We start from the raw sequence: 142,917 nt of genomic DNA on the forward strand, positions 1-142,917 counted from the left end.
AAGTGCCTGTACTAGTCCCAGCTACTTGGGAGGCTGAGGCAGGAGAATCACTTGAACCCAGGAGGCAGAGGTTGCAGTGAGCTGAGATGGTGCCACTGCACTCCAGCCTGGGCAACAGAGCAAGACTCCATCTCAAAACAAAAACAAAACAAAACCCCGAGCCACCTACAGATAATTCTTGAGCCTCATCTCAAGGGCTCAGTGCTAGTCTGAGGTCTAAGTAGTAAAGGAACTACATGTCTATATGGCAGTACTTATTTAGCAATAAGCAGGTTTAATCATTTCTAGCGTGAAGCATCTCAGATGGGAAACTCCCGTGTTTAATACATCCAGTTTTCAAATCTGGCACATTTTGTTCATGCCAGAAATGGATGTCGTTACAAAGGGGCAGGCATTGGGATCAAACTGACATACAACTCTAAAGCAGTATGAGAGGCAGATACCCTTTCTGCTTGAATTTCAAGAGGGAACCAAGCTGTTCTCTCCCTATACTCTACATGATGAGGAACCAAAGATAGGATGAGAAAATGCTCTATGTGATAAACAAGGAGAGAAACCACAGTCCTAGCTTGTCTGACTATGGAACTCATTCCCACAAGAAAACTTGCAGGGCCAGAAACACGCCCCACCCCCTCCTGCAAAAAAAAAAAAAAACACCAGAACTCTCTAGGATACTTAGGTTTTCTCATGTTAGAATTGTTCAGCCTACATTTATAGGCATTCTGTAATTAGGAGGTGCCATGTTGCCATAGCCAACAATCTTCACATTATTTGGAAAGCAGACAGCAGCAACAATATTCTTTTAAAATGGCTTTTATTGAGACACTTTTAGGGATTCTGCAACATTTCCAGTTGGGAATCTTTATTTCCAACTCTTAGGGTGGCTAAACCCTTTTCTGAATGCCAAAAGGCACACTCCCACCACCTTAATGAGGAAACACACTTATCTGTCTCTACTCCGATATCCAACTGGGACCTGGACCCCAAGCCCCGTGGTGTCTTGTACGAGTCTCATTAGTCCTCCACGTACAACTCAGAAGCCTGTTAATCAGGGAGGGTAATTTCCAAATAAATGTGAGCTGGCCTAAATCCAGCTGGTATTTCTGATTCGGTAATCTACAGCATCTTAATTTGGGGACATCCTGTCCTAAGTTTTGGCTGGTGCATGTAGAATTTATAATCTACCTGTATAACAACAGATGTAACATAGCTCCGTTCCAGCCCCAAATTCCTTAAAGGTTCTAATCTATTCTTGCACTTCTTCCTGTACTGTTGTTGAGAAGCTTAACATTTTAGGGAGAGGCTGGTCAAATCTCTACTCTCTGGTAACAGCATTAACAAGAGTCTTTTGGAAAGGGACTCAGAAGTTATGGACATCAGCCACTTCAGACTTCTTTACACCAGTATCCTTGACAGATGACTGACCAGCCTCCTCATGGACTGGAGCATCCCATCATTGTTTTAATTGCTGGAAATGTTGGCCTAATTCTGCTTCCTTGTAACTTTCTGCTTTTTAGTACAAGTTGCTCTTGGGAATCTATGCACGGTAAAAATACCAGCTCCTTCCATCTTTACAGCCCTGTAAGTGTGTGCTCTTCAAAGCCTTTCCCTTAATAGCAAGATGGCCAAGAGTGGCAACAGAGGCAGAGCTGCCTACACTACAATTGTTCCCATTGTAAGGTGAAAACGAACACTTAACTTCATCTACAAGGGAAAAAAAAAAAACCCATCAAGGCTATTAAGATTCTGCTTGCAAATTAATGCCAATCCATGTTTACATTTTTTTTTTTAAATCACTGAGACATTTACATATATATCCAGGCTCTGCTCCTTAACAAAAGGTGAACTGAAAAACTCAAGGGTGTTTATTTTTCAGTTAAAAGAGAAAAACAAAAAACAAAAACGCAAAACAGATTTTGTACCAGGTGCCTCAAGAGAAAGCATTCTTTATGCAGATGACAGATCTTGGGTTTTCCACAAGTTTCCTCTGTGACTGTGGCTGCCATCTCTGATGAAAGAGTTATGGCATTAAATGGCAAAAGATATAATGGACACACAGAACTGTCATGGGTAATAAAGCAAATATTTACATTAAGCACAATACAGCAATTTATTTAGATGCTTAAAATGAATACAAAGGGAAATAAAGATCACAAAATTATACATACTACAACAGTGTGTCATATATTAGATGGTATAAATGAATGCACCATGATGGTGTTGAACTAAAGATAAAACTAAATATCCAAAATGCAGCACTCATTGGTTTGCTGCTTCAACACAACACACTTTTATACAGATCTAAAAGGTGTCAAAATTAGTAGCTGCAAAGTCAATTCTTGCATGTGATTTTAGCTTAAAAGATTTCAGAAAACAGATCTGAAATACCAGTTTTTGTTTTTGACAGCTGTAATGTCAAGGATATTCAGAACAAGAAAAATCCTATAATACAAGAGAGTCCAGATATATATCTTACGTGGCTGGCCTCTGTTGCAAGATTGTACAAGGTTATGTGCAAAAACTAAGTCTGTCCAAAAGTCCATACTAGCGCAGTTTTGAGCTTTTGCTAGGTAAACTAGATATAGCGTTTATTACACAGCAAGGGCAACACTAAAAAAAGAAATCTATGATGGGCACACAGTAACAGTATCATGAGCATCACTTGAATAGGTCTAAAAGACTGTACAAATATACATTTCAACTATTCAGAATGAATACATGAAAAAAAAATCGCTTTTCCCAAAGTCTACTATACACATTAGACTGGTAGCTTGTATGTTGGCCCTACACTACCATGTGAATTAGGTTAACGCTTCTCAAAGACATCTGACCAATCATTTCACAGAGGGAAAGAAATGTTGAAAAGGCAGATAAAATAAACCTCTGCTTTTCCTCGTATGTATTCATGAGCCACCAGCTTATTGGTTTTTCACATTTAGTTACCGTGTCTGTCAGAGAAGGTTCTGAAGCAAGATCAGCCTGTCGTGTCATAGACTTAGAAATAACCACTGGAACTGCAGCGGCCACATGCCCCACAGTCCAACCAGTACTCACAAGGCAGTACCAGTGAGAAGACAGCTTTGCAGTCACACTGAATGGAGATCAGAGTTCCAGGCTGCAGCATGTCACCAATGCCAAGGAACCTGGCACTTAGGCCTGTTGGCTGCTCAGTTTAACTCCAGCTAAGCTGCCATGCATGGGCTCAGCTACTCCGTCAGTCATGTTGTCAAACTGTTCCCCATCCTCACTGTCAATTGTGCTATTCTGCCACTCAATCTGGGGGTTAGATAAGCGCTCATCATTCTCAGCTGCATTCTTCCACTGTGACTGGTCCTTAGACCAAAACCCTTCAACTTTTCCATAGGAACTATTCTTCCATTTCAACTGCTCTCTGTCACCTTGCATGGTAGCCTTTTTTTTGGCAGCTGGCTTACTGCTCCTTGCATCTTCACTTTGGGAAGACTCATCAGACCAGGTTCCTGGTTTCATTTCACAGGTATTGTCCTCAAAGTCTGACACTTGTTGGGATCCAGGCCCACTCTCAGATGGAGAAGCTCCGTCTTTCCACTCAACAACATCGTCTTGGTCAACCTCACTATCAGAAGCATTGTGCATTAGTTTGGTTGGTTCCTCAGTCAAATGAATAGTTTCGTATTTTGAACCATCCTCCTCTTTTTGGTCTAGCTTCTCCTCAGATTCTAAAGCATCCTCAGGAATTACCTTCAGTACATGTTCCTCTGGGTTACTGTTAGAGATTTTAGGCTCAACCTCAAAAACAGGGTCAAAAGGGCTACCACTTTCATTGGATTCTTCTTCCAAATTTCCAAAACTGTCTGAGGAACTGTCATCTTCTTTCCCAAGGTTAAGCTTTTTGTCAGCAGTCTTACTTGCGTTGACTCTGGAATCCTTCTCATCATGATTTTCAAATAGCCACTCAGCATCAAAATCCATCTCATGCTTGACTTTATTTAATTCTTTCATGTTAAACCCCAGCAACACGCCAGGCTTGTACTTTTCACAATCACGGACACATTTCTTCCTTTTGTTACTAAAATGGGAAGCAATGTCACTCTTCCATAACCATAAACTGGCTGCTAGCTTCTCAATTTCTCTCCTGGTGGGATAGGGCTGTTTGTTGAAATACTTTGTTAGAAAGCTTTTCCTGGCTTCATAGGAATCATCTTCATGACCCTTGGGGTCTAAAGCTAAAACAACAGGCTCTTCAGGCTTCTCCTCAAAGAAGCTGGGTGAATCACTATCATCATCTAACTTTCGTTTTTTCAGTAAGGGAAATTCCATTTGCTCATAAGTGCGCTTCACAGGTGCCAGGCTTGGAGACTGATTAAGCCGAGAGGGTGCATTTGTCTTATCCTGGCCATTTTGGGTCTTTCCAACACCCCTGCAGTGAACTAGATGCAGAGTGATAGTCGAGGCGGTCATGTTGCTGGTATACACACCAAGGCAATGGATACATTTGTAGGTGAGCTTTTTCTCAACTGGATGAACCGTCTGAATAACCTGGTGCCTCTCTCGTAAGTGATGTGCAAGTGCATCAGATATGGGTCCTTTTAGGATTGAAAAGCAAAGAGGACAAAGGGTTTTCCCAACATCTTTTTTATAGGGCACTGCAGCTTGAGGTGAACTTTTAACAGGGATATCTGCCTTTTCCTGAACTTTTGGCTGTGGCTTTGGAGGAACTGGAGGGTTATTCTGGGCATGGTAAGCAACAGATTCAGCTGGGGCATCCCTCAGATTGTATGTGGTCACCAGGAGATGGATGTTAGTGTGACTACCCTGCTGCAATGTCAAATCAAAACTCAAAGTAGAATCTGTTTTAGGTCCCATCTCTTCATCGATGTGAACCATCCGCATGTGTGCGGCCATCTTCTCCACATCATTGAAAGTTGAACGGCAATATGGACAAGACAGACCATGAATTAACATATGGTTGAGCAGAGTATCTGTGGGCAAATAGCGATTACAGTAGAGGCATTTGCTAGTAAAATTGTGTATCTTCATAATGTAGTTGGCTACTGCTGGGACTTTCTCAGCTTTATGTTCTTTTTCGAAGTGCACACTATAGACATTTTCAGGAAAAAGCTCATTACAGATTGTACATATTTTCCACTTTTGAGTTGAGGAAGTGTTACCTGGGGGAGGTCCTGTGGCAGCTGCAGCAGGTTTGGAACTGGACTGACCTAACACTCTGGATGCCTGTGACTGGGAGAGGGAAGGAGACTTTAACTGGCCCGATGAGAGAGAAGAGGCATTAGCAGACTGCAGTGAGTATCTTGCTGGTGCCTGGGACCTCTGCTCTGACCCAAGCCCGTAAGACCTTCCATTTCCACTTGGAAGTAACTGCTTTACAGACTGAGATTGTTGAGGAATAGAAACTGGTGCGTTGCCACCTAGACCCAGTCTCATTGACTGACCAACACTGTAACCCTGGCCTACAGATTTGACTCCATAGTTGTTCTGCTGCAGGTGAACACTGGACATCATGTTGACTCCTGTAGAATTTAAGTTAGGCTTTGGTATTGAGAGTCGATTCACCATCTGCTGTGATGGTAAAGACCGGACATTTCCAGAAGCAAGGGAACCGATTCTTGGTGGAAGTCCCATGCTCTTCTTGTCTTGAGGTTTGGGAGCAATTAGCATCAAGGGTTTGGATCGGGGAACCACTACATTTGTGTGCCCAATCATGGCAGTGACCTGATAGCCTATACGTTCATGGTCTTCGATGACATGCTGTACCAAAGCTTCATAGGACTTTGGCATGAAAAGGCATCGCTTGCAGTGAATACTACTCTCTTCTCGGGCATTTGAGCCTAAGGGGACTGCCCCATTGAGTGATTTTTCTCCTGCCTTTGCTATGTAAGGTGCTGCCACATGCTGAAAATGTTCCCTGTAAATGTGCTTCCTAACTATTTCGTAAAGAGGATCTCGGTAAGTGCACTTCTTACAGTAATAAACAGCTTGCTCTACACTGTCAGCCTGCTTAGGTTTAAGGCCATCATTTTTGTTTTTATCTTTGAAAGTGCTGAGGCTGCTACTTGGTGCGCTGGCGTTTGGAGCATGAAATATTTTAATGTGTGTTTCCAAAGTCTTTTTGTCTGCATTGAAGGTACAGTAGGGGCAATTAAGGAGAATCCTATTTTCAAAGTCTTCACTATGGACATTTCGGAAATGACTTTTGTAGGCAGAGAAGAATTTTGAGGAAAATGGACAAGCGCTGCAGCAGAAAGGTTTTGTCCGATAGTCCTAAAGTAAACACAAAAACTAAAATTAGAATGCCACTTCAGATAGGCAGTTAACAGATTCCAGATCCCCCCCAGACATTCTTAATAATGCATTTATTTTAGGCCAGGCACGGTGGCTCACGCCTGTAATCCCAGCACTGTGGGAGGCCGAGGTGGGTGGATCACCTGAGGTCAGGAGTTCAAGACCAGCTTGGCCAACATGGTGAAACCCCGTCTCAACTAAAAATATAAAAAAATAAGCTGGGTGTAGTGGGCGCCTGTAATCCCAGCTACTTCAGGAGGGTGAGGTAGGAGAATCGCTTGAAGCTGGGAGGTGGAGGTTGCAATAAGCCGAGACCACGCCATTGCACTTCAGCCTGGGTGACAAGAGCAAAACTGTCTCAAAAGACAAAACAAAAAAAAGCCACAGATTTTATTATGTTTTTTCCTTTTGTATAGTAACTTTATAAAATTGAAACTCAAAAAAAGCTATCCTAAACCAAGTATTTTTGTCAGTGTAAATTAAAAAGTCAATGTTAAGTTCCTAATGTTCAGGAAAAAAAAGTCACATTTTAGCCAAACCAAAGACAAATGACTTCAAGATAAACATTTTGCAGCTAGAAATAACAATAACCTAAATGAAGGAAGTCGCTAAAGACTTCAGGTTTACTACACAGTCATGTGTTGCTAAACCACAGGGATGCATTCTGAAAAATGCATCATGGTGTGAAATCCTAGAGTGTATTCACACAGACCTAGATGGTGCAACCTACTACACACCTGGGTTACATGGCACAGCTTATTGCTCTTAGGCTACAAACCTGTACAGCATGTTTCTGTACTGAATACCATAGGCAATGATTAACACAACGGTAAATATTTGTATGTTTAAACATAGCTAAGTACAGAAAAAGTATGGTAAAAATACGATATAAAAGATAACTGGTACAACTATATTGGGCACTTACCATGAACAAAGCTTACAGGACTGTAGGTTGCTCTGGGTGAGTCAATATGAAAGCCTGGGGCATTACTGTACACTACTGTAGACTTTAAGAACACTTAAGCTACACAAATTTACTAAAAACAAAACAATTTTTTTGAGACAAAGTCTCATTCTGTTGCTCAGGCTGGAGTGCAGTGGCACAATTGGCTGACTGCAGTCTCAACCTCTTGGGCTCACGCGATCCTCCCACCTCCACCCTCAGTCCTGGTGACTACAGGTGTGTGCCACCACACTAGGGTAAATTCTGTAGAGATAGGGTCTCACTCTGTTGTCCAGGCTAGCCTTGAACTCCTAGGCTTGAGCAATCCTCCTGCCTTGGCTTCCCAAAGTGGTGGGATTGCAAGCCACTGTGCCCAGCCCTAAAAAATATTTTTTCTTGAATAATAACCTCAGCTTGCTGTGGTTTATACACTTTTCAATTTTTAACTTTTTTACTCTTTTGTAGTAATACTTAGCTTAAAACACAAACAGACTGGCCGGGCACGGTGGCTCACGCCTGTAATCCCAGCACTTTGGAAGGCCCAGGCGGGTGGATTACCTGAGGTCAGGAGTTTGAGACCAGCCTGACCGACATGGTGAAACCCTATCTTTACTGAAAATACAAAAAATAGCCAGGCGTGGTGGCAGGCACCTGTAATCCCAGCTACTTGGGAGGCTGAGGCAGGAGAATCACCAGGAGGCAGAGGTTGCAGTGAGCCAAGATCAGAGCACAGCACTCTAGCCTGGGTAACATAGCAAGACTCCATCTCAAAAACGAAACAAAACAACACACATTGTACAGCTGTAAAAAAATATTTTCTATCTTCATATACCTATTCTACAAGCTTTAAAAAAAAAATAAAAAAAAAAAAAAAACTTTCCCAGCACTTTGAGAGGCCAAGGCAAGTATGGATCACAAGGTCAGGAGTTCGACACCAGCCTGGCCAACACAGCGAAACCCCATCTCTACTAAAAATACAAAAAATTAACCGGACGTGGTGGCAGGTGCCTGTAATTCCAGTTACTTGGGAGGCTGAGGTTGCAATGGGCTGAGATCGTGCCACTGCACTCCAGCCTGGGCGATAAGAGCAAGACTCTGTCTCAAAAAAACAAAAAAAAAAACAAACAAAAAACAGAAAACCCAAAAACTTAAAAATACATTTTCTTCCTAAAAGCTAAGACACAAACACATACATTAGGCCTAGAGAGAATGAGGATCAACAGTATCACTACCTTCCACCTTTACATCTTGTCCCACTGGAGGGTCTTCAGGAACAGTAATACACATGGAACTGCCACCTCCCATGGTAACAATGCCTTCTTCTGGATAACTGTGGAAGGACCTGCCTTAGGCTCTTCTTGAGGCCGTGTCACACTTATCAGGAGTGAGTCCAAGGTGCTTTGTTTCCTTTTTTCATCACAGATTTGCTTGTAAGCAGATAATGAACCATGAATATTCTTCTCTATTAACGAAAAGCTTTTGGTATTGAGATCCATGTTTTCAAACTTTGTTGTTGTTGTTTGAGACGGAGTTTTTTTTCTCTTGTCGCCCAAGCTGGAGTGCAATGGCACGATCTCGGCTCACTGCAACCTCTGCCTCCCAGGTTCAAGCGATTCTCCTGCCTCAGCCTCCCCAGTAGCCCACCACCATGTCTGGCTAATTTTTTTGTATTTTTAGTAGAGACAGGGTTTCACCATGTCGGCCAGGCTGGTCTCAAACTCCTGACCTCAGATGATCCACCTGCCTCAGACTCCCAAAATGCTGGGATTACAAGTGCGAGCCACCACACCCAGCCACGTGTTTTCAAACTTAAGGAGCTTGCTGAGGTCTGCACTGCTAAATCCTTCACTCTGAATTTTCTTAAGGGTTCTTCTTTTGCTTTTCCTGCAGTTTCCTTTTTCTCTTTCCTCTTCACCTATGCGTTCTTGTTCTTGTTCCAGTTTTCACAGCTCCTCACTAGTCAATTCCTCAGGAACCACCTCTAGGAGCTCTTCTATATCGTCCTCATCCACACTCAGGTTAAAGTTGTTTGCCATCTCAACCACAGACTTTGTGATTTATGCAAATCCTTTTAAGTCATGGACAAACCTCGAGTGTATTCTTCCAGATGCCATTCATACACTCCTTGATGATATCACCCCAAGCCCAAGCAAGATTCTTAATGTAGTCACAGATATTGTAATCCTTCCAGAATCGTATCGGAATCTTTAGTGTCTTCCTCAGCTGCGATGACAGGACAAAGGCCTTTCTCAGATAGTAGGCCTTATAAGCTGCTGTAACTCCATCAGTTGGATCAAAGAGGTGGTGTTTGATACTGGGATGAAAAATGCCACTTAAAGGAGGCATGTGCTTATTATCGACAATAAGCAAAAGCTTGAAGGGTATGTTATTCTCCCAATACTACTTCTCAATTTTGCAGGCATATCAATTCAGGACAGCATCTTGAAAGAGGAGCTGGGTCACCCACGACTTATGTCTCCTGCAATGCACGGGCCAAGTGTATGTATATTGATATGCTTGAAGCCCCTAGGGTTGTCACTGTGCCAAATCACAAAGGGTTTCAATTTGTAGCCTGCAACATTGCCCCCAAGCAAGGCTGTCATCCAGGCCTTAAAAGCCTTGAAGCCTGGCATTGCTGTGGTCTCCTTATGGATGACAGTGCTTTCAGCATCTGTTTCTGGAATAGAAAGGTTTCATCCATACTGAAAATTTGCTCTGGCAAGTGATTTTCCTCCAGACTCAGCTTATCTAGAGTTTCCCAAAATTCTTCAGCTGCCTTCACATCAGCACTCACAAACTCACCACTTTCCCATTATGTAATGAAACTATTCTTTTTATAATTGTTTAAAACACCCAGAACTAGCAGTAAATTCAACATCACAGCCACGTCCAGCCTTTTCTTTCAACACCACACACACAGTTTTTGCTCTGTGATCATCGTGGTGCGGAGAGGTACACAGCACCGTGTGCACCTGTGTCTGCTCTTCACTCCAAGTCATCAGAAGCTTCTCTGTGTCTGATAAAGGTCCTTCTTTAATTTTTGTTAGTCTCATTGCCTTCAATGAAGCAGATGCTTTAACAGCTTCTGTCACTTTGTTCTTGTTCTTCCAAGATCGTAGCTATGGTAAAATGGGACATGCCTGACTGGCAAGAAATAACCATCACTGATTCTCTACCTTCGTAGTCCTTAATCACTTCTAACTCTGTTTTCAGGTCACTCAACATGGCCCCTTACTGGCAACATTATGGATTTTGTATGCTTAGGGGCCATGATGAACAAAATACCATGAGATTAAACCAAGCACAAGAATATGATGCAATCAAGAGACATAGTAAACACAAGCTATATGAGGCTGCTACCAATTTACCATGAAAAGCTGTTTTAGAAAGTAGGAGTACACTCTAAAATAATAAAAAGTATATATAGTAAATACATAAATACAGTTTTTGGTAAGTTTTTAATTGTCATTGTCAAGTAGTCATGTGCTGATGTTTCCATCTAGTACAGACCGCATATGCGACTATGTTCCCCCAAGATTATGATGGGGCTGAAAAATTTCTGTCACGTAGTATTTACTATATAGTTGACCCTTCAACAACATGGCTTTGAACTGCTTATATGTGGATTTTTTCCAAACAAATGCAGATCAAAGATACAATATTCTCGGGAAGCTCAAATCTCCTATACAGAGGGCTAGCTTTTGGTATATGCAGGTTCCACAGGGCCAACTGTGGGACTTAAGTATGCAAGGATTTTGGTAATGAGGTTTTTTTTTTTTGAGATGGAGTCTTGCCTTTGTTCCCCAGGCTGGACTGCAATGGCACGACCTCAGCTCACTGCAACCTACACCTCCCAGGTTCAAGCGATTCTCCTACCTCGCCACCCCAACCCCTTCCAACCCGGAGTAGCTGGGATTACAGGCACCTGCCACCACGCCCAGCAAATTTTTGTGTTTAATTAGCCTAGGCTAATTATGTGTTTGTGTCTTTTTTTTTTTTTTTTTTAACTTTTTGAACTGTTAAAAACTAAGTTTAAGACTAGTAAAAAGTCTGTAAGTATATGAAGACAAAATATTTTTATATAGCTGTATAATTTTTTTTTTTTTTTGAGCGGTAGCAATGTTCATTGTGAAGAGTGAAAGGACAAAGCTTCCACAGTGTGGAAAGGGGACCCAAGCAGGTTGCCGTGTTTGTGTTTTAAGCTAAGTGTTATTACAAAAGATTCAAAAGTTAAAAATTTTTAAGTTTTATTTTTTATGTAGCCTAAGTGTGCTTATAAAGTCTACAATGGTGTACAATAATGTCCTTCATATTCACTCACCACTCAGAGCAACTTCCATTCCCGCAAGTGCCCAATACAGGTGTACCAATTTTTCTCTTTTATACTGTATTTTTACTGCACCTTTTCAATGCTTCACTATGTTTAGAAACACAAATACTTACCATTGTGTTAATCACTCTTAGGGTATCCAGTATAGTAACATGCTGTTCAAGTTGGTAGCCTAGGAGCAACAGGCCACACCATGTAGCGTAGGGGTATACTAGGCTATACCACCTAGGTCTGTGTAAGTACCCTTTATGATGTTTGTACAACAATGACATCACCTAACAAGACATTTCTCAGATGGCATCCCATCATTAAGCAATGCATGATGGTATTATGTGCTGTAAATAACTGTATGTGCTATACTTCTATATGACTGGCAGCACAGGTGTGTTTACACCTAGCATCACTACAAACATGAGTCATATGTTGCGTTATGATGTCATTAGGTAGTAAGTTTTTCAACTCCATTATATTCTTATGGGACCACTGTTGTAGATGTAGTCCATCACTGACCAAAATGTCGTCATGTGGTAAACGACTGCGGTAAAATTCAGGGTCCAGAATGTTTTAGTGCAATTAGACAATTACAAGAGATAAAGCTGTATCTTTTGTTCCTTTCCCCATTATGGATAAATTTTCATAGATAAAAGGCAAATCTCCATTTTTTTCTCTGATTAAAGTACAGTGTAGTATCAGATTCAGTGCTGATCAAAAGAAAGACTGATCTGAAAAGCTGGCTTTCTTCTATAAGCCTTGCTGTTCCTTCTCAACCAAGAATGCTTCAAAAGAGCTAATGAAGTAACAGCTGCTTTGATTCAAATCAATAAGTTAAATAAAAATGTCCTACAGACTGGGAGGAGGGTGTGGTATTTAAAAGCCAATAATACATTATAGAATATACTGATATCAAAGAGTAACTTTCAGAATTATGACTGTTAACACTTATGCAGTCAGTCCCTTCGATGAAGACAGGTGAACTGACACATGCTTGGCAAGAGATCTTTTCTCCCTAGAAACCTACTTTGTTTCAGATACTGGTTTGAACCAAGATGAAATACTCTGCTTCTCCTCAAAGCTCAACTCTTCTTTAGTATTCAGCTATGAGGCTTTCAGATTGATAAAACTGAAATAAATGCCGTGTCCCACTGGAAAGCATTCTCATTCTAAGACTGCTGGTTAGTACCTCTGCCTGGGGTATTTAAAAAAAAAAAAAAAAAAAAGTCAAATATCTGAGGTAAAGTTTAAAAGTACTAATATTTCATGAAGAGTATGTTCCAATAGATGAACAGATTATTAATGCAGAATGAGAATCACTCCTAAAATAGGTAATGGTAAAAATTGAATTGACAATTACCTCTATGCAAAAGGAAATACCACCTATACCTCCCTCTATCTGTATGACATCATCTTCATCTACTGACACCTGCTGGCACTGCTAATATTGTTTTTAATGTCAATTTGTAAAAAGTTTTCTCTGTCACTGACATCCTACAGAGTCACCTCCCCAGGCCTCCCATAGAAGTTGGGTGCCATTAACACAGAGAAATAAAAAAAGCTTAAATATAAGGAAGGGTCTTGTCTTTTTCTGTGCAGAAAAAATAATAGCAGCAACACAGATGCAGAAAAATAGAGCCAGAGCACTTTTCGGGGAAATGGTGGGATACAGCAGGCTTCATAACTTTTAAGTAACAAAATTTCCTTTTCTTCTTACACCTCAAGTTTCAGTCCAATGACAAAAAACCACAAACAAAAAGTTTTTCTTAGTCTTCCCACTGGTCGGGAAAATATGAAATGCAATTTTGATACTTTTGATGTTTGGCATTTGCCCACAATCACTGCATTGCTATCAAAGGCCTAGAGCTGAGAGGAGTACACCAAGCAGCTGCCATCTGAGGAGGCCTCCTGTGCCACCACACCAAGCAGCTGCCATCTGAGGAGGCCTCCTGTGCCACTACACCAAGCAGCTGCTACCTGAGGCCTCCTGTGCCACTTACCTGGTTTTTCGTAAGTGAAGGATCCCACAGGCCTACATCCTCCCATGTAGTGTTTTTCAAATAAAAGTCATTAGGTTCAAATTGTTTAAAATCCTAGAAAACAGTGAAAGAAGTTTACAAAAACATAGTGGTATAAATGCTAACCTCATCTTACATGTAAATCCCACCTCTTAACTAAGATGGGGAGAGGCACAGGAAAACCAACGTCAACAAGGACTTAAACTAGGAGTGATGAGGCTCTTAAATATAAAAAGGCATATGGAAGTTGCAGTCTACATTTTGTATCAACCAACCACTTTCCTGATGGTCAGCCAGGTTTCCAAGGAAACTGCTGGAAGTTCTAATTAAGTAAAAAAATTCAGCCACACACTAATATCAAAGCACTTTTCATTAGAGTACTGTAACTTGTCAGTTACAGTACTGGAATCACATCTAAAATAGCAATGTTTGCTTATAGCACTGCAGATATTTCTGGTTCTGTGCAAAAGAAAAAAAAAGTTTTTTGAGGGAAGGGGGCAGGAGATCAGATCAGAAAGAAAACTCAGAAATTTCAAACCCAAAAAGGCAGAAAGAAAGCTATTCAAAGAAAGTTAAGCAGTATGATGTTAAATTTATACTCTCATGAAAAAATTTAATGGTCCACTTCCCTCCAGACTAGGAAGATTGAAAGTCTTAGGGTAAAATCCCACTTGTTCCTAAAAAGTTCACAGTTCAAGGTGGAAAATGAAGTCTACACATAAATAATCATAGGAGGAACAAATCAAATGCATGATAGAAAATGTACTGTGATGTTGCAATTATTTCTATGAAGATGACCCCACAGAGTGCAAAGTGAATGGACTGTTTCATTTGGGCAGATCTACCTGAACTTTGGGGTTGGAGACGGGCTACTTCCACACTTGGAACAACATAACTAGAGAAGTCGACTTTTGAGCAGCTTCAGTTTCCATGACATACTCTTCAAGTGTTATTAGTGGAACTCAAAATAAGAAAACCTGTTGCATGAATGAATTTGCTTTTTTACTTCCAATTCCATTCAAACATTTACTGACCACCTATTATGTGCAAAACACTGTACTAGGTGCTGGGGCTAAATGGATAAACAAGGTAGCTATGGTCCCTAGCCAGCTAGAACTTAAAGGTTAGTAGGGGAAACAGCTTCAAACATTTCTTTTCATTCAGGGATTTTGACCAACAAACCATAAGACCTGAAACAGTGAGATGTTGAAAAGGAGGAGACCACTGCATGGCTATCCCACAGGGCTGTTATAAAGCTCATAGAATAAAACAGCTTGAAAAACAGTTGATAAAGCCCAAACTGTTATACAAGGGGGAAAGTAATAGTCTATGATGGGTCAAAAGGGGCAACAAATGCTCAAATCCTAAGGAAAGAGACGACAAGCACCCACACAAGCATGCCTCAACAATTAGAAGGTCAACCAGAACATTCAAGCGTATCAGAATGAGAACAGGCTTTGAGTCCCACAGACACTGCCACTTTCTCAGTTGCAAGGCTGGGCCTATTTATTAGTTCTTCATCTGTAAAGTGTAGATAAGAATTGCTACACTGCCTCCCACCTCCATGGTTGTTCTAAGGATTAAACGTATAGACAACTTTACGACACCTAGTTCAATGCCTGACATGCTTAAGTCCTCAATGGTAGCCTTTTGCTTCAGGATGCAAAAATGAAAAAGCCCATTTTAGGGAGAAAGGCACAAGTTACGCTGTTGAGAATGCTTTCGTGAGCTACTGCTGTGGCTGAAATTCAGAATCACATCTAAGATTTAGCCATCATGGCCACTGACACAAAGTAATGGATCAGAAGCTGAGTCATGTTAAAATTTAAAAATGACATGCTACTTACTTCTATATGTTCTTTACAGTATTCCAACCCAATGTCACTAAGTATTTTTTTCACAGTTTTCCGGGCTTTTCTTAAACTGCCAAGATTGTTGACAGGAAGTTGGAACATAGTTTCTATTGGAAAAAAAAATTTAAGTCAAAGTCAAAACACGTACAACTTGTAATATTCACTAATTCCACTGATGACAGGATCATAAACCCTACCCATCTGACAAAAAAGGTGCACAGGTATCCTCATCTAGTGTGTACACACACAGACACACACGCTTGCATGTGCATATGGCTCGACTTATCCATCCATCCATCCATGATCCATCCATCCATCCTTTTTTTAAGACAGAGTCTTGCTCTGTCACGCAGGCTGGAGTGCAGTGCAGTGCACTCATGGTTCATGACTGCAGTGCACTCACGGTTCACCACAGTCTCAACCTTCTGGGCTCAAGTGATCCTCTCGCCTAAGCTTCCCAAGAGGATGGGACTCCAGGAGTGCGCCACTACGCCCAACTAATTAAAAAAATTATTTTTTTGTAGAGACTAGGTCTCACTATGTTGCCCAGGCTGGTCACAAACTCCTGGACTCAAGCCATCCTCCCGCCTTGGCATCCCAAAGTGCTGGGATTACAGGTGTGAGCCACTGAGCCAGGCACGTATCTACTATACTTTGAATACTTAAAGCAGGCAGGCAAAATAAGTACTCTCTGATCTTCCCAGTTTTTAATAGGACATTTTGACTATGAGTCTAATCTGGCGTAATTCTGATAAGACTTTAAAAAAACAGTTCAGCAATGAACTTCAAGTTGAAAATTAGAGAAACAATAGCAATCAATTATTTTTAAATCAAGTGTTCTTTTCTCCTTTTGATGTTGAACATCTGAAAACAGAAAAATGTTTACCAGTTCATCATCATTATACAGTTTTGAGTGCCAGGGTAAAGAGGTTTTTGTTGAATTGGAACTGTCCTGCCTACTGCTATGGTATTCTTAAAAAAAACCAAACAAACAAAAACTAAAAACCTTAAGTTTCTGTATACTTCCCAAACTAAAGACAGTAATGATATATGACTCGACCAACACATGCCCCCACTCCTGCAACATACCTGGGCAACATACCTGGGCAACATACCTGGGCAAAGGCACTCACAAATGTTAACTGTTACAGACTTTAAGGAGGATCCTTTTGAAAAAATGAAAAGCCTGTATGTATGTGAGGGAACTGAAAAATTATTTTAATGACCTCATACATTAAATTAGATAGACCAACTTTCCCAAGTTCCTTAAAACAAAAGTTTGTCTTTAATGAGAAAATAAAATCAGTAAAACTTGGGCAACTGAGAATATGTATGGTTTCTAATGAGATCATAAATGCTTTCCATAATATGGTAAAAATTTATCAATAATCCAAATGTAACACAATTTCACAGGATGTCAAGTTCTAAAACCCAAAATAGCAAAAACAAAAGGCAAAGCACCAGGAATTAAAATTTAATATATGCAAATCCAGTTTTCTAATTAATAAAGGCTGTTACTCTGTAATACTAATATCATCTGTAAATGGCAAGTCAACTAATCCAAATGTAATAAAATGTTGCCTCATTTATTACTCTAATCCAAAATCAACGTTAACTACAAAAAATGGGAAATAAAAGGAGAGCGTGAAATCTACCAAAATCAAACAGTAACCCCTAGAAATTTTCAAACTGGGTATGTTACTCTAACTTAGAAGTCTCAAAATATTCTATATAAAGTACCAAAGAATAACTGGGGCCAAAAATGAAAAGTATTTTGAAAAAACCTTCTCAGCCTTATCATACTCAAGATAGAATTGCTGCTCACTATGAAGCAATGACTGTGATGTCCCCTGCCCTCTCTGCTCTGCTAATAATCTGACTATTGTGAAGCCAACTACAGACTTAGAAGTCACTTCTGATATAAATTAAGACCAAATCAATTATTTTTCGTCTAAATTGTATTGCTAAATTATTTTAAACCATCTTTTTTGTGGTGGCTTAAAATCAGCAAATTCTTTATCACTTGCTTCCTTTAAAACGATTACTACACGCTGGGCGCGGTGGCCCACACCTGTAATCCCAACACTTTGGGAGGCTGAGGCGAGCAGATTACAAGGGGTCAAGAGATCAAGAACAGCCTGGCCAACATGGTGAAACCCCATCTCTACTAAAAATACAAAAAATTAGCTAGGCATAGTGGCACCTGCCTGTAGTCCCAGGAGGCTGAGGCAGGAGAATCGCTTGAACCTGGGAGACGGAGGTTGCAGTGAGCCAAGATCACACCACTGCACTCCAGCCTGGTGACAGAGTGAGATTTCGTCTCAAAAACAAACAAAAAACAAACACAGTTACTACAAATCAGGTCTTTTAGAGAGAAGCACATGCTAGAAAAATATTTCAGAAATACAGAAAAGTGTCACAGGCTAATTCTGAAGAAACCAGGCATTAAAATGGATGCCCACAGATACCTAAGACTGGGAGGAGACGTCTTGTTTCTCTATTCATTTCATAAACTCTCTTTGGGCCAAAATTCAGTTCTTTGGGAACTTCCTGAGTCAACTCTGCTTCACACTTCATAAGAGATGTGTCCAGAAGCCAGACATTAATGGTTTCCCTGCCTCCTGGATCAGTGGCTCAACAATCTTAGAAAAACAAAGACAGAAAGATTTGGAAATGTAGCCACCACTGGGGTCATTAGTCTACAGAAAACATTAAGAAGAATCAAGCGGTAGCTTGGGGGAAAGAAAAACCCATTCTCCTAAGTGCCTACCCACAGCTTAAAAAGTTGGTTTAAGACATTAAGATGAAGCATCTCACTGCCTGGTAGGTATTTTTTTCTGAAAAAGTGAGTATGCCCATAAGGGAACTTAGTTGTAAGAAACTTGTAATTTATAAAAAGCGGTATTTCAGCCACAGAGTTGGTGTTGGGTTTACTTATCTATTTTGAATTTAAAAGGTTTATAAATAAAGCAGTGACACTGCTTACTGGGAAATGCTGTACCAAAAAAATGTTATTTTGCTGTAGGCTTAGTAACTAAGAGGAATCTGTATTTTTTTTTTTTTTTTTTGAGACGGAGTCTCGCTCTGTCGCACAGGCTGGAGTGCCGTGGCGGGATCTCGGCTCACTGCAACCTCTGCCTCCCGGGTTCATGCCATTCTCCTGCCTCAGCCTCCCCAGTTGCTGGGACTGCAGGCGCCCACCACCATGCCTGGCTAATTTTTTGTATTTTTAGTAGAGACAAGGTTTCACTGTGTTAGCCAGGATGGTCTCGATCTCCTGACCTCGTGATATGTCCAACTCAGCCTCCCAAAGTGCTAGGATTGCAGGTGTGAGCCACCACGCCCGGCCTTTTTTGAGACAGAGTTTTGCCTGTTGCCCAGACTGGAGTACAATGCACAATCTCAGCTCACTGCAACTTCTGCCCCCCGGGTTCAAGCAATTCTCCTCCTCAGCCTCCTGAGTAGCTGGGATTACAGGTGCGTGTCACCACATCACACTAATTTTTGTATTTTTAGTACAGACGGGGTTTCACCATGTTGCCCAGTCTGGTCTCAAATTCCTGACCTCAGGTGATCCACCTGCCTCAGCCTCCCAAAGTGCTGAGATTACAGGTGTGAGCCACTGCGCCTGGCCAGAGTTCCACTTTTCATCCAGGCTGGAGTGTAGTGGTGCAATCACAGCTCATTGCAGCCTCAACCTCCTGGGCACAAGTCATCTTCCCACCTCAGCCCCACCAGGCAGCTGGGACTACAGGTGCACACTACCACGCCTGGCTATATTTTTGTTTTTGTTTTTTGGTAGAGATGGGGTTTTGCCACGTTGCCCAAGCTTGTCCTGAACTCCTGAGCTCAAGCGATCTGCTGGCTTTGGCCTCCCAAAGTGCTGGGATTACAGGTGTGCACCACCATGCCTGGCCAGGAATCTATGTTCACGTTAACTCAGAACATTCTACATCTTTTCAGTGTAAAGATTATAATGCTCTTCATATGCCTATTTCTGACATTCCTAATAACCTTGGAAATTCCATAATGTCCCTTTCTCCAGATAAGTGTGTGCCCTCCATGCGTTTGCTCATGGAGGTCATTTCTCTAAGATTTTCTCCATTTGGAGCTGAAATAACAGTCATATACATTGGCACCTTCAAAAGCATTTGCAAATATTTTTGTTTTTGTTTTTTTTTTGCTTTAAATACTTTCTCAGTAGATAAAACAAGCACACAATTCAGAAATATAAGCAAAGAAGGCTTCCTTTTCACTCCTATCCCACCAGCCACGCAGCTCCCCATCCCAGAAGGGGCCATTGTTACCCTTTCTTGTGGGCTTTTTGAACTATAACAAGCCAAACAATTCCTTGGAAAAAGTTTCAATCAAACTCTATCAGTCAATCATTATGGATGATAAGAAAAAGAACAGAAGGACCCTATGTTTCTTTGCATCTACTGCTTGCTGTTAAGAAACATAAGTTCAAATCAATAGCTGGCTCCAGGGTTCATTAATGTTATCTATTTGATTCTCCTTTACAAGTCTGGACAAGGGATCTATATTTAAGTAACTGAGGGGTGGGAACAGAATAGATAAGAAATTGTCTCTGCCTGAAATTCAGGGTCCTTTCCTCACTTTTGAATGCAAAGAGAGCTAAAAACTAAAATATAGATAATTATTACTCTTAGGGAGAAAGAAACCTTAACACTAATGCCAAAAATTGTCCCAGAGATGGGTTTTGACATGTGGAAAGATGGGCATACTGTCTCCCCAGATTTGCCCCTTGATAGCTAATCCTTTCTCTTTTGCCTCCTTATCAGCATGGCCATTAAAAAAAAAAAAAAAAAAAAAAAAAAATTTGCCTGGTGTGGTGGCTCATGCCTGTAATCCCAGCACTTTAGGAGGCCAAGGCAGGCAGATCACCTGAAGTCAGGAGAGTAGCCTGACCAACATGGAGAAACCCCATCTCTAACAAAAATACAAAATTAGCTGGGTGTGGTGGAGCATGCCTATAATCCCAGCTACTTGGGAGGCTGAGGCAGGAGAATCGCTTGAATCCGGGAGGCGGAGGTTGCGGTGAGCCTAAATCGCGCCATTGCACTCTAGCCTGGGCGACAAGAGCAAAACTCTGTCTCAAAAAAACAAAACAAAACAAAAATCAGAGGAGCATCATTATTCCAATACCAAGGAGAAATAGCTCCCTTTAGCCAAACCTTTCAGCTCATGACATAAAAAAGGAAAAATATCCAATTTAACAAACCCATATATTGTTCATCTGTTAGACAATCATTTTTAAAGCACTTGCAATTAGCCACTCAACGCGCTAGGAATAGAGATGAATAAGACATGGTTCTTCCCCTTCAACAGTCCATTTCTTCCAGGTTGGAATACACATAGCCAGCCAGCCCTCAGTCAGTAGGGTTTAGACATTTGTTTTTGCCTGCCCAGCCTCCTCTTGGAGCCGCCTCTGCCACAATTGATGGAAGAGAGAAAGTCGCTTTTCCAGCAGAGCAGAGTATACATGACTCAGTTTGACTAGCTAAGAATATTTCATCTATGTAAGATAATGACCAGTAGAGTTGGACATGTCCCCTAAACAGGGCTGACACTGACACTGAAAACAAGAGTTGGGACCTGCCATCACATGAAGCAAGCAAAGAGAACAATCCCTATTGATATTGTTTAAGGTCCTCGATGCAGCTGTGCCTGAAGAACAGCACTTCCCTACGCCAGCCTTTTCCAATATATATAAACAAACACATTATCGTTTCTGCCTAAGTTCATGTCACTCACAACCAAAAGTCTTGACAGACCCACTGGGCAGTGGGACACAGAAGAGAAAGTAAATAATTAAGAGGGAAGATAGGGTATTTTTTTTTTTTCGAGACGGAGTCTTGCTGTCGCCCAGGATGGAATGCAATGGCACGATCTCGGCTCACTGGAAGCTCCGCCTCCCTGGTTCACGCCATTCTCCTGCCTCAGCCTCCTGAGTAGCTGAGCATACAGGCGCCTGCCACCATGCCTGGCTAATTTTTTATATTTTTAGTAGAGATGGGGTTTCACCGTGTTAGCCAGGATGGTCTCGATCTCCTGACCTCTTGATCCACCCACCTTGGCCTCCCAAAGTGCTGGGATTACAGGCGTGAGCCACCATGCCGACCAAGATAGGGTATTTATGCAAAATAGTTACACTTGTGAACTGGGTCTAGTAAAAAGAATAGGAGTTTGTAAGATGAAAGTTACTCTAAAAAATGCTTTGGCTCTGATTTCATCAAGTGAAAAAACAAAAAACACTATATGAAAAGAGTTAAACAACCTAAATTATAAATAATTCAGAGAAAGCTCAATGACCTATTAATAATAGAATTAACATTTTCAAGTGTTTTATTTACAACTGAAAGTAACTAGGTGTGGGTACAATGTCTCACACCCATAATCCCAGCATGTTAGGGGGCCGGGTTTGAGACCAGACTGAGCAACACAGCAAGACCTATGCAGAAACGGGTGTGGACCTGTAGTCCTAGATACAGGGGGCTGAGGTGGGAGGATCATTTGAGCCCAGGAGTTCAAGGCTGCAGTGAGCAATGATCGTGCCACTGCGCTCCAGACTGGGTGACAGACTAAGGTCCTGCCTTTAAAATAAATAGAGAGTAACTAGCTTTTTGGTAAGCACATGCCACCTGATGAACTACATGTAAACGTTCCACCATTATTATTTTTGAGAAAGGGTCTCACTCTGTATTACCCAGGCTGGACTGCAGTGGTATGATCACAGCTCACTGCAGCCTCAATTCTCCGGGCTCAAGCAATCCTTCTGCCTCAGCCTCGAAAGTAGATGAGACTAGAGGTAGACGCCACCACATTCAGCTAATTAAAAAAAAAATTTAATAGGGGTCCTCCCTATGCTGCCCAGGCTGGTCTCCAACTCTTGAGCTCAAGTGATCTTCTTACCTCGACTCCGTGAAGTGCTGGGATTACAGGTATGGGCCACTGTGCCCAGCCAACATTCAATTTTGGAGACTAACACTGTTGAGTGAACAAGATACTCATTCCTATTAGCCCTTGCAAATTATACCCACATCTACTGATTAGGGCCCAAACATTAAAGTTGTACTAATCCAGGCCCAAATCCTATTCATGTGCTTTCTTACAAAGCAAGAGTCAGACAGCTGGAATGAAAATCTGAGATTCATCTAGGCCCTAGGCTACAGATAAAGTAAAACCATACGCATAATATATGTATCTGTGCAGAAACTTTTCAGTTTAAGTCCCATCTTCTTTTGGTTTTGTTGGTTGTGCTTTTGAGGTCTTAGTCATGAATTCTTTGCCTAGATCAATGTCCACGAGAGTTTTCCCTAGGTTTCCCTAGTTTCAGGTCTCACTTTGAGTCTTTTTTCTATCTTGAGCTGATTTCTGTATACGGTGACAGATAAGGGTCTAGTTTCATTCTTCTGCATCATGGTAATCCAATTTTCCTAGCAACATTGACTGAATAAGGTATCCTTGTACATTATTTGGGTGATGGATACACTGAAAGCCCAGATTTCTTTTTTTTTTTTTGAGACAGTTTTACTCTTGTTGCCCAGGCTGGAGTGCAATGGCGTGATCTTGGCTCACTGCAACATCCGCCTCCCAGGTTCAAGCAATTCTGCCTCAGCCTCCTGAGTAGCTGAGATTACAGGTATGTGCCACCACACCCGGCGAATATTTGTATTTTGAGTAGAGACGGGGTTTTGCTATCTTGGCCAGGCTGGTCTTGAACTCCTGACCGCAAGTGATCTGCCCACCTTGGCCTCCCAAAGTGCTGGGATTAGAGGCATGAACCACCACACCCAGCCCTAAAAGCCCAGATTTCACCACTGAACAATATGTCTATGTAACAAAACTGCACTTGTATCCCTTAAATTAATACACATAAAAATTTTTAATTAAAAAAAATCTGATCCTCTCTCTCTTCCAAGTATCAAAAGTAAAAACATTTACTCCATGTACCAAGAGGTACAGAGAACCTGGCTCAAGAGGAAAAAATATTTGTAAGCTCACTGTATAGTGGAAGGATGATGACATAACATCGGTAACTGTGAACTTTAAGCAAAGAGGTAATTAACTGACCAACAATCACAATCATTTATGAAACAACTGCTCTGCCAAAAGCCCTGGATCTAGTCAGAGGCTGTACTCAGCTTCTTCTGGGTCAGGCAGACAGATAATCACCCAACAGATGACAGTCCTAGTTTAGCAGGCTCAAGGTAAGGTCTGCAGGATCTGACACACCAAGAATCAGTGGAACTTGTCTATGGTAGTTCTGCAGAGCTACCACATCAAGGATGGCACCGTATAGTCTGTATTTTTAGGGGAAGAAAAAAAGCAGAAAAGCATTTACTAGTATCATCTGAAAGTAAAACAAAACAAAGACAAAACAAACAAAACGATAAACCTGTTTTAGATAAGCAAAAGACAACCCAGCCGAACACCTCTGAACAGGCACAGATGAGCCAGAAGAAAAAGCTAGCCTCCAAGTCCAAACTTGTCCAGATCACATTTTAAACTATTTCAAGTGCGGATCTAGTATGTCATAGTGTGTCCTACTTTCCTTCAACTGCAGGTATAACTTTGCTACTTTACAATGTTCGGGAACCCAAACCTGAACATATCCCAAAGTGATGATTAATGTATCAGTTACACTAGTGAATGCAAAACTTTCATTTCCACTAGGAAAAGAATCTCTAATATTTCACTGAGAGCTACACAAGGATCGTTACTTCTTCCTGGTTAACACCTAAACATAAGCTGCACTTAGCCTAAACCAGTGATTTTCAAATCTCATTTATTTTTTTGAGATGGAGTCTCCCTCTGTTACCTAGGCTGCAGTGCAGTGGTGTGATCTCAGCTCACTGCAACCTCTGCCTCCCAGGTTCCAGCGATTCTCCCACCTCAGTCTTTCGAGCAGCTGGGATTACAGGCACGTGCCACCAGACTGGCCTAATTTTTTTATATTTTTAGTAGAGATGGGGTTTCGGCATGTTGGCCAGGCTGGTCTCGAACTCCTGACCTCAAGTGATCTGCCTGCCTCGGCCTCCCAAAGCGCTGGGATTACAGGTGTGAGCCACTGCACCTAGCTTCAAACTTTTTTTTAAAAGCTGTGAAATCCTTGTTTCCAAAGGAATCTTAGGTGAAATATAAAAAAGATAAAAACTAGCAGTGCTCAGGTTGAAAGAGAGAAAAAAAGGTTCCCTGCCACCAGTACCTCCAGGAAATAGTCACTAATCTAAACTAAGCCTGTGATGCAAATTTATGCAAAAGTGGCAGGTTACCGAAATGTAGAATCTGGGCCTAGTGGGCAATCAAACCAAAGCATGAAGTTTGATGGCTACAGAAGAATTCTGACAGTTTACTGAAAATCTTCACCAAATAACATTAGTCTGATCAAAGTATGAAGTGATAGGGAATCCACAGTAAACCTACAGGATCAGAAAATAAAAGTTTACAGTGTGATTTTTTTAAAAAACATTTCTACCCTAAAGTTGTAAAGAAAAACACAGTCTCTCTGGGATTATCTTTTACCTGGGGTTGGGAGAAGAGAAGAGTGTGGAATCAAGGGCTAGAAATGATGCTATCACTAGTGAAGAAAACGGCAGCTGTCAGGATGGGCACCATGGCTCATGTCTGTAAACCCAGCACTTTGGGAGGCCAAGGCAGGCAATCACTAGAGGCCAGGAGTTGGCGACCAGCCTGGCCAACATGGTGAAACCCCATCTCTACTAAAAATACAATAAAATTAGTTGTGCATGGTGGCACATACCTGTAATCCTAGCTATTTGGGAGGCTGAGGCCTGAGAATCGTTTGAATCTGGGAGGTGGGGGTTGCAGTGAGCAGAGATCACGCCATTGCATTCCAGCCTGGGCAACAGAGTGAGACTCTGTCAAAAAAAAAAAAAAAAAAAGGTAGCTGTATTTTCTAAGTTAATAAAAATGAGGAAGACAATCAGGCTACTATGATATAAACAATTTCATTTTTTGATAACATCAACCCAAGTTACTATGTAAGAATTTCAGACCCTTGATACTTAAATTACTCCAACTGATGCTGATGCAAGAATTTTTACATATATCTTATAACCCCCACTGGGGTTTAAGAGGAAGACTTTTGAAGTTTCTTTAAACCAATGATCTAACTAAAAAATGTCAAGTTACGCTGGCAATTTTCTAAGAGGGACAAGCATTTGATTCTCATGAACAGAATCAAAGCATCAGTTAACCGCTACCTGTGACGACACTTCTATTTAAAGAACAGATTTTGTTATGTCTCTGTGGAAACATTCAGTACCTGTTAAGATAAAAACTAATCAGAAAGAAAACATCAATCCTGGGAAAACAAAACAGAAGGGTGTGTGTCTAACCTAACGGTCTGCAACTGGGCCTACAGCGGAAAGCTGGAGGAGGTGAAGGAGAGGATTCTGGCTAATAAATCCCTGGCTATGAGAACTGACCAGGACACAAGTGCACTGCATTGGGCAGGCTCAACCAGACATACATTAAATTGCTGAATTTTTGTTTCAACTTGGAGTGCCAGTAAATGATAAATACTATGCAATGTTGGTCTCTTCTATAGACTGCTGTTTGTGCTGGCCAGAATAAGACTGTAAAAGCCCTTCTGGAAAAGGTGCTCAAGTGAATGCTGTCAATCAAAATGGCTCTACTCCCCTACATCATGCAGTTTCCAAAAACAGGCATGAGATTGCCGTCATGTTACTAGAAGGTGAGGCTAATCCAGATGGTAAGGATCATTATGAGGCTACAGCAAAGTACCGGGCCACAGCCAAGGGTAACTTGAAGATGATTCATATCCTTCTGTATTACAAAGCATCCACAAACATCCAAGACACTGAGGGTAACACCCCTCCACACTTAGCCTGTGATAAGAGTGAAGAAGCAAAACTGCTGGTGTCCCAAGAAGCAATATTTACATAGAGAATAAAGAAGAAAAGAAACCTCACAAGTGGCCAAAGGTGGCCTGGGTTTAATACTCAAGAGAATGGTAGAAGATTAAACAGCTTGGATTTCTTCTTACTTTATATGTTGTGATGCTGTCCCTAGTGTGCTGGAAAATAACGTACTTGGGCACAAGACATCATCTGCAAATGTTTTCTCACCTTCAAAGTCTTATAAACATGTTGACTATTGTTCCTGTTGAGGTTCTTGTTCTAAACTTACAGCTTGCTTTCCGGGCACTGAATAACTATTGACATTGTTCTACTGTTGTCATATATTCTTGTATACTGAATTTCGGCTAATTCTGAGTAAGTGATTCCGTGGCTGTTGTGAATCTTCAGTACCCCCCGAGCATGCACCTTGTATCAGTCTCTGAAACAGATTAGCTCCAATAGCAACAGGCTAGTTCTTCTGCTAGATGGTTCTAGATGGACTCCCTCCGTGATGTTCCTCCATACAGTTAAACATCCTAACTTTTTTTTCAAGCTCACTCAGGCCTATGCCAAATATTATTTTTCCCCAACCATGAGATTTTATTTTTGTGACAGGAGGAATATTTACATATTTTAGTGGACCACATTTTAAGTTGGGGGTTGTGCTCTAAAGTAATGAAAAACAACTCATGTACACGTGTATTTTTTTTTTGATAAGCTTTCCCAAGATAAAATGTATGGTTTTTAAAAAAGAAAGTTTTAAAGTACCTATATCAAGTCATTTTATATTGAAAAAAAGTCAAGCTTGTTAAAATGATATGTAACAAAATATATTGATGTGTGTTTCAGAAACTAAAAAATAAAATGTTGAAAGAAAAAACCATCATTCTTGTATTTACACATTGTCTTTCCTTCCTACCTTTCCCTCAGCAACATATTTAATACCTGTCTATATCACTCATTGAATCAAAAACTGTGGTCACAGTAAAACCCTATTTCTTCTTATAGCAAATAAGCCTTTACTGTTTCTATTTTAGGATTTGCATCTGAACTAGTGAACATACTTTATTTACATGTGCCATTAAGCCCTACATTTAAATCAAACCAGTTGCAAAAAGGTTTATATATTTGCAATTTAAAAAAATTAATTTTTTTTTTTTTTTTTTTGAGACGGAGTCTTGCTCTGTTGCCCAGGCTGGAGTGCAGTGGCTGGATCTCAGCTCACTGCAAGCTCCGCCTCCTGGGTTTAAGCCATTCTCCTGCCTCAGCCTCCCAAGTAGCTGGGACTACAGGCGCCGCCACCTCGCCCGGCTAGTATTTTGTACTTTTTAGTAGAGACGGGGTTTCACCGCGTTAGCCAGGATGGTCTCGATCTCCTGACCTCGTGATCCGCCCCGTCTTGGCCTCCCAAAGTGCTGGGATTACAGGCTTGAGCCACCGCGCCCAGCCTAAAAAATTAATCTTATACAGCTTTGCTTTAAGATTGAGAGCCTACAGCCAGTCTGGAAATAATCACCCCACTCAATCTTTTTCTAAAATACACAGCCCTGAACAGAGGTAGCTGATTTCCATTCTCCTATAAGCTTGGGCAAAAGAGCCTCCAGATGCCGGAAACTCTTCATAGAAAGGCAGCTCTGATGCCTCCTCCTTTTCCTCTCCTCCCTCCCCCATCCATAAAACACATAATTCTGACTATCCAGGGCAGAATGATCTTCTGGATTAGCAGATAAAACTGTGCGGCAAGAGAGAGGTAAGAAAATAAAGTTTAGTCTCCTCTTTCCTTAAGCTTACTGGAAAATGTACAGTAGTACTGAGGCTGAAAAGGGGGGTGAGGGAGTTAGAGAACCAGGAAGATTAGAAAGAAAACTACTTTGCAAATGACGACACTTATGTACTGAAAGCTAAATTTGAACAATGAACATCAATTATATTGCCTAGGATAATCGTATTATAATACTCTTAATAAAGATAAGCGGTTTCTGTATTCCTCTATTTTTACTAGCTTCACTGGACTTTTACTATTTTCCCAGTTTGATAATAAAAGATAACCAAATACAAAACTGCCTCCAAAAATAAACACTGATTTTCTTCAAGTTTTTAACTGTTCTCAATTATTCTTTGTAATTTTTATAACCATTTCTTTAGTGTAAATTTATGCAAGGCGAAAGATGACATTTTATCTAAATACAGCATTCTATACAAAAATGTTTAGTCAAAGTAATATTTTTTGTCACTTTCCATCAACATGTGTGAATCCTTTCTACAAAAAAAACATGCTCTAAAAGATTGTTGCCTGATCACCTCAAGTGAGAGGGGGCACAAAATCCCACCAGGCAGCTCATTCCACACCGGACAGCTTTACAATGTTGTGTAACCTGCCCATAGCTCTCAGTTAGGCTATAAATTCCCCAGTCACATGACAGCCGTTCAAAACTTTAAGACACGCCCCTCTTCTCCCAGTGAACCAGGATCAGTTCTTCTCACCATTCCTTCCGTGATCTCACAGGCCACTCTCCAAAGTTATGCTCCAGCTTGTCAGTCTCCCCAGTTCCCTGAATAAACTGTTATTCGGATGTGACATATTCAGGAGATGTCAATTGATACAACACTACCCTAATTCTGGACATTATTTTTCAATTAATGCCCCTGAAAAGTGCATTTGTGTCAGTGGCATCCATTTCATACATATGACATAAAAAATATTTTTAAAAATATGCAGTGCCTTTTCAGAGTTAGCTTGTTCAGCTGGTGAGGAAAAAGATAGTTTGGACTGAATCTGAATCACAATCACCAGTCTTCAGTGTCTCCTCAACTGCAGGAACACAAACATTCTGTTTCTGAAATGAGGGTTGGAAAAACAAAACCAGAAACGAAAAAACAAATGTCCAGTACAGGCCTTAGGAAAGTCAAAAGACTGAGACTCATCTTCCAAATCACATCAGGAGAATTTCCTGAGCCCAGGAGGCAGAGGTTGCAGTGAGCCGAGATTGTGCCACTGCACTCCAGCCTGGACTCCATCTTTCAACTGAAATCTGTTATGAAAAAGCAGCACTCTGAATCACTGAACCCAGGGGTTGCCTAATCTAAACTCTTCTCATCTTACAAATTAGCAGCTGAGGTGAAGCAACTGCTTGCCCATGAGCGAGCTGGGTCTCAAGGCCACCCTCCATACCTAAGATGCAGCACTCCTCTCATTACCCATGCAGACTGAACTCTATCTCTGACATTCACTAAAAACAAACAGCAGCATATTCCCTACATACATCTGAAAGTGCCAGAACTTCAATACCCAAGGTTGAAATGGTCTTCAAAAATTAAAAGGCTCAGCCAAACCAGCTGAAGCAATAATACGGAGATTAAGAATCTGTACACATCTCAAGTCAGTCAGATGGTTCTATCACATCCAGAGAAGAAAGAATTCAGCTCTGAGGACACTTGTCTTAAATCACTCTTACCATCACCATGGAGGTCAAGAGTCACTAGATAGTCACATCTGAATAATCTGATTCTATCAAAATCATAAGGGCAATATCTTGTAAAATGAAAACCACAACCTTGATATCCTTAAATAACAGGCTAGCTTTTCAAAAAACAGATGTATCCTATGTCTCCCCTTTATTATTTTCCCATTGTTAATCCTCTAAGCATGTTCTTCTGAAAGTCCCTTGGGAAACTAGAGGCTTCCTTTTTTGAAAGGAGGGAGTTGATAGGAGGCTTGTCTGTTCTCAACTACCTCCAGGCTCCAGTCAAACTGGGAGAACAGTTAAAAGTCCAAAAAGTTACATAAGCAACTGGGAAGCGGGAACACAGGACCACACATAAACTTGTATATCAACGTTCTCAGCAGCATTATTCATAATACCCCCAAAATAGGAACAACTCAAAACAATTGATAAATGAAACGTGTTTATATCCACATAATGGGATATGATTCAGCCACGAAAAGGAATAAAGTACTGATACATGTTCCAACATGAACCTTGAAAACATTATACTAAGTGAATAAAATCAACCACAAAAGGCCAAATATTGTATGATTCCACTCATGAGGTACTTAGAATAAACAAATTCATAGGAATAGAAAAGTAAAATGGTGGTTGCCAGGGGCTAGGTAAAGGAAGAAACGGAGTTATTAACAGGTATAGAGTTTCAGTTCTGCAAGATTAAAAAAGGCTAAAATGGTAAAGTTTATGTATACTTTACAACAATTAAAAGTAAACACATTCTTTTTTTTTTTTTAAGTGGTTACTGGGAAATTTAAGGCAGCAGTGTTGATTACGGAAGCAGACAAAGTCTGCTTATAATTTCAACAGCAGCGTAGTCTGGGTTCAAAATCAGGGGCATTTCTCACTGATGGGTCTCTTTACCAAAATGTGACTATCAGGCATTTGTTAATACTCCCCAGTAAAGGACAGATCCTCTAGAACAAACCGTGGATGTAACACAGCATTTTGAAGGTCTATACAAATTTCCAGACCATTTTTAACACTATAATCATTTAATACGAGTAGTAATACATTAATGGAACCTAGGCGGCTCCAAAACCTTTAAGTACTTAAAGAAAAAAAAAATGGTAGAGAGTTCATGTTATTGGCAAATCTGCTCCACTCCAAGAGGCCAGGGACAGTGTATCATATTACTTTTGGCAATGAAGGCCCTGATTCACCCTGGCTTAACTAATAGATTTAATACAGCTGGGGTTCCTTCAGTGAGACATTCAACTACTTTGTTTCGCAGACTTGAGCGTGTGGCAGTAGAAAAAAGATCTTCAGAGAATTCCCACATGTTAAATTTTCAAATCACCTTAAGTTTCCACTACAAAAGCAGAAGTGCAAGAGAAGAGGTCCTGGGAAAAATGAAATGGAAAGCTTTTGAAAGGTAACAGAATGATGAAAAATCTAATTTTAGCACTTTAAGGAAGTTTGTTTTCTCTCATGCTGGTGTAGTTCATTAATAGCAAATCAATAATCTAACTGTAAACAGCCTGGCTCATCACATTACCTACCAATTATACAAAAATTATAATCACACTGTGATTTAAAAGTTTTATTTATTTTATTTTATTTTTTTTTTTGAGACGGAGTCTCGCTCTGTCGCCCAGGCTGGAGTGCAGTGGCGCGATCTCAGCTCACTGCAAGCTCCGCCTCCCGGGTTCACGCCATTCTCCTGCCTCAGCCTCCCGAGCAGCTGGGACTACAGGCGCCCACAACCGCGCCGAGCTAATTTTTTGTATTTTTAGTAGAGACGGGGTTTCACCGTGGTCTCGATCTCCTGACCTTGTGATCTGCCCACCTCGGCCGCCCAAAGTGCTGGGATTACAGGCGTGAGCCACCGCGCCCAGCAAGTTTTATTTATTTTAAAAGCTCATCACAGGTGATCTCAAAGATTTAGTAAAATACAACCTGAAATAGTTAGCAGATACGGCCGGCATTTATGTCTATAAATTATTATCATTACATATTATCTTTTAGCACATTCATTTTCCTAACCTCAATTGATGGACTAAACAGAACCCTTAAAATATGCAGCAGGACAAGGGTGCCATCTCACAGGTGTGGCTCCCAGCTCCCAGCACTTTGGAAGGCTGAGGTGGGAGGACTGCTTGAGCCCAGGATTTCAAGACCAGCCTGGGTAAATATAGTGAAACCTCTACTTAAAAACAAATATATATATATATATATATATATAACCAGGTGTGGTGGTGCAGGCCTATAGTCCCAGCTACTTGGGAGGCTGAGGCGGGAGGATGGTTAGAGCTGCAGTGAGCTATGATGGTGCCACTATATTTCAGCCTGGGTTACAAAGGGAGACCCTGGGACTTTGGTTTTTTTCCCTGCTGTATCTCTAACATCTATGTCAGTGGCTAGAACAAAGCAGGCACTCAATAAATGCAGACTGAATGAATGAATCCCTGCCTAGAAAAGGCTTACAGACATGACATCCAATAAATATTTGCAGTAAAAGAGGCGATGTATCAGATGTGTCCCAAACTAAATCCTAAGAGGCTTCATGTTTAGTTCACTCTCAGCAGGAAGGGTGGCAACAGCTGCTGAGTTGGGGCCACTAACTTAGGTGGAGAATCTGCATTTACTGCAAAAAGCTTCTGGCGCAGTTCCAGAGGCCGGAAAGCAAGGTGATCTAGGAACTCCTTGCTCAACTCCACTGAGTCAGAATGGTTGCTATGTCAAACTTCTGAGTAACAAGGAACGACATGACTGGACAGGCAGGGTGAGGATAGGATGGGGACCCTGAACGTGAAGCTGGTCTGCTGCCATGTCTGGGAGGCACCGAGGAGATGCTGCAGATATCAAAGTACAGAAGGGACATGATTCTAATGGCACTTTAAGAGGATTAATCTGGGCCGGGCGTGGTGGCTCATGCCTGAAATCCCAGCACTTTGGGAGGCCAAGATGGGCGGATCACCAAGTCAGGAGCTCGAGACCAGCCTGGCCAATATGGTGAAACCCCGTCTCTACTAAAAATACAAAAATCAGTCGGGTGTGGTAGTGCATGCCTATAGTCCCAGCTACTTGGGATGCTGAGGCAGAAAAATTGCTTCAATCTGGGAGGCGGAGGTTGCAGTCACTGCACTCCAGCTGGACAACAGAGCCAGACACCATTTCCAAAAAAAAAAAAAAAAAAAAAAAAAAAAGGCATGAATCTGGTTGTATTCAGCAGATTCCATTAAGAAAGGTCCAGAGGGCCAGGCGTGGTGGCTCACACCTGTAATCCCAGCACTTTGGGAGGCCTGACCAACATGGTGAAACCCATCTCTACTAAAAATACAAAAAATTAGCTGGGTGTGGTGGCCAGTGCCTGTAATCCCAGCTACTCAGGAGGCTGAGGCAGGAGAATTTCCTAAGCCCAGGAGGCAGAGGTTGCAGTGAGCCGAGATTGTGCCACTGCACTCCAGCCTGGACTCCATCTTTAAAAAAAAAAAAGCCCGAAGGAAGTCAATTAGGTAAGAGTACATACCAGCCCTACCCAACCCTCAGAATCACCTGAGGGAGCTTATACCCATGCCGCATCTTCTCAATCTGAGAGGTCTGAGAAACCATCACTGCCTTAGGTATGAGATAATAGGATACTGGGGTGATAGTAAAAGGAGGAGAAAAGAAAAAGTTCACAGGTGAAGCTTATAGCCTTAAGTCAAAATTTGTGCCAATAATACTATTTTCATGGACAAAAATTTACTGATCAGCCATATGTAAAAAAATTTACACCTTATAACTTCAAACCTCCTTAACAAGAGATAGGATGACATAGCACAGTAAAGCTTTTATTCGTTATGAAATAAAGATAGGATGCAGTGGTCCACCCTACAGTTGGACAGATCTGTATTTAAATCCTTGCTCTGCCACTTACTAGCTTTGTGATCCTAAACATGTTATTTAACCTCTAGAGGTCTGTTTTCTTATGGTATAAGCAGAAGGACACTGTCTAATTGTTTTAATGTCAGAAGGATTAAATGAGATGATGCAAGTTAATGCTTAAGGCAGTTACCATTATTACCTTAAACCAGATGAGATACTAAAATAATCACTTTGAAAATTCTGAGTTCACACCAGGGCATAACCTCTCCAAAAAGCTCAAACTATTATGACTGAGAATCAGATGTGGTTGCCATAACAACATCTGTTCTTGTACACATTACAATGTGCTACATGCACAGTAGTGTTTTTATATAATATTTTACATCTGTGTGAGCCATTCATACTCAGGTTAGCGTATTCCTAACTTTACAAGCTCAGTGACACTTAAAATATTTATGCAACAGAACATCTGCAACTATCTTAAACAAACCCAGGTGACTTACAGTTATGTAGAAACATAAAGCTGTCATCTCGATTTTGCATATCTTATGTTTTAAAAAATATGTGGAGTCACTGGTCTTTTAGGAAGATTTGCAGACTACAAGACTGGTGCCCACAACCGGAAAACTGCTACTGTGTTGCTGCTTATCCTGATGCTTTCCGTATTCAGATTTCAGGCAAGAATTCTAGCAGTGACCACCAGAATTTCCAGCACACCAGTAGAACCAGTTGTTTTCAGGTGGAACTCCTCTAAGAGTTTAAGATATGTATACAAATAGAGGGAAGATGATGCCTGAGGGACAAGGCGACAACTGGGCAGTCAGAGGTGACCCTTCATCAATTTAAGAGTTCACCTAAAATTGTATTTGAAAGCTGGGGAAGATGCCTCAGTACTTAAACAAGAAAAACAGACTGAGGATCCTTTATAATATACCGATCTAGATTTAGGAAGAGTGTGAGGTGAGGACCACTTCTCAGTTTACTTCACTCTAAACAGGTATTGCAGCAAGGCAGGGACACAGCACAGAGTGATTCTAGCACTCCACTGCCTACATAAGAACTCCACAGGGATACAGTCACTTGCTGTCACTGTAAGCGGACAACTTGGCTTAAGATCAATGTAAAAAAGGGAAATAATTCACAAGCAGCCCTTAAGGAGTGTTTTAGGGGAAGACTCTCAAACTGCATTTTTCCTCTGCCCTCACACCACACAGAAGTCGTGAAGTCGTCTTCTGTGACCAAACGTGTGGGTTTTTTTCCCAAGCAGCGGACACCAGCTGAGTGTCCTAATTTGGTTCTGACACTGTCTACCTGGATATAGTGTCATATTCCACAAGTTGGGGGCTCAGTCTAACCCCAAGACTGCTCTCTCCTTCTTCAGACACCAATTAGAAGTCTGCGCCTCCAGAACTTTTGACTGATGCTTCAAGCTGGGGTTCCCAAGACCCCCTCCTTGAGTTCTATTAATTTGCTACAGCATCTCATAAAACTTGGGGAAATACTTATGTTTACCGGTTTATTATAAAAAAATACAGATAAAGAAATGCATAGGGGCACTGGGCTTCCGTGCCCTCTCTGGGGGCGCTACCCTCCAGGTGTGTTCAACTATCTGGAAGCTCTCTGACCCCAGTTCTGTTTTTGTTTTTCTAGATGGAATCTCACTCTGTCCCCCAGGCTGGAGTGCAGTGGCACAATCCCAGTTCACTGCAACCTCTGCCTCCTGGGTTCAAGCAATTCTCCTGCTTCAGACTCCCAAGTAGCTGGGATTATAGGCCCCCACCACTACACCCAGCTAATTTTTTTTATTTTTATTTTTAGTAGAGATGGGGTTTCACCATGATGGCCAGGCTGGTCTCAAACTCCTGAACTCACAATTTGCCCGCCTTTGGCCTCCCAAAGTGCTGGGATTACAGGCGTGAGCCACCGTGCCTGGCCTCTCCTGGGTTTTTATAAAAGCTTCATAATGTAGTCATCTCTTCTTACCTCCCTTCCTTGGGGTATAGGGCAACACCCTCTCTCTAGGGAGGGTCTCAAGACTTACAATCAGAAAGCTGGGTAAAGATTAGAGTCTTGCCTTGGGGCAGGTGTAAAGCGAGAGCAGAAGGTCAGAGATTATTTTCTGAGACCTAACGCACCCTATAACACAACATGGTAATGGGGTTATGGGTGGGGAAGCCAGGAACCGTGGTGGACGAAAACCAGTATGTATCACACCACCACGAGAGGACACATAGATACGTCCATTTATAAATTATTTCAGAAGCATGCCAAGTCTATCTAAATGACATAAAATGCATGCCTAGTCTTTCTATCTAAACGACATAAAATGTTATTTTAATCCCCTAATAATACATTTTTTACGCTCTACCAAAACTATTCAGAAATAATTTCCCACAATAGGAAATATATTTCTTTCACCATTCTTGAGTAACTATTTATTTAAACTATGTTCTCAAGTTTTTCTAAGCCATCTCCCAGGATCAAGGCTTCACCAAAGGCAGCTTTTCAAAAGCATTCTTGTACCAGGTTTTGCCACTTGATGGCTCACTTTTTTACAACTTCCCCAGAGAAGTTTTATTTGCATTTTTCTTGTTGCTGTTTTTATTTTTACTTTTTTTGAGACGGAGTCTCACTCTGTCGCCCAGGCTGGAGTGCAGTGGTGCCATCTCGGCTCACTGCAACCTCCGCCTCCTGGGTTCAAGCGATTCTCCTGCCTCAGCCTCCCGAGTAGCTGATACTACATGTGCGTGCCACCACACCAGGATAATTTTTGTATTTTTAGTAGAGACGGGGTTTCAGCATGTTGGCCAGGCTGGTCTCGAACTCCTGACCTCAGGTGACCCGCCAGCCTTGGCCTCCCAAAGTGCTGGGATTACAGGTGTGAGCCACCACACCCGTCCTCTTGTTGCTGTTTTTAAGTGTAACTGATCTTGAAGCAGGATTCTGAGCACTTCTTGCATTTGGATACTCCCAGTCTTAGCCCACTTCCTTCACAAGAGCAAGGATTCTGTCAACCTAAATTTATAATTCCAATTTAAAATTTTAATAAATTCCACCATATTTCCACTAGACAGGAGTTTCTTCAAAAGAGACCATTCAAAAAGTTCTCAAGTCACCAGCTTCCAGCAGAAGAGCAGAGCTTTACAGATCGTCAACTGAAGCACAGCCTTCGACAAGCTCTTAAATGGAGCATGAAGGATTCAGAAAAAGAAAGTGTAAAAGCCAGCAATTATCTAACAAAAAAATAACTGCTAAGGAGAGACTGTCTTAAACCAAAAAACTGGGAAAAGGGAACATAAAGTTTCTTTTTCGATCCATATACAGTTAACTTCAAAGCAGAAATATGCTACTCCAATTAACTGCCAACTGCACAATTTATACCCAGACTCTCCCTACTGGGGGTGTGGCTAGCTTATTTAAATGTAGACGCCATTGGGATCCTTGGGTGTAAGCTCACGTGGAAGCATAAAGCCTCACTATGAAATGGGAAGCATTCATGTGAGCCCCCCTTAGCCAAACAGCTTACAAGAGCACCATAAAGGCTTGTGTTCCAAGCACAGGCCTGGGAACCAGCCCAGACACATTCTGTGGCTCATTTCATCATTGTATGTGGTAGTGTCTTGATTTCCCTATTTGTGAAACAAGGATAGTCCTGACAGAATTGGGAATAGTTTATAAAGTGCTTGGAAAATAAAACAGGCAAGCCATCAATACTATCATCCATAAAGGCCAGTGAGGGGGCCTTTACACTTAAACAGCACATCCTTATTAAAGCCATCACAGTCACATGAGAAGTGACATATAAACACAACCCACAGCTAAGTGACTCAATTACAAATCTACACCCTACTGAAGAGGGTATTAGGATATACAGATTCATTTTTAATTCTAACAGCTGGTCAAATAATGCATGACTCTTTTAGATGTGTATGTATTTAAATTAAATCTTTAACTGAAATCTAAAACTGTGGCATATATTCAGAGCAGCCTTCCCTTTGTAAACTCTATCCAATGTTGTCTATACTTTCCTCTTATTTTCTAAATCTTTATTTCTAGAACACTGTTGAAATTCTTGAAGGGTTCCAGGATTTCTCTAGCTGCTGTCTTGGAACCAAGGTAGGGATCAATAATACCAAAGCTTGTGAGTGACTCTCAGGGAACTCCTAAAGGCAGAGGACTGAATTAATACACAGAGATGAGAAGACCCAGGACTAAAACAGTAATATGAATTTTGCATTTTTTATTGACTAGAATAAAAACGTGTGCCCTGCAATCAAAACTGTCACTTTCCATAGTTGGCTCAAATTTTATCAGTGATTTCCTACACACACACACACACACACACACACACACACACACACACTCTCCATAATCAAGTTGGCTTATATATACCAACTTCAGAAGCATGGTAATACGTGAGGAGACCCTTCTCACTCCAGTGAAGCAGAATATGAATTCTGACTTAAGATGACCCCAAAACTGGCAGATAGCAAAGGTAGGTCATAATGTAACGCAGGTGTAAGGAGTACTAAGACACTGAGAGGATGAAAGAACACAATCATTCTCTCCTCACTTTCTAATTAACAGGATCAGACAAACAAAAAACCATGAAGTCACAATGGCCACCTATGATGGGCAAAGCATGGATGGTTTATCTAATAAAGTATCTCAAGAATCAAAGTGGAAAGTGCCAATGTAAAAACAAGAAACAGCTTTTACATTCAAAATATCAATTAATTAGCATGGGGCTTTGGTTTATACCAGTTTCAAACACCGAGTTTCCAAACTGACAGTAATGTACATAAGCAAACTACGACATCTGCTCCACAGTTAATATCACAAGCTCTTACAAAACTAGGAGAGGGGCTGGGCGCGGTGGCTCACGCCTGTAATCCTAGCACTTGGGGACGCCAAGGCAGGCGAGGTGGATCACTTGAGGTCAGGAGTTCAAGACCAGCCTGGCCAACATGGCGAAACCCCATCTCTACTAAAAATACAAAAATTAACCAAGCATTGTGGCAGGCACCTGTAATCCCAGCCACTCAGGAGGCTGAGGCAGGAGAATCGCTTGAACTCAGGAAGCAGAAGTTGCAGTGAGCTGACATCGCACCACTGCACTCCAGCCTGGGAGACAGAGCAAGACTCTGTCTCAAACAAACAAAAAACAGAAAAACTAGGAGACGAAAACCTTTAAGTTTATTTGATGCTAATAACAAGTCAAGCTCTGTGAATCTAACTATAATTAAATTATTTACACATAGGGGAGCAATGTTTCTCTTAATGTACATGCTTCTCAGGCAAGAGAATGAAGGTTAAACTCCCACTGAAAGTATTTTACCTTACGTAAGACATAACAGACTTTATGACACTCATTTAAAGTAAAAGTCCTTTGGAACTCCAGGTTGAACAAGTAGCTTATTTACACAACAGTCATGGGTACTCTGGTGTAAACCATAATAATGCTTCTAATGTTGTAAAATAAAAACTTCAATTTTTTTCTTTTATATCATTTTAAAAATCTTTATTTCACTAAGATTTAAATAGGATACTTGGAAAAAATATGTATAGAAAGTTTAATTCTGGTATGTTTTTTATTACACTTAGATGTATTGTCCCCAAACTACATCTCAAAACTAGGTGTACTTTCTCCCAAACTACACCTGATACTTGAACTTTTCATCTGTATTTAATAATATGACAATCATTTCCAGCTCTAGAAAACCCACATGTATTTTATGTGTATGTGTACATATAAACACACACACACCCCGATTATGAAATCAACTGGCCAAGGTCTATTACAATTTATGCAATTTTGTTACTTATGTATGATTCTCAAAAGAAACACAAATGCTGAAGTTTTTCTTTTTTTTTACCCTATGAAGCATCAATCCCTACTTTCTCCTTTACAAAACAGTTCTATCTTCCTAAGTTGCAATTTTCAAAATAAAATTTGTAGCCAGCATCATCCTATTCAACCAATATACTGCTGAGTATTTTAGTTTTAGTACTTTTATTAAAAAGTACTAACTTTTTAATACTTTCAAAACTTGTAAGTAGTTACAAGGAAAGCAACAACTTCACAGTATGCTTTATATACCTATGCTTTTAATAATCAAATATAAATAATAAGCCATTTTCGCCTGATAAAAGTCTACTGGTTGGTTACTTGCAAGTGGTACCAAAACAATCTGTTCAACATTGTGAAGTTCTTATTTTAATATAAATAGTATTAAAACTCTTCCTGCACTCTGGCATAAGGAGAAAAAGGTAAGATAAACGTAAGCAAAGCAAAGCAAATTCACAGCAGGCATGTCTAAAATCTACGACTTCCAAGGTTGGAAGGGCCAGGGATGATTAACAGATTTTCAGCCCAATCTCCTGCATTTTCTATACAAGGACTATAAGAACCAAAATCAAAGAGGTTAGTTTCAATATATAGCAGCTCCTGATAAGCTAGTCTCAGGAAATTTTTCAACAAAGGCCAAGATAAAGAAGGAATTTCTGCTTAAAGTTCAGCTAAACAGAATACCCATTCCCCACACTCTAGTTAATTGAGTCTTTTACTATACTTTAATGAAGTATATAGTTTACCTACTATAAATTCCAGTCTGCAAGCCCAATTGTCTCACTTTTTTTTTTTTTTTTTTGGTAGAGACGGGGTCTCATTATGTTGCCCAGGCTGGTCTTGAACTCCTGGCCTCAAGTGATCCTCCTGCCTCAGCCTCCCAAAGTTTTGGGATTATAGGCGTGAGCCACCTTGCCTGGCCTCACCTTATTTTTTGAGTGTTAAAACCAAGAAACCTTTGAAACTGTAGAATACATGCTTTCTAAGAGCTCACAGCAAGTTTTCCTTTAAGGGAAAATAGCTGTTACCACTTAGGACTTCATTCAACACTGTATCTCATTTGCCAAATCAAACAAAAGCCCCTCGACAATCTTTATTTCAAACATTCCCTCAAATAAGCTGCCTTCAAATTATATGCTCATTTTCAGAACTTAAATAACTGCATATAAAACACCAAATAAAGATCAAAACTATACCTGTCTACAAATACTATACAGTATTTAAAAATTAAAATAATTCCATTTAAATATGTGATTTTTCACAATGATTAAGAAATTGTAGAAGCAATGTCTCTAGTCAAATACTTGTACCAAAGGCCCTCCTTTTCACTCACCAAAATGTTACTTGGTAGCAATTCTCCAATGAAAAATTCTCCTGTTAAGCACCAACTGGTTAACTAGGTATCAAAGAATACACCCATTCCATTCCCCATAAACTTATCTTGGTGTATTTATGTAACATACTTGTAACAAAGTCTTAAAGGTACCCACAAACATCAACCACTGTCAATCTTTGGTAGTAAGAACAGGTTCATGGAAAAGCAGGTTTTCATCAGACATTTAAGGCTTTTAGAAGCTTAGCAACTCTAGAGATTGGGTTATCAAAATAACAGTAACTGAATACTTTATACACAAGGGTGTAGAATGCAAATGATTACAATATTAGCATCTGTAAAAATTTCTTTAAAAAGCTGTAAATCATTTCTTATGTTAATAAGTGTTCAGAACCCACTACTGCAACCAGCTCTAACCGGTTCCTTGAGGAATGTGGCTAGGCTGAAATTTTGGAAGTGTTGGTTTTGGTGGTGACCAAGGAGGAGGAAGTCTCTGGCTTCCCTGTTGCTGCAGTTCCCACCCTCCAAAATGAATATACCCACCGGTGTGAATTGACAATGTGGTCCAAAGAGCAAGGCAGGAAACGGAGTCCAGATCCTCAAAATGGTAGTACAGGGCATAACCACTAGGCCACCTATCAGTTCAGTACAAAAAGTACAACCCTGCGCATCATGGTGTAAAAGCTGGGGCCTAGGTTTCGCATTGTGCATCTCACACCTATGGAAATAACAAGAGGAGTAAAATCTATAGAAATCAACACACCCTAAGAAGGTGGGTGCTCACAGAAGACTGGTATCAACATTTTTGTAAAGGTGGTTGGCTGCTGGGATAATGAATGGCAATTACAAGTCCAAATTTGGAGGGAAACGAAATTTTTACAATCAACACTTGAGTTCGACAATGAAGAACCCAACATGGGCTTGATATTTACCAACAAGGCTTTGCAAATCATGACACCCATCTACACACTTATAACTATTACTACCCCACAAAAATCCAACATCTCTCAAGAATGATTTTTAATTCTCAAAGAATTGGAAAGATTTGGCCTATGAAGAAGGGAGTTAACCAGCAATGCCCCCAAACCTGTTACTTTCAGGTTTCAAACCTCCTTTACCACCAGACTTAGGAAAGATATGGTGACACATTCAAAACTTGAGGTGGAAGAATTCCAGAGGAAGGGAATCCGAACCAAGGATGTGCCAAGGTGATTCGTCAAGAACAAACATGGACTAGGGGCCAACAGTTTTGAAAAAGTAAAAGGAGAAAACTTCTGAAATGCAGGGTGGGCTCTTTAAAAGAAGTAAAATCACTGCTCTTGACTCACTTAATCCTTCGCCATGTTGCTGTCAGCTCACCAACTAAGAGTGCGAGTGTGTCTTGCTGGGCCCATTTTCCCATGGTCTGTAGAAGGCGCTGTGAAGCACATCCTGTTCTAGCTCGGGGGCCCTTCCCCCCTCTGCAGCCTTACCCAGTGCAGAGAATGCGCCCCCTACTGACTCCAACACTCATCGCCTTTAGCCGACTTGGCTGCGGTGCATTTTGGGTGGGGGCTGGTATTTTCTCCATGGCCATAAACCAGAAGCAACAATGCAGATTTCTAAAGAAACTGTATCAAGCTATCCAAGAGATTTTTTTTTTTTTTTCATTCTGAAGGTTCAAGATACAGGCACAAGAAGCATCAGGGATGGGAAATGGGTGTGTGGGGATGGACATCATTAACATGGCAAACACTGAAACAGTTTGTTTCTTTTTCCCTCCTAAGCCTTTGTCTGTGAAATGGGGTTATGGCAAGAAGTGTCCAGAGGAATTGGTAAATGCAAGAAGATTAAGAAGACTCGTGGGTGTGTGGGGGGTGTGTGTGGCTAAAAAGGATATCAGACCTACAGTCTTGGTCTTGGGCAGAAGAGGAAGAGAAGCAATCGCGCCTTTTCCAGCAGACAGGGATCAAGGTTGGGGGGGAGGGGAAGGCAGGCAGGCCGCCCAGAGGAAAGAAGAGGTGAATACGAGGGTGTTCACAAAAACTACTCCCCATTCATTACATTAAAAGAAGATCTTTTTGCAGCTCTCTGGATTTCCATTTTCTACCATCTTACTGCAAAGTTGGGGCTCAGAATGTTCGAAAGAGGTGCTGACCAGGCAGCTGAGACTGGGGAAAAGGGATGGTGGTGAACTGTGGTCAGGATAGGAGGGAAGCTGGCAGGTTGGGGAGGAAGGATTGCACAGGGGAGGCAAAGACTTTCACTCCATGCCATGCATGCTCCCCGCCCCCCCAACCCCGTCCCCCCTCCCCCAGGTAAGGGTGGGCAGACCTGGCAGAAGGCTCGTTCCAGGCATGGGGGTGTGCGTGGGGGGGCTCCTTTTGGGGGTGGGGGGCGGACAGGATTAGTTCCAGGGATGGGAGAAGCTCGGTTCTGGCTGGGGGCGGGGTGGGGGAGATGCCCTTAGCTGCAAAAGCTCCCGGCGGCCAGGCAGGCTGCTGGCCTCGGTGGGCTCACGGAGCGGAGAAGGGGGTCGGGCTGCAGGAGGAGGCGCCTGGACCTCCAGAGCAGAGTCGGGTAGCGGTCCGTGCCGGGACGGGCGACCGGTCCGCGCCGGGGTGTGCAAAGGAGCGTGTGTGCGGCTGGAGGGCGGCGATGCGAACAACAATGCGCCCGCGCCCGGGGCCGGGCTGGGCTGGCGGCCGCGCGGGCCGGGGTCGGGAGGCAGGGCAGGGCCGCGGGTCCGCGCGCGGCGGCGCCGGGCTTACCTTGACTCGGCCTCGAGGCGCGCGCGGGGCCGGCGTGCTCGGGGGCCGGACAGCGGCGGCGGCGGCGGGCGGATGGCGGCGGCACAGCGGTGGCGACAGCGGGGAGGGCGCGCCCGGGGCCTCGTCGCGCTCCGGCTCGGCGGACTCCGGCTCGCGCCGCGGCCGCGGGTGCTGCCGGGGGGCGCGGCGGGCGCAGCAGAGCGGCGGGCGGCGGCGGCGTCGTCGAGCGGTGCAGACAAAGGAGGGGCGGAGGGAGGAGACGGAGGGTGTGGGAGAGGCGGCTTCACCGGCGCGGGCGGCGGCGGCCGCGCTCCTCTCGCTCCTCAGCAGCGGGGACCGAGAGAGGGAGCTGTGTCTGAGAAGACGCCAAAATCCCCCTTAGCGCTGCCTGCGGGAGGGGGAGGGGGCACAAGATGGCGGCGGCCGGGGGGGCGGGAGTTCAGCTCATGGATCCCGGCGGGCGGCGGAGGGGAGACCGGGCCGGCGGCGGCGGCGGCGGCAACGGGCGGGGGAGGGGGCTGATCCCGCGTCTCCCCTCAGCAGACAATACAAGCGCCTCGGACCGAGTCCCCGAACCTGCCCTAGCCAAAATGGCGGCCGAGAAAGAGCGGAAGTGACGTAAGTACCTCATTAGCATAAGAGGACTCATTGTCCAGCTAAGTAGGGGGGGCAGTGGAGACAGCACCCCAACCCCTTTCTCCCCGGGGGGGGGTTCCTCTCACTCCCACCTGTGCTTGCACCTAACTTTTCCTCAGGGAGTGTGCTCCCAGCACCCCCACCCCCGCCTGAGGGAAATTATATAATCCCCACTGAAGGGGGGAGCTCTCGCGAGAACCAGGCGGATTTGCCATTGACCCACTAGGAGGCGCCGCAGATAATGGCCGCAGTGCGCTCCCGGGGCCCGTGTGCTTGGCGGGCGCCTTCCTCTGGCCGCAGCGCCGGCGGCGGAGGCAGAAGCAGCGGGCCGCAGCACGCCCAGCACTCAGTCAGGTGGCCGTGCTGGGGATCCCTGCGCGGGCCCAGCTGGGCCTGGACTACATCTGGCGGGAGGGGTGTGCGGGGCGGCCTGGGGCGGCTCCACGTGCTCAGATGCCCGCGCTTCCACGGCTGAGAAGCGGCGGGAAGGCGCCGGGACACCTGGCCGGTCGCCCCTGACGCCTCCTTCCTTAAATGAGGTGTGAGGGCCTCGTGCTTCACACAGCGACTGGAGATGAGACACAACCCCATGGATGCCTTAGCCCTTCCTAGTGGGGTATTCGGTGCAGAGGGGCCGAGATTTTATTAAGGTCCGCCGTTACCCTGTGACTTGACATTCTTCCCAGTCACAGGATGGACTCTTCTCTTTGACCTGAATTAAAAAAAAAAAAAAAAGGAATCCTAGTGCCTTGAGGCCACCCAACTGGTGAAACTTCAGGATGAGAAGTGATGTTGCCAACAGGCGCATTGGCTCTCTGCACGATCCTTAAAACAACACACTTTGTAGTCCCAGGGACATAGCTTTTGGTCCTCCCGCAATCTGGGTAGCATAAAACAGCACATGGTTGCCTTGTATATTTAGGTCAATCCCAACCAATACATTATCTCCTCAACACGTTTGAACCAACCTTAAAAGGTTGGTTAAAGTATCATTATGATTTAAAGTATCACTGCTTGGTTAAATGTATTGACAAGTAATAGATGTCAATACTGAAGAATTAACCAAGCCTATTTCCTTAATATGTTGATTTTTACGTAAATACACCTGTCCTTTGCTGTTTCTTTACATTTCAAGTTAACACAGTTTCAGGCCATACTTAACATCCGAAAATAATCTGAGTTCGCTGCAAGTAGTATAAATTGTGGTTACACATAGCTGTTCAACGCCTAAGACTTCAGTTAGCCCTGTTTAACAAACTTTTATACAACGCATTTCTGCAACTGTGATAAAATGTATCTTTAAAAACCAAGTCAGTACTTCAAGGGAAAACAGCTGAAAAAAGTCGTGGAAAAAGGGGTTGGGGCAAAGCATTTGATTCAGAGAACTAAGATAAAGAATCTAATTACACACTGCAGAAGACAGACAAAAACTAATGAAATAAAGTAAGTTTAAGTTTAGTTTTCCTTGGATATACGTAGATTTCCATATAGTGATAATACAAATACAAAGGGAAAACATCTGGATTTCATCTTTGGCCTCATTTACAAAGCAAAATGGGATGCTGAATTCAGATGTAAATATTTAATTTTACAGTGTTTAAGCACCAGATTTACTACAAAAATGCATCTAAATATTCCAGATTCTTTTCTAAATGACTTCCAAATGCTTTGAGTCTTCACTGCTCAAATACTCTCTATGGTAAATTCCAAGAGTGACAGTGTTGTGATAATGATTGTGGGAATAACTGAAAAGATTTAAAGGGCAAACATTATCTACTTAGTATCTGAGAAGGCAGTACTATCTCTATAGTAGGTTCTCTAAGGCTGTTACTTAATTTCTGCTCCACATACTTGACACTGAGAACTCAACTTTGAGTTTAGGTTAAGAAAAAATGAATTCTAACCACTCCAAAAAACCCGAGAATATTACATTTCTATTATCTTAGCTTGAAACTAATTTCACATCAAGCACTGATGAATTTTCTTGTTATGAATGAGAGAAGTCTCTTCCCCAAGGAAGGCAGGTCCCTCACTGGCCAGCTGGACAGTTCTGGACATAAGGGAAACAGAACAAGAGTGGTCCTTATTGGAATGTGTACTATGGGTTCAACTATAGAAGTGTGGGAAGGGGTGGTTTTTTTTTTTTTGAGACGGAGTCTTGCTCTGTCACCCAGGCTGGAGTGCAGTGGCCGGATGGATCTCAGCTCACTGCAAGCTCCGCCTCCCGGGTTTACGCCGTTCTCCTGCCTCAGCCTCCCGACTAGCTGGGACTACAGGCGCCCGCCACCTCGCCCGGCTAGTTTTTTTTGTATTTTTTAGTAGAGACGGGGTTTCACCGTGTTAGCCGGGATCGTCTCTCGATCTCCTGGCCTCGTGATCCGCCCGTCTCGGCCTCCCAAAGTGGGGAAGGGGTGGTTTTAATATTCAAAACGACACCAGAGGTTTTATAGTCTGGGATTAATTTCTGGTAGAATCTGTCAGAAATGCAAATGAAAAATTAGACTTTCAATTTTTTTTTTTTTCTTTTAAAAAAGACAGGGTCTCACTCTGTTGTCCAGGCATGATCATAGCTCACTGCAGCCTTGACCTCCCAGACTCAAGTGAGCCTCCCACCTCAGCCTCCCAAGTAGCTGGGACCACAGGTGAGTGCCACCACACCCAGCTTATTTTTTTATATTTTTGTAGAGACAGGATCTCCCTATGTTCCCTAGGCTGGTCTCAAACGCCTGTGCTCAAGCCATCCTCTTGCCTTGGCCTCCCAAAGTGCTGGGATTACAGACATGGACCACTGTGCCTGGCCTCAATTTCTTCAGCAGCCAAATTAAGCCAGGAAAATCTAGTAATTACGAATATTGTTCAATAAATAATTTAGAGACACCTCTTTCTTTTATTTCCAGAAGAAAGTCAACTTAAACTTACTTGCTCAAAGCACGCCCTTACTCAAATTTTAAAAGATACTACATGACCATAACCTATGCTACAGTTAGAAATTAACTGATCTCTTCTGAAACACCTACTTTAGAGAAAGTGGGTAAACGTAATATTTGCCCTGGCTTTACTGGATAGCTTAGCCTGAATTTTAACTGGCAGAACACTTTTCTAAATGGAGAGAAGAGCTTAAGGCAGAGATTTTTCAAATTAGTGGGGATGTGAGCTTTGCTGAGGGTCTTTAATATGAAAACAAGTCTTTTGAGAAAAAAATTGTTATATAATTCAGTAAGATGTTTAATAATGACTGTAGCAGCTAAAGTTTCTGCCTCAGTGTCATTAATATTTTTCCTTACTGATAGAAGTTATTGCTCAAAAGAGAAAAAAACGGCTATGTAATCAACTGCTGCCAAATTGTTTCCCAATTCACAATATGCATTTTAAATAGACCTGCTTTGGTAGATGAAATGGTTCATCAATTCAACAGCTGAAAAGAACCCAACTGTAAATGCCTGCTCTAAATGCATTTTCTAGTTTAAGAAATTTGAGATACATTTTTAAGGAAAGGGCAGAGGTATGTATTTCTTTTTCAATTCCTACAGACACAGCCACAAACATTTCATCAGATAACATTATCTTACTTCTGATACCTATTAGGTATAAAGGTCTATGATTCCAGTTTTTAATAAAGACTATTTCAAATTATTCCCCATTCTACATTCACATACTCTAATGAAGGCAGCAATACTTTATGCAAAAAAAAAAAAAACCATATATATTTATTTATAGGTCTCAATACAGCAAAATGTAAACGAAAATTAAGAACATTGCTCATTAGGCCAGCAACTTTAAAATCATTTAATTTGAAATATAAAATAGGTGGTCTTCATAAAAAGATGCATGAAATTTACCTTACCTTATGTTTTATACTTTAAGAGTACATTTTATAAAAATCAGTAACCAGGCTTCTTTCATGTATAAACTGAAATGAACATAAGTATAAATGAGTATCTTTCTTTTATGTAGTAGCAAAAAGAGTCAATAATCCTTTCAAGAAAGATACTATTTCATTTCCTCCCAACTTGGATTCACCATAAACACGATCCACAAATGATATTGGAACCTAGTTAAAAAAAAAATAAAATTAACGTTAGTCTTTAAAAAAAAATTAGGCAGTTTAGCAGGTATACCACATTACCAACACAACAGAAATAGGATTAGTACTACAACAGAGGTCCTTAAAGTAAGTATAAAATTAGGGGATTCTTAAAGCAACTGTGTGTATCTCCAAGTCTTTAAAATTAAACATGCATTATCTAAAGATAGGTCATATGAACCAAATCTACAACTTTAAAAAGCACTGATTCTAGGTATTATCTTGGTTTACTCAAGTTTCAGTTGGCATTTCAAGGAAAAGTTATACTCCAAAAGTAAAATGGCCTTTTGCTCAGATTTTTCAGTTGTCAAATTTAGCTATAATGGTTTAGCATTAAGTAAAATAGCTTGTAACTTCTACAAGAAAAGTGACATTCCAGGTTAGGTATTTTCTTGCTCTGAGTAAGAGTTTTACTATTAAATGAGGAGAGTCTCCCCTACCCTAAGAGCTCACTCACTAGCCCTAAATAGTACAGATCACCACTCCCTTTGCTCTGTAATTCCTGATCTTCACTGACTAACAGGAAATGGACATACAGAACTCATCATTCATTTTAAAGTATGGTGGCCATTGGCTGTGACAAAAAGAAGAGAAGCAAAGAGACTCAGTCCATAATGCTGACTGGTTAGAAGAAAGGGCTAGGATTGAGAAAGTACCAGGAACTTTTAATTATTTAAAAGGGAATGCTGACTGTTAATGTTTTAAATCTTACTGTTCAAATGTAAATTTTTACCCTTTGTGCCTGAATATTCTAAACAACTAGAAGACCTCTACAATTTAGCAGTTATGGAAGTTAAACTTTTTATTACAAAAATTCTAAACCTTACTGCTCCTTTACCAGGAACATGACATACTATTTAGCATCAGTTGCATACCTCGCCAATAGTATAATTCAGCTGTCTTGCCCGAACAATCATCTCCATCTGGAAGACGTAGCCTTTAGAAACACATTTTTCTATTAATTTCTCTAGAACTTCTTTTCGGTATAATCTGTAAGAAATCAAAAATATATATCAACATCTTGATAAATACACGTGCCTACATGTATCCTGACCTTTCAAAGAGTTCACTGGTATGTATAAAGCCTAAAACTTTCACTGGCCATTGGTAAACAGAAAAGCTTGCACACTTGATGATTATGATACATTTCTCCTAAGCATGAAAGGTCATTAAATATTTGCTAAATAACTTAGAATAATTTTGAAAATGAATTATCAATATCTTTTATAGAATTATTTTCCCATACTATCAGAAATTAGTGAAATACAGTAAAATGAATCATGTGATGCAGAACCATCATTATTTAAGATTTTCCTAAAATTTAAAGTTGAAAGAAACTGTTCCAAATATTGAAACAACTGGGTGGACAGATGATGATGAAGCAACAATATGTATTAGATGACAAGAAAGAATCTCATATTAACAGTCATTTCCCAATAAATGTTTATGATGAGTTTCAATTTCTCATGATTTCCTTTATTAATTCCCTAGGATAAACTAAGTTGCTCTAGGATGAGCTTGGGAAGCTTGGTTAAAACAGGAACGAGGCATCACAGGATAGAAACAATCCTGGTGGATTCACCTATCACCAATTGAGGTCACAGATAGACACTTAACAGCGGGTGAATGTGCAGCCTAACTTTAGATGGACTGCAGGCCAAACACCAGATTTACAAAGATAGCGGAGTTGGGCAGTCCAGGGGTAAACCCAAGCACTTTCTTCAGTAACTAAATAGCAGGGAGCTCCCTATTTTCAGAGTCACAGACACTTTACTTTTTTTTTTTTTTTTTTTTAAAGATCAGTGTTTCAGTTGGTAGGGAGGCAGCAATTTCTACCTTTTTTTGTGGGGAGAGGGGAGAAAGCAGGAAGAGGCAGTTTGGTGTAATTTTGTTCTCTTCAAAGTTAAGGCTATCTGGACCTACTATGCCTCAGGGTTTCACTCTGAATCCACATTTTTTTCCCTCAGACTTCTAACGCGACCTTATCTTTTGACTATGAAGTGGGTATAGGACAGTACAGCCCTTAGAAAAACATGACAGCTTAGTGTGTGCATTCCTTTATCCACATAGTTTCCTTAAGGATTCAAAGGAATAAATTTGGAATAAATATGGAGAGAGGAGAATCTGATGGTAGCAGTATTTATTCAATAACAAATATTTATTGACCAATGTACTGAATATCAGGTACTATTTTATGTTTTGGGGTTAAGGAGTGAACTTAAAAACTCAATAAAGATATATAATATGTCAGATGCTGTTAGGGGAGTGAGCACTGGGATGGTGGGCTGCGAAGAACTATGATACCGACGGGACAATGTTTCCGCATTACCTTTATTTATATATTTGTATTTTTGGAGACAGGGTCTCACTCTGTTGCCCAGAGTACAGTGGCACAACCATGGCTAACTGCAGCCTCAACTTTCCAGGCTCAAAAGATCCTCCTACCTTAGCCTCCCACATAGCTGAGACTACAGGCACGTGCCACCGTGCCGTGCTAAGCAAGAAAGGCCATTAAATATTTATCCTAAGCAAGAAAGGTCACTAAATATTTGGTAAATAATTTAGAATTTTTTTTTTTTTTTTTTAGGTTTTGTAGAGATGGAGACTCACTATGTTGCCAGAGCTGGGGTCTTGAACTCCTGGGCTCAAGATATACTCCCATCACTGGCCTCTCAAAAGTGCTGGGATTATAGGTGTGAGCCACCACATCCAGCCAGCATTACTTTAAAATTGGGATTAGGCTATGAAGTATTTCCTGACTTTAAGAGTTGCTTTATTCCCCTTAAGAATCATTTTCTAAGATTTCTTTTCACTGCCACCTCCCTCCTCCCCATCCACATGATATATTTAACACTGCGGCCAGTAAAGTAAAATGTTACATGAAGCCATATAATCCCATAAATAGGATTAGGATCCAGGTGATCTATGCTATTAAATGGCTTTATATTAGACTGCAGCCTTTCCAGGATTCCTTTTCTTATTTAGTAAAAAGCACCTGCTTCCTAAATCTAGGGATTTAATGACAAAAATGAACTTTGTCTACCGACAAGTGAACTTTAATGCATGTATTTAAGAAACCACCACTCAAATGAGAAGACAATGAGATTTAACTATTTAAAAAGTTTTTTGGGCCAGGTGCGGTGGCTCATGCCTGTAATCCCAGCACTTGGGGAGGCCGAAGTGGGAGGATCACCTGAGGTCAGGAGTTCAAGACCAGGCTGACCAACATGGAGAAACCCCATCTCTACTAAAAATACAAAATTAGCTGGGCATGGTGGCACATGCCTGTAATCCCAGCTTCTCGGGAGGCTGAGGCAGGAGAATCTCTTGAACCCAGGAGGCAGAGGTTGTGATGAGCCAAGATTGTGCCATTGCACTCTAGCCTGGGCAACAAGAGCAAAACCCTGTCTCAGAAGAAAAAAAAAAAAAAAAAATTCTGCAATTAACAGGTTCATTTTTGTCTGTTTGGCTGCTCTGTCATTTATACAGAACACAGTTAATCACTGCTCTCAATATATGAAAATCCAGAACTCCCAGGCCATCCTTCAACCCCATCCCCTCCACTAATCCTTGTAAGGTTCTGATGCAGCAAAGCACCCTCACCCCATTCCTTTCCGTGTGGGTTTTTCTTCACAACCTCTATCTCCACAACCAGTTACCCTGAGTTTTTATTCAAAACCATCAAAACTGTGGCCTGTGAAATCCACACTGGCCCTTCCCTCTGTAGAGAGATTTTGTGAGTGCCACTATTCTTTGCATTGTTGCCACGTGGCAATCAGAGAGAGAGATATATATATTTTTTGAGACGGAGTCCTGCTCTGTTGCCCAGGCTGGAGTACAGTGGCGCGATCTCAGCTCACTGCAACCTCTACCTCCCGAGTAGCTTGGACTACAGGTACACCACCATGTCCGGCTAATTTTTTGTAGTTTTAGTAGAGACAGGGTTTCACTGTTAGCCAGGATGACCTCGATCTCCCGACCTTGTGATCCACCCGCCTCAGCCTCCCAAAGTGCTGAGATTACAGGCATAAGCCACCATGCCCAGCTTTTTTTTTTTTTTTTTTTTGACAGTCCTCCTCTGTCACCAGGCTGGAGTGTAGTGGCGCAATCTCAGCTCACTGCAACCTCTGCCTCTGGGTCTCAAGCGATTCTCCTGCCTCAGCCTCCTGGGTAGCTGGGATTACAAGCACACGCTACCACACCTGGCTAATTTTTGTATTTTTAGTAGAGACAGGGTTTCCCCATGTTGCCCAGGCTGGTCTTAAATTCCTGACCTCAAGTGATCCACATGCCTCGGCCTCCCAAAGTTCTGGGATCATAGGCGCAAGCCACTGCCCATCCACCAGCCACCGCCCATCCGCAATCAGAGATCTTCATCATATCACAAATGACTCTTTAGCCTTAGGGCATAGCCTCCCCTCTCTTTCATCCCCAAGTTCAGCTCTCCAGTCTATTTGCTTTTTCGTTCCAGAGAGGCTTCATTTTTCTTTTTGACTGTCAACAGCCAGGTCCTAATTTGTGTGTGTGCGTGTCAATTCTCACATTTAAGGACTTAAATTTTCCTGCATCAAGCAAAGGACCGAACAATCAACATTATTTAGTGGAAAAAAGTATCAACGAATATAAATTATTAAGTAATGTATGGGGGGCTTGGGGCCACTAAAGTAGATGCAGGGGCATTTTATAGTTTCAGAGATTAAAAAAAACATCTGGCAAGTTTTGTCATTTGCCATGGTCAGTCACACAAAGCAGCTCACATCTACTACAGCAAATCTAGACCACCACCCCATACACCCAGAAACAGACACACAGAACTCAGAGGGACCGAAGCTTTGACCAAATTAAACAACAACAAAAATTTCCTTAAACATGGAGAACAAGGTAAGTGAGAGAGCTCTATATAAATATTAAAAAGTTGAACCTTTTCTGTGGACAATGCTGTTAGTATTCATATGAAATGCAGAAAATTACTGAAGTATGTGCTGTTCTTTGGAACAGATTATCAGTAATAGCAATGTTCCAAAGAGCAGTTGAGCTTTAATACTAATGTTAAAAAGCACACAAACCTAACTGCCTTCAACTTTTTCAAGGAAAAGCACAATATGTCTCCCGATATGTTTAGGTTTCATTAGCAACTTTTAGGAATTTTAGTCTGCCTTTTTAGTATCCCAGTATGCATACAAGGTGGAAATGTAAAGTGTTTCTTTAAAATATCCATTGTAAAGAAAGTCAGCCAAGAAGTTATATAAAAATAGTGGAAATTTTCACTGTACCTGAAACTTCCTGTTAAATCAGATGCTCCTGGTCTCAGCAATATCTGAGTTAAAAAATTGGCCCCACGGCTGCCAAATAAAACAATCAGATTTTCTTTACAAAATACAATTTATAAACAAGAGAAACACATTGAAGAACAGTGTTAAAATGCTATACTAATTTCATAAATGTAACATTAATTTCATAAAAATGTTATTTATCTAGAACAAAAGAGAAATTTTTGGTCAATGAAAGGAGACCTGGCTAGGTGCGGTGGCTCACACCTGTAATCCCAGGAGGCCAAGATGGGTGGATCACTTGAGCCCAGGAGTGACCAGCCTGGACAACATAGCAAAACCCCATCACTACCAAAAAAAAAAAAAAAGTATACATAAATATATATATAAAAATACATATATAAACATAAATACATATATATAAAAACATAAATATATATACATAAATTAGCTGGGCATGGTGGTGCGTGCCTGTAGTCCCAGCTAATGGGAAGCTGAGGCAGGCGGATCACCGGAGCTCAGGAGTTAGAGGGCAACCTGAGCAACATGGTGAAACCCCATCTCTACAAAAACAAAAATTAGCCGGGCATGGTGGCGCGTGTCCACAGTCCCAGGTACTTAGGAGGCTGAGAAAGGAGAATCGCTTGAGCCCGGGAGGCAGAGGTTGCAGTGAGCTGAGACTTTAACCCAGGTCTGTCTGAAATCGATCTTAATTAAAATAACACTATAATTATGGAGAGAAACCCTACATATTTAGTCTACAAGTATGGGACAGGTCACATAAATTAAAACTGGAGGTCCAGTATAGTAACTTTTGCTGAATGAGGCCATTTCTACCAAAGGTCCAAAGGTTTATACTGATTTTTCCTTAATAAAAAACATCCAGGCTCTAATCACAGGAAAAACTGTAAGGAACTATCTGGGAATATTTACCGGAAATTATAACCTGATCCCACAAATCCCAGGCAGCATGATAGCTAATCCAAATACTTGCTATGAATACACTTCCAGTAGTTATACTAATAAAGAAGTTGTAACACATGTACCTACCTGATTATTTTTCTTTTCAAATCCCAGCCATATACACCTCCATTTCCTTTGTAGCGAGTTCCAGAGACAATATCAAAATTGCCCTCCTTTTGCTTCCTGTAGAATAAATTAGCTGTCAATTAGAAAAAGCCATTTCAACATCATTTTCATGAGCTACACAAAACTTTTAAGAGAAGCCAACACAGGCTGGGTGCAGTGGCTCACACCTGTAATCCCGGCACTTTGGGAGGCCGGGGCGGGTGGGTCACAAGGTCAGGAGTTCAAGGCCAGCTTGGCCAAGATGGTGAAACCCCATCTCTACTAAAAATATAAAAATTAGCCTGGCGTGGTGGCGGGCGCCTGTAATCCCAGCTACTCAGAAGGCTGAGGCAGAGAATCGCTTGAACCCAGGAGGCAGGCTGTAGTGAGCCGAGATCATACCACTGCACTCCAGCCTGGGCGACTCCATTTAAAAAAAAAAAAAAAAAAGTCGGGCACAGTGGCACATGCCTTTAGTCTCAGCTATTTGGGAGGCTGCAACGGGAGGATCGCTTGAGCCAGGGAAGTTGAGGCTGCAGCGATCTGTGATTGTGCCACTGTACTCCAGCCTGGGTGACAATGGAAGACCTTGTCTCTCAATTTCCCCAATACCCTTCCATTCTGTTCTTGCCTTCTCTGAAGCAAATAATACTAAAAAACAGCCTGATGTCCTGCCACACTTTTCTTTGCCTACAGAAAGATAAAGACACACATATACCCCTAGGATTTTTGTCTGCATTTACAAAATTGGAATGCAAAAAAAGTACATTTTGTGACCTGGCCTTTGTCAGTTAACGATACAAATCATGGAGTCAGATGTGGTGGCTCACGCCTGTAATCCCAGCACTTTGGGAGGTGGGTGGATCACTTGAGGTCAGGAGTTCGAGACTAGCCTGGCCAACATAGTGAAACTATCTCTACTAAAAATACAAAAATTAGCCAGGCTTAGTGGCACATGCCTGTATTCCCAGCTCCTCAGAAGGCTGAGGCAGGAGAACTGCTTAAACCTGGGAGGTGGAGGTTGCAGTGACTGAGATTGTGCCACTGCACTCCAGCCTGGATGACAGATCGAGCTTCCATCATAAAACAAAAACAATGCAAATCATGGAATCATAGACATCCCTATAGGTCAAGAGAGCTCTTTCCCATTCTTTTTAATAGTTGCAAAACTACTTCACAGAATATTCAACTCACACACCTCTGTGGTTGTCTTCATGGTGCCCCACCCTCTCAACCACAATAAACAGTGCTACAATAAACCTTTCTTTTTTTTCTTTGAGATGGAGTCTCACTCTGTTGCCAGGTTAGAGTGCAATGGCGAGATCTTGGCTCACTGCAACCTCCACCTCCCGGGTTCAAGTGATTCTCCTGCCTCAGCATCCCAAGTAGCTGGGACTACAGGCAAGTGCCACCATGCCTGGCTAATTTTTTGTTTTTCTAGTAGAGACGGGGTTTCAGCATCTTGGCCAGGATGATCTCTATCTCTTGACCTCATGATCCACCTGCCTCGGCCTCCCAAAGTGTGGGATTACAGGCATGAGCCACTGTGCCTGGCCACAATAAACATTTTTATAAACTGCTTAGACTCCCCAAAATGGAATATACTGGAATTGCCCAAATGAAGCCTGAGTATTTTTAATTCTAACACGTGTTTTCCCAAATTCGAACACATATTTTCCAAAAGGGTTATAGCAACTTATATTTGTGTGTCCATTTTTTACCATCTTATTGGTACTGGATATTACTGCTCTGAAAGTTTTTCACTTTGTTAAACTAATGGATAATAAAATGGTAACACGCAGTTATTTTGTGTTTATTTCCTTGACTACATCCCATCCCGTCTTCTTTTATTAGCCATTTGGATTTCTCCTATAGATGGTCTGTTTGTATCTTTTTGCCCATTTTCTACTCTACAGGTTAAAGAGGCTTTTGCGCACTGGAGATATAAGCAAAAAAGGTATAAGGTGACTTTATGCAGAGATCGAAGGATGAGCAGCAGACAGTCATCAAGAGCATGGAAACAGCATTTCAGGCAGAGAAACATGCTTATGGCATGGAAAGGAAAGGAAGGAGCACAAGACAGAGGTCAGAAAGGGAGGCAGAGGCCAACAAACACATAGGGGCTTGAGGGACAAGGGAATGAGCTTGAATTTTTCCCTAGATGTTAGCAGGAACTCCCTGAACTATTCTAAACTGGAGGGCCAATAATCTGATTGTTTTTGTGTATCTAGCTTAAACTCAGAACAGCTTCCAAAATCTTATTCACAGAGGTTTTGTGATCTTTGGGCTAAGAATATAATTATATTGCCTACAAATAAATTATGTATACTTTACTAATATTTAACTAAATTCTTGCGTTACTGTATTAACATTTCCATGTTTAATGATAGCTAGCATGCCTATCTTAATGAATTTACTGGAAATGATTCAGCATTTCACTATTTGGTGTGATATTTGTATTAGGACTGGGTTATTTTTATTATGCTTAAGAGGTTTCCTTCTATTCTTAAAGTTTTAACTAGAAAATGGTAGTAAATAATATCTCTTTTAGCATCTACAGAGTTAACCACACTACTCATGAATGAATTATGAGTGATTACCAATAACGAGCCATTCTGGCATTCCTGGAATAAACTCTTTTGTTCATGGTGTTTTACTCTAATAACTCAAGGCTTAATTCCATTTATCAAAGAAGCCGTCTTCCACCTTTTTCTGTGGTCTGAAAGAATTCAGATTAACAAAGGAACTACCTATTGATTTGCTCCTCAGGACTCCTAAAGTACATCATTTAGTCTCAAATGTGTGTTGTATGTGTGTGTGTCTACTATCTATACAGATAAATATTTTAGAGACAAGGTCTCACTCTGTCTCAGGGTCACCAAGACTAGAATGCAGAGGCATGATGATAGCTCACTGCAGCCTTCAAGTCCTGGGCTCATGTGATCCTCCCACCTGAGCCTCCTGAGTAGCTGGACTACAGGCGCATGCCATTGTGCCTGGCTAATTTTTGTTATTTTTTTTGTAGAGATAAGGACTTGTTTTGTTGCCCAGGCTGGTCTCAAACTCCTGACTTCAAGCAACCCTCTTGCCTTGACCTCCCAAGCTTTGTTTATATTTTTGATAGAAAAAAAAAGTACGTATATTTTTGATTAATAAAAAATGAAAATAAGCCCAAAACCAGTAAGATAAACGGTTCCAGTCATATTTCTTTCAAATATTAGAAATAGTACCTACCTAATAAATTCAGGAATAAATTTTGGCTGAAATTTGGAAAGAATAAACAGTAAAGTCAGTAAAATAGGCTAAGATTATCATAAATAGCTAATAAAGAAACATACCACTTACATGGTGTGAGAGATCAGCATCCATAATAATTATGTAGTTTCCTGTGGCATGTTTCATTCCATGAATATATGCAGTTCCTAAAAATGAAAGTATATCCATTCAAGAAAGTCAACAGAAATCTTAACATATACATTTGAACGTGGAGGAAACTGTTTAGCACCTGAAGAGCATACATTAGTCCTCTAAAAGTGGTATTCATAAATCGGTATTTTTCACCTTAAGTACACAGGTTCATGTATATTACATATATAATCAAGAAGGTAGCTGGCCACACACCCCCATTCAGATGTCAATTTAATAGAAGAGATCATACCTCTATTTCAGTTGAGCAAATAGTTTATAAGTTCAAAAGTCTGAGATTATGTAGCAATTATCACATTCTCATGCTTTAAAAACCCATCTGGTGTTTCCTTAGCATCCCCCTAAGAGACTGATGAAGTCAGACCCTTCCTTAGAGCTCCACATTTACAAACCAGCTTCCTACTTAACATCTCCTTGTGGGTATTTCAGAAATCTCAAAGATAACATCGCAAAATCATCTTCCAATTCTCTACCTCTCTCTTACAGGCCACCTCTCCAGGAAATGGCACCAACTATCCAATTGCTCCATCCACAGGTCTAGAGATGACTCTTGATTTCCTACTTTTAACCATAACTTCTAAACTATAATTAAGTCCTATTGATTCACCACCCAAAACATTTCAATTCCCTTTTTCTTGTCGATCGTCACTTAGTTCCAGGTGCTACCTTCTGATGCTTAGATGACTACCTAACAAGCCTCCCTGCTTCTGCTCTTCCTAGCTCTAAGTCCACTTCCACAAAAGCCACACACTGTCTTTTACACTGTATGCCTGGTACGCTAGACCCCTGCTCTGGTATTTGAGGCCAAAGGCCTTGCTGACAATTACTTAGCCAGCTCCATGCCTCAAAGTCCCACAGGGACTTGGCAGGCTAGGGTAACTGGTCAGGAGCAGGACTTGGGGATTCCTGCATTCTCTAGTCCAGACACCTCACAGGTGTTTTATAAGCAAGGCTGAACTCTTCTAACTTATTTTGTTAAGAAGTGAGTATCAGCTGGGTGTGGTGGCTCATGCCTGTAATCCTACCACTTTGGGAGGCTGAGATGGGTGGTCACTTGAGGTCAGGGAGTTCAAGACCAGCCTAACCAACATGGTGAAACCTCATCTCTACTAAAAATACAAAAAATTGGCCAGGTGCGGTGGCTCACGTGTGTAATCCCAGCACTTTAGGAGGCTGAGGCAGGTGGATCACCTGAGGTCGGGAGTTTAAGACCAGCCTGACCAACATGGAGAAACCCTCACCTCTGACTGGGAATTTCCCACAGTTCTAGCTCCTGCCAGGCAGCCCCCACCCCATCATTCTAGCTCCCTCTGGGCAGCCCAGGTTCTTAGGCTCTTAAAACATCTCTTCCTGCTGTTGCTCCATCCCTAGGGGTGGCAGTGACCTCCAGCTGTTACTAATCTTAGTAGCCTCACTGCTCCATTTGGTTTCTCAGGAACTCCTTCACCAGTGTAACCAGCGACTCAGTATTAAATTCCCTACACCGAAAGACTTACAGTGGTTTCTATCGTCCTGAGTGGGCCTTGACTTATACAGGCAACCCAAGTTATACCATTTAAATGTCATTAAGATCATTAAAAACCATCACAGTAAGTTACTGTATTTTGGCCCTATTCCAAACTGGGCAAATACACACTGGATCATGTCACCAGGCAAGTAGCAGGCATGAGGGGTTAGAGGTTCCGCGACTTACCTAGTCCCAACTTTTTCTCCCGTGGTTTTAGAAGCTGTAAAATAAGAAACAGCATTTTACACAAAGAAACAGAAATGTTATCATGTTAAATTTTATTTTATTCAAAAGTGCATACTCATTTTAATAGAAATATAGTTGCACTTGTTAGAACTTAAAGCAGAGTATGGTTAATGTTTTTTTGCCAAAAGGAAAAAAAAAAAAGCATTTGGTAACAAACCAAATAGTTTAACATAGCTTCTGAGGCAAAGCAACATTCTTTAACCCCGACCCTACAATCAAAATTAAATTTTTTTTTTCTGTTGTCACTCACTCTATTTTAAATAACATGTCCTTACATCTATACTTGAATTTCCTTTTAAACCTATTGATTCCTTCCTAGAAAAATGTAGGACTTACCTCATTATTTCACACCTTCTTGGGAAATCTGATGTTTGTTCTCTCAATTCCCTTTGGGTTTTGAATACTAATATCACTCTTCCTCTATTAACTTATCTTGACCTTATGCTTGGATGACCTCATCTCCTCTACTGGTCCAAGGACATGTCATATTCCTAATTAAATTCTTTCTCTTTTTATTTGTCATTTAGTCCTTCTTAATATTTTTGCTTAATAATTGGAGCCTGACTTTATTTGTTTAGTTTTTCCTTTTGGCTGGACACTTAAAAAGTCGAATGCCAAAGTTCTCACTGTGCCCTATGTTTCTGAGGTATGGGGTTCAGGTAGACTCATTAGTGAGCATGTCTTGTCTATCTTGTCCCCTTCTACACTTGCCAGTATATAAGCAGGTTGCCTCTGACTGCAAATCTCTCAACAAAGCATTTTCAATTAAAGCAGGATGAATTTTTTTTTTCACTACATGCAATCTGCTGGAGGTTTTTATTTGCATGGAATGTTTTTTTCCATCCCTTCACTTTGAGTCTATGTGTGTCCTCACAACTCAAGTCTTTTGTGGGAAGCATATAGTTGGCTCTTTTTAAAAAAATCCATTCAGTCACTGCAGGTCTTTGGAGAATTTAATCTCTTTATATTCCAAGGTAATTACTAACATGTAAGAACTTCCTACTGCCATTTTGTTAATTGCTTCTAGTTGTTTTGTAGATCTTTTGCTTCTGTCCCTTTCTCCTTTCCTTTATGATTATTTTCTGTACTGTCATGCTTTGATTCCTTACTTTTTATCTTTTGTGAATCTACTTTAGGCTTTTCCTTTATGATTACCAAGAGACTTACAAAACCCATCTTATAGTGATAACAGGCTATTTTAAGCTGATAACAATCTAACTCTAACTGCTAAAAAAAAAATCCTCTACACTTACTGCACTGTCCTCATATTTAAAAATTTTTAAGTCATAAAACCCTATTGTTGACATGGACTCTAGGATTGCGCTGTTATCCCTAGGGTAACTTGTTCCGTTGGTCAAGTTATTGGGTCAATTGTGTGTTGCGCTTTGGCTGGTGTAGTCTTGGCATAGGTTGTTCGGAGGTTGGTGACTATAGTTAATAGTATCATATTATATACTTGAAATTTACAGAGAGCAGATCTTAACCGTCCTCATCACTGTCAACTCGCCCCCAAGGGTAACTAAGTGAGGTGATGGACAGATTCATTCTCCAAATGTGGTATTCATTTCAGAATGTATACGTGTATCAAACCATCGCATTATATACTTTAAATATATGTAACTTTGTCAATTTTACCTCAATAAAGCTGGAAGAAAATATGACAAAATATCAATGACTTTATCTGATCTCAAGTTGGGGGATGAAACAAACTACATAAACCAAACATAATAGAAGCACTCAACATAGGGCAGTTGAAGTCCTTCACAATTTCAGATCTCTGCCTTGTAAGCATTGTGAATAGTTCAGAGTAAGTGCCCCAAATTTCTCTATGGTCCTACCTAGTTAGGTCATTAAAAATGACCTAACCTCTTGCTTCAGTTGTGTCACTTACAGAATTTTAAAAAATATCTTCTTTGGCTTCTTTTCTGAAAGATTCATTTCAGCCAGTTTGAAAGGCTGACAAAGCATCTGTGGTGAATACTTTATCTGAGGTATTCTAACATGGTTTCCATAATCCCTCATCTTCCCAACTAAACATACGTATGTCACTGAAAGCAAGTGTCATCCCTAGCATGGATTAATACTGTTTTTCTTTTTTTAAAGTCACTTTCTTCTTAACTTATTTAAGTGTCATAAAACAATGAATGAATAAGGAATTTTATCTGGTAGTAGAGGGAAATCACAACAGTGAATGCAAATTCTTTTCTCATTTTGAATTTTATCGGGTTGATAGGAAAAATGTCTTTGAAGACAACCTTGTTTCAAAATTTGAAAGGTTTAGTAACCATTCCCTAAAATCAATCAATCACATCCTAAGACTGAGGTTTTATGACAAAAGTATTCAAAATGTTGTCTGGTTGATGGTCCCAGATTAAATGGCAGCACATAACTCAGAATGTTGTGAATCAGTGGCCTTCACCCTGGGCTTCTAAAAGAAAACCTGGGGAGCTACTGGGCAGAAATTCGAACCTGGCATTACCGAAAGTCTCTGCTAGAAGCCTGAAAATTTGTCAACTTTTTACCTCCTTCTGTATTCCTATCCATTAGAAGATTTTCAGAGGAGACTTGAGGTGTGACAGACCTGAGTTACTCATCTGTGAGACAGACTGAAAGATTTTCTAGTATAGATTTACCATGTAGTAAGTAACACAGTTCCTTTAGAACTTTTGCCACTAAGACCTCATACAACTGACACTGACCCCTATGTAGAAAGTATTTCTATTACTGAGATTTATCAAGACCAGATGACTGTTTTTTAAAAATGATGATTAATTTACCATTTCTTGAATTGTAAATAACAATAAAGGTTCTCAAAGGGACTTCTTTCTCTATACCAATGGTTCTGTACTGGAGGCAAAGGATAATTTTTCACCTAAGGAAATATCTGACAATATCCAAACATTTGCGGTTGCCAAGTGGGGAGGAGGGTTTCTAATGGCATCTAGTGAGGAGAGTCCAGATATGGTGCTGAACATCCTACAATGCACAGGACAACCCCCACAGTAAAGAATTAATCTGTCCACACGTCAATAGTGCCAAGACTGAAGAACTCTGGTCTGCAATTATTTATGAATATAAATTATAAAAGCACTCACAAGCATACATAAACACTTATAAATCCAAACCAGTGACCAAAAATAAAATTCATGAAGCCATTATAAAATAAACTCTGTATTTGCCTAAGTAATTTCTATATTAGAATAACAAGTTTCAAGGTGCAGTGGGAAAATCTAAAGTTTAGAACTAAGAAAGTCAATCTACTTCCACAAGACTATTCTATAGACTAAAAATGCCAAGTACTCTGAGAAGTCATTAATGTTTCACAAGAAAACAATAACTTTTTCTACCTACAAGCTCTTAATTTCAGGCAGTATTCTCTAATGAAAATATGAGAATACTTACCGAAAGGGAACAAGAAAGATTAAAAAACACACACTACCAATTACAACCCAATTCTATAATATTCCTTGTCAATTCAGTATCATACTTTAATTTTTGCCCTTCAAGAATATTTACCTGCAGAATTAGTCATAAACAGAGTTTATCCAAAAGCACACTCTTTGCTGTAAAATGACCATTGACCCAACATACCAAAGATACGTAAAATTTTACGGACAATGAAAATGCATTTAAATCCCAACTGTGTTAAGTTGCTCTTTATCTTTTCAGTTTCTAAACAAATAAGTTGAATTTAAGCATTGTTCATGTCTCATCTTTCCCCTACATAATCACAATTCATATGACAGAAAAATGTTTGTATAGCTTACAATTCTGTCTGACCCATAGATCTTCTCCAACTGTTCAGCAACATCCCTTGTTCCATCTGGGCTTCCATCATCTATGATTATAATTTCATAGTTGATTCCACTAAAAAAAATTAAATTTGTATTAATAATTGATGACAGTGTTCTCAAATTTAAAAGTAATTTAAAAATTACTAATTCCTTAAACGTATAAGTGGAGATTTATTGCTATATTGATCATTGAGGAAAACTTCAATTATCAAATGAAATAAATGTCAAACATTTAGTACTTTACCTGCAAACCCAGTATGTTGCTGAAACATGCTAATGTCCTGAGATATTAAAGAATTCTTACCCAGAGAACATACATTTTAGTTCAAAAGAAAATCAGGTAATGACCCATGTATCACATGAAATTTTTTTTTGAGATGGAGTCTCAAATTTTTTTTTGAGATGGAGCCTTGCTCTGTCGCCAGACTGGAGTGCAGTGGCACAATCTCGGCTTACCTCTGTCTCCTGGCCTCAAGCGATTCTCCTGCCTCAGCCTCCCAAGTAGCTGGGACTACAGGCACCCGCCACCATGCCAGGCTAAGTTTTTGTATTTTTAGTAGAGACGGGGTTTCACCGTGTTAGCCAGGATGATCTCGATCTCCTGATCTCGTGATCTGCCCGCCTCAGCCTTCCAAAGTACTAGGATTACAGACATGAGCCTCCGTGCCTAGCTATATGAAATTTTATTACCTACTTCGGAAATAGAATTCTGAACCTTAATAGCAAATCTTAGTTACATAAAATATTTCAAAAGTACTTTACACGTTAACTCAAACCAAACTGAGTAACTCTGAGTGATTATTCTTGTTAATTTGATCCAAATAGAATAATCAAATATAAATCTGATTTAATTTCACCTTTTAAAAAAACCTATTTTAGAATGGTGACACAATCTTAAACCACAATTTCAAATAGTTGTGCCTATTACTTCACATTATCAAATTAAAAAAACAAAAGCAAAGTAGCATTACAAAATATTCCACTGCGCTTCAGAATTAACACGTTACTTCCCATTAACCTCAGGTGGTACGTTTCTAGTCTAAAAACAAACCAACACAATACTTGGTGGATAAATACTACATGGCTGTACATGCGGTCACCCCTACTCCTTCCCTTTTCAAAGACATTTTAAAAATTAATTTTATAAGGAAAAGTTAAGGAGAAAGAAGAAGAGACACAGCCCAATACCTATGACATAACATTCCGTTTTCTCTTGGTCCTGCTCTAAGAAACATATGCAAGAAAATCAACCAGAAAACATATTCCACTGTTAAAAGGCTTTAACAAGTCAGCCCCAGCAAACTTTTAAGACAAGAAAGCAAAACCCTGTGTTATCTATTCTCCAAGAGTAGACACAATGACTTTGGCTTCCCACTGTGCCTTAAATTTGGGCGCTGGTGCCTTTACATGCCAAAATATGTAAGGTGATTTTAATAGACGTGCTGAAAGAGAAATTCCATAAACAAAATGGGGTCGTTAAAAGCAAATTACTGTCCCCTACCACTTCAAAGCAGCTACACCACCTGAGGGGGAGGCAGCTTAAAGATACCAAGCTGGGCTAACTTCAGGTAATTTGATTGCATCTGACAAGAAAAGTTTTGTTTCCTTTATCAAACTTCATTTTGATCTTAAAAGATTCGTTCACAAACCATTAAAAGTAAAGATAAACTGTACTACATAAAAAAATTAAGGCAACAAAAAAATTTGCAAAATTAGAATACAAGCCCTGAACGAGATCGGTTGTATGACAGTTAATTTCTTTAATTTACAGCTTATAAAAATAAAAATTAAAATAGTAAACAGGAAAAACAAAAACTTTAAAACTTTGAGGGGCAAGGCATGTGCAGGCAGTTATGCAAGGAAATACAATCAAAACAGCAATGGTTTTCACAAATGGGTACTTCCAGCAATGTCAAGTTTAACAATGCTCAGGCTGGCTGGCTGATGGGAAAACAGGCACTCTGAAGAATGGAGAATCCTAACTTGTACAATCTTTTTTTTTCTTTAGAGCAATTGTGAAGAATGGAGAGTCCTAACTTGTACAACCCTTTTTTTCTTTAGAGCAATTTGGCAATAACTGTCCATTTTAAGCACATTTCTGTCTACCTAGCAATCCTACCTCGAATCATTTATCCCCAGTACACAAGTAAAAGTATGAGTGTGTCTGCTGCCAACATTGATGCAATAAAGGAGCACCGCTATGTGTCAAGCACTTTTCTAAATTTAGCTGGAAAATATGGTGTGAACAAAGTCCTTGTTCTTATTTGCAAAGCAAAAGTCAAAAAACAAAAACAACCTAAAGCTGCTGGAAATAATCCAGCTCATTGCCATGACCTGGTTAAATAACACAGCCATATGGAATGTTACCTAACTTCCAAAGTAATTTGCTATGTTTCGATATATTAATATGAAAAAAAGTATTCAAAGATTTCACAGCATGATCCCATTTGTGCAATCATAAAACAAGTTACTCCGTACTGACTCCAGGATTTTTTGCAGTTTTTAAAAACACTGCATTAACACACTTCCAAATTCGAACTCCACCCACCCCCCATCCCGGTTCTAACAATCACACCAAACATCCACCAGTGATCAGCGAAGATGCCCTTCTGCTCTCTCCTTTCCAGAAAGGTTATTGTGCCCAGCAATAGCTCCCTAACCCACACACACCAAACCTCATGCTTATATAAGCACTCGGCACCGGAGTGGAGAGTGAACGCTCTCGCTTGGACTCCTGGCTCTTGCCGCAGATCCTGACCGCCTAGAGGGAGGAGTGGGGTCACGCTTTCAGCCCCGCTTCCAAGTAAAAGAGTGGCCAACCTTTCTACGAAAAGGCAGGGGACGCGAGTACTTCATAATAAATGAGGGTCTCACAAAACCCAAGGGCAGGAATGAGAACCCAGGACACGAAGAAAACCCAAGAAGCATCTGTCTCTGCTTCCCTCACAGGGTGGCCCTATCCCTGGGCCTTCCTGCGTGAGGCAAGGAAGGTTGGACAGGGCCGCCTCGCGCAGCCAGCTGCAGACACCCGGGCCGGGGAAGCCAGCTCATCTCATTCCTCGGGGAGGGAGACCTGGTGCGCTACCTCTCGGAGAAGCTTTTCACCAGCAACCACACGATGAGTGGCAGGTTCTCGCGCTCGTTGTAGGTGGGTAAAAGCACCGAATATTTGTCCCGTCGTGGACTGCGCACTTCCAGCTGCCGCCGAGACATGGGAGGACTACGTCTGACTTCCAAGGAGGCCATGGCGGAACTGAGCCAGACGCCGGAAGCGGAATTACGTAAATGCGGCGCCGAAAAGGACGGGTCGGACCGTACCAAATTCGGAAGCGGCGGATGATCTGTGTGATTGAGCGCTAGTTCTTCTAGAGCTATTGTGTGGTTCAATTACAAATATGCAGGATTTATGCATCTTTAAAGCTTAATCTGAAGATTTCTTCAGGAAGTAAATATCTATTATCATCTTTTCCCAAGCTCCATAAAGTTTTTTAGTTTATCCCAGTCGCTAGGAAACAGAAGCCGGAAGCGGAAATGCCTTTTACGACAACTTCCGGAAGAGGTCGCCATGGCTTCCCGGGAGGAGGTACTCGCGTTACAGGCTGAAGTTTCGCAACGTGAGGAGGAATTGAATTCCCTGAAGCAGAAACTGGCGTCGGCCCTTTTGGCGGAGCAGGAACCGCGGCCAGAACGGCTGGTTCCTGTGTCGCCGCTGCCGCCGAAGGCCACTCTTTCCCCAGATGAGATTCTGCGCTATAGCCGGCAGCTAGTGCTGCCGGAGCTGGGCGTGCACGGACAGCTGCGCCTGGCGACCGCGTCCGTGCTAGTCGTGGGCTGCGGTGGGCTTGGCTGTCCACTGGCGCAGTACTTGGCAGCGGCCGGCGTGGGTCGCCTTGGCCTTGTGGACTATGACGTGGTAGAGATGAGCAACCTCGCCCGCCAAGTGCTGCATGGAGAGGCACTGGCTGGCCAGGCCAAGGCCTTGTCGGCCGCCGCCTCGCTGCGCCGCCTCAATTCGGCAGTGGAATGCGTGCCGTACACTCAGGCCCTTACGCCAGCCACTGCCCTAGACCTGGTCCGCCGATATGATGTGGTGGCCGACTGTTCGGACAACGTGCCCACTCGCTACCTGATTAATGACGCATGTGTGCTGGCGGGTCGGCCCCTCGTGTCTGCCAGTGCCTTGCGCTTCGAGGGCCAAATCACAGTCTACCATTATGACGGTGGGCCTTGCTATCGCTGCATATTCCCCCAACCACCCCCAGCGGAGACAGTGACCAACTGCGCGGACGGCGGGGTGTTTGGTGTCGTAACTGGGATCCTGGGCTGCCTGCAGGCCTTGGAAGTGCTGAAAATCACTGCGGGTCTGGGCCCCTCTTACAGTGGCAGTCTGTTGCTCTTTGATGCCCTGCGAGGGCATTTCCGCTGTATTCGGCTGCGGAGCCGCAGGCTCGACTGTGCAGTTTGCGGGGAACGGCCCACTGTGACTGATCTGCTGGACTATGAAGCCTTCTGTGGCTCCTCAGCCACTGATAAATGCCGCTCCCTGCAGTTACTGAGCCCAGAGGAGCGTATTTCTGTCACCGACTATAAGCGAGTTCTGGATTCTGGGGCATCCCACCTGTTGCTGGACGTCAGGCCTCAGGTGGAGGTGGACATTTGTCGTTTGCCTCATGCCCTACACATCCCTCTGAAACATTTGGAACGCAGGGATGGGGAGAGCCTGAAACTCTTAAAAGAAGCAATCTGGGAAGGGAAGCAGGGCACACAAGAAGAGGCTGCTGTCCCCATTTATGTGATTTGCAAACTGGGAAATGACTCACAGAAAGCCGTGAAGGTCCTCCAGTCCTTAGCAGCAGCTCAAGAGTTAGACTCTTTAACAGTTCGGGATGTGGTGGGGGGCCTCATGGCCTGGGCTGCCAAAATCGATGGAACATTTCCGCAGTACTAAGGTGACCGGTATAGTCTGATGGGAAAGATGTGGATTGCTGTAATGCCTCAAAGATACATTTATTTGAATTTTTCAGTAATATGCATAGGAGCTGGGGATTCTACAGTATCTGTGAATACATGGACTCCTTTTTTATAAGGAGTTTTAAAAATTGTTTTGTATTGTATGACTTATTACTGGTTTATACTGTTTCTGAGAACCATCATTTTTTTTTCCAGCACACGAGGGTGTCTTGGACATGTGAGATATGACGTGACAGGAATTTGTATTTTAAACTGCAGATCATTTACCTGTCCTTATTTTCCACCTCCCGCATCAAAGTGCTTTCTAAATCATTTTCACAGATTATATACTTAGGATCTGCTTACTGTTAAGAAATTCTTAGATCTTATTAATATTTCAGATGATAGAATACATCCTACAGAAATACATGTTTAAAATGTAAATTGTTTTAATTATTCAGAAAGGGGGTCCTTTTATTTGACATTTTGAATTAGTATCAAAATGAGATTTTTTTTTTTTTTTTTTTTTGAGATAGAGTCTTGCTCTATTGCCCAGGCTGGAGTGCAGTGGTGCGATCTCGGCTCACTGCAACCTCTGCCTCCCAGGTTCAAGCGATTCTCCTGCCTCAGCCTCCTGAGTAGCTGGGATTACAGGCGCACGCCACCACGCCTGGCTAATTTTTGTATTTTTAGTACAGAGGGGTTTCACCAAGTTTGTCAGGCTGGTCTCGAACCCCTGATCTTGTGATCCGCCTGCCTTGGCCTCCCAAAGTGCTGGGATTACAGGCGTGAAGCACCACGCCCACCATAGATCTTTAAAGTTTACCAAAATAAAGGAAACCACCTTTGTAGTCTGTCAGTGCCTCTTATAAATTGCTACTGTTTTCTTAAAGTTGGTTTCACGGTCCACCTTATGTTGCACACATATAACATTGTGTAAATTGCATACTATGGTTTGACTTGCTTTGGAATCTTCAAGTCGAAGTCCCAACCCTTTGCCTCTCCCCCTTTAATTTGCCTTTTCTCTTTTGATTTAATCTTTTTTTATTCCACCATTTTATACTAATGTAAAATGTGTTTTTGTGTTTGTTTACTTAACATTTTCATAAAATAGTAGGTAGTCTCCCCAACTTCCAATATAGACAACAACATTATAAGTAAAAATTTGATTTGTGAGTGCCTATCAGTGGCCGGTTGAACTGATGGCCTGTCAAAAGGGGGCCTGTTCCTTCACTGCTTGCTGCGTGCAGGCTCATAATCAGTTGCTGCTGTTGTTGTTTTTAAAGAATGGCAGAAATCACAGATATAACTACAAAATCTTTGTATCTCTGTTGACCTTTTTTTTTTTTTTTTTTAAAGCTTAAATGCATCATAGGCCAGAAAAACCCTCTGCGGACCAGATTTACTTACCAGTTTGCAATTTGTGATATAGAATCTTGTTTTAAGAGGGTGGTATTTAACAAATTCAAAATTAGTGATCACTTTTTAACTGTGAAACATTGTAACTAATTCTTTGAACAGGTATACCTAAAGTATGGTATGCCCTTCTTTTATAAAGATGAAGCAGGTCTCTTATGACTGTTCCTCCCAACAACTTATGGAAGTAAATGACTGAGACCTGGAGTGGAGAACGAAGATGGCTGGCCTGTGTTTTTCATTTCCTTCCAGGGACAACTGATTCTGATACATATCAGGAAACAAATAGCGAGACACAGAAATGATTTCATATTCTAAAGACTGATGTCCTAAAGTTACAGACAGTTGTAGTTCCTATAAACCTGGTTGTCACTGGGGACAGGCAAGAGCTGATTGACTAAGTGGGAAAAGGATTTACTAAAGTGATAGGAGGTGCTTTGAGAATTTTGGGGATAGATTCAAGCCTATACTTCTAGGAATGATGCCCGAAATCATGCACAAAACTGGCCTTAGGAGAATAGTGTCTATGTTGTACTACTCTATCAAGTACCAGAGGAAACTGCCACTACAGTCTCGCCAGTTTCACTTGACGTGGCCCCCCTGCTGTCCCAGAAAGCCCAACACTTCAGCCACAGTCCATGTGTCAAGAAGCAGAGTCACTATATTATTTTCTGAGTGAAACCTTATGACGGTGTCTGGTAGGCAGAGTCTAATTACATGCCTACATCTTAGCTGCAAGAGAGGCTGGGAATTTGTGTTTTGATATCTACAATAGGAAGATAGAACTCCTGATGTGGGATTTTCCCAAATAGTGAAATATTTTTCAAAAGATGGGCTGTTAAGAATATAACAACTACCCAGTACACAACCCAGATATATTTCAGGGTTTTTTTTTTTGAGACAGAGTCTTGCTCTATCCCCCAGGCCGGAGTGCAGTGTCACAATCTCGGCTTGCTGAAGCCTCCACCTCCCGTGTTCAAGCGATTCTCGTGCCTCAGCCTCCTGAGTAGCTGGGATTACAGGCACCTGCCACCACACCTGGCTAATTTTTCTATTTTTAGTAGAGATGGGGTTTCGCCATGTTGGCCTGGCTGGTCTTGAACTCCTGACCTCAGGTGATCTGTGCACCTTAGCCTCCCAAAGTGCTAGGATTACAGTCGTGAGTCACTGTGCCTGGCATATGTTAGTATTTGAAATTTGGTTTTCTCTGGGGATTGTAGCTAGGTTTTTATGGTGAGATAGGATTTGAACGCAATTTTTTTTGAGACAAAGTCTTGCTTCGTCGCCCAAGCTGGAGTGTAGTGTCGTGATCATGGCTCACTGCAGCCTCAACCTCCTGGGTTCAAGTGATCCTCCCACCTCTGCCTCTCAAGTAGCTTGGATTACAGGTGTGTGCCACCATGCCTAGCCATTTCTTAATTTAAAATTTTTTGTAGCTGCGGGGCACGGTGGCTCAAGCCTGTAATCCCAGCACTTTGGGAGGCCGAGACGGGCGGATCACGAGGTCAGGAGATCGAGACTATCCTGGCTAATACGGTGAAACCCCGTCTCTACTAAAAAATACAAAAAAACTAGCCGGGCGAGGTGGCGGGCGCCTGTAGTCCCAGCTACTCGGGAGGCTGAGGCAGGAGAATGGCATAAACCCGGGAGGCGGAGCTTGCAGTGAGCTGAGATCCGGCCACTGCACTCCAGCCTGGGTGACAGAGCGAGACTCCGTCTCAAAAAAAAAAAAAAAAAAAATTTTGTAGCAATGGGGGTCTCAGTATGTTGCCGAGGCAGATCTCAAACTCCTGGGCTCGAGCAGCCCTCCTGCCTCAGCCTCCCAAAGTGTTTGGGATTACGGGTGTGAGGCACTATGCCCAGCCTGAACTTGATTTTTTTTTTCTTTTTCATAACAAACATCAGATGCCTTCAGTGTACTTGTTATTCTAGGTTCTGGAATAAAAATGAGCAAAAGGTTTCCTGTTGTAGAGGAGTTTATATTTAAATAGAGATAAATCAAGTAAATTACTGATAAGTGCCATAAAAGAAATGAAACAGTGACACGTTAGGGTGGGGGAGGGGATCTGTTTTGTTTAGCTTAATTATGGAAGGCCTCAGAGATGACATTAAACCCAAAACCTGAAAGGTGAGAGAGAGCCAGTTACAAAAGATCTGAAGAAACGATTCTATACTGGGAGAAAAATAACTGTAAAGACCCCAAGGCAAATAAACTTGGAGTGTTCCATTCAAGAAACTGCAGAGGCAAGTTGGGTTGCGAACAATTAGGGAGAGTGGGACAGGGTGAGGTTTGAGAAGCAGGGAACATCATAAACATTGTAGACCATAATAGTTTGGGTTTTATTCTAAATACAATAATAGCTAATATTTTGAGCATGTACTGTGTTATTTGGGATTCGAATCCAGATGCTCTGGTTGAAGAGCCCATTCCCTAAGTGTCATCCTTTACTGACTCTAAGCAAAACTTTGTAATTGCTTCATATGTGTTCATGCCCTGTCAGGGCATAGAAAGCAATCTATGTTCTGACAATCGCAGAAGTGTATTCCAGATACAATAGAAATGTACTCTGAGACATTTGGTATTCCTCCTTCTTTCTAGGTGTGGAACTCCAGAGTGAAATCTTGGGGAATCCTCTGTGTGACACTGGTGTATTACACAGGCAGTGTTCCGAGGTGGGTGGATCACCTGAGGTCAGGAGTTCGAGACCAGCCTGGCCAACATGGAGAAACCACATTTCTACTAAAAATAGAAAATTAGCCGAGTGTGGTGGTGCACGCCTGTAATCCCAGCTACCCAGGAAGCTGACGCAGGAGAATCATTTGAACCTAGGAGGCGGAGGTTGCAGTGAGCTGAGATTGTGCCATTGCCCTCCAGCCTGGGCAACAAGAGTGAAATTCCGTCTCAAACAAGCAAACAAAAAGCAAGCCCAGAATTTGGGTGAAAAATAGGATAGTTTATTATGAAGTACTGTGGATTGACACTGACTCTGGTTTCCAATCTTTAGTTCAATTATTCACAATTTAAAAAACAGCAAGTTGTGAGTTATCTAGGTGTTGTGTTTCTGCTGCTTTTGTTTTTGGTGACAGAGTCTCTCTCTCTCTCTCTCCCAGGCTGGAGTGCATTGGTGTGATCTTGGCTCACTGCAGCCTCAGCTTAGGACTATTTAATTAATCAACAGCTGCTATTTATTTTATCCTCATGCCCGTTGCTCTGTAGAGAAATGTCTGCCCATGTCTGTCGGCTTGACAACCCTGACCTTGCACAGAGGCCCAAGTTTCCCATTTATTTGCTTCTGTTCTATCAGAACGAGAACCTGAGTGCTTATTATAAGTAGAGGACATGCAATGGGGAAGTCATTTCGGTCATGCCAAGGAAACACAACGGGTTCATTTAAGAAATATTTAGTGCTTATTACAAATGGTCAGGTACCGATGCCTGCCACAGAGGGACACAACCATGAACAAGACAGACTGGGAATCTGTCCACACAACCTTACATCCTAGTAGAAGAGAAAGAGGACAGATAACCAGTTATACAATCACACATTGTGATTTGCAAGAAGGAATAATGGCTGGGGGCTGGGATGGTAGCCAGAGAAGACCGCTGGCAAGGGGCCATTTCAGCCAAGAAGCTTGAAGGAGATGGCAGGAGCCACGAAATGAGCTGGGAAGAGCATTCAGGCAAGGGGAACAGCAAGTGCAAGGTTCTGAGGCTGGAAAGAGCATCTCGAGTTGGAAGACACATAGAAGCCAGCTAAGGCCAGAGCACAAAGAATGGGAAGATGGAGGCCGGGGCCAGATGGTGCAAAGCATCATGGGCTATGTTGAGGAGTCTGGATCTTATTCTAAGGATCATGGAAACCCATGGGAGGTTTTAAGAAGGAGGATGTGGCTAGGCACGATGGCTCACACCTGTAATCCTAGTACTTTGGGAGGCCGAGGTGGGTGGATCACCTGCGGTCAAGAGTTTGGGACCAGCCTGGCCAACATGGTGAAACTCCATCTCTACTAAAAGTACAAAAATTAGCCGGGCAGTAGTGGTGCACGCCTGTAATCCCAGCTACTCAAGAGGCTGAGGCAGGAGAATTGCTTGAACCCGGGGAGCAGGGGTTGCAGTGAGCCAAGATTGCACCACTTCACTCCAGCCTGGTCAAAAGATCGAAACTCCATCTCAAAAAAAATAAAAATAACAAAAAAAGAGGAGAATGTGCCGGGACCCTGTTTCTATATTACCAAGATTCTTACAGCCCCTCTGTGAAAAAGGGAGATTATGGGGCAAGGACAAAGGCAGGGGATCAGTTAGGCACAGATGAAAAGTGATGGCACCTAAGTATGTCAGTTTCGTATTGCTGCCGTAACAAGTTACCACAAACGAAGTGGCTTGACCCAGGTTTATCCTGTTACCGTCCTGGAAGTCAGAAGTCCCAAAATCAAGGTGTGATCAGGGCTGCTTTTTTTCTGGAGGCTCTGGGAGAGGATTCGTTCCTGGCCTTTTCCAGCTTCTAGAGGCTGCCTACCTTCATCGGCTCTCGACCCTTCCTCCATTATCGAAGCCAATGGTATGTCAATTTCAACCCCTAACTCCCTCGTGATGCCGTCAGTCCAACTCTCCGTCACAAACTCTGTCATTCTCCTGTCTCCCTCTTCTTCTTCTTTTTCTTTCTTCTTGAATTAAGCGAGTAATTCAAGGTTCCTGAAATTTGGAACCATTATAAAAAATCTTTAATTGAAGAAATTATATATAGAAAAATGCACAAATCCTGGCTGGCTGTGGTGACTCACACCTGTAATCCCAGCACTTTGGGAGGCCAAGATGAGGGGATCACTTGAGCCCAGGAGTTGGAGACTAGCCTGAGCAACATACTGAGACCCTGCCTCTATTTTTAAAAAAGAAAAATGCACAAATTCTAAATGTACTGCTTGATAAATTTTCATAACTTGAACACACTTTTGTCACCATCTCCCTCCCAGACCAAGAAACATAATGATAGGGGAACTCAGAGCCTTCCTCATGCTCTTTCCCATCCCCCACCCCTTCCCCGGGGAAGCCCTACAAACTGTGAACCTACAGAAGAAAGCCGTGAAAGGAAATAAGCTTGTTCTTAGAAATTTTAGTGTCAGTTTTCAAGATGCAGCCCCAATCAAACATTTTTTTCCCCTTCATTATTTAGTTTGAAATTTGGGTCCCCACTGTAAATGGCTTTACTATAAATGGCATTTTCCTGCTGTTAGAGATACTTGCCTAGCTGACCTTAGCTCCCCTGGCTATGAGAATTGCATCTTGGTAGACTGATTTTCAGATGAGAGGACAAGCTAAATTGGCCAGAATTAATGCAAAGTGAAAGGCTGCCTTGAATGAGCCGAGCTCAGAAATTCAGTGTTAAGGCTCTCACCCGGTCTTATCTTATTACATCTGGGGATTTCTGCTCGGCCCAGCTGACATGGCATATGGAGAGCTGAAGGAGAGACCCACAGACCACACAGGGGACACTTGCCATTTGACACGCTTGAGGAGTTTGGAAGAATGTTCCTGCAGCCTTAGCTGATGAATAGAGCAGCTTACGCCAGTGGACCGAGGTGATTCTTTCCTTCTGTTTCTCAGCCAGGGGTAGCTGCAGGGCCTAAATTGAATTTCTCCATCACTCCCTGCCTTCCTCAAATATTTTTGAGCACCCTGCCTTCGCCAGCACCTGGAAGACAGCACTGTGAATAAGGTAGACACATTCTTTGCTCTTCCAAAGCCGCCATCGTTGCTTTGAAATGAGGAGAGTAGCGTTAAAAAAATGAGGTATACAGTGAGAACTAGCAAGATAATTTGTAGGTTCCCTGTTCAAAAACTATTAATAATTTCATTGCCAGCTAATAAAGTGTCACGCATTTGAAAATGATATGCCACAACACTCATTTATTGTCTCACGGTTCTGGAAGTCGGAAGTCCTAAAATCAAGGTGTCATCGAGGCTGCTTTACTAAAATTAGATTTGCACCAAAAGCAACCAAACAAAAAGAATATCACAACAACAGCAGAGCATTCAACCAAGCACAAGGCCCTCTGAGCACAGGGCCCTGTGACTGCACACGCCATGCACTCATGCAGCTGACCTTGAACACAATAATATAGTGTGGGGCACTCCGCCATGTCTGGAGACATTTTGATTGTCACAACTGGGGTGGGGGAGGGGAGGTGCTACTGGCATCCAGCAGGGAGAGGCCAGGGATGCTGCTAAACATCCTACAATGTCCAGGACAGCCCCCACCACAAGGAATTATCTGGACCCCCAACGTCAATTGTGTTGAGGTTGAGATATTCTTCTTTTGTCAATGACAGTTTCAATGTAGGCCAGAAAGAAAAAAAAAATTCTGAGGGTTTTATGAAAGCGTACATACTGCCAGGGGACTTTCTTTGTCTGGGGAAGGCCTCTTGGAGAAAGGGACCTTTGAGCTGAGACGTGAAGAATGTGAGCGAATTAGCCAAGCCACAAAAAGGGAAAGGAGGTAGCAGAAGTTGGGGTTTTCGAGGGCCACTGCTTCGCATCCGTTTCTTTCATACTGAGGGTTCAGAACCAAGTGAGAAAGATGCTTGAGTTAGGAAGACAATGATGAAAATTCTACCTTTATGAGTAAGAAAGCTATTAGGTTGGTGCAAAAGTAATTGTGGTTTTGTCATTAAAAGTAATGGCAAAAACATGGGCCAGGTGTGGTAGCACATGCCTGTAATCCCAGCACTTTGGGAGGCCAAGGCGGGTGGATCACTTGAGGCCAGGAGTTCAAGACCTGCCTAGCCAACATGGTGAAACCCTGTCTCTACTAAAAATACAAAAATTAGCTGGGGCGTAGTGGTAGGTGCCTATAATCTCAGATACTCAGGAGGCTGAAGCACGAGAATCTCTTCAACCCAGGAGGCGGAGGTTGCAGTGAGCTGAGATGGCACCACTGCATTCTGGCCTAGGTGACAGAATGAGACTCTGTCAAAAACAAACAAAACAAAACAAAACAAAAAAACAAGTAATGGAAAGAACCACGATTACTTTGGTACCAACCTAATATTTGGGGACTATGCTTAGGTATGGCCAGTCTTGCTAACATGCTGTCCCACCCTTTCCCACACACATACTGTCCCAGCCTGCAGGACCACCAGAGGGACAGAGCTGCCCGGCTGCTCAGCAGACAACCCCCCACCCCCAGGCCAATCTTAAAAAGAGGAAAGAGGCAAGGCAGAGCACACATGCCCAGTTCCTTCAAACTCACCAGCTGGCCACATAGTCGTTCTTCCTGGATGGGCGTGGGAAGGTGGAGCAAAGCAGAGAGACGCCAGGACTTACTCTGGGGCAGCGCTCTCCACTCCACCTCAGCTGCAGAGCAAAATGGCTTGGGGCGCTTTTTTTTTGTTTTTTTTTTTTTGAGATAGAGTTTCACTTTTGTCGCCCAGGCTGGAGTGCAGTAATGCTATCTGGGCTGACTGCAACCTCCACCTCCCGGGTTCAAGCAATTCTCCTGCCTCAGCCCCCCAAGTAGCTGGGATTACAGGCCTGTGCCACCATCCTCGGCTAATTTTTGTCTTTTTAGTAGAGACGGGGCTTCACCATGTTGGCCAGGCTGGTCTCAAACTCCTGACCTCTGGTGATCCACCCACCTCAGCCTGCTGGGATTACAGGCATGAGCCACCGCGCCCCGCCACTTGGGGGCGCTTTGAATAGTCCTGTTGCTCAGGCAGCATTCCAGCCCAATGAAGCCAGAATCTCAGGGGTCAAACATTGGTATTTAAAAATTTATTTATTTAGTTTTTATTCTTTGAGACACTGTCTCCCTTGGTTGCCCATGCTAGAGTGCAGTGGCACAATCATAGCTCATTGCAGCCTCGACCTCCTGGGTTCAAGCAGTTCTCCCACAGCAGCCTCCTGAGTACCTGAGACTACAGGCACCTCCTACCATGCTCAGCTAATTTAAAAAAATTGTTTTTTGTAGAGTTGAGGTCTCACTATACTGCCCAAGCTGGTCTCGAACTCCTAGGCTCAAGCCACCCTCCTGCCTTGGCCTCCCAAAGTAGTGGGATAACAGGTATGAGCCACTGTACCTGGCCACATTGGTATTTTTTTTTTCTAAAGAGTCCCTCCTCCCAAGGTTGTCAGATAAACTGCAGAATGCCCAGTTAAATGTGCATTTCAGATAAACAATACCTTTTTTTTTTCCTCGACGCAAGTATGTCCCAAAACTTGCATGGGAGATACTTATATTAAAAATTTATTTGCTGTTTACCTGAAATGCACATTTTACTGGGTGTCTTATATTTATTGCTGCTAAATCAGGTGGCCCCATGATTCCAGATGAGCCCAGCGTGCAGCCATATTGGAGTTGAGTGCTGCTGTTTTAATGGAAGTGCCTCTCCAAGGAAACAGGAAGAATGGGAAATAGGTGTCCTCCTTCCACACTCTCCCTTCCAGCTTTGGTTCTCTTGACCCATTAGGTATAGCTATTAGGCCTATGGACACCCAAGGGTGGGTTGCCTCCATGGGGTAATAGTGGTCTCTGAAGCCATTCCTGGCCTTGCCTTCTTGAACTCCAATACCAGTCAGTGCTCCTTGCAGAAGCTCCTAGATGGAGTGGCCCAGCCGTGGGCTTGGAAAGGCATGCTTATTCATTCAACCCGAAGGCTGCTCTTCACTGACAATTAATTCCCTATTTCTTTCTCATCTCAAATTATGTGCAGCTTTGTTGTCCAGTGTGACTCATCAGAGGTTTAGTAATGAGATTAAATATACTCTCATAATAAAAACCAACAGTATATTTCATATTTGAATATAAAGTCTTCATTATATTCCCTGGGACAAATTAATATCCAGATTCCTTGTAACTGAAGGTACTCCAAAGGAATTAAAGGCTGAACTAAAATCCCCTTGCCCCCCTCTCTTTTTTTTGAGACAGAGTTCTGCTCTTCTTGCCCAGGCTGGAGTGCAATGGCGTGATTTCAGCTCACTGCAACCTCTGCCCCCTGGGTTCAAGCGATTCTCCTACCTCAGCCTCCCAAGTGTTGGGATTACAGGCATGTGCCACCACGACTGGCTTATTTTTTTTTTGTATTTTTGGTAGAGACGGGGTTTCACCATGGTGGGAGGCTGGTCTCGAACTCCTGACCTCACGTGATCTGCACGCCTTGGCCTCCCGAAGTGCTGGGATTACAGGCGTGAGCCACCATACCCGGCCCCCCTTACCCTTATGAGCTGTAAGACCAATACAATTAGAGTCCAAATTCATCTTCCCTAATTTCTTGTCTGTTCAGTCTTAGCCATGTGGAGTCTCATTATGATGCCAGGTAGAGGATCCATCAGTAGCGGCAACCTGAGCTGTTTACCCTAAACAGGTGTGATTCCTTTAGGATCTCAAAGGCCGAATGAGTTTCTAGGAGCCTTCTTAAAGGTTGAAAGAGAGATCATGCAAGGAGGAAATAGCAGCCCCAGCCCAGTACCCACGGCTTTTTCTAAATAAGCCAGTTTCAGCCCTAAGCAGACCCTGTTCCCCAAACACAGGCAAAGTGATACACCCACAACCCACCTCCTGGTATAATCCAGGCCCATGTTATGATTGCTAAAGATAAAAGCAGAAAATAATACTGGTTCCAGCTTCATCAGGATGCAAGGCAGCCTGTGTTGCGTGTCCACACATCCACAATCCATGAATGTAAATCCAGTTGGAACAGGGGTCAGGGTGCTTGTTCTGTAAAGGGCCAGAAAAAAAATATTTTCAACTTTGTGAGCCATATGATCTCTGCTGCAACGACACAACTCAACGGCTACACTGTGAAAATGGCCATAGACAATACTTAGACAAATGGGCATGGCTGTGTTCCAATAAAACTTTATTTTAAAAAATGGGTGGGGGCCTGTAATTGCCTGACCCCTGAATTGGGAGAAATCTCCCACAAACAGGTTACTTTTTAAATTTTTGTAATTTCTTGGCTGGGCACAGTGGCTCACGCCTGTAATCCCAGCACTTTGGGAGGCTGAGGTGGGCGGATCACGAGGTCAGGAGATCAAGACCATCCTGGCTAACATGGTGAAACCCTGTCTCTACTAAAAATGCAAAAAATTAGCCGGGTGTGGTGGCGGGTGCCTGTAGTCTCAGCTGCTCTGGAGGCTGAGGCAGGAGAATGGTGTGAACCCAGAAGGCAGAGCTTGCAGTGAGCCGAGATCATGCCACTGCACTGCAGTCTGGGCAACAGAGTGAGACTCCGTCTGAAAATAAATAAATAAATAAATAAATAAATAAATGTCTTTAGAGACAGGGTCTCATTCTGTCTTGCAGGTTGCAGTGCAATGGCATAATCACAGCTCGCTGCAGCCTCAACCTCCCAGGCTCAATCTCCTGCCTTAACCTCCTGCCTCAGTCTCCTGAGTAGCTGGGACCACAGGCTTGTGTCAACACACTCGACTAATTTTTGTAGTTTTTGTAGAGATGGGCTTTTGCCATGTTGCTCAGACTTGTCTTGAACTCTTGAGCTCAAGTGGTCTGTTCGCCTTGACCTCCTAAAGTGCTGGGATTACAGACACGAGCCACTGTGCCTGGCCCATCAGACCCGCTTCTGAACTAGGTTTCGACTCAGTCTGTGGTTCCTCTTTGATTTGTCTTATCTTTACTGAACCTATTATTAGAGCTGGGATTGCATAAGGTTTTCAAGCCTGTTCTCTTTGGACACAGGCAAGTCCTGTGTCCTCATCTGAAAAATCGTCACTTGGAAATCATCCAATAATAATTTTGATATTTTACTGTGATATTCTCCTCCCCAATCAGAACCGAGCTAGCTCCAGGGTACAGCTCTCTTCTGGCTCTTTACCTGAGCTCTCTCTGCAGCTTTTAGAGTTTTCCATATCTCGCCTCCATCTTCAGAGGCTGCTCCAGTCTGTCAAGATCTGACCTTTTCTCCTCTGGTAGATTTCCCTGGGTCCCAGTAGCAGTCAGGTGTTCTCCATTTTTCAGATAACTCTGTAGGAGCCAAGAGACCTGGGTGTAGTCTGTTGTCCTTTAAGATTTTGGTCTTTTGGCTTATTTGCCTCTTCATATTGGTCCAGCTATCTTCTAAGATGCTGATATTTTTCCTAGGGAAAGATCTTAATTCATCTTTGGCTTAATGAGCCTTTCTACTGCCCTGCTTTTATTTATTTATTTATTTATTTATTTATTTATTCTCACCCACACAAGGGCACGGGCAATTGTAAATCATCTTAAAATTCTGACTGCCACATAATTTTACCCATAAATATTTCTAAAACATAAGGATTTTTTGTTCTTTTGAGATGCAGTTTCGCTCTTTTTGCCCAGGTTGGAGTGCAGTGGCGCAGTCTCAACTCACTGCAACTTCCGCCTCCCAGGTTCAGGTGATTCTCCTGCTTCAGCCTCCCGAGTAACTGGGATTACAGGCGTCGTCTGGCACCACGCCAGGCTAATTTTTTGTATTTTTAGTAGAGACGAAGTTTCACCATGTTGGCCAGGCTGGTCTTGAACTCCTGAACTCAGGTGATTTGCTCACCTTGGCCTCCCAAAGTGCTGGGATTACAGGGATGAGCCACTGCACCTGGCCAGGATTTTTTTTTTTTTTAAAAAGAAACTATCTATGGGTGCCATGGCTTACATCTATAATCCCAGCACATTAGGAAGCTGAGGTGGGAGGACTGCTTGAGCCCAGGAGTTGGAGAGCAGCGTGGGCAACACAGCAAGATCCTCCCCCTACAAAAAAATTTAAAAATTAACTGAGCATGGTGGTGCACACCTGTGGTCCCAGTTACTTTGGAGGCTGAGGCAGGAGAATTGCTTGAGTCCAGGATGCCAAGGCTGCAGTGAGCCATGATCACACCACTGCATTCCACACTGGGCTACAGAGCAAGACTGTTAAAAAAAAAAAAAAAAAAAAAAAGCAACTATCACCATACAATTCCTGCACCTACCTTAAAAATGAAGAATAATACTTATTATTTTTTGAGACAGCTTCTCCTTCTGTTTCTCACTCTGGAGTGCAGTGGTGTGAACACGGCTCACTGCAACCTCAACCTCTCCAGCCAACCTCTCCAGCTCAAGAGATCCTCCTGCCTCAGCCTGCTAAGTAGCTGGTAAATGCCATCATGCCTGGCTAATTTTTGTATTTCTCATAGAGAAGGGGTCTTGCCATGTTCCCCAGGCTGGTCTCAGACTCCTGGGCTAAAGTAGTCCTCCCATTTTGGCCTCCCAAAGTGCTGGAATTACAGGTGTGAGCCACTGAGCCTGGCCTACAATAATTTTTTAATGACATTAAATATCCTGTCAGTGCTCAAATTTCCAATTGACTCCATATTAAGATTAAAAAAACCCAAAAAACCCTTGTTTGTTTGAATGAGTATTTAAAGTCCACACATTCCAATTGATTGATACATCTTCTGTATATCTTTATTTTTTAAACTTTTTTTGTCTTTTATGTATCTTTTAATCTCTAGACTTTCCCTTCTATTTTTTCTTTTCCCTTGACAGTATGTTTATTGAAGAAATGTGGCTGTTTGTCCTGTAGCGTTTCCCAGAGTCTGGATTTTGCAGCTCCATTGTGTAGCTTAACATGTTCTTCTGTCCTCTGTATTTCCTATAAACTGGTAATTAGATCTAGCAGCAGGATCACATTCAGAACTGAGTTTTTTTTCTTAAGACAGGGTCTTGCTCTGTCATCCAGGCTGGAGCCTCTAACTCCTCAAATGATCTTCCTGCCTTAGCCTCCCTCAATCTTATATTCATAATTTTGTAATCTTTTTCCCAGAGGGGGTCTTTGCAGTATTAAGCTTCAGGGTCCTCAAGCCTGGATCTACCCGTCTCTAGCCTTTTTTTTTTTCTTTTTATTTGAACTAGAGTTTTGCTCTTGTCTCCCAGGCTGGAGTGCAATAGCCCAATCTCTCCTCACTGCAATCCCCGCCTCCTGGGTTCAAGTGATTCTTCTGCCTCAGCCTCCCGAGTAGCTGGGATTACAAGTGCCCGCCACCGTGTCTGGCTAATTTGTGTATTTTTAGTAGAGACAGGGTTTCACCGTGGTGGTCAGGCTGGTCTTGAATGTCTGGCTTCAGGTGATCCACCCACCTTGGTTTCCCAAAGTGCTGGGATTACAGGTGTGAGCCACTGTGCCCACCCCGTAGCCTTTCAATGAATTCCCTCCATAGCGTTCATTCCAACAACGTCTTGACCTAAGACGTTGCTGCCCCAATCCCACTGCCTGCACACTGCACCCTGCCCATTACAATCCCTGATCCCACTGCCTGCACACTGCACCCTGCCCATTCCCATTACAATCCCCGATCCCACCACCTGCACACTAGACTTTCCCTTCCCATTGTAATTCCCTGCCCATTACAATCCCTGATCCCACCACCTGCCCATTACAATCCCCCACCCCACTGCCTGCACACTGCACCCTGCCCATTACAATCCCCGATCCCACCTCCTGCACACTGCACCCTGCCCATTCCCATTACAATCCCCCATCCCACCTCCTGCACACTGCACCCTGCCCATTCCCATTACAATCCCCCATCCCACCTCCTGCACACTGCACCCTGCCCATTCCCATTACAATCCCCCATCCCACCTCCTGCACACTGCACCCTGCCCATTCCCATTACAATCCCCCATCCCACCTCCTGCACACTGCACCCTGCCCATTCCCATTACAATCCCCCATCCCACCTCCTGCACACTGCACCCTGCCCATTCCCATTACAATCCCCAATCCCACCACCTGCACACTGCACCCTGTCCATTACAATCCCCCATTGCACCACCTGCACACTGCACCCTGCCCATTCCCATTACAATCCCCAATCCCACCTCCCGCACACTGCACCCTGCCCATTACAATCCCCTATCCCACCTCCCGCACACTGCACCCTGCCCATTCCCATTACAATCCCCGATCCCACCTCCCGCACACTGCACCCTGCCCCTTCCCATTACAGTCCCCAATCCCACCACCTGCACACTGCACCCTGCCCATTACAATCCCCCATCCCACCTCCCGCACACTGCACCCTGCCCATTACAATCCCCCATCCCACCTCCCGCACACTGCACCCTGCCCATTCCCATTACAATCCCCAATCCCACCTCCTGCACACTGCACCCTGTCCATTACAATCCCCCATTGCACCACCTGCACACTGCACCCTGCCCATTCCCATTACAATCCCCAATCTCACCTCCCGCACACTGCACCCTGCCCATTACAATCCCCCATCCCACCTCCCGCACACTGCACCCTGCCCATTCCCATTACAATCCCCGATCCCACCTCCCGCACACTGCACCCTGCCCATTCCCATTACAGTCCCCAATCCCACCACCTGCACACTGCACCCTGCCCATTACAATCCCCCATCCCACCTCCCGCACACTGCACCCTGCCCATTCCCATTACAATCCCCGATCCCACCACCTGCACACTGCACCCTGCCCATTCCCATTACAATCCCCGATCCCACCTCCTGCACACTGCACCCTGCCCATTCCCATTACAATCCCCGATCCCACCTCCTGCACACTGCACCCTGCCCATTCCCATTACAATCCCCGATCCCACCACCTGCACACTGCGCCCTGCCCATTCCCATTACAATCCCCGATCCCACCTCCTGCACACTGCGCCCTGCCCATTCCCATTACAATCCCCGATCCCACCTCCTGCACACTGCGCCCTGCCCATTCCCATTACAATCCCCGATCCCACCACCTGCACACTGCGCCCTGCCCATTCCCATTACAATCCCCGATCCCACCACCTGCACACTGCGCCCTGCCCATTCCCATTACAATCCCCGATCCCACCTCCTGCACACTGCGCCCTGCCCATTCCCATTACAATCCCCGATCCCACCACCTGCACACTGCGCCCTGCCCATTCCCATTACAATCCCCGATCCCACCACCTGCACACTGCGCCCTGCCCATTCCCATTACAATCCCCGATCCCACCTCCTGCACACTGCGCCCTGCCCATTCCCATTACAATCCCCGATCCCACCTCCTGCACACTGCGCCCTGCCCATTCCCATTACAATCCCCGATCCCACCTCCTGCACACTGCACCCTGCCCATTCCCATTACAATCCCCGATCCCACCTCCTGCACACTGCGCCCTGCCCATTACAATCCCCCATCCCACCACCTGCACACTGCACCCTGCCCATTACAATCCCCCATCCCACCACCTGCACACTGCACCCTGCCCATTACAATCCCCCATCCCACCACCTGCACACTGCACCCTGCCCGTTCCCATTACAATCCCCAATCCCACCACCTGCACACTGCACCCTGCCCATTACAATCCCCAATCCCACCTCCCGCACACTGCACCCTGCCCATTCCCATTACAATCCCTGATCCCACTTCCTGCACACCGCACCCTGCTCATGCTTTCACTTTCCTCTATTCCAGCTGAGATTTCATCACCCACCGCTGGGATCCCTTCCTTGCTCACTCTGTGCCCTTGCTTCTTGGCAAAACCCCAGACTTGACGAAACCCAACTTCCCAGTCTATTCCTGCACCTGAGCAGCTCAGCACAGCAGGAGAAACAACAACAGTTGACTATGTTGCTGTTCAGTCAAGTGGGCCTGTGGGATGCCCCCCCGGGAGCGCCTGCTTGAGAATGAAGCTGAGAGCGGGACAGAGTGGAGCCCATCCTGGCAGCCACCCTTTCCCAGCTGGTCTAACTATGGGCCCAGGATGGGTTCTCACTGGGCAAACTAGCGAGCGGGGCTGGGGTATTCTGATTGGCCAGGCCTCAGCCACATGCCCACCCCTGGATCTGGACTGGGGGTTGGGTAAATGGGGTCAGCACGATCCAGTCCTATGGACTGCAAGTTGGGGAGAGGGGGTTCTTGTTTTAAAATGTAGGTTTTATTATTATTTAGAAATTAGGAGACCAACAGATCAGGAGATGCCTGTTACTGAAAATATTGTGGCCAAGGTGGGAAGATTGCTTGAAACCAGGAGTTTGAGAGCAGCCTGGACAATATAGCAAGACCCTGCCTCTTGAAAAAAAAAAAAAAATCAGCCAAGCGTGGTGGTGCACACCTGGGATCCGAGATACTCGGGAGGCCGAGGTAGGAGGATCACTTAAGCCTGGGAGGTTGAGGCTGCAGTGAGCTGTGATTGCACCACTGCACTGCACTCCAGCCTGGGCAACAAAGTGAGACCCTGTCTTCAAAAAAAAAAAGAAAGAAAGAAAGAAAGAAAAGAGTGTTGTATACACAGATCCCAAGGGGATGGGGCATGATACACCATGGAGAAGTCACACCTGGAAGTATCATGGTTGGTCAGGAGGCAGAGGTTTCCAGGGAAAAACAGGGGCAGAAAGCTTCCTGCTGTGGTTGTGGGAAGGAATAGATGACGCAGGGTAGGCAGGCTTAGGATCAGCTCATCTGAATAATTTCAGTGAGCTCTGGGGGTGTTGGGTTGGTCCCTCGTTGTCCAGTGGCTCAGGGTGTTAGTGACCTTAGGGCAGGCAGACAGTGCTAGGAGTGTGACAGCCCAGTAGAGGAGGTGCTTCAGGTGCGGACTCTGGATTGGTTGGTTTGTATTTGAAATACATGCTCACAGTCCAATTGTGTACTATCTCTAGGAACTGGCTAATCATGGGAGGAAATGTCCTTTCTGGGTCAACAAGGTCCCAAGATGTCAAAGCAGCAAAAATACATAATAAAAAGACATGATTAACATAGTTCTCCACACTAAAGTCCAGGTTGTATGTGCAGAAGAAGTCAAGGCAGGCTGTGCGCAGCTGGAAACAAAAGATGTCCCCATACAGAAATGCAGTTCTAGAGGCTTCTGGCCCCAAGGGAGGACTCTGCTAACTTTGCCCATATTTATCCTCACACTCCCAGAAGGACCATCTTTCTTTGTCCCTGGGATTTGTGGCACCCACACACCTCCTGGTCAGTCCCATCTTGGAACCTCTGACGATATGTCCAGCTCCCCTCTGGGCTTCTCTGCCCCAGGTCAGTGGGTCTGAGGAGCCGCATCTGCTGCCACCCATTCATTCCACATCACTGTCGGGAAAAGTGACAGTTGACAGGGATTGCAGTTCTCACTTCCCCTGGCACCAGGCCCTCTTGTTTTTATTTAAAACTGTCCAGAAACTGTTCCTGCTGTCGCTAGGAGCGGGGGCTAATCTGAACAATGTAAGATGCTTGTCTTCAGGCTTTAACGGGACCGTTAGTCACCTCTGAGGGCGGGCGCTGTGCGATGTGACAGACATCCGTTCAAGGCAGCTGCCATTGAGACTCTGCCGAGAGGAGACTGTCAGGCTTTGAGACACTCTGGGCTGTTTAAGGGACTTTGCCCTTTTTGTTCCTAACTCCTTATTGATTGGGATCCTTCCCAAGGGCATTCATTAGAAGCTGCGGAGTAGAAGACGCCTCCTTTCTGGTTTTGTGGTTTAATGGCACCAGAAGTGGGAGCTGATTAAGCAAGGAGGTTTTGTGCTTGTCCCGGACTCTGTGCGGGGAGGGCTCCCTGCGCTACCTTCCTCCAGCAATACTCTTGTCCTTGGGGCACATTCTTTTCTCTTCTCTAGCAGCTTTGTTTTTTATCTCTTCTTTCATTCCGGCATGAGTTTCTGCACACCCATTTAAAATTTTGCCCTTTCTGCTTGCAGACCACTTGAGCAGTTTCTTTCTTTCTTTCTTTCTTTCTTTCTTTCTTTCTTTCTTTCTTTCTTTCTTTCTTTCTTTCTTTCTTTCTTTCTTTCTTTCTTTCTTTCTTTCTTTCTTTCTTTTTTTTTTTTTTGAGACGGAGTCTCGCTCTGTCGCCCAGGCTGGAGTGCAGTGGCCGGATCTCAGCTCACTGCAAGCTCCGCCTTCCGGGTTCACGCCATTCTCCTGCCTCAGCCTCCGGAGTAGCTGGGACTACAGGCGCCCGCCACCTCGCCTGGCTAGTTTTTTGTATTTTTTTTTTTTTTAGTAGAGACGGGGTTTCACCGTGTTAGCCAGGATGGTCTTGATCTCCTGACCTCGTGATCCGCCCGTCTCGGCCTCCCAAAGTGCTGGGATTACAGGCTTGAGCCACCGCGCCCGGCCCACTTGAGCAGTTTCCCCTGGTGCTGGGCTGATGTTTGGGTTTCTGTGAATAATCATTTTGGGATCATCTTGATCTTTAGGAGTCCAAAGAATTTTGGTTTGATACATTAAACTTCCCCTGAGCCCACCTTCCCAAACCCGCTCTTCCTACGGCCATCCCCTGCTCTGAAAGTGGCACCTCCATCCTCTCAGGTGCTGAGGCCACAAATCTTGGAATTGTTCTTGACCCCTCTCTTTTTCTTTCTTCTTTTCTTTTCTTTTTCCTCCTCCTTCTCCTCTTCCTCCTTCTCCTCTTTCTCCCCTCCTCTTCCTTTTCCTCCTCCTCCTCTTCCTCCTTCCCCTTTTCCTCTCCTCCTCCTCCTTCTCTCCTCCTCCTCCTCCTCCTCCTCCTCCTCCTCCTCCTCCTCCTCCTCCTCCTCCTCCTTCTTCTTCTTCTTCTTCTTCTTCTTCTTCTTCTTCTTCTTCTTCTTCTTCTCCTTCTCCTTCTCCTTCTCCTTCTTCCTTCTTCCTTCTTCCTTCTTCCTTCTTCCTTCTTCCTTCTTCCTTCTTCTAGACTCTTGGTCTGTTGCCCAGGCTGGTGTGCAGTAGTGTGATCTCGGCTCACTGCAACCTCTGTCTCACAGGTTCAAGCAATTATCCTGTCTCAGCCTCCTGAGTAGCTGGGATTACAGGCACCCACCACCACACCTGGCTAATTTTTTATATTTTTGGTAGAGACAGGGTTTCACCATGTTGGCCAGGCTGGTCTTGAACTCCTGACCTCAGGTGATCCGCCCACCTCAGCCTCCCAAAGTGCTGGGATTACAGGCACAAGACACTGCTCCTGGCCCCTCTCTTTTTCTTATTCCCACATTCCATTTGTCATCAACACCCTATGCGCTCCACCTTCAAAACATGCAGAATCTTCCCGCTTCTCATCACCCACCAGGTCCACATACCATCCCCTCTCAGCCAAACTGTTAAAGTCACCTCCTCTCTGGTCTCTCGTTCCCAGAAGGAATGTGTTAACATCTCAGGGGTGTCTTTTTACACCTGTGCTCAAAACGCCCCCCTTCTGGCCTGCTGCAGTGGCGCATGCCTGTGACTCCCGCTTGAGGCCAGGAATTTGAGACCAGCCTGAGCAACATAGCAAGACCCCATCTCTACACACATACACATACACACACACACAGACACACACACACACACGATTACCTAGGCATGGTGGTGCACGCCTGTGGCCTCAGTCACTCAGGAGGCTGACACCAGAGGATTGCTTGAGCCCGGGAGTTGGAGGCTGCCGTGATCTCTGAGCATGTCACTGTACTCTCCCTGAAAAACAGAGCAAGACCTTGTCTCTAGAAAAAAATCAAACAGGAAACCAGCCTACGCTGGCTGTCATCTCACTCAGGGTAAAAGTCACATTGCCCAGAGGACTCCAATCTGCCCTCTTCCTCTCCAGCCTCACCACCCTGCTTGCCCTGCCCCCATCACGCTGCCTTATGTCTGTGCCTCCAACGCATCAGGCGTGGTCCTCAGGGCCTTTGCATGGGCTGTTCCTTCCACTTTGCCCAAATGTCGCTTTCTCAGGGAGACCTTCCTTCATTACTTAAATCACATATTTATTTATTTTATTTTTTATTATTATTAAATTTGAGACGGGGCTCACTGTGTGGGCCAAGTTGGTCTTGAACTGGCCTCAAGCAATTCTCTCGCCTCGGCCTCCCACAGTGCTAGGATTACAGGCGTGAGCCACTGTGCCAGGCCAACTTAAATAATTTAAAATCAAAACATGCCAATTACAATTGCATCTCCTCTCGGGCTTCCCCGCTTTGTTTCTCTCCATGGCTTCATCACCATCTGACATACTATATGCTTTCCTTGTTTATTTGTGGAATGATTGATTGAATCACTCTGGCAACCATCTTATGGTCTGAATAGAGTTTGGAATATTCGATGACTCTTTTAAAAAAAACCCTGTGTGATGTGTCTGAGTCTTTGAGTATGCCTAGAAGCACATCTAGAATAGGCCCCTCCTTTGTCTCCAGCTCTCAGAGGCAGTAAAAATTCACTTGCCAATTTACTGGCTAAAGGAATGAGTAACCCGTTCCTCTTCCCTGTGAGTGAAACGTTCCACTTATATTGTGTCTACACATTCTTTGCAAATGTCAGTCGGAATGAATGAATCACAGGCTCAGGGATTGCACCATATGCAGCTGACCCGATGACTAAATCTCGCCTGTGTGACGTCACCAGAGTCAGTGATGTGGGAGGGTTCATAGGCCAGCGACGACCCCCTCAAATAGGAAAATTTAATTCATTGGGGGATGACCTACCCTACTCAGAGGCCATGCTGAACTTGGGCTGTGTGGCACAGGTCAAGGGCGTGACCTTTGGAGACACTTCTGTCTGTCCTTAAGCAAGTCACTCCACTTTTCTGAGTTCCCTTGTGTGCAAAGTGAGGCTAGTGTTCATCTCTCCAACACACGTTTGCGGAACAATGCGGGCTGGCGATGTGGAGCGAGCCGGGCAGGAGTGGCACCTGTTTCCTGGGAGCTCACAGCTGGTGGGAGCAATAGACGAGACTTGGGGAAAGACAGACAGCAACTGCACTGTTGGGACTGGCGTGAAGGAAATGAGACAGGACAGTGGCATGGGGAGGTGGGGGCTGACACCAGCAGGACCCTCGAGGGAGATGGGAGCAGGTGCAGACCTGCGGGTGGGAGCAAGTCCTGAGCGGTCTGGGTGGAGACAGCCCAGGTGGAGGCACCGGCGAAGGCAAAGGCTCTGAGGTGGGACAGAGCTCTGTGTGTTTGAGGAAGAGGCAAGGCGAGTGTGGCTGGAGTCAGGGAGGGAGAGAGAGGGGACAGGCTAAAGTCAGGGTTAGAGGACGCAGGGCCAGGCCACTGTGAGAAGTGTGGGCTGTGTTCTGCGGACTTCCCGAGGACTGGGTGGCGTGGTGTGTAAAGCCCAGGGGTCCAGTCAAGGAGACTCCTTCCTTCTGTTGCGACTGGGCCAGCAGGGCTCAGCAGGACACCCCTGCCGGAGCAGGAGGGCCTCCTCGGAGGGGTTTCCCCTGTGGCTTCCTGAAGCCTGCAGACGTTCCTAGGAGAAAACCAGCCTGTGGCAGGACTGTGCAGGGCTGGGAAATCGGAGAGGGATCACAGGGTGGGCACAGTGGGGGCCAACCAAGTTTGAGTCGCCTTCCAGCTTTGAGCACTTCCTTAACTATTGAACAGCAGCGGCGAGGTGGGTGGGCTCACCGGTGAGCTCCTTCAGCACTGCAGGGATGCGTTTCTCAGGTCTGGCCATGTGGAGCATCCTGTCTTCCCATGGGACCAACTCTTCTCCTAAGTCAGTCCCCAGAGGGAAGTGAGTGACAGTGCTGACCTCAGCAGCTTCAGAATGGGAGGATTGGCAGGACAGCTGCGTTACCAGGAGGGGGCGCTAGATCACTTTAAAACATTTGTCATTCTGTACACACTTATGCTTTAAAAAGACACGTTCTTTAAATCCATTTTCTTGTTGTTGTTAAAAAACTTTAATCTCTTTTGTTTTATAGCAATACTGTCTATGAAATCTTAGATTTTCTGTGCTGGTTTAGTTTTTCCCTTAATGGACATTAAAATAAATACATCCCAACTACCACAACCGTAGCAATTGTTGTGAACTGTGAGCCAGTTCTAACAGCTGCATAAATATTAACTCATTTAACTCACAAGATCAGCTTATGAGGCGAGTACTATTATTATCCCTGCTTTACAGATGAAGAAACTAAGGCAGAGGTTACTGGGCTTGCCCTGGGTCCCTGCTGTGGCAGGTGTCAGAGGTGGGATTGGAACCCAGGCTCTGGAATCAGGGTTCGGCTCTGTTGCCTCTCTAGGGATTGAAGAGCAGAGGGGCTTGTGGTTCCCAGGTGTGTGCAGTCAGCCTTTTCTAAGCTCAGCTGTATGCTGAGGCTTATCAGGTGCCTGGCAGCTCTTAGGTGCTGTCATGTCTAGAGCCTGGAGCTGGGGCTGGGACTAGGGCAAGGGGCTGGGGATTCTTAGATAAGTAAGACCTGGTAGCCCTCTCTCTGCAGAGGGGCATCGGGTCTGGGGGAAGAAGGTGGATCTCTATACAGAGTGCACAGACACCAGGGAGGTGGGATCTGGAACCAGTCCTTGCTCAGGGCTCTGAATGTGCCAGCAACTTTCAGGCAGAGACCCCCACCCATCCCCACCCCAGTGTTGCCCCAGCCAGAGACCAGGGTGAGCAAGAGCCCCACCCTGACTGTAACCATGGAGCCCCACCCAGCCCTGGAGGCGTCAGCTGCATCTTTGCTGCTGCCCTGACAACTGTAAATACTGTCTTTAGTCGCATGGGCACTCTGCCTTCAGACAGAAAGAACAACCTTCTTGTCAAATACTGAGGCAAATTTATTTTGGACCGGCGCCACAGTGTGGTGAGGTGGAATGAAAGCTGTCACTTTGTTTCTAGCTCAAATTGTGCTCAGAGCTAAACACCCCTTCTCTCTGGCCTTAGTTTTCCCATCTGTAAAATGAAGGGCTTGAATTGGAAGACCTGCAAGTTCTCTCCCAGCTTCGATATTATTATTTTTTGAGTTATCCTCACAAGGGATTCACTTCTCTTTTTCTCATAGAGGAGCCTGAATTATTGATGCTTTCTTGAAATTTGGCTGCCTCAGGCTTGGAGATTTCAGATGCCCCCATCTATCAAAAGTAGACAGGATTATACACTCATGAGGATAGATACTATCAAAGCAACAGAAAATAACAGGTGAGGATGTGGAGGAACTGGAACCCATGTACACTGCTGGTGGGAATGTAAAATGCGTGGCTGCAATTACTGATGGGAACGTAAAATGCGCGGCTGCATTGCTGGTGGGAACGTAAAATGCGCGGCTGCATTGCTGGTGGGAACGTAAAATGCGCGGCTGCATTGCTGGTGGGAACGTAAAATGTGCGGCTGCATTGCTGGTGGGAACGTAAAATGCGTGGCTGCATTGCTGGTGGGAATGTAAAATGCGTGGCTGCATTGCTGGTGGGAATGTAAAATGTGTAGCTGCTATGGAAAACAGCATGGCGGTTCCCCAGCAAATTCAAAATAAAATTGCCATATGATCCAGCAAGTCCACTTCTGGGTATATATCAAAATCACTGAAAATAGGATTATGGAGAGATATTTGCACACTCATGTTTATAGAAGTATTACTTGCAATTTCCAAAAAGTGGAACAACCTGGGTATCCATTGACAGATGAATAGATAAACAAAATGTATAATATATGCATAATGGAATATTGTTCAGCCTTAAAGGACATTCTGACACAGGCTACAACATGGATGAACCCCGAGGACATTATGCTAAGTGAAATAATCCAGTCACAGAAGGACAAACACTGAATGATTCCACTTACATAAGGCACCTAGAGCAGTCAAATTCACAGAGATAGAAAGTGCAATGGTGGTTGCAGGGATTAGGGGAAGAGGAGGGAGTTAGCGTTTAATGGATACGGAGTTTCAGTTACGCAAGAAGAAGAGTCCTGGAGATGGATGGCAGAGCAGTGTGAGTATATGAACACTACTGAACTGAACAATTAAAAATGGTTAAGATGGTAAATTTTTTGGTCATTTTTTTAAACCATAGATAAAAACTTTTTTTTTTTTTCAATGGAGTTTCACTCTTGTTGCCCAGGCTGGAGTGCAATGGTGCAATCTCGGCTCACTGCAACCTCTGCCTCCCGAGTTCAACTGATTCTCTTGCCTCAGCCTCCCAAGTAGCTGGGATTACAGGCGCTCACCACCACTCCCGGCTAACTTTTTTTAAAATTAAAAAGTAAACTTTAATGTAAAAAATGCAAACTTGAGGAGGGCACAAAGATCACACACAGTTCACACTTGGAGGGTTGCACAGCCGGGCAGAGGCACTCCTTACTTCCCAAATAGTTGGGTGGGAGGTGGGGGCAGGGCAGAGGCGCTCCTTATTTCCCAGACAGCGGGGCAGCCGGGCAGAAGCACTCCTCACTTCCCAGACAGTGTGGCGACCGATGCCTGGCTAATTTTTGTATTTTTAGTAGAGATAGGTTTTCACCATGTTGGCCAGGCTGGTCTTGAACTCCTGACCTCAAGTGATCCGCCTGCCTTGGCCTCCCAAAGTGCTGGGATTACAGGTGTGAGCCATTGTGCCTGGCAAATACTCCCCGCCACGTTTTTTTTTTTTTAGAGACAGCCTGTTGCCCAGGCTGGAGTGCAGTGACCTGATTATAGCTCACTGCAGCTTCAAACTCCTGGGCTTAAGTGATCTTCCCACGCCAGCCAGGCTCGAGTAGCTGGGATTATAGGTGTGCACCACATCAGGCTAACTTTTTTTTAAAAAAAGTAGACAGGGTTACATTTTTTCTTAGTAGAGGTCCAGCTATTTAGATAGTGCAACAGAAAGGTTCAAAGCTGACAGGAAGAAGGCGTGTGTCGTGGAATCCACAGTGGATGTCCACAGGACAGCGCAGAGACTGGCAGTGCTCTGTCTACCTTGGAGGGAATTCTGAGCAGGGGGGACTCTGAACTTGACCTAGTATAACTTTTTTTAAAAAAGCAATTATGTAGTCACTTTATTTGTCATGCATTTATTTTTTCTTCAACAAATGTAATGAGAGTCTACTAAATGTTGTGGCTTCAAGGATTACACTTCAGATTTATTTAAACTTTCCAAGTTGAACTTTATTCTTTCTATTTTTTGGTTTTTCGAGACATGCCAAGTTGAACTTTAAAGAAATGTTTGTACATGTTAAAAAAATCCAAACACAAGTAAAAAGTAAGTATCTCAGTACCATAAGGTAAGGTGAGAAACAAACAAATAAAAAGTAAGTATCCCTTCTGCCCCAACTCCTAGACCCCCAGCTTGCTTCCCCAGAGCAGCCATGGTTACTAGAGTCCTGCGTCTCCTTTCTGAGATGGTGTGTGCCTACACAAGCAGAAATATGCAAATATCCCTCTCTTCAATACGAGTATGAGCATACATTGCACACTGTTCCACACACCCTTCTACGCCTTGCTTTTTTCACTTAACAGTGTACTCTTTTTTTTTTTTTTTTTTTTTTTTTTGAGACAGGGTCTCGCTCTGTCAACCAAGCTAGACTGCTGCAACCTTCGCCTCCAAGGTTCAAGCAATTCTCGTGCCTCAGGCTCCCAAGTAGCTGGGATTACAGGCATGTGCCACCACTCTCAGCTTATTTTAAAAATATTTTTAGTAGAGACAAGGTTTCATCATGTTGGCCCGGCTGGTCTCGAACTCCTGGACTCAAGTGATCTGCCTGCCTCAGACTCCCAAAGTGTTGGGATTACAGCCATGAGCCACTGCTAACAATGTACTTTTGAGATTGTCCAGATCAGTAACATGTAGATAAAACAAATTCATTTTTAACAGCTCAGTTAACCTCCCACCGTCTGCATGCACCGTAACCAGATTAACCAGTGCCTTTTCATAAAGGGGCTCTTCATCTGGTTTTGTGGCCAGTTCCTTTTGGCAGTCTGGTGAAACCTATGGAGCTTTGCTCAGAAAAGGTTTTTTGTTTTGTTTTGTTTTGTTTTTTTTTGAGATGGAGTCTTGGTCAGTCGCCCAGGCTGGAGTGCAGGAGCACAATCTCAGCTCACTGCAATCTCTGCCTCCTGGGTTCAAGCGATTCTCCTGCCTCAGCCTCTCGAGTATCTGGGACTACAGGCACCCGCCACCATGCCTGCCTAACTTTGGTGTTTTTAGTAGAGATGGGGTTCCACCATATTGGCCAGGCTGGTCTTGAACCCCTGACCTCAGGTGATCTGCCTGCCTCAGCCTCCAAAAGTGCTGGGATTACAGGTGTGAGCCACCACGCCCAGACACAGATATTTTTATTTTTTATTATTTTATTGTATTAAAACAATTTTTTTTCTTTTAAAGATGGAGTTTCACTCTGTTGCTCAGGCTGGAGTGAAATGACCGGATCATAGCTCGCCATAGCCTTGAACTCCTGGGCTCAATTGATCCTCCCACGTCAGCCTCCCGTTAGCTGGGACCACAGGTGCACACCACCACAGCAGGCTAATTTTTAAATTTTTTAGAGATGAGCATCTCGCTATGTTGCCCAGGCTGGTCTCAAACTCCTGGACTCAAGTGATCCTCACGCCTCAGCCTCCCAAAGTGCTGTGAGCCACTGTGACTGGCAGGAAGATGTTTTTAAATCCATAAAGTAAAATATATAACAATGCAAGGGAAACCAACCGCTGTGCGGAAATACAGTTCTATCCATGAATCCTCTGAGAGTCTGTGGCCCTGAAATAAAGAATCCCAACGGTTTCTAGGCTTTTTTCTACTGTAAACTGCTGCAACAAACATTTTTGTACATATATCTACTTGTTTCTATAGGATAATTTTTCTGGAAATGTAATTACTGGGGTAAAGATCATATGCATGTTACGTTTGGATCAAGTTTGCCAAATTGTTCCAAAAAGTTTGTGTCAGTTGTGCAGGAGAGAACCTCTTTCTCTACTCCCTTGTGACAATGAAGTATAAAGCTTTTTGTATTCTGCCATTCTGATAGGTGAAAAATTGTCTTTCACTGGCAGGTTTTTACTGCATTCTTGTTTTACAAGTGATGTTTTATAAGTTTAAAAGCGTCCCCATCAATAAACGTTACTCTTTTGGTGGTGGAATTGCAGGTTATTTTGACCTAAAAAACCGCGCTGTTTTCATGGTTCGTATTTCATACTCTCAATTTTCTGCCATAAGAAATCATTTCCTTTACATTGCAAAGCGGGTATTTGGAACGATGATACTAGTCCTGGAGCGTGGTAGTGAGGATCTGACGAGACCAAAAATAGAAGGATGCTTACTTTCTATTGGGGTCAATAGGAGATGAACAGGTAAAAAATACATAAACAATAATTTTAGCTACGAATGAAGTCAGTCCTGGTGATGTGGTAAGGAGGGACTGGGTTGGTAGCGGATAGTAGCTTCTTTAAAAAGGTGGCCAGGGTAAAACCTACCACGGAGGTGACATTTGAGTTGAGGAAGAATGAGAAACAGGCAGGCATGTGAAGACCTGAGAAAAGGCTGTATTCTTCTCATGCTTCCACAACTCAGGTTTTGGGATTGACTTTTTTTTTTTTCTTTTTTTTTTGAGACAGAGTCTTGCTCTGTCGCTCAGGCTGGAGTGCAGTGGTGTGATCTCGGCTCACTGCAACCTCCACCTCCCGGGTTCAAACGATTCTCCTGCCTCAGCCTCCCAAGTAGCTGGGATTATAGGCATGTGCCATCACACCTGGCTAATTTTTGTATTTTTAGTAGAGATGTTGTTTCACCATGTTGGTCATGCTGGTCTCGAACTCCTGACCTCATGTGATCTGCCCACTTCAGCCTCCCAAAGTGCTGGGATTACAGGCATGAGCTACCGCATCTGGCTGGGATTGGCTTCTGATTTGAGGTTGAAAGCATGAAACTATTGTGAAGAGATCCCAAGTGCCTAAGGATGGCATAGACCAGCTGTTAGAGGCGGCCCGAATGATTTTCCCCTGCTGATACGGAACGGTCCAAAAGAACATGGGGGAATGGGGATCCTTGGAGAAAACTTCTTCTTCCAGATGCATAGGCATTTTAAGACGCCTATTTCCTTTTTAGAAATGTACAAACCTGGATATTTACAGGCAGCATCAGACGGAAGAGCTTGGTTTTGACCCAAGGTTGTAGTTCTTGAAAGGACCAGTAGGTGGAGGTGAAGGACAAGGAACAGACACTACCTCTGCCAAGCTATCCAGGCCATTGCAGTCTAGGTGGAGCCAGCTGCTTCCTGAGTCTAGTTAGGAGTATAGGAATGCCTGTTTCTGGCACATTAACCAGTCTGGGTACACATGACCTCTAAAGCAGGGAAGTGAATGAACATGTATATAGCATGTGTTGTGGCCCAAGGAACTCTAAGGCCTTTTTTTTTTTTTTTTTTCCCGCATTTACCAGCAAATTCTTTCCTCCTTCCTGTTATCATATAAACCAGGGGTCACAAAGGGAATGTAAATGAATTAAGAAGGTGTGGGGTAAAGAAACACATGCTCTCTCCAAATGAGTTTCATTTTCTCACTTTGGGTTAGAGGAGCTCAGGGGTTCAAGACATAAGAATAGAGGAATATTTTTCTACTGTAAGAAGGATCACAGCCCTAAGCAGCCACAAGACACACTGGCTGGAGAGCAGGCAGTGATGGGGACTGCCCACAGCTGGAGGGACAGTGAGTCAAGGGACAGCCCGTGCCCATCAGCTGAGCCAGCGGGAATACAGGTCTGGTGCTGCATGGGATTCACTTTTGTTTTGAGACGGAGTTTCTCTCTTGTTGTCCAGGCTGGAGTGCAGTGGCGTGATCTCGGCTCACTGCAACCTCCGATTCCCAGGTTCAAGCAATTCTCCTGCCTCAGCCTCCTGCGTAGTTGGGATTACAGGCATGCGCTACCACGTCTGGCTAATTTTGTATTTTTAGCAGAGACAGGGTTTCTCCATGTTGGTCAGGCTGGTTTCAAACTCCTGACCTCAGGTGATCCACCCGCCTCGGCCTCCCAAAGTGCTGGGATTACAGGCATGAGCCACTGGCCCTGCGTTTTTTTTGTTTTTTTTTTTTTTTGAGACAAAATCTTGTTCTGTCACCCAAGCTAGAGTTCAGTGGTATGATCTCAGCTCACTGTAGCCTTGACTTCCTGGGCTCAAGCAATCCTCCTACCTCAGCCTCCCGAGTAGCTGGGACTACAGGTATGTGCCACCATACCAGCTATTTTTTTTTTTTTTTTTTTTAGAGATGGGGTTTTGCTGTGTTGCCCAGGCTAGTCTTGAACCCCTGAGCTCAAGTGATCTGCCTGCCTTGGCCTCCCAAAGTGCTAGGATTATAGGCATGAGCCACAGCATCCAGCCCAGAGGTTCAAGTTTTACAGAGAAACCAGAAATCTAGATTTTCATATAAAAGCTTCAAGTTTTGAAATGTTGGCAACTTAGAATACAATGCATGGTCCAAATAAACCACCGTGGTTGTTAGATAATAGTATTTATAGCAATATTAATTGAATGCTATGTGCCAAGTGATACTCTAAGTGCTTTACATGCAATGACTTACTTTATAACAACTATGAGGTGGGTATTATCTTTTTTTTTTTTTTTGAGACTGAGTCTCGCTCTGTCACCCAAGCTGGAATACAGTGGCACAATCTCGGCTCACTGCAACCTCCGCTTCCTGGGTTCAAGCGATTCTCCTGTCTCAGCCTCCTGAGTAGCTGGGACTATGGGTGTGCACCACCACACCCAGCTAATTTTTTTTTTTTTTTTTTTTTTAAGTAGAGACAATGTTTTGGCATGTTGGCCAAGCTGGTCTCAAACTCCTGGCCTTAGGTGACCCACCCGCCTTGGCCTCCCGAAGTGCTGGGATTATAGGCGTGAGCCACCGTGCCGGGCCGAGGTAGGCATTATCATTTGCATGCCCATTTTACAGAGGAGGAAACTGAGGCTCCGAAAGGTGATACAGCTCTTTCTTAGCCACCTGCATTGCTGTCCTTTGAACAGACATTGCTTGGGCTGCCATGTTGACAGCCTCTGGGCTCCAGCCCCGGCAGCCTCTATTTCCTGATAGCCTTCGATTCACACATGTGGATTGCCATTCTGGGCCCAGTGGCTTTACATTTGAGTTTCTGAACCATCCCCCTGCCCCCGCACCACCCCAGTTCCCTGAGACCTTTGGGGTCAATGTGGGTTGGATGAGAAACGTCTGGCAGATTCAAAGGGTTCTGCTCAGTGGTTCTTGATCAGAATCTCTGGTATCAGGGCACAGGCATTCATACATTTTTAAAGCCCTCAGAAAATTCTAGCCGAGCAGATTGAGAACCACTGGGGATCTTAAGAAGGTCTTAGGGCAGCTGAGTTTGATGAGTCCTCTGATTGCATGCTATTCACTCACTAGATTGACTGTGCGTCTTTGCAAGTGTGTACTGAGCAGGGCACAAGATGGGCCTCGGGAGAGTGGCGGTAGTGCGAGTGGGGTTGCCAGCACAGTAGGGAGTGAGGAGGAGGCAGGGAAGAGCATCCCAGACAGCGGGACCTCAGGATGTGCACAAGTCTGGCAGCAAGAGACCCTGGAAGGTTTAGACACGAACCACGATGCCATCAGCTGCAGCTTCCCTGGATCGGGCCTCCCTGCCTCGGCATGCTCATGTGCTGATTGCAAACCTGCTGTGTGCCTGGAGCTTCCAAGAGAGAAGGGAGAGGCGGAGAAGGAGGGGACTGGGGAGGGGAGCTGGGACCAAGCCACAGAGAACTCAAGGCCTCCCTATATGCCTCTTAGACTTTGTTTTTTATTTTTATTTTTTGAGACAGGGTCAGGCTGAAGTGCGGTGGTGTGATCATGGCTCACTGCAACCTCTTGGGCTCAAGCCATCCTCCCACTTCAGCCTCTCGAGTAGCTGAGACCACAGATGTCACCACGCCCGACTAATTGTTTTTATTATTTGTAGAGAGGAATTTTCATTATGTTGCCCGGGATGGTCTCGAACTCCTGAGATCAAGCTGTTACTGGAAAAAGAAGTCTTGATCCAGACCCCAGCAAAGGGTTCTTGGATGTTGCACAGGAAGGAATTCAAGGTGAGTGGGAGAGTGCGGTGAGGGGAGAGTTTACTGAAAGCTGCTCTGTTACAGAGCAGGGTGGCCTCAGAAAGCAAGCAGAGGAATGCATCATCTTTGTTTTACGCTTTTTCCCCCCCTTTTTTTTTTAGAGACGGAGTCTCGCTCTGCCACCCAGGCTGGAGTACGGTGGCATGATCTCGGCTCACTGCAAGCTCCGCCTCCCGGGTTCACAGCATTCTCCTGCCTCAGCCTCCTGAGTAGCTGGGACTACAGGCGCCCGCCACCATGCCTGGCTAATTTTTTTTTTTTTTTTTTGAGATGGAGTCTCGCTCTGTCACCCAGGCTGGAGTGCGGTGGTGCAATCTCGGCTCACTGCAAGCTCCGCCTCCTGGGTTCACGCCATTCTCCTGCCTCAGTCTCCCGAGTAGCTGGGACTACAGGTGCCCGCTACCACACCCGGCTAATTTTTTGTATTTTTAGTAGAGATGGGGTTTCACCATGTTAGCCAGGATGGTCTCGATCTCCTTGCAGGCATCTTTAGCTGTTCCCTCTACTATAAACATCCCATGGCTATGGGTGGTGACCAGCAAGGAATGTGCTTTGCTAGTCTCAAATGGAGCGGAACTTGAAATGGCGTTACTCTGGCCCTGCTATACTCTTACTTCCCTAACAAAGCAATCCTCCCACCTCAGCCTCCCAAAGTGCTGGGATTACAGGTGTGAGCCACCACACCCAGCCGACTCTTAGGCCTTAGTCAGTCGGGGAGCCAGGGTCTTCTCATTGGGATTTTTAGGCACCAGGGCCCCAGGAGCTGGCAGAGGTGGCTGGGGCAGTAGCAGGGATGACCAACCATCCTGGTTTGCACAGGATGTTCAGTGCTAAAACTAAGAATCTCCTGGGAAAACCAGAATGGTTGGTCACCCTAGTAAAAACTCAGCTTCCCTTACCTTGCTCTCAGCCAACTCCTGGTCCCACCAGTGTGGATTTATACCAGCTTTTCAAATGTTGCTGTGTGCACCAATCACCTGGATTCTTATGGAAATGCAGACTCTCATCCCTCAGGTCTGGGACGGGGACTAAGAGAATCTGCATTTCTGTTTTCTTTTTCTTTCTGTTTTTTTTTGAGACAGAGTCTCACTCTGTAGCCCAGGCTTGAGTTCAGTGGCGCGATTTTGGCTCACTGCAAGCTCCATATCCCAGGTTCATGCCATTCTCCTACCTCAGCCTCCCGAGTAGCTGGGACTACAGGTACCTGCCACCACGCCCAGCTAATTTTTTTTTTTGTATTTTTAGTAGAGACGGGGTTTCACCATGTTAGCCAGGATGGTCTCGAGCTCCTGACCTTGTGATCTGCCTACCTCGGCCTCCCAAAGTGCTGGGATTACAGGTGTGAGCCACCGCGCCTGGCTGCATTTCTATTTTTAAACTAAATTAATTAATTCATTATTATTATTTTAGAGACGGGGTTTCACTATGTTGCCCAGGCTGGTCTCGAACTCCTGGCCTCAAGTCTTCCTCCTACCTTGGTCTCCCAAAGTGCTGAGATAGCAGGCGTGAGCCATCGTGCTCAGCCGAATCTGCATTTTTAAAAAGCTTCCAGGTAGCATAGGTGTTGTTGGTCCACAGGTCACAATTTGAGTAGCAAGAGTGGACAGCACCCTCAGACTCATTGCAAACCAGCTACTTCTGGCCATAACTAGGAGAGAGAAGTTGTGACCACCCCAAAAGCTCATCTGTATTTCCTAAGGCAAACACAAGCCAGCTTTTCCTCCACTGAACTGTCCAGGACTCAGGCTTGCAGTGAAAATCAGCGGCTGAATGTATTTTTGTTTAAAATCCACACACATTCTCTCACACTAGTTATTAAATAAATAAATAAGTAAATAAAAATAAAATCCACACACACCACACACAGACAGCACCCATCACAGGTGCTATTTAGTTTGATTTTCAACTGCTTGGTCCATCCTGCTTGGGTACCATGTGGTTGCATTTTGCATTTTTTTTGCTTCTCCTTTTCTCTCACTGTCTTTTCACCTCGCAGCAACCTGGGTCAATGTGCAAATGAAAGACAGTCCCAGGAAAGAAGGGAACTCTTGCTGTGCAACCAGCTGGAGAGAAATTGAAATAAAAACTCACTTCCCTTCTCCCCACCCCATTCTCTCCTGAACAAGTAGAGGCAGGTTTGTTGAAATTGCTGGAAGGGACAATAATGGCATTTGAGCTTCTAGGAATGTTCTTTTGGAGAGCAGGAGCACGGCCTCCAGGCTTGCTCCCTCCTGCTGCTTACGAAGTATGGCTCCAGGACTGGGCAGCTCAGCCATGGTGGAACTGGGTCAGGTATGGCTTTGGCCAGTTTCTCATCCTATCTGGGCCTCCTCTGTGAAATAGGAATAATGATTGTACCTACAGAGCTGGATATTACCTGTTCGTTCCCCAGACCCATTCTCTACCCTGAGAGACCGACTTTAGGGACTGCATCACTCAAGTGCCCTGCCTTCGGGCTTTTGGTTCAGTTTGCAACGGGAGGTACCAGCAGCAGGTGGGTGTTGGGGAATTTATTCCCTGTTCTCTCCCTGCTCTGGGCTGCAGCTGTGAGTTTCTCTCTGACTGCAGCTTGCTGATGTCTCAACAGTGCCAGGCTTGAAGGTGTGTGTCAGCTATCAATTTATTGCCTTTCAGCTCCAAAGTCACCCTTCAATATCTGCTTTGCGTAATGGACAGAGTTCCTTTTAAGCATTCGTTTACAGTGAGTGCAGTGTTAAGCTTTCTCAATAGAGGGCGCTAGAGGAACACCCCTAGGTCTCTACTGTTTTCATCCCCCATCCACTTTCAGACAATAGGCCAAGGCCTGGCCAATCAGAGCACTGCCTTCTCATAGCCTCACTGATTGGCTCAGGGATGGGCACACGGTCTAAGCTGCTCCAATCACAGTGAGTCCCAGGACTTCGGTAGGAGCTGCCCAAATGATACCTTGTGCTTTCCCATTGAACTTGAACTTGAGAAGATGAGCTGCTGGATCGCTGCAGCCCTGTTGTCAGCATGAGGGGAGAATCTTGAACTACCAAGAATCGCCACAGGGAACACAAGGGTGGAGCCAACATGGCAGAAGTTGTGAGATGGAGAGAAACTGACTTCTCATGATACAGTGTAGCTGCCCCTGAAGCTGGCAGGACCTCTGGGCTTTTCAGTTATGTGAACCTGTAGATAACCTCTCTCCAACCACCCCCTTCACCAGTGTTTTTTTTTTTTTGGTGCAGAAGCCAATTTGAGTTGGATTTTCTGCTATTTGGAAACATAGTTCTACCAAATATAATGGCTTTAGGAAAGAAAAAAGAAAACAACAAAAAACATTGCTGTATTTATCCTCTTTGCCAGGCACCTTGCTACGTATCTCATTTATTCCCCTCTCCATCCTCACTCATCCCTCAGAGGAAAGTGAGCATCTCCGTTTTCCAGATGAGACAAACAATGCTCAGAGAAGTTAAGTAACTAGCTCAAGGCCACCCAGCTAGTGTGTGGTAGGAGCAGGATCCAGGCATGGGTTCCAATGCATCATACCACTCGGTGCTGGCTGGCGGCAGAGTGGAAGCCACTTGTCCACCTGACTCAGGGATTCTGGCAGCCACGGTGGGAGAAGGCAGGGACACAATCTGTACGCCGAGTAATTGTACAGCAGTGCAGTTCCCCCACATTCCTTACCTAACTGCTAATGAAAAGATCTCCGGATTGTGGTGCTGCCAAGTCTGTTGTAGCGAAGTGTGAGAATGCATTTGTAATTAGCCGCGCCTTGCAGGCAAATGAGGAATGTGTGAAAGTCCCTTGAAATGTTATACAAAATAAGGCTAAAGCATATTCCGTTATCTTATGTATGCTATTAATTGAACAGACCCTTTTCATTGTTGCTGTTGAGTTCTTGTGACGTTATTAACAATAGCTACTATTTATTGAGCACTTACTATGGCCCAGATACTTGGTGCTTTCTGTGCTGCTTTGTTTCATTTAATCTTCACATCACTCCAATAGGGATGATGTTATTGTTCCCTTTTTAATGAGGATGAACTAGGAGTTCAGAGAGGTTCAGTAACTTGCCCAGGGTCACACAGCAAGGCAATGACTTGTCATGGAATCAAATTTGAAATTCTCTGGCTCCAAAGACCACGTTCCTTCTGTTTGTCCCAGCACGTGTCATACTTTCTGCTGCTCTAGCTTGTCCCACTCACACAATAGTATATCCCTGTTCAGTGTGGCTCCTTCAAGTGGGAGACGGGGCCCTTCTCTGTTCTTCCTGTTCCTGGAACACGGATATAACTGCTGGATCTCTCAATTTATTCTCTGTTGAAAGCAAACCACAAAATTAAGAAAATTTTGTGGATTGTCTCTTCCTAAAGACCCATGTGCTTGGCTGATGAGACTGCTAAGTCAGGTTTAAGCCACTCTTGTTGTGAAGGGTGTCTTGATAGGCCAAAACGAAAAATGCTGAAGTCCGCAGGATCCTCCCTGGACTTCTAATTCAGATTCGGGTATGTATCAGCCAGTAAAAATTACAGAAACCCAACCCCACTAATTTAAGTAAAAAGTGAATTTATCAGATATCGTGACTAAACAGTACAAGAAAAGGGATGGCTTTGGGAAGTGCTGGATCTAGGGATCTATCGTTGTCATTAGAACCTAGTTTTTTTTCTCTCTATTCCTTGATTCTGTTTCTTTTGTGTTAGCTGCATTCTCAGGGTCCCATCTCTAAACTACTCAGGTTGATTCTCCCAGAGGAAGAGAGATGGTCTTTGCTGTTCGGGCCTATAAAAATCCCTACACCCATTTTGAGGAAGGAGTCCAAGACTGTGGTAGCTCTAAAGTGTCCTCAAGGACCCAGGCTCCCATCTTTCTGTTCTCCCACCCTTACTGCTTGTCTCTTATCCTTGTGGTCACCTAGTGGTCCAAGAGGGCTGTTGGAGATCTAGCAATCACATCTGTTTTCCAGGTACAGGAAGAAAAAAAAGGGCCATCTCTTCTCTTTTAAGGAGGCTTCTCAAAGTTCCCTATGAGACTTCGCTTACAAATTTCTGGCCAGGACTTATTAATCTGTCCACACCTTGTTGTAAAGGAGATTGGGAAGTACAGTCTTTATTCCCAGTGGCAGTGTGCCTGGATAAAACTGGGGCTGTGTTACTAAGGAGGAAGGGGAAAGTGGATGGTTGGATGGGCCACTAGAGTTTCCGTCACAGTGGCCATCACCAGATACTCAAGGAATGGATGCTGGGGACAGCAACTAGAGCACCCGCTAAAGCTGGTAGTCAGTGTTGTGCCTGGGCCTAATAGCTCCTCCTTCATGAAATGAGTGTTGTACAAAGAGCCCTGGATTGGTCAAAATATTGGATTTTGAATTCCAGCCTCTAACTGGCTATGTAGTTGCCTAACAACACTTTGCTGCCTTTTTTTATTTTTATTTTTATTTTTTATTTTTTATTTTTTTTTTTTTGAGACAGGGTGTCACTGTCGCCCAGGCTAGAGTGCAGTGGTGCACTGGTGCAATAAGGCTCACTGCAGCCTTGACCTCCCTGGGCTCAGGTGATCCTCCCACCTCAGCCTCCCCAAGGCTGGGACTACAGGTGCACACCACCACACCTGGCTTCTTTTTATATTTTTTGTAGAGACAGGGTTTTGCCATGTTGCCCAGGCTGTTGTTCTCAAACTCCTGGCCTCAAGTGATCTGCCTGCCTCCACCTCCCAAAGTGCTGGGATTATAGGTATGAGCCACCGTAATCCTGGGGGCTCAGTTCACTTGGCCTCTTGTGTCTGCCTTTCTCCAGCTATAAAATGGGGGTCATAATCACATCATCTGGCTATGCCTCTGGCTGCAAGCAGAGAATGCCTGACTATCAGTAGGGTGACCAACCTGGTTTTCCTATGCCTTTTCTAATTTTAGCGTGAAATAGTAAATGTAAGACGAAGCATCCTGGGAAACTCTCTTAGTCCCGGGCAAACTAAGATAGTTGGTCTCCCTAATGAGCAGTAGCTAAAATCCTAGAGACAAGCACTGTCTGGAGGTGGGCAGGATCTGGGTGAGTTCAGCAGCTCAACGTTATCTTCATGGACCCAGTAGGCTCTTTGCATCCTCAGATCCACCATCCTTAGCAGGTTAGGTTTCCTTCCTCCCACTTGCTGTCTCCAGGCACAAGTGTGACCATCCAGATACAGCTCCTGTCATCTAGGGTCAGACTCCCTGCAAATCCCCTGGCTGGGGATGTGGGTGGGGTGAGGTTTCATGTGCATGTTAGGTAAGGATTCAAGTACATGCTATGAATTGATGGAGTGCTCTTAGGAGAATCCTGTAAAGGAGGAGGGAGGCAGGATGGGGCAGGGGAAGAAGTGAAGCAAAGATGTGGTCTCAGCGGGAGCTTTGCTGCAGCCTGATCCCCAGGGAGCTCCGAGTATGAACAGAGTTGCAGACTAAGCTCCGCCTTGAGGCGAGGTCTGAAGACTTGCCCCGCTGTGGCCATCAGTCATTGCCAAGAGCTGCCCTGGTGGGGTGGAGGCGTGACTTCCCAGGCATCTCTGGATGCTTTGGTTCCTATCAGAGAAGAGGCTGCTGGGAGTTACGACAACACAGAAGGGGGCTGCTGGGTGCACCGGGCAGGATCCCCATAACTTCTTCAACCCCTGTCCTCTCTCAACAGCACCCAAGGCAGAAAGGGGTGCAAAGGTTTGCTCTTTACAAAGTTTCCCCAGCACCTAGTGATCTCAGGCCAGCTTCCTCTAAGGTCTTATTGACCAACACTGGGTCACTTCTCACCCATAATGACTCACTGGTAAGGGGAATGGGATTACCTCGGTTGGCATAAACCTTGGGACTGGGCACACTGAAACCTGGGACAGACGAGGGGCCTGTTGGTGGGGAAGAAGGGCGAACAGCTTTCTTGCAGGCAGCCAGCAGTGTCTGCCCTCCAAGCACCAGGGTATTCAGAAGTCCCAGTGCAGATAACAATTCTGTGGACACAAGGGTTTTGTTTCCCCTCTAGATCTTTCCCTGGTCCCTGCAGGTGTGTATGTGAGAACTGCGTAAGAGAGATGGGCGAGTCCTCCTGCAGAGACACTCTCCTTGCTCTTCCAGACCCTGCCCCGAGATTCTGGGCAAACACCAGTGTTGCTTTGGGCTTGTGGAGGAGGCTGATAGGTCTACTCCAAGTCTTTCCTGGAAGACTATCAATCTGAGATTTGCTTTCAGCTGAGCCTCCCAATTTAGTCTCTGTTGAAAGTCAACCACAGCTCAGCAGCTTGGATGGGATGAGATTCAATAGCAGAGGGCAACAGAACAAAGGTCTCGCTTTATTTCCACTGCCTCCCCTCCCTTCCCCACGAGGGTCTCCAGATAGGTTGGTTGAGTGCCACTGCTGAGTAATTTTTATGGCAATTGCAAAAGACCCCTCAGCTTCTAAGGTGAAGCATTTCCCATTTAATTATGTTGATGGAGAAGCAGCCTCTGTACATTTAGCAGCCATTCTGGCCCTCACTTAAATGGACTTGTTACTACTTTGTTGAGTCTCAAGCCTATATGATTACAAATGTGGTAGAATAACGACAGCTACCAAGTAACCCAGACCCAGGAGATAGTCCTGGCAGTTTTGCTTTTTTTTTTTTTTTTTTTTTTCAAACCAGACCAGTTGGTGGTTTTACATTTATTTCAACAAATTGAGCTTGGGCTTTTACAAGTCATTTGGGTGAATGGCACACTCCTTTCTGAAAAGAAGTAAAAAATCTTTCAGGCTGTGTTTTGTGGTTGCAAACACAAGTCCCACTGTATCTTTTCATACATTTGATTCAAAATACAGGGATGTTGATGGAGGACTAACTTCACACAGTGGAGGCTGTTTCACAGAAATCATTAGGTGATCTGTTGGGGGAGGAGTTGTTTGCCTGCCATAACTGTGGTGTCTGTAAATAGGCATGGATCTTAATAAAATTCATGTCACTGTATATGTGAACAAATATGGTTGATGCATGTATGTATTTTGGAATGCCCTGGATAGAACTAAGGGATTCACAGATTCACTTAGCCTGCAAATATTTATTGAGCACCTACTATGTGCCAACCATGGAGCTGACCATCAACTGAGGAGACAAAACCAAGAACAAATAGATATTTATTTATTTTATGTATTTACTTTTTGAGATGGAGTCTTGCTCTGTCGCCCAGGTTGGGGTGTAGTGGCACAATCTCTGCTCACTACAACCTCTGCCTCCCAAGTTCAAGTGATTCTCCTGCCTCAGCCTCCCAAGTAGCTGGGACTACAGGTGTGCCTCATCATGCCGGCTAATTTTTGTATATTTATTAGAGATGGGGTTTCACCATCTTGGCCAGGCTGGTCTTGAACTCCTGGCCTCAAGTGATCTGCCTGCCTTGGACTCCCAAAGTGCTGGGATTACAGGCGTGAGCCACTGCCCCTGGCTGCAAATATATATTTAATGTGTCAGTTGATAATACGGATTTTAGAAAAGGATAAAGTAAGGTAAAGGGGCTGGGTGTTTTAAAATATAGGTTTGATTTTATTCAGGTTTGGTGAGGCTAACATATCTGGAGAGGCTTGCTATTGAAAAGATAGTTTGCCACTCACAGTTCCCAAGAGGAGGGTGGCATGCCACACCATGGAACCGAGACACACAGGGGCACACCCAGGCCAGTTAGGAGGTGGGGAGAGTATGGGCAAGAGTGTTTACAGTAGTTTCTGTGGAGAGGAATGGGCATGGGACAGGGTGAGCAGGTTTAGGGTTGGCTGATTTGACTAATTTCAGCAGGTTCTGGACATGAGGACTTCCTTTAGCTGTCTGGTACCTGGCCCTGGAGTACTTAAGCCAGGTGGACAGTGGCCTGGAGTCTGAGAGCTCAGTAAAGGAGGCGGCTGGGGTGTGCGTTCTGGGTTCCACGGCTTGCATAGGAAAGGTGCACTCCAGGCGAGTTGCTTACTATCTCTAGGAATTGGCCAACTCTGGGAGGGGCGGTCCCTCCAGGGTCAGCAAGGTCCCAGAGGACAGAGCATCAGAATACAGAAAAAAAAGACATATTTAATACACTGAGGACACGGTCGGAGTGTGGACTTTTATACAGAGCTGGGAGAAGTAGCCAGATAAGGGGACATTGGAGCAGAGACCTGAGTGAGGAGAGTGAGTGAGTGATGCAGGTCTGTCTTCGGGAAGGGTCCTCCAGGCAGAGGGAACAGCAAGTGCAAAGGCCCTGAGGCAGGAGAGTGCTTGGTCTGTTCAATGAATAGAGAAGAGGTCAGTGTAATCAGAAAGGAGAGACGAAGGGAGGCAAGGAGACCAGGTCGGCAGCTGGGGCTGAGAGAGACTCTGGCTTGGACTGTGAGCAAGATAGACTGTCAGGGTTGGGGTTTTGGAGTGCAGGGGTGGGACTCTGAGCAGAGGTGGAGTGTGATCAGACTTGGGTTCTAACAGGGTCCTCCTGCTGCTGTAGGGGAGAGGCAGGGGAGCAGGGAGACAGGAGGCGTCCTGCCACCATCCAGGAGGGAGAGGACGGGAGGAGGAGGAAAGTGGTAGGATTCCGGATATAGGCTAACAGGACTGGATGGGGAGCGGGTGAGGGAAGAGAGTGAGAGATAAGTATTAGTGGGAATCCTATTTCTTTTTTCAGAATGAAAACAGATGTGAGGCCATTTTAGCAAACGGTAATCTGAGTGAAAATCCTACTTTCTTTAGCTGATGTCTTTCTAGGCTTCTGCGGCCTCATCCCTCTGTCATCCCACATGTGCGGAAATATTTTATTCACTCGGTTTTCTCCCTCCACCAAATTACCAGCAACTCTAGGGCAGGGACTGAGTCCAGTTCTGGCCCCGCTGCTGTGACAGGGCCTGGTTAACAGTAGGGGCTCTGGAAATGCACCTCTGAGACCTCTCCCTGGGTGCATCCCAGCAGGGAGCTGTGTCTCTGCCCACGTGTTCCCTTGACGGCTGGTGGAATGTCCCGGTCTTCTCCACCTCTGTCTCCTCCGGCTGGACTGCTGCCTCTCCCTCTCCTCCAGGTCTCCATTTAGATGCCACCTCCTCGGCAGGTCCTTCCCTCATCGCACCATCTGAAGTGGCCGTGCCCCACCTGGTTACCCTTTGCCAGGTCACCCTTGTGTTCACCAATATCAGAAATTGTTTTCTTCTGATCACATGTTCACTGTCTGTCTCTCTTGCCATCCCTGTGTGGTCTACACAAGGGCAAGGGCCCGGTCTCCAATGCTCGCTGCAGCATTGGAGGGGGTGTCGCCGGTACCCACCCTGATGCCTGTCAATGGGATGGGACACCTGTGCCCTGGCAGCTATGGTATTCATGCCAAAGACCCCCACCTGTGCTTCTTTGGGGACCGGCTGAATAGAGCTATCTCGCTAGGACGTATCAGGGGCATTGGGACAAGACCAGAACAAAAGTAAGTGGAAAGACAGATCCTTCGCAGTTTTGAAATGTTATGCATTGTGAATTTTTTGGCAGTAATTCTGATTTCTAAAAATATTACATTAAAGTGTGATTGATCTCCACTACTGATTTCTTGGGCTTTCCCTTGAATTTTGGGGCAAAGGCAAGTGCCTCACTGTTCCCGGCCCTGCTCACAGGTGAGACCTGGGAATCTGTGTTGTTAAATCAGCCTTTCCGACCTCAACTGTGAGTCCCAGAGATGCACTGAGCTTCTGAGACATGGGGGATAAACCATATGACCTACAAAATAAAATACATTTAGAAAGGTCTGTTTTGCTGTTTCCCCCAGAGGAGTGATGGTCCCCTGCATGTATGGAATTAGTTGTCTGTACCAGGGTCAAAAGCAAGTCCCATTAGGGGCCTCCCATAAGGAACTGTATCCCCACACTTTGATCAGAACAGCTCTTATCCCATCTGATTTGTGGCTGGGCTTTCTGCATCAGATTCCATGCAAAAAATAGGTTCCATTGCTAAAAAAGAGGTAGAAGGCCAGGCGCAGTGGCTCACGCCTGTAATCCCAGCACTTTGGGAGGCCGAGGCGGGTGGATCACCTGAGGTCGGGAGTTCAAGACCAGCCTGACCAACATGGAGAAACCCCGTCTCTACTAAAAATACAAAAACTAGCCAGGCATGGTGGCACATGCCTGTAATCCCAGCTACTCGAGAGGCTGAGGCAGGAGAATCGCTTGAACCCGGGAGGCGGAGGTTGTGGTGAGCTGAGATCGCACTATTGCACTCCAGCCTGGGCAAAAAGAGCGAAACTCCGTCTCAAAAAAGAAATAAAAAAAAAAGAGGTAGAAAAGTCACAATCTTAGAGTTGCAGTCCTGGAAGCAGTTTGTTAGGTGTCCAGAAGCCTCCCAGCTTTGGAATTAGGGCCAATAGCCCCTAAGGCCCGCTCCAGGCATGAGGGTCAGGATCGGGACTACATTTGTCCCTCTCTCAAGTGAGGTCTTGGGAGGTGCCCAAGTCTGTGCCTCTGCCTCAGCCACCAGGACAGGTCAGAACCTGCAAGATGATGCCAGAAACCTTGACCACTCAGGGGCCCCAGCTTCCCTGCACAACCCCAGCCTCTGTCCCTCCTCCCTCCCAGTGCTGTTGTGTTCAGGGATCTGCCCCCCACCCCACATGGCTTACTTTCTCGCTCTCCTGAATTTTAAAGGGCTCCATTTTATACTTCTTTCGGTACCATATTTCTGTCTGTTTAGCATTTTCAGTGGCCTCCTGCCTCTCATAGCCCCTTTCGAGGGGAATAAAAGGTCATTCCATAAATCTCAGGCATTATTAAAGATGACGGCAGTGCACGATTACTTGACACCCACCGGGCTGGGGAAGGTAGCGCTAATTAGTCAGAAAACTTACTTTTCAGATGTGAGTCATTGGAAGCAGGTGTCAAGGGAGCCTTTAACGAGGCCCTCGTGACTCAGTTGATATTTCCACTCTGCATCACCGCGTGTATATTGTACTGAGATTGTGGTGGCCTCGCCACCAGAGACAGAGGGCAGAGGAGAGAGAGAGGAGGAGAAGAGAAAGACAGACAGACAGAGAGAGAGACAGAGAGAGAGGAGGACGAAGAGGAGCAAGAGGGGAGAGAAAGAGAGAGAGAGAGGTGCTTGGAGGACCCAGTGTCCAATGTTAAAAATAAATGCCTTCTGTTTTTTGGCCGTCTTTCCTATTTCCCTTCATTCTTTTTTTAATTAATTAATTTATTTTACTTAAAGTCAGGGTCTTGCTCTGTCGCCGAGGCTGGAATGTAGTGGCTATTCTCAGGTGCAGTCATGGCTCACTGCAGGCTCCAACTCCTGGGTTCAAGGGATTCTCCTTCCTCAGCCTCCCAAGTAGCTGGGTCTACACCACACCTGGCTAACATTCCTTTAATAAATGTTTATTGAGCACCTACAAGGTGCAGGCCCTACATGAGGTGCTGGGAGTCAATGGTGAGCCATATTGCTGAGTCCTGTAGCTAAGAAGAGGAATAAATGAGTCAATTTCGGAGGCTGATGACTGGATATAGAAGATCAAGCTGGCTAAGAGGAAAGCGGTCGTGGTGGTGCTGATGTGGATTCTTTGAGAGGTGGTCAGGGAAGGAGCCAGCCATGCAGTGTTCCACAGGAAGGGTATCCCTGGCAGAGGGATGGGCAGGTGTGAAGATGCTGGGATGGGAATGATGTGGCTGTGTCCTTATGGGTTAGGACAAGCTTGTGACCGTGACCTGAGTGGGAAGCCCCCTCCCCATGCCTGGCACTGAGGGGCTGTATGCCAGCTGGAGTGGAATCTGCTGGACTGGCCTGGGTGCTTTCTCTACTGTGGGTCACATATGCTATATGAAGTTGGGGACCTGTTGCAGGTGGGGTCGGTGCAGGTCGCAGGTCGGGTGGGTGCTCTGTAGGTCATTGGAGTCACAGGGAGGCCTGTGGGGGCTGCAGACTGTGCTTCTCAGTCTGCCCAGGGAACTGTAGACCCCCTTTCAAAAACATCTGTCCCTGCTCTAGGTTTAGATTTATATGCAGGTATATGATGTAAAGCATTTTTTCACAGCTTAAAATAAATGCATAGAATAAAAACCCTACACGATTTTTAAAAGATAAAATGAAGTGATTTCACCTCATACTCAACAATGCTGACAGGCCCCCTGATGACTTCCCAACTGTCAGGGGCGCCTTTGTGTGAAAGTTTGAGAAACTGGCCATAAGGGGTGAAAGAGGTGAATAGAGGACGGAAGAGAAGGAAAAAAGGATAAAAGGGAAAAAGGAGAAAGAAAGGCCCCGGAGGTGGGGGGAGTCAAAGAGAAACGAGAGAGGGAGTACAGTATTCACAAGTCATTTTCCTAAAAGTGTCTGTTCTCTCTCTTTTTCAGGCCCAGTAGAGCCCTACTGGGCCTGAACGACCCAAGCACACAGGGCCCTTTACTTCCAGTCCCCACACGCTGGCTTTGCTGGGAAACCCAGCTCCCCCTTTTAAGAGAGCCCCATGGAAGGCATTCTCTCTTTTTCATCAGTTTCCTTTCCCTGGACATGATCCACATTAGAGACAGACATGTTGTTGCTGTTTGTATTTTTCTCCAGGCAGACCCATAAAGCAAGTTTTTGCTGGGCATGTTATTCGCATGGTGAAAAGAATAAGCCATCTCCTTACTGAGGGAAACAGACATAGGGGTTGGGGCGGGCGGGGCTGGGCTGATGACCCGGCTTCCTTTCATGGCTGCAGGCGGAGGGGCAGGGCCCCTCTGCTGATGTGCGGGTGTCCTTCCCGGGGGGTGGGAGTGAGGGTGTCCTTCCCCGGGTGCGTGGGAGTCGGTGCTGCGCCAGGACTGCACTCGGAAGCGGCCTGTCCCTGTCCAGGCGTCTGCAGTGGATGGCAATGGCTTCGGGCCACAGATGGCAGGCAGGGCAGGCGTGTCCTCTGCGCTCAGTTATTGTCTCTGGTGTCCGAGGAGGCACTTCCGAACAAGATGTCACTGTCCTGGGACACGCTCAGCTGCGACTTGGTTTTGATGAGGAACTGCGCCCTCCGGAACATCACCCTCTCCTGCTCCTGCTTGAGCTCCAGGTAGGAGCGGGAGAAGGTGTGGAAGATGGAGGTGACTGGGAAGGCCATGAGCAGGATGCCGCTCAGGATGCTGCTCAGGGCCACCACCTGGCCCGGGGTGCTCCTGGGTACCATGTCGCCATAGCCCACCGTCGTCATGGTGATGACGGCCCACCAGTAGCAGGCAGGGATGCTGGTGAACTCGGGGCTGTCGGCCATCTCGTTCTCGATGACGTAGAGCAGGGGCGCGAAGAGGGCGATGGCCACGCAGAGGAAGAGCAGCAGGAGCCCGAACTCGCGGGTGCATCGGCGGGCTGTGAGCCCCAGCGTCTGCAGCCCCAGGGAGTGGCGCGCCAGGCGCATCACGTACAGGATGCGCAGCGCCCGCAGCACGCGCAGCACCAGCCCCACCTTGTCCAGGTAGCTGTTGCCCGCGCCGGGCTTGCGGCGGCCCGCAGCGGCGCCGTCCACCAGCAGCGTGATGTAGTAGGGCAGGATGGCCACCAGGTCGATCAGCGTCAGCGGGCTCCGCAGGAAGGCGAATTTGCTGGGGGCCTGAATGAGCCGCAGAAGGAACTCTAGGGAGAACCAGCCCACGCACACCGACTCCACGATGAAGACGTTGTGGCACATCTGGGAACAGTGGCCCTGGGAGAGAGGGGAAGGGACGCCGGAGGGGTCAGCGGGTCCACCAGGGAAGGAGCGCAGAAGCTCTGCCCTGTGCCCTGCTGGGTTTCCCAGGCGGAAGGTGACCTCTCCAGGTTGAGTGGCCCCGGGTCCTCTCCCTAGTTGTGCCCACTCTGAGGCCTGCAGCACTAAGCACCATCTCTACTCTGGCTGCTCCTCATCTCTCTCTCCAGCCCCCACCTCGGCCCTGAACTCGACCCCCAACCGGCTGCCTCCCTGACGCTCCCACCTGGCTGTCTGAGGGGCATCTCGAACTTGCCATGGGATCCTGGTTTCCTCTGCCCACTGGTGGTTTCCCTCCCTCGCTTTCGGCAATCCCATCTTTCCAATTGCTCATGACAAAAGACCTGGTGTCATCCTTACCACCTTGTGTATAACTCCCAGGAAGTCTCTTTTAAAACAGTGAGACAATCAGACCCATGGCCCACTGCTCCCACCTGGTCGGGCAACCGTTCTTTCTTGCCTGGACAGTTGCAGTCACCTCTCCAATGGGCTCCCTCATCCCTTCAGTCCATTTTCTACACATAGCCAGAGGGATCCTGTTCCTCCTCTGCTTAGCACCCTCCATGGCTCCCAATGGACTCTGAGGGATAGTCATGTTCAGTGCCCCCATCACTGCCCAGGGCAAATTTAAGCTAAGGCTGCCTCACTGAAGCTTTCAAAAGAGGCTGGAAATGTGCAGTTTTACATGAACTCTCCTGGTGATAAATGTTGGTGATAATGTTGGTTAAATAGATAAAATGTTGATTTAAGTCCTGGTGATAATTCAATGCAAAGAAATACTCTATGGTCCACGGAAACATATTTTTACTGGCTTTGGCATGCAGGCTGCCAGCTTGCCTCTCTGGTCTGCAATATAACTGGGTGGTAAACAGTCCTTGAGTGGATTTGGGCCTCATCCTTGAAGGGGCCTTTGGCAGAGAGGAGAGGCCAGCGTGGTTCCAGCCTGGGACATCTTGGAAGTTCTGGGTTATGGCTGAGTTCGACACGTCCCACTTGAACAATTCTGTCTCTAGGAATATGTTAGAGGCTGGAGATATGAGCTAATACCTGGTGGGGCTTTAAGGTCTTAGACCTCTGGGATGGGAAGCCCCTTCCTCTGGGAAGCCTTCCTGGAGTGTGCCCCACTAAGTAGCTCCAGCATTGTCAGTGGGCCTGCCACACAGAGCCTCCTTGGCTTGTGTCTCATGCTTATGGTGATGGGGGGTGGCGCCACTAATCCATCCCAACTCCAATAGACTTGAAGCTCCTTGAGGTTGGAAGACTTGTCCTGGTCACCCTGTCTCCCCTGTAGTGCCTGCATACAGTAGGCACTCAAATGTGTGCACAAGGAGCAAGTGAAGCAGTGAATCCCACTCTGGGCCCCAAAAAGAAGTTGAAGAACAGCATTTTCACTGAATCCTTAAAAAGGCAAGGTATTATTATTTTTTCAAAAAGCCAGTATCAGAAGTCGAACAAAACAGTGGCTTTATTAGTATTTTCCTGATAAAATCACGATCAAAGATGTTGGAGCTGAGAAGAAACTTACACTAGGCACAGCAATTTCCAGACAGGTCTCAAGTGGTGAGCATTTCCCCTCTTCTTTCTTTTTCTTCTTGACCATAATCCTTAAGAGAGGACTGTCTACACACTCGCTATGCACCACTTCTAATCCCTTCATGTGGTGTGGACTCACTCAGCCCAATCACTTTTTTTTTTTTTTTTTTTTTTTTTTGCTCTTGTTGCCCAGGCTGGAGTACAGTGGTGCAATCTTGGCTCACCACAACCTCCGCTTCCCAGGTTCAAGCGATTCTCCTGCCTCAGCCTCCTGAGTACCAGGGATTATAAGCATGTGCCACCACGTCTGGCTAATTTTGTATTTTTAGTAGAGACAGGGTTTCTCCATGTTGCTCAGGCTGGTCTTGAACTCCCGACCTCAAGTGATCCGCCTGCCTCAGCCTCCCAAAGTGCTGGGATTACAGTTGTGAGTCACTGCATCCGGCCCCAATCACTTCTAATCACTTCATGTGAACTCACTGAATCCTTGCAACACTGTGAGGTGGGCCTGTTCATACCCACCCTGGACTGGTGAGAAATCAGAGGCTCAAAGAGGTTAAGTAACTTGCCCACAGCTACTACCCACCTAGAGAGGAGAAAGCAGGATTTGAATTCAGGCTATCTGGCTCTAGCCCTGACCTCATCATCACTACTACTCATGCTTATTAAAAGTTAATTTTACCAGCTGGGTGTGATGGCAGTTGCCTGTAGTCCCAGCTATTCAGGAGACTGAGGCAGGAGGAATGCTTGAGTCCAAGAGTTCGAGTCCAACCTGGGCAACATAGCAACACACCATCTCTAATTTTTTTTTTTTTCCAGACAGAGTCTCACTCTGTTGCCCAGACTGGAGTACAGTGGAGAGATCTTGGCTCATTGCAACTTCCACCTCCCAGATTGAAGTGATTCTCATGTCTCAGCCTCCCAAGTAGCTAGGATTACAAGCGAGTGCCAACATGCCCAGCTAATTTTTGTATTTTTAGTAGAGATGGGGTTTTGCCATGTTGGCCAGGCTGGTCTTGAACTCCTGACCTGAAGTGATCCACCTGCCTCAGCCGCCCAAATTGCTGGGATTACAGGCGTGAGCCACCACATGTGGCCTAAAATTGTTTATCTAATTAAAAAAAGTTTAAAAAGTTAACTTTACTAGTTGAACGCTATTTTCTTTTTTTTTTTTTGAGACGGAGTCTCGCTCTGCCGCCCAGGCTGGAGTGCAGTGGCCGGATCTCAGCTCACTGCAGGCTCCGCCTCCCGGGTTCACGCAATTCTCCTGCCTCAGCCTCCCCAGTAGCTGGGACTACAGGCGCCCGCCACCTCGCCCGGCTAGTTTTTTGTATTTTTTAGTAGAGACGGGGTTTCACCGTGTCAGCCAGGATGGTCTCGATCTCCTGACCTCGTGATCCGCCCGCCTCGGCCTCCCAAAGTGCTGGGATTACAGGCTTGAGCCACCGCGCCGGGCCGAACGCTATTTTCTTAATACCCATTTAAAAATTCAGCTTATAAGCCAGGCATGGGGGCTCCCTTCCTCCACATACATAAGTGGAAAAATCCTGACACGGTGAGTACTTCTAATGTGAAATTCGAGAGCGCATGTACATGAGACATGAGAATCGCTTCAATCTGGGAGGTGGAGGTTGCAGTGAGCCAAGATTGCACCACTGTACTCTAGTACAGTGTCATCTTAGCACTTTGGGAGGCAGAGGTGGGAGGATCACTTGAAGCAAGGAGTTTGAGGCCAGCCTGGGCAGCCAAGCAAGACCCTGTCTCTTAAAAAAAAAAAAAAAATTCAAGGTATACAAAAAATACCAGCAGCCCTCTGTGGATTATTAATGCAACAGCTATTGCTACTTCCTCCACATACATAAGTGGAAAAATCCTGATATGGTGAGTACTTCTAATGTGAAATTCGAGAGTGCATGTAAAGCACTTAGCACATGCAGGGTATACAGTCAGTGCTCAAAAAATACTGGCTGGCATGATATTTACATTCATTTCGCACCACCATACCTGTTTCTCCACTGCCTATACAGTTTGTACCTCTGAGACCTTTCGGTCTTTCTTGAAGCTTACAGAATCCCCATATATAGGGAAGGAGTCACCAACTCAAAGGCCCATGGTCTCATACACAAGGAGACTGAACTGGGCCCCTGTGGACTTGGTTGTCCCCAGGAGCTGCCATGTAGGACTGCAGGTTGGTGTGTATGTTGGCAGCAGTAGGGGAGGGGAGGGACCCAACCTTAGAATTTTTTTTTTAATTTTATTTTTTAGAGATGGGGTCTTACTCTGTTGCCCAGGCTGGAGTGCAGTGGGGTGATCACGGTTCACTGCAGCCTCACCTCCAAGGCTCAAGCAATCCTCCTGCCTCAGCCTCCCAAGTAGCTGGGACTACAGGTACAAGCCACCACACCTGGCTAATTAAAAAAATTTTTTTTGGTTTTGTTTGTTTGTTTTGTAGAGACAGGGTCTCACTACATTGCCCAGCATGATTTTGGACTCCTGGGCTCAAGCGATCCTTCTGCCTCCAGCTCCCAAAATGTTGGGATTATAGGCATGAGCCACCATACCTGGCCTGATCTTATGATTTTTAAAAGAAGCTGAGATTTTGAATTTTTATGTGAAAAACCGTCACTTTTAATGTTGTCAACCAAGTCCAATTTTTGGGAAACTGTGTTTCCCAAATCACATAGTCCGGTGGGGCGATATTAGGTCCCCAAGCTGCCACGTGGGAGCCATATTTCCATGCTTACAAACATAGACTGGACTTAGACCTGGGGTTGGGCAGTGTCCTCAAATACCGAGTGGGTGTGAAAACACTTCCCCCGCAGGGTTGCTCCAGGGAGCTTCCCAGGGCTCTTATCACTCCCTGGGGAGATAAGACGTAGGTGGCACATGCAGCCCAGCTCCCGGCTCCCGTGAACTCCCAGATGAGTGGGAGCCCTTAGACCGTAGCACACACCCCGTGTCAGGCGCTAGAGTAAATAAACTTTCCATTCATTCTCTTATGTAACAAAAAGAAATGCTCACCATTTGTAGACACACATGTACCCATCAGTAAAAATTATCTTCAGGACCCAGAAAATGTGTCTGGGCTACTATGATGCAAAGGATTAGGAAGGTTGAGAAAGAGCCAAGTAGTTGAGATAAATTTGATGATCTATGTAATATGCTTCGCTCAGGGCCAGGCACGTCAAAAATCATGCCATCCATTTATCCACTCATTTGTTCGTTCAACAGATAGTGGTTGAGTGCCTGTTTGTGCTGGACACCGTTCTAGATACTGGCAAGGGAGAGTGCAGTGGCAGGCACAGTGGAGGCCAGGACAGGCACAGGAATGGACCCCCACGCGCTCACATATTAACAGGGAGGCAGACCATGCACACAAACATTCCTAATGTCAGGAGGGACCAGGGATACTATTCAGCCAGTGTGCAATCAGGGGAGGCTTCCTGGAAGAGGTGACAATGCTCAGCGTCCCTTCCCTCATGGTGGCGCATCTCCCCGCGGGGCATGGGCTCTTACCTGCTCCTCCTCCTCCCTCAGGCTGGGCAAGGTGCTGACGGAGAGGTTGACGGCGGTGACGGTCACGAAGAGCACCGACAGGCAGGCGAACACCTTGCCGGGCAGCCCCGAGTGCGGCCTCTCCACCATGTCGCGCAGTCGCCTCATGCAGCGCCCCAGGCGGCCCTCGCCCTCGGCCGGGCCCTCGCTGTCGCGGCCCTCGCTGTCCAGCACATCGTCCTCTTCCTCCCGCTCCACCATCTCCGCGAACTCCTCGATCTTCTGCAGGTAGCGGCGCTTGCAGCAGCCGTCCAGGTGGTCCTCCGCGATGCCCCAGTACAGCAGCTCCTCCTGGAAGGACAGCGCGCACATCTCGCGCAGCAGCCGCAGCTTGCCCGCGCGCAGGAAGGTCAGGATGGTGCCGAAGGCCCCCGGGTTGCGGTCGAAGAAGAACTCGTTGCAGGTGACGTCGTAGTCATCGCACACGTTGAGGATGTCGTCGAAGTTGGTGCAGGCCTTGAGCTGGCCCAGGCGCGTCAGCGGGAACTCGTCCAGCGTGGTCCAGGGCAGTGAGTACTTGATGCCGCCCACGTTGATGATGATCCGACGGCGGCGGTCCTCGGGCTGGCAGCCTTGAGGGGGCTCATCTTGCGGCCGCAGCCGCTGCGCCCGGCGGTAGAACGCGCCCTTGATGGCCTGGCGCTGCGGGAGGAAGGCCGGGTGGAAGGAGGCGTCCGAGGTGCAGCTCAGCGCGCTGTAGTCGTAGTCAGAATTGTCTCCCGGTAAGAGGGTCATTTTGAGCCTTCACATCCCTCTCGGGCCTGTGGGGAGAAGGGAGGAAAGACCCTTAGTGACTACCCTTAGCTTCACCTTGCTGAGAATGCAGACTCCGCAGATACTCAGTTAGGGATGGAATCTTTGTCCCCCACATCCATAAGCTGTAGTCCTTAGCCCTGCATGGCATGGTATTAGGAGGTGGGGGCTTTTGAGATGTGATTTGGTTCAGATGTGGTTATGACAGCAAAGTCCCCACGATGGGATTCGTGTTCTTATAAGAAGAGGAAGACAGGCCGGGCGCAGTGGCTCATGCTTGGGAGGCTGAGGCGGGTGGATCACCTGAAGTCAGGAGTTTGAGACCAGCCTGGCCAACATGGTGAAACCCTGTTTCTACTAAAAATAGAAAAACTAGCTAGGCATGGTGGCATGCACCTGTAATCCTAGTCACTAGGGAGGCTGAGGCATGAGGATCACTTGAATCTGGGAGGTGAAGGTTGCAGTGAGCTGAGATTGTGCCACTGCACTCCAGCCTGGGTGACAGAGCAAGACTCCATCTCAAAAAAAAAAAAAAAAAAAAAAAAAAAGGAAGGGACACCAGGGCTTTCTCTCTGCCATATGAACACTCAGGGAGGCATCTAAGTGTGAAGCCTGGAGGAGAGTGCTGGCACCCTGCTCTTGGACTTGCAGCCGACAGAACTGGGAGAAATAAGTGTTGCTGAAGCCACCCAGTCTGTGGTATTAATATTTGGTTACATCAGCCTGAGCTGACAAAGACATTCACCTAATAGTGAAATAGCAACAATATTGTTCAGCATCTCCCAGCCTTCACGATTCTCCCATATCCATCTACGCACTGGGGATGCAGCCGTGTGCAGAATGTGAAGGGGGTCTCTGATCCCAGGCAGCTGACATCCTAGTGGATTTTCAGGTGACACATGTACTGTTATTTACTTAACATTTTATTTATTTATTTATTTATTTATTTATTTATTTTTTTTTTTTTGAGACGGAGTCTCGCTCTGTCGCCCAGGCTGGAGTGCAGTGGCCGGATCTCAGCTCACTGCAAGCTCCGCCTCCCGGGTTCGGGCCATTCTCCTGTCTCAGCCTCCTGAGTAGCTGGGACTACAGGCGCCCGCCACCTCACCCGGCTAGTTTTTTGTATTTTTTAGTAGAGACGGGGTTTCACCGTGTTAGCCAGGATGGTCTCGATCTCTTGACCTAGTGATCCGCCCGTCTCGGCCTCCCAAAGTGCTGGGATTACAGGCTTGAGCCACCGCGCCCGGCCAACATTTTATTTTAAATTAACCTTTTTTGGTATTTATTTGGCTTGGAAAAACAATTTAGTGTAGACCTACAGTTCTCATAGGGCTGATTTTGTCTCTCAAAAGACATGTAGCAATGCCTGGAGGCATTTTTGCTGGTCATGACTGGGGATGCTATTGACATTTAGTAGGTAGAGGCCAGGGAATGCTGTTGCATGTCCTACAATGCACAGGACAGTCCCCACAACAGACATTTATTTGGTCCCAAATGTCCTTAATGCTGAGGTGGAGAAGCCTGGTTAGTGGTTATGAACGTAGACTTTGGAGTCACACAGCCTAGGCAAATGACTCAACCTTGGTGTGTCTCAATTTCCTTGTCTGTAAAATGGGTACAGCCACGTGACCTATTTGATAAGATTACTGGGAGGCCTAAGTGAATTATGTACATAGGAGCATTTAATGCAGTGCCTGGCACATAGTAGGTACTCAGTAATTATTGTCTATTATTACTATTATTTTTGAGACAGAGTCTCACTCTATTGCCTAGGCTGGAGCGCAGTGGCACCATCTTGGCTCACTGCAACCTCTGCGCCTTGGGTTCAAGCAATTCTCGTGCCTCAGCCTCCCGAATAGCTGGGACTACAGGTGTGCCACCACACCCGGTTAATTTCTGTATTTTTAGTAGAAATGGTTTTGCCATGTTGGCCAGGCTGGTCTTGAACTCCTGACCTCAGGTGATCTGCCCACTTTGGCCTCCCAAAGTGCTGGGATTATAGGTGTGAGCTACCGCGCCTGACCTATTATTATTTATCTTAAAGGGATAACTTATATTGTTTCCATTAATGGAAAACAGGTATCACTTGCCATAAATCAGAAGCAACGGACAAAGAAATGCACAGCTATGAAAGCAATGCCATGTTTGCTCAGGTGACGCAAACATCACCTTGAGGATGGATGCAGGGGTGAGCTGGACAGTCACGTTCATCCAGGAAGCCTTCCTTGGCTCTTCCAGCTAAATTGAGCACCCCTCCCCTTACAACTGGTGCATCTGTCTTCACGGCACTTACCACCCAGTTCTAGAATTGTCTGTGTGCAAGCCTGGCTCCTTCATTAGGCAGCCTGCTCCCTGGGGGAAGAAACGTGCTTCAGTCATCTCTGAATCCCTGCGCTCAGCACTGTAAGGGCTCAAAGAAGTGCTTGCTAAATGAGTACATCTCCTGTTGATGAGACCAACATGATAAGGCGACTTCTGGGGAACTGAGGTCAAAATATTAACTCACATGGACTTCTTCCTTCCCTACCCTCAAAGCTACTGGAAGGAGAGGCAGGGTGTCTCACGCTTAAAAGGGCCTCCTTCCTAAGAGGAATTGCTTTACAAAAGCACATCATCCCTCTGCTACTCACTGATCTTTGGGGAAGGCCACAATTGCATAGATCAGGGTTTGGAAAACTAGGGTACACCTGTGTTTAAAAGAAAAATGATTTGATTTTAGACGGTGAGAGTGTTTTTAACTTCACCTAAAATTGGAACCCATCTCCTCAGGCACAGCCTGCCAGGATCCCTTGGAGGCGTGGGAATAATCCCTTTCAGGCACTTTCCTTGGTGATCTCTCTTTTCAGCTCTGCTGTTTCATCTTTGCTACCACAGACAAGAGAAAAAGTGACATTCTCTTTGGCAAGAATGGTGATGGAGGTAAAGGGAAAGTGCCTCACACAAGCCCTGGAGGGCTCTTGTGAATCTCCATGGATTTAATCACCTCTTCTTTTCAGGAATTTCTTCTTTCAACCCTCCCGGCTTTCCCTCCAGTAGAAAACTCCCCCAATTAGCGATTTATTTCCTTCATGCCCTGCCCCCATGTGAGTTTCCTGTGTGGAAAGTGATCCTGTCTCAGCAGCAAGGTGAGTATGGAGAGGCTGATGCTACTCGGAGGGTAATAAACACAGTAACAACCTTGTTCTCAAAGCCAGAGTTCCCTGGGGAGATGCCGAGGCCGGAACTTGGTAAAGGAAGAACAGGCATATTTTTCCATGGCCTTTGGTCTTGCAGATACCCGATCTGCTGTGAGATGGACGGCTCAGCACCTCTAGACCCTACACTAAAGTTCATAAATCAAAGAGGCCCCAAAGCCTGGGCTTCTGAAAAATAATGCTGCTTTTCACTTGGCCTGACATCCTCACAAGAAAATTTTTATTTCTCCATGGTGTTAGTTCTGTTAGTTCTACAGCATGGTGGGTTTTAGTGATTTTGCCTCCGAGGGTCTATGGATGCTTGGGGAGAGGAAGCTGTTTGAGGCAGAGGCTGCGATGGGGGAGGTGAGGCGAAGTCTGGAGGCAGGTGTCATTCATTCATTCATTCATTTGCTCATTTATTCAATAGTTACTGAACACTCACCACGTGTCAGACTCAGACTCTGTGTTAGAGCCGGAGACACGGCAGAGAACAAGACAGACCCAGCCCTTGTCCTCACGGAGGTGACCTTCTGGTGGGAGAGGCTGCTTCCAAATGAGCACACAAGTCATTTCAGGCTGCAGCGACTGCCCTGTTGTTGACAGAGCAAGGGGAAAGATGGAGAATGACTACTGTGGGATGTGGGGCAACACTGGCTGGAGGGGTGAGGAAGGGCTTCTGGGAGGAGGGGACATGGGGCTGAGCCGCATGGATGGATCCAGCTCTGTGAGGAGCTGGCAGAGGGAGTGGCAAGAATTTTCTCCCTGACTTGGGGGTGGGCTTGGATGATCAAAGACCAGAGAAGGCCGAGCACAGAGCGAGGGGAAGCTGGGAGAAGCGGAGGGGGGCAGGGGCTAGGTGCAGCCAGGCCCAGGGACTGACAATAAGGAGCTGGGGCTTATTCTGCAAGGGACAAGGAGTCCATGTGCACCTGCCAGGTCAGTGGACAGCGAGTGGGCTGGGGAACCCAGGCTGGAGGCTATGGAAGTCATTGTGGAAATGACTAAGGTTTGCAGCGGTGGAAGTCCTGGAGAACGGGAGGGATTTGGGATGAACTTTGGAGGAAGAGCCTTCAGGACTGGCTGAGGAATGGGGCCTGGGGGAGCGGCAAAGAGAATCAGGATTCCAAGGGTACCATTTACCGAGGCTACCGATAGGTGGCGCTATGGTGAGCCGAGTCAGAGGAAGCCGTTCCCGGCTGTGGGACGATGGACCGAAGAGGATGCCGGCAAAATCCAGGAGGGAGGGTGGAGATGGGTGTCTTCCAAGGATGGTGCCAGACCATCAATGCTGAGCTGATGGGTGTGTGTTTGCCGGGGGGGAGGGTGTCACCTGGCAGCTTTGACCTGGCTAGACTGGCAAGGGCAGGGGGGCCACCGGGTAGCAGAGCTATGGTGAAGCCAGAGGCAGGGGCCTCACCTGTGCCCTGTGTCCGGTGTCCGGTAACCACTGAAGGTGCATCACATCAGGCCAGAGTGGTCAGTGCAGGGCATATGGTAGGCAGAAAAATGTCCCCACAATCCCCTTGATGCCCATGTCCTAATCCTAATCTCTGGAACCTGTGACTATGTTAGACTGCATCGCAAGGAGGAATGAAGGTTACAAATGGACTTAAGGCTGCTAATCAGCTGACCTGAGATGGGAAATTATCTTGGATGATCTGGGCGGGCCCAGTGTAATCAACAGGGTCCTTATTTGTGGAAGAAGAAGCAAGCAGGAGGCAGAGCGGCAGAGGGCTGTGGCATGAGAATGACTCCACTGGCCACTGCTGGCTTTGAAGATGGAGGAAGGGGCCATGAGTCAAGGAATGCAGGTGGCCTCCAAAGGCTGGAGGAGGCAAGGAAATGAGCTTCCTGGAGCCTGCAGAAAGGAGCAGAGCCTTGCCAACACTCAATATTAGCCCAGGCAGACCCATTTCCAACCTCTGACTTTCAGACCTGTAAGATAATACAATTGGGCTGTCTTAAGCCACTCAGTTTGTGGTAATTTGTGACAGTTGCAATAGGAGATGGGATGCTGAGGCCGGGCATGGTGGCTCACGCCTGTAATCCCAGCACTTTGGGAGGCCGAGGCGGGTGGGATCACTTGAGGCCAGGAGTTTGAGACCAGCCTGGCCAACGTGGTGAAACCCCATCTCTACTAAAAATACAAAATTAAGCTGGGCGTGGTGGTGGGCGCCTGTAATCCCAGCTACTGGGCAGACTGAGGCAGGAGAATTGCTTGAACCTGGGAGGCGGAGGTTGCAGTGAGCGGAGATGGTGCCACTGCGCTCCAGCCTGGGCGACAGAGCAAGACTCTGTCTTGAGAAAAAAAAAAAAAGGATGTTGAAAAAAAGCTGGTTCTGGTTCTGGTTCTGCTCCAGCTCAGGGGACAATGTGCCAACCACCCCAAGCTGAGGAAGCAGAAGGGCGCACAGGCTTTAAAATCAGGAGACCTGGGTTCAAGGCCAGTTGCTCTGTGACTTTCAGCAAGTCATGCCCTACCCCTGAGACTCAGTTTCTTTATCTGTATAATGAGGCTATAAACAGCTCCTGCCTCCTTGAGTTATGGTGAGGACAAAAGCAGATGGCATAGGTGATACGCTTGGCTCCATGCCTGATACTCAGTGAACCCTCAGTAGTCGCCTCGGAATTCTCACGAGCTACGAGAAGAGTCGGCTGCCCCGCTCCCTGCTTCCCAAGAGAATCTTCTTTTCTGACCTGACCCACTGGGATTTGGATCCAGCATCATCTGACCCCCGGATCCCATTGCTGGAGGGTGTGTGGGCTGGCCAGCACTCTGGGAAAGCCACTGGGTGGTAATGAGGGAATGAGGATGCTGCTGCCCTGTGACCCAGAATCCCACTTCTGGGTATATTTCCCAGACCTGGGACCACAGAGGGTTGTGGCAGACATTGTCAGTAATAAATTATTTGCACTCAAATCCTTCACTCAGGGTTTGCTCCTGGGGAACCAGATGGAAGACAGTAACAAACTAGGTACAAGAATGTGTGTTCTGTGTTGTTTAAGGTACCAGGAGGTCCCCTAGCATCCATCCCCGGGGGAGTGGACAGGCAGGTCTTCATAGAGGCAGATTTTGGAATCCTGCAGATTGCCCAGGAATCAGAAGCAATGGACTGGGTGGAAGTTTAGCAACACATTTAGGTCTTAAAAACAGTGTGCCGAGTGGAAAAAGAAACAGAAGTTTCTAGCACTGTGCTATTTATGTAAATGAACACACACACATTACATATTTTACAAGGTCTCAAGCACATGTAAGGATCTATATCAACCACATGGAGGGTGCCTGGAAGGGCAAAGGAAGGGGAAGAAGCACGGAGATTGGAAAATAGAAGAAAAATGAGTAAGATGAGACAGCCTGGCACAGGCCAATGAGGAGGCGTGCTGGGAAGCGGTGTGGTTTGTACAACTCCTGGTTTTAACCCAGGTTTAAAAAGAAAAATGAAGAGCACAAGCACAACAGAACCTTCTGAATTGCTTGGGGTGCTTGGTGGAGATACAGATTCCTGGGACCCTCCCTTCCCAGTGGGAATGCCTGAAGGGGAGGCCCAGGAATTTTCACAGGCTCTCCTGGAGATTCTGTGTGAGGGAGGGGACTGGGAATGCCTGGAGCTCTCTCAGGGGCTGGAGGCACAGGAGCTGCTCTGGGCTTTGGCCAGGACTCCCCTGCCCAATGTGTCAATCTCCTAGAGGCTCTGGAAGGCTCTGTGAGTCCCGCTTCATTGGAGAAATGGAATCCCTTCTGGTTCGTGAGAAAAATCTTCTGCACTGGGGCTGCCTTGATCAAATTTCCATTCAGGAGCCCAGAGATCCACTGACACTCTCCTTGCAATTTTTCTATCCTTCCTTTAAGGAAAAAGGTGATGCTTATAAGCTATGGCTGAGGGCTGAGAACATACTTCCAAAGATAAATGATCATTGAGACCATAAGGCGTTCTGAGTGGCAGTTGTCACGTGACCACCCTGAGGTCAGCACATGACTGAGGGTACAGGTGCAGGACCTGTGCGGTGGGTTTGGGAGGGCGGAATGGGATGGAGTGAAGGTCCAAGCCAGGCGTGGCTAGCCGCCCCTGCTGCTGCTGCTGCTAATAACCCTGTGGCCTGAGCAGGCCATCACACTCACTGAGCCGCTGGCCTCTCTGAGCCTGCCTCCTCCCCTAGAAAATGGGGATAAGATTGCCGACCTCACAGGGTTATTATGGGGATCTGGTGAACGGAGGTTTGCTGCAGGGATGAGCAGTGTCACCAGGCCTCCTGTCCCCATGGCTACATTCCATCAGGGCATGAAATGGTTCTACAAATGGTCCTGGGCTGACCCCAACTGCTTTCAGGTCTCTCCGGGGTTCCAAAAAACTGCGGGCCTCTCTGGACTCTGTTCTTTCTGTCTTATGCGCTCCGTCCCTCTTCCAAGTGGCAGTGGGGAATGCAGAGAGAGTGCTAAGTGCACAAAGTGTTATAAATAGCAGCAACCACAGCCTCCCTCCACTGCAAACTCACTAAGTGCCAGGTGCTGTTCTAAAGGCTTAATTGCATGAGTCTCCATCCTTTCCTAAAAAGGTGGGCATTATCACTAATACCCCCACTTTATAAATGAAGAAACTGAGGCTCTGAGAAGTGAAAACTTATGTCTGGCAAGAAGCGATGAAGCCAGAATTAAACTAGGTCTGTGGGACTCCAGGCCAAACCTCTTTGACCCCTGCCTTTTACTGCCTCCTTGAACCACTTGTTCCTTTCGGGGAGCTGGGGCGATGTCTCCACCCCTTGCAGTGAATCAAGGACTGGGTTTCTAGTCTGTATTTCATATGGACAAGATTTTGGAATGTTTTTGAGGATGGGGAGAAGCAGGTAATTGTCTATGGCTGGGGAAACGTATTTATCGCTATTAAAAAATCGACAAAACCCCTAGTTTTGCCAAACTCAGGGTTGCCATTTTGGCCTCTGGGAAGGAGATGTTGGCAATGGAGGCAGAGGGTGCAGTCGTCTCCAGAAGCCCTGCGGACGCCTTGATTTTGACCCAGTGAGTCTCACGTGGTCTTCTGAGCTCCAAAAACTATGAGACAATAAATTCAGACTGGGCGCAGTGGCTTTCGCCTGGAATCCTAGCAATTTGGGAGGCCAAGGTGAGAGAACTGCTTGAGTTCCGGAGTTCAAGACCAGCCTGGGCAACAGAGTGAGACCCTGTTTCTACAATTAAAAAAAAAAATTAGCTGAGCGTGGTGGTGTGTACTTCTAGTCCCAGTGACTCAGGAGGCTGAGGCGGGAGGAACACTTGAGCCCAGGAGGTCAAGGCTGTGGTGGGCCATGATAGTGACACTACACTCCAGTTGGGTGATAGAGCAAGACCCTGTCTTCAAAATAAATAAATAAATAAAATAATAATGATCACAAATTTGTATTGTTTTAAGCCACTAAATGTGTGCAAGTATGTGAAAGGAGGAAATTAACACAGCCTCCAAGGCAACTTTCCAGAAGGAAAGCATTTCTCTCCTGCACTCTGTAGGCTTTGGTTTCTCTCTCGTACCATGCCTCTCAACCTTGCCATTCCCTCACTCCCAGTGGGTGTCTCGGGGACCTGTCCATCTCTCTCCATGCCACTCTTTCCCAGGCCCCGCAGTGTTTCACTGCCAGTATAGCTTCATCTGTCAGGATTAGGGCTCCTGGCCGGCCGACTCAGAGGCGGGTCAGGCTGCATTAATCCTCAATTAAAACGTTAATCAAAATGGATCCAACCATTAGCCTGGCCCGGGTCCTGGCATGTTAGATTTCTGAGAGCTGCTGTGCCCTGGTGGAGAATCTGTCTTTCTTAGCCACCTGCCGTCTGTTCTCGCCATAGTCCCACCACCCTGGGCCTTGGCCCAGCCTCCTGAAAGCTGGGGCCCAAGTTCCTGGGGAGATTATGCGCTGGGAGCTGGGCTCTTCCCTCCATCCCTCACTTGCCCCCAAATGAGAAAAAGTGCCAGTGTCCCTCCCCGCTATAAAAAAGACAGGCTGCCTCCGGAGGAGCCTCCCTGCTGTGCTTCAGGCAAGCAAAATAGCACCAAATGCACGTTTACGTTTGCCTTCTTCCATGGGGAGGTGTTTGGGGACTGGAGCCAGAAGATCCTTTTCTCTTTGCCTCCTTGTAGCTCAAAATTAAGCAGAGAAGCAGGCTTGGGGGAGCAGTGGGGACCTCGGGACGGCAGGAAGGGAGACACCTGCTTACCGGAGTCCTCTGGAGGGAGAGCATGATTGGACCTTCCTGGGGAGGTGTGGGTGTGAGACTGAAGACTCACCTCAGGGCAAGGGACAGTCTTAGGCACAATTCAGATCCTATTTGTAGCAAAGTCACTTCATTTCTGATTTTGTTAATCAAATACAGTCTGCTGGATGACAAAAATGGTCCACAGCGATGGAGTGCTTCAGCTAGATTCTTCGCCTCTCCCTTTTTATTAATTCTACTTAAAGGGGCTTTACCAGCTGCCATTTTTCACCCAAGGGCTCCATTTCTGGGCTTAATGCATCAACCAAGAGTAGATTCCTGTACTCCTAGACCTCTAGCAACAGGCAATGTTGACTCTTCATCAACATTGGAAAGCAGGGTGGAGAAAGGACAGCTGAGCCAAGGTACCTACTGAGGCTCCAGGAGGTGAGTTCCTTGGAGCTGGTTTGAGTCACTTAGCCCTGTATCCAGCACACATCTCTTTGTTCTTCTGTTTCCTGAGGCATCTCCCTTCCCTCTTGCCAGAGCCCAGCTGTGCGTCTGGTGCAGAGAATTCAAAGTGGTGCTCAGATCTGCACCAACCAGGCTCCAGGACAAGCTTCGAGAAAGTCTTTGGGGATGGGGAGAAGCAAGTAACCTCTGCCTCCACTGTCACATCTCCCTCCCAGAGGCCAAAAAGGCAACCCAGAGTTTGGCAAAGCTAGGGGTTTTGTTGATTGTTTTACTCCCACGGCTTGAGAACCCAGGCTGTAGGCTGTGAGCCTGGGCCCTCAGGTCTCAGGAGAAGAACCTAGACTGCCTCGTTTCCAGTGTGCTTGCAGTTCCCTGCAGGTTAGGAGTGTCCCACGACAGACATCTTTCCACTGGAACGGGCTGGCTTCGAGAATGACTGAGGAGGGTGATCCCCAGGGGCAAATGCTTGCCTGTTTTTCAAACACACCTTCCCTCTCTCCCCTCCTAGCAGGTGACTGCAGAGCTCCAAAAGCTGGAGGAGGCACAAGTAGAGCTCAGGTCTGGCAGAGCCTGAAAAATCCCCCAAAGAAGGACAGCATGCCCTAGCCACAGTGCCCACCGCATGGCCCCAGTCAGCAGTGCCAAACTTTTCTTGGAGATGTGCTGCTGGTGGGGCTCTCCATAGGGACTCTGCCATCATGGGTATGGGGGTAGCAAATACACACTGATGAATAAACCTCTGCTCAGATTCATAGGGCAGGAGCTTCCCCCAACCCACAATGAATCAGACCAGTTCCTGCTCCCTCCTCTCACTTCCCCCTGTACTTATCTCAGGGAGTCAGCCAAGGGGGTGGGGGCGTATGTGTCTGTCTTCCTCTTCTAAGTGTCTGTCATTTACCTGGGTAACTTTGGTGCCTGACACCCTTTAAGGACTTAATAACAGCAAGTGCTTAAGAAAATGCCTGCTGAATGCACAACTTAACTCATAAACCCCATTGGTGGGCACCTGCATTCCTCAGTAATGTTGGATCAGTGTTTCTCAACTCCTCCCCACCCTACCCCATCACCCGCCCCTAAGGAGCTTTGAAAAGATCTTTTCTTCCTATTCTAGAACCAATTCCAGCTTCCACGCCTCCCACCTTGAGAATGAATGCATTAGATGAACCAAGACTGCTGCCTATACACATGGGCTGCTACAGTTGGCCGCCCCAGCAGTCTGCAACCTCCCAAGGGGGGGCCTGGGTCTTAATTCTTACTTCTCTCTAAGCTGCTTGAAGGGTGCCCCCATTCTATCCTGCCCCCATCCCATCCCTCTTCACTTCTCCCCCGGATAGCACCTCCATAAATGTTTGTGAACTGAATGAATGATTGTTGAGCGCCTGGCATGATGAGCTGCTCATAATAGGTGCTCAACCGATCTTTGTCCAATCTATGAATGAATGAATGAACTTCACCCTTTTCCTTCCATACCTCCGGGCTGAACCTCTCTCCCATATGGAAACCCTAAGGCTGAGACCACCACCCTCCTACCAGTTACTGGGGTGCCTAGTGAACTGTCTCAGTATCCCCAGCGCCTAGCACACAGTAGGCGCGCAATAAATGCTTGTTATGTTCATGGTTAATGACTGACTCAATCAGGCCCATGGTGGGGGTGGAGGGGGGTTCCATACCGTGCCTAAGGATACAGTGAATGAGCAAGTGACAGACACCCCCCCCACCCCAATCCCTAACTCTCCCTCCTCCCGGGATCCGGGTAGAAATCTCGGTCCAGAGCCGGGATGCGCCCCCGCCGGGGTCACCACGGCGGCGAACGTCCCGGACTTCGCATCCCGGGGACCCCTTGGGAAGAACCGAAGCCCGATCTGCACCTTGGCCGTAGCAAGCGCGCTCCACGCCGCCACCAGCGGTGGCTCCCGGGTCCTCTGTCGCCCTGGCCTCCCCGCAGGCGGGTTTCGAGGCCCCCGCAGGGAGTTCAGGGCCACGGCCACGTGCAGCCGCCCCCGAGCCCGAGTTTGCAGGCTCGGGGTCCGGCCCGCGCTTCGGTGGCGCCCGGCGAGGCTGCAGCGCGCAAAGTTCCCACCTCAAGTTCCCGTCGCGGCGTCCCCGCCTCGGAGTTGGCCCGGCCGCGGCTTCCGTCCCCCGGCTGCCCACGGGTCCGGGGCGAGGACGCGAGAGGGGCCTGGAAGCCGCCCGGGGCGCCCGCTCTGCCTCCCGGAGCCGCCGCCAAACTTCGGTCCCGGGGCCCGGCTCAGCTCCCGCCCTCGGAGCCACGGCCGCCCCGTCTCTGCCTCCCGGTCCCCGCCGGGCTCCGAGTGCGCCGGGAGCGCGGCGCGGCAGCCGCCGAGGGAGGGAGCGGGGCAGGAGGCGGGACGGAGGGAGGGGACTGAGCGCGGGGCGGGGAGAAGGGGCGGGCAGCCGAGAGCTCGGCGCCGGGCCTCGCCCGGCTTCGGGACAGTGGCAGCGGCACCACCGTCACGGGGCATCCAGGCACCCAATCGGGACCCCGCACTTGGATCCGGGGTCCTTGGCGCGCCTGCTGGATTGCGCTCCTCGCGGCACGTTCCTGAGCCCGAGTCTGGGACGGCTGGTGCTACGCCTTCCCTTCCGTTGCCTTCTTCCCGGTCTGCTTTCCCAGGATGGCCCACCCTGCGGCCCCTTCGGCTGCACGCGCCAGCCTTTAAGGTCCCTGCGCTCCGCTGCCCTGCAGCTTCACGCACCAGGCGGCGCGGCAGCCTCCTCTGGTGGTGCGCCCTGTCAGCTTTCGCCGCGGTACAAGTGCGCGGGTGGTCCAGGGTCCGGGCCCCTAGCAACACCGCCCCAGGGTCTACATGTGCCAGATATTAAAACCCCACTCTCCGCTGCCCCGGGGCCGCTCTCCACGCGCTTCCACATCCTGGGAACCACATGCGCCATGTCTCCTGCCTCTCCCTGGAAGTTCAAGCGCACCGCTGTCTCCAGGCCCCCTGCCCCCCTACCCCGGGCAAGTACTGCATCCTTAAGGCCCTCCACGCGCTGCTGCCCTGGAGCTGCACGCTCCAAGCAAGCTTCCACATCCTGGGGGCCACATATCGGGCGCCTTTTCTCGACCTCTTGAAGCAATGTTGCCCTTGGGCCCTTCCTGCCACCGCCACCCAGGGACTGCCAGCACCTTGCTGTGCCATCTTCCTAGGGCCAGTACGCATCGTGCCAGGTGTTTGCCCTTCCAGTCCCGCGGGGCCAAGGTCCCAGAGCCCTCCCGGGTCCCAGCAGACCCGCATTTCGTCGTCCACTCCCGTGGCCGGTGCAGGGCACTTGGACCAGGTCTTGGGGTCTTGGGGTCTTGCGCCCAGTGTGGCTGCCTAGCCTCTGAGTTGGTAGGATGCTGCACAGATGCTGGAGGTTGGGTTGGAGGGATCTATTGGGTTGGAGGGATCTGTGCTGCTGGCAGGGCTGGCCTCTTAGGGTCACTTGGCTTGCACTCCGTTCCTCTTTTCCTTTCTGTCACTACTGCCTTTGCCCATCATCAGAGAACCAAGAAAGGATATGAAGAAACCCTGCTGCCTACCAGCCTGAGGCCTTCTGCTTAAGAGTGGAGCGCGGGTTAGGGAGTCGTGGGTGCTCATTAAGTGGGTTAAGGTTAACTCTAAGAAATGAGCGCAGGGCACACTAGCCTGCGCAGCAGTCCCAGCTACTTGGGAGGCTGAGGCAGGAGGAGCATACGAGTTCCAGGTTATAGTGCGCTATGATGGCACCACTGCCAGCCTGAGTGGCTGAGCTAGATCCAGCCTCTAAAACAACAAGAATAAAAACACTGGCTTACTGGGGAGGTGGAGGCCTGGACAGACAAGAATCTGCCTAAGGACCTGTTTCCAAGAGCTCACCTTCTACTGGGGGCTTGGCAGAGCTGGGAAACTGCTGAAATACGTGATTGCAGAATGAAGCCAGACAGGCTGCTTTAGATAGAATTATGGGGGAGGGCTCCTGTGGAGGTGATGATTACATGGAGCCCTGAGCCCAGAGAGGGAGCCCATCTCGCAAGATGGGAAGAGAGCTTTCTAGGTGGACAGAACATCAAAGTCACTGGCCTTCAAGTGGGAGAGAGGGAGGCAGGTCTGAGAAACAGCAAGGAGACCAACTAGCAGTGTAGGGGAGGGGCCCTAGTGGGGTGGGGTGGGCTTTCGTGGTCAGAGGGTCCCCGGATTACATATTGAGAAACACTCCTCTTGTGGTGGATCAGGCTTCTGCCTTCCTTCCCCATCTGAAAATTCTTTTTTTTTTTTTTTTTTTTTGAGACATAGTGTCCCTGTGTCTCCCAGGCTGGAGTGCAGGGGCACGATCTCAGCTCACTGCAACCTCCATCCCCCTGGGTTCAAGTGATTCTCCTGCCTCAGCCTCCTGAGTAGCTGGGACGACAGATGTGTACCACCATGCCCAGCTAATTTTTGTATTTTTAGTAAAGATGGAGTTTCACCATGTTAGCCAGGCTAGTTTTGAACTTGCAACCTCTAGTGATCTGCCAGCCTCAGCCTCCCAAAATGCTGGAATTACAGGGGTGAGCCACTGCTCACAGTCAGAAAATTGCTGTCTCTATCTTGTTTTTGAGACAGGGTCTGGCTCTGTCACCTGCTGGAGTGCAGTAGTGCAATCATAGCTCACTGTAACCTCTAACTCCTGGGCTCTAGGGATCCTCCTGCCTCAGACTTCCGAATAGCTGGGACTACCACGCACCACCATGCATCACTAATTTAAAACAAAATATATTTTTTTGCAGAGACAGGCTGGTCTGGAACTCCCAGGCTCAAGACATCCACCCACCTTGGCCTCCCAAAGTGCTGGGATTACAGATGTGAGCCACTGCACCTGGCCATGTTTCTATCTTTTTTACTTGCGTATTATCTGTGTCCCCACTGGGGATCGAGCTCCGTCAAGGCCAGGACTGTGTGCTCTCTCTCCCTTCTCCAGCAGCCTCCACTCTGCTAGGCACATACAGAGCAGGCTTCTAAAATATTCCTGGAAATGATTCCTGCGGGAACTCAGGACAGTTTTCTGGAATAGATGTGACTGTCTCAGAGAGTCAGACTCCTCACTGATGATCACAGGGTGAGGATGCAGAGCAGGGGCTCTCAGAGTTTACCGTGCATCTGAATTCCCCTGAGGGCTTGTTAAAACCCAGACGACTGGCCCCGACCCTGGAGTGGCTGATTCAGTGGATCTGGCATAGGGCCCTTCTGAGGAGTTCCCTGCTGATGCTCATGCATCAGGTCTGGGGATCCCACTTTGAGAACCACTGATATTGAAGACTTGAACCCCTACCCAGCTGGGTCTGACCTCAGAGCCCTCATGAGGTCCCGGGAGAGACTCAAGCCAGTTCTTCTTGTGTAGGATCCCTAGGACCTAATGGCCACCTCTAGAGATGGGGCTGGGCTTGTTAGAACACTGTACACCTGAGTCAAATTTCACAGTGACCTGCAGACAGAAGACCTGGTACACTGTGTGGAGACCTTCGGTGTGAACAATGACTTCCGCCCGGTCCTCCCTACCCGCAACATACACACTCACTTGCTTTACCCAGGAGTTAAATTACTGCCTGGTCTTATCCCTCACTGCGCTAAACAATGTCCAATAAAATCCTTTTAAGTCCTTTTAAGTCCTTTTAAGGAATTCCCTCTTTGCAGTTCCTCCCTCCCTTAGAGCCTTCCAGATTTTTCACTCTTCTCCTCATATCTTCATTTTCCTCTTGAAAAGCATCCTTCCCCAAGCTGTTGTGTGGAAAGAGATGTTGATGATGCCCGTGGAAGCTTCCTGAGAAGATGGGAGCCGTCAATGCTTGCTGGGCACCTACGAGGTGCCAGGTGGTTGCTGGGTGATTTGAAGACATCAGAGGCATAACTGGGCCAGGAGGTGGACTCTGGCACGCAGACCTGTTCTATTTGTCCCTACTGAGTTAAAATATTTAAAAATTAATTGAAAATTAGTTGCTGACCTTTAAAAACCGGGATATTTCACATACAATTTTTTCTTTTGAAACACTGTGAGATCTGGCCAACATCCTTTACCCATGCAGTGTGCTGGCGCTGGGCAGTGGTTTCTGCTCCCTGCGGTGTGCCCCTCTACCCACATCATGCCATCTCGGTTACTGCCAGGCCCCAGGAAGCAAGAGTTGGTGACTTTTCATCTTGGCAGATGGTCTAGGGTTGCGCGGTAAATGGCAGAGTCAAATCCGAACACAGGACTGCCTGACCCAAAGGCCCAAGCTTGTCACTGAAATAAAAACTGCTGTTAATTTTTTGGGCAGGAGGAGAATGTGACATTGCTGGCCCTGAGGAAATACCTTAAAAGGGAGTTACTGTCAGCAGTTTAAGAATATGCCTTCCTTCCCATTCATAACCAGCTGTCAGTAAGCCATAAAGTTCTGGGCTGTTTTTTCCAGGGCAGGAAAAGTTATCCAGAGCTGTCCTTTTTTTTTTTTTTTTTTTTTTTTTTTTAAACCCATCTCCTCCTTGAGGTGAAAAGGCTTGGATTTGGTTGGAGTTGGGAGGAATCTGTTGAGAGTGGTGGGTGGGGTGGGATTTTCTTGGTTTGGAGTTAGCTCTTCGGACAGGGGATCCCACTGGGTGTCTGTGGGGTACAGGCTGGTCTTTGAGTCAAAGCAGGGATTGGGATGGGGGCGTTCTCCTGCTCTCTCTCCACAGTCACTCTGCCCCAGGCACTTCCCCTTTCTGTTCCTCTGATTCCCCAAATCCCTTCACCTGCCCACAGATTTCCATATAGGCACTTCCTGCAGGTCTCAGCCCTTGGGATTCCTGGTCTGGGCTGGGGTTAGGTTGCAGTAGGTGAGGTTGAGGCATGCAAGGGCGTGGCTTCAATGAAGTCTTTCTTTGACAATGTGATATTTTGCTTCTTGTGGATTTTTGTGGACTAATTTTGATTTTTAAAAACATTGTTTCAAAATGTTATTTATCTTGATGACTGAGCTTTTGGGCACCCCCTTACTTTTTTTTTTTTCTTTCTTTTTTTTTCCTTGAGATGGAGTTTCGCTCTTGTCACCCAGGCTGAAGTGCAGTGGCACAATCTCAGCTCACTGCAACCTCTGCCTCCCGGGTTCAAGCGATTCTCCTGCCTCAGCCTCCCAAGTAGCTGGGATTACTGGCGCCCTGCCACCTCACCTGGCTAATTTTTCTATTTTTAGTAGAGACAGGGTTTGACCATGTTGGCCAGGCTGGTCTTAAACTCCTGACCTCAGGTGATCTGCCCTCTTCAGCCTCCCAAAATGCTGGGATTACAGGTGTGAGCCACCACATCTGGCTCCCTCTTACATTTTGCACCCTGCCTGCCTCATCCCAGCTCCAGCCCTGCTCCTAGTCCAGGGTTCTTTGGCAAGAACCCTGGGCTGAGAGTCAGGAGACCTGGGTTCTGGTCCAGCTTGTGTCACTAGACTAGCCGTGTGGTGGCACAGAATCCCCCTGCACCCTGAGCCTCAGCTGTACTATCTATTCAGGGAAAGGGTTATACCTAACTCTATTCCAGAATGATCTAAGACATCTGCTAGAACTCTGACCCGTGCTGCATTGTGTCTGTCTCTTGGGGGCTTTGGAGCCATTTGAGGCCTTGCTGACCCTGGCCATTATGGGGTGTCACTCACTGTTTCTTTCTTGGCTCTACACTCGAGGGGTTCCTTTGTGTAAACACCAGATCTTCACAGCAGCTGTGTGTAATGAGCGTCAGTGCCTTCATGCCTTTTTGCTGTCCTGGAGGAAATTTCTGTTTTGGAAATATGCTTCTGTACCTTATTCTTTGATGTGCCGAGTTTTTGTTTTTTGGTTTCATTCCCTGGATCATTAGATAAACATGGTTTAAGGACCTTCTATATGCCAAGCACTGAGCAAGCACTTGGGATGCAAAAGACACGTTTGCAGCCCTGGAGGAGCTCACCTTCCACTGCAGGAGACTGCCCATGAGCAATCCGGGTGCCGGGAGAAGCCTGCAGTGGTGGAGGACTTCCAGGGAAGGTGTGGCCACTTCGAGGGAACTGTGCACCGTCTTCTTTCCTGGGAGGAAGCCTGAATCCTTGGTGCTGTCTCCAGATGCCATCAGCCCCGAGCAGTGCACAGCACCTTCCTAATATAATCCTCCTCAAGAGAGTGCTGCAGTGTTACATTTTGCCTCCACACTGGAAGGGACGAAGCTCTGAGTTAAAGCTTCCAGTTCTCTCTAACCCCATCTCCCTCCATCCCTCCTCTGGGCTGTGGTTTGCCCCTCAGTTTGTCCTCGTCCTGGCAACTTTCAAAGCCCATTTCCAAGTCCACCTCCTGCGTTCAGCTTTCCTCCACTGCTCCAGCCCTCAGGGGACCCTTCCCCCTACCCTTCTCTTAAGCCTTTATCAACTAATAGGCGCTCTCCCTGGCACTTAATTAGAGTTCCTTGGTGCTTCAGTCCAGCCACAAGATTCTGGTTCTTGCAGGGAGAGGGCACTGCCTGATAGTTGGTAATAGCTGGAGGGCTCATTCCCCTCTAGTCAGAGGGTGCAAACTGATGTATCTTCCCAGGACTTCCACGTTTTAAAAATAATGAAGTATGTGCCAATATTTGAAAATTAGGAGATTTTCACATACAAATCCAGATTTCTGGCTTCCCTTGAAAACTTAGAAGATGTGCCAATTCTGAACCTGCATTCCTGCCTGGCAAAAATTGGCTAGAGCTGGTAGCAACATTTTCCTTTAGCTGGGACATGGGTTCTCCAGTTTGTCACAGTCCTCACCACTCCTTAATGTCTAGAACCCTTTACCTGTCTACCTGTCTGGTCTCCGTAGGCATCTGAGATTTTAAGTCCTGGTTCAACTTTTCTCTTTCTTAAGAAGAGAGACAGCTCATTAGAGCACTGCACACTGGCGGATGCTTAGATAGCCCAAAGGGAGGGTGGGCGTGAAAAAGGGGGTGTGTGAGCGCCCAAGACTGTTGAGTGGGTGGGGGTTGGGGAGAGTCAGGCAGGAGGGTGCTTACTATGAATCCAGTCCATAGATACTTAGTATCCATGAACTCAGATGGGTGTTTGAACTTGGCTGATGTGATGTGGGTTCTGTGTACAGGTAGAGCTATATTTCAGGTGAATACAGAATAATACAGTTATAAAAACCAGAATGAATCTAACTTCTTTACAGCATGTGCCAGATACTGTTCTAAAGTTTTTATATTTTGTTCTCACAATAACCCCCATAGTGGATAACATGATTTTCCATTTCTGGGATGGAGGAAATGAGACACGGGTGAATAACTTGCTCCGGATTACACAGCCAGAACACAAGAGACTGTGACGGCAACACACACAGAAAGACCCTGAAGCTGGATTTTATAGCAGGATCCGAGGTGCTGGTAGATGCTGGATTTTGTTATTGTTGTCATCTTTCCTCCCCCAGATCAGGGTGCTATGGCTGTGTTGTCCCTTCTCTTGGGATTGTAATTTGTCTCCCTCCTGCAGGAGTCTGTCAGGCTTGAGGCTTTCTTCTTTAGCAGGGGGTTGAAGCTAGCCAGCCCCTCAGGTCTATTATTGTAGGCTGTTTGATCTGGACACACGCAGAACTATACAGCTTTCGCAAGAGGAGGGCAGGGTGGGGGTGGGGAAGACAAGAAAGCAGTAGTCCTGCCAGCCGGGACCAGGTCCCCTCAGACAGTCCCTGGATCCCAGAAGCACAGGGCCCACCAGCCAGGTCCCCCAGGATGAGCTCATTCCCCAGTGTCCCCGGATCTGAGGTCAGCGTCCCATTGCACCATTCCAGCGTCCGTCTTGCTGCAGTGGAAGATTTTTCGTCCCCTTGCCGTTACTTTGCATTGCTTCTGGGCTGCGTTCCCTCTTACTTCATTTTCATCTGAAATCCTGAGCTCACCCTCCCCAGCAGCTGACGGGACCATTTATTTCTGAGGCTGCAGCCAGTCGCAGGGCTGCCGACAGCTGAGTGGAATGCTCTGGGATTTTGCCACCCCGTTTCGTTCCTGCAGACGGGAAGGGAGACAGGAGAACATCTTCATTTTGCAGCAGCAAAGGCTGTCAGAGCCTTGGAGCCTCAGCTCTCATCCCCTTTGGCCTCAGATGCAATGTGTTTTGTCCAGAACACTGCCTGGGTGGACTTGGTCCCTCGGTCATTTGTCATTTTGGTCTCAAAACCTTTAGAGAGCGTGGTCTGTGCTTTGCAATTGTCCTGTCAAATGCCCCTGGATTGTCACAGCTGGAACAGCTCCTAGAGGTTGTTTTGTCAGAGGTTCTCTGTGTTCAGAGAGGGTGAGGAACTTGTGGGGGTTGCACAGCAAGTGACTGGAAGAGGCAGGACTGACAGGTTCCTGGGTCCTAGGCCCATCCCTTTCGCGTTATATCAGGTTGCCTTTTCAGAATCTCAGAAGGCCAAGCCCCAGGGGACCCTCCCTATGCCCCAACTTCCTGTAATGCTCTTCCTCTAACCCTTTTCAGAGTTCCTCCTTTCCCTCCTTTGGGTCTCAGCTCCAGTGTTCCTTCCTCAGAAAACATGTGGACAAGTGCACGCATTTCCCTTGGATAAATTCTTACGAGTGAACTCACTGGGTGAAAATCACATGTCAGCTGGGCACAGTGGCTCACGCCTGCAATCCCCACAGTGTCTCATGCCTGCAATCCCCACAGTGTCTCACGCCTGCAATCCCAACAGTCGCTCACACCTGCAATCCCAACAGTGGCTCACGCCTGCAATCCCAACAGTGGCTCACGCCTGCAATCCCAACAGTGGCTCACGCCTGCAATCCCAACAGTCGCTCACACCTGCAATCCCAACAGTGGCTCACGCCTGCAATCCCAATCCCAACAGTGGCTCATGCCTGCAATCCCCACAGTGTCTCACGCCTGTAATCCCAACAGTGGCTCATGCCTGCAATCCCAATCCCAACAGTGGCTCACACCTGCAATCCCAATCCCAACAGTGGCTCACGCCTGCAATCCCCACAGTGTCTCACGCCTGTAATCCCAACAGTGGCTCACGCCTGCAATCCCAATCCCAACAGTGGCTCACGCCTGCAATCCCAATCCCAACAGTGGCTCACACCTGCAATCCCCACAGTGTCTCACACCTATAATCCCAACAGTGGCTCACGCCTGCAATCCCAATCCCAACAGTGGCTCACGCCTGCAATCCCAACAGTCACTCAGGCCTGTAGTCCCAACAGTGGCTCACGCCTGTAATCCCTAAGGTGGGAGGATTGTTTGAGCTCAGGAGTTTGAGACCAGCCTGGGCAATATAGTGAGACCTCATATCTACTAAAAAATAAGAAAAATTAGCCAGGCATGGTAGCGCACACCTGTAGTCCCAGTTACTCAGTAGGCTGAGGCAGGAAGATGACTTGAGCCTGGGAGTTCGAGGCTGCAGTGAGCCATAATTGTGCCACTGCATTCCAGCTTGGGTGACACAGCGAGACTCCGTCTCCAAAAAAAAAAAAAAAAAAAAAAAAAAAAGGAAAAGAAAAAGAAGAAAAAGAAAAATTACATGTCTTCAATCACAGTATAATGCTACCTGCTTGAACTGGACTCTTCTGTCTGTAAACTGTGAGGACAAAGCCCATTGTTATTTGTAGCACTGTGTTTCACTGCTGGCCTGTTCGCAGCACAGATGAATGTGAATTGAATGAATGGATGGGTGGAGGAACGAGTCTCTTTTGGATTGATAGTTGTTGGGAGATAATTCTCCATGGGTGTCTTGCATTGCTGAATGTCTTGCAAGCAAACGTCCTGACTGCCTTTGTTCCAGATTACATTTTAGAGAATGTTCACATAGTAAACAGCCTGGAAAGATAGAGATGGTGTCTTTCTTCAGAGCAAAGAGCAAGCATGTTTACTATCTGTTATAAAAGATTTGGGTTTCCTAATATAATTCAGCCTTAAAAAGAAAGGAAATTCTGGCAGACACTAGCACATGGATGAAAATTGAGGTCATTA

General features: G+C 45.6%; 4 protein-coding genes and 1 pseudogene across 17 annotated transcripts; 2 read left to right on the forward strand and 3 right to left on the reverse strand.

Moving 5' to 3' along the window:
* Window positions 1–797: 797 nt before the first annotated feature.
* ADNP (activity dependent neuroprotector homeobox) lies at window positions 798–44,163 on the reverse strand. Of its 10 annotated transcripts, none has more exons than XM_074005556.1 (5): window positions 43,569–44,163; window positions 15,412–15,524; window positions 13,547–13,639; window positions 12,574–12,741; window positions 798–6,261 (listed from the first exon to the last, which is right to left on the reverse strand). In XM_074005556.1, the coding sequence occupies exon 5, from the start codon at window positions 5,776–5,778 to the stop codon at window positions 3,151–3,153; it is 2,628 nt and encodes an 875-aa protein (XP_073861657.1). In that variant the 5' UTR covers window positions 5,779–6,261; window positions 12,574–12,741; window positions 13,547–13,639; window positions 15,412–15,524; window positions 43,569–44,163; the 3' UTR covers window positions 798–3,150. The 10 variants fall into 10 exon arrangements, with proteins under 10 accessions (XP_073861657.1, XP_005569406.1, XP_073861656.1 ...); XM_005569349.3 differs by lacking the exon at window positions 12,574–12,741 and adding an exon at window positions 41,362–41,536; XM_074005555.1 differs by lacking the exons at window positions 12,574–12,741; window positions 43,569–44,163 and adding exons at window positions 17,625–17,737; window positions 41,362–41,450.
* On the forward strand, window positions 20,735–26,526 carry LOC107131058 (uncharacterized; annotated as a pseudogene).
* A 3,813-nt stretch (window positions 44,164–47,976) lies between the features above and the next one.
* DPM1 (dolichyl-phosphate mannosyltransferase subunit 1, catalytic) lies at window positions 47,977–66,854 on the reverse strand. 2 transcript variants are annotated; one of them, XM_005569352.4, is made up of 9 exons: window positions 66,685–66,854; window positions 63,573–63,672; window positions 59,746–59,779; window positions 57,972–58,048; window positions 57,861–57,886; window positions 54,609–54,704; window positions 53,562–53,630; window positions 49,164–49,278; window positions 47,977–48,255 (listed from the first exon to the last, which is right to left on the reverse strand). In XM_005569352.4, the coding sequence occupies exons 1-9, from the start codon at window positions 66,843–66,845 to the stop codon at window positions 48,151–48,153; spliced, it is 783 nt and encodes a 260-aa protein (XP_005569409.1). In that variant the 5' UTR covers window positions 66,846–66,854; the 3' UTR covers window positions 47,977–48,150. The 2 variants fall into 2 exon arrangements, 1 of the variants encoding a protein (XP_005569409.1); XR_012419566.1 differs by lacking the exon at window positions 57,861–57,886.
* A 285-nt stretch (window positions 66,855–67,139) lies between these two features.
* MOCS3 (molybdenum cofactor synthesis 3) lies at window positions 67,140–75,853 on the forward strand. Of its 2 annotated transcripts, none has more exons than XM_065523307.2 (2): window positions 67,140–68,548; window positions 73,077–75,853. In XM_065523307.2, exon 1 carries the CDS (start codon window positions 67,165–67,167, stop codon window positions 68,545–68,547), a length of 1,383 nt encoding a protein of 460 aa, XP_065379379.1. In that variant the 5' UTR covers window positions 67,140–67,164; the 3' UTR covers window position 68,548; window positions 73,077–75,853. The 2 variants fall into 2 exon arrangements, with proteins under 2 accessions (XP_065379379.1, XP_005569408.2); XM_005569351.5 differs by having other exon boundaries at window positions 72,565–74,163.
* A 38,288-nt stretch (window positions 75,854–114,141) lies between these two features.
* Window positions 114,142–133,304, reverse strand: KCNG1 (potassium voltage-gated channel modifier subfamily G member 1). Of its 3 annotated transcripts, XM_074005560.1 has the most exons (5): window positions 125,480–133,127; window positions 124,782–124,929; window positions 123,457–123,515; window positions 120,372–121,171; window positions 114,142–115,280 (listed from the first exon to the last, which is right to left on the reverse strand). In XM_074005560.1, the coding sequence occupies exons 4-5, from the start codon at window positions 121,143–121,145 to the stop codon at window positions 114,513–114,515; spliced, it is 1,542 nt and encodes a 513-aa protein (XP_073861661.1). In that variant the 5' UTR covers window positions 121,146–121,171; window positions 123,457–123,515; window positions 124,782–124,929; window positions 125,480–133,127; the 3' UTR covers window positions 114,142–114,512. The 3 variants fall into 3 exon arrangements, with proteins under 3 accessions (XP_073861661.1, XP_073861660.1, XP_005569410.1); XM_074005559.1 differs by having other exon boundaries at window positions 124,782–133,127; XM_005569353.4 differs by lacking the exons at window positions 123,457–123,515; window positions 124,782–124,929 and having other exon boundaries at window positions 133,069–133,304.
* Between the last annotated feature and the right edge of the window lie 9,613 nt (window positions 133,305–142,917).

This window comes from Macaca fascicularis, chromosome 10 (assembly GCF_037993035.2).
Source record: "Macaca fascicularis isolate 582-1 chromosome 10, T2T-MFA8v1.1".
Lineage (NCBI taxonomy): Eukaryota > Metazoa > Chordata > Mammalia > Primates > Cercopithecidae > Macaca > Macaca fascicularis.

Bases quoted from the DNA above. Each gene is read 5' to 3' on its own strand.
- ADNP (XM_065523301.2), bottom strand. From the start codon at position 17,994: ATGAAGTGTGAAGCAGAGTTGACTCAGGAAGTTCCCAAAGAACTGAAT. The intron at 15,525-17,885 runs GTATCTGTGGGC...TTTTTCCAATAG, and splicing joins ACGTCTCCTCCCAGTCTTAG to AAACTATGTTCCAACTTCCT. The intron at 13,640-15,411 runs GTAAGTAGCATG...ACTGTTTTCTAG, and splicing joins ACTGTAAAGAACATATAGAA to GATTTTAAACAATTTGAACC.
- DPM1 (XM_005569352.4), bottom strand. From the start codon at position 66,845: ATGGCCTCCTTGGAAGTCAGACGTAGTCCTCCCATGTCTCGGCGGCAG. The intron at 58,049-59,745 runs GTAAGTCGCGGA...TTTCATTTTTAG, and splicing joins GGAGAAAAAGTTGGGACTAG to GAACTGCATATATTCATGGA. The intron at 53,631-54,608 runs GTAGGTACATGT...TTTATTTGGCAG, and splicing joins TTGAAAAGAAAAATAATCAG to CCGTGGGGCCAATTTTTTAA.
- MOCS3 (XM_065523307.2), top strand. From the start codon at position 67,165: ATGGCTTCCCGGGAGGAGGTACTCGCGTTACAGGCTGAAGTTTCGCAA.
- KCNG1 (XM_005569353.4), bottom strand. From the start codon at position 121,145: ATGACCCTCTTACCGGGAGACAATTCTGACTACGACTACAGCGCGCTG. The intron at 115,281-120,371 runs GTAAGAGCCCAT...CCTCTCTCCCAG, and splicing joins TGAGGGAGGAGGAGGAGCAG to GGCCACTGTTCCCAGATGTG.